We start from the raw sequence: 124,670 nt of genomic DNA on the forward strand, positions 1-124,670 counted from the left end.
TTCAGGGGTATTTTGGTTATTTTATTTGATTGTAAATATTTTTTTTTTAATTTTTTTTATTAGTGTGAGTTTTATAGAGGAATGGATGTCTAAAATTTGGTGTCAAAATAGTTTATAGAAAAAAAATAATAATAATAAAACAATGTAAAGACGTGACATTGTGATTGGAGCAATTTTAGCCCTCCATTAAAAATTGGCCGGTTGAATAGGGGAGGATAGAACTTCTATGTTGTTGTAGGGGAACATAGAAAGCTTTCCCTTTTGTGATTATGTCCTCCCCACTTTCTCAGATTCCTTTATGCTAAACGTTTAATCCTTTTTGTATTTTTTTTTGTTTATATTTTCTAGTTTTGCCTTATTTAGGTTTGGAAATAGTTTATATAAATCAAATTATAGCCCACCTCAAAATTTTCATTAGAAGTGGTTGTTTTGATGCCCAAATATCTTCAAATTGATCATCTCGACATCAAGATGCATGGACATGAGAAAATATGAATTTCAAGTTTTGAAAGTAATGCGTCCTGTACCGCATTTTTGGATGGTCAATTTTTAAGCTTTTTGAAGTTTTCATAGTCTGCTCGATCTATATTATTTTTAAAGCATTAAATTTTATAATTAAAAATAAAAATATATTTTAAGGTCATTATAAAGATTTTCAATATATATAGATTTTCAATATATATATATATATATATATGTTGTTTTTTTTAGTGTTGCGCTTTACTTTGATTGTGGGCTTCGGCTCTATACAAAGCGCATCCTTCAAGTTTTGCTAATGTTTTTGTTGTCTTACTCTGTGTGTGTTTATCATCACTGATGGTGGAGACTATCCGTTTTCATTTTGGCAAAATGCTGCCTAGCTATATACTGTGTTGTTTTTTAAATTAGGTTATATGGTATTTGTAATTCAATAGTTGATTGATCGTTGGATGGTATACTATGATGCATATAAGTAACGATAGAAGCTCTACAGTCACTATTACGCTTGTTATGTATGGGGAGTCAGGTGAGAGCATACTTATCAAGACCGGACTGGTTCGGACCAGCCGGTCCGACATAAAAAAAACATATTTCAAATAATTTTTTTTTTAAATAATAATAAATTTTTTAAATATCTCCTAATTGGACACCCAACTCAATACAACTTGGACTCGACAAGAGCTTGAGACCGAGTAACTCGGCTGAGTGGAAACTACTCGGCCGATTTTGCGAACGCAGGCAGAAACCACATGGCATAACCCAAGTGGGCATTCTTTCCACATAATCATCCATCTATGGACGGAGACACTCATCAATGTTGTCAAATTTGTTTTTTTTTGGCTAAAGAGGCCGAAGCCTTCAGATTTTAGACCTAGATAAAAGTGAAACAAAGCTTGGTGCTGCCACTTAGGTCAGATTTGGGCCGCTTCGGTTAGGTTCGGATCTGTGGGCCGATTCAGCCAAGCTTCGTCCTATTTGGCATAAACAAAGAAATATCTATATAAAAAGTATTTTTTTTTAAAAAAATTATTTTTAACTTTTTCTATTATTTTTATATATTATATATATAATTATTTAATATATGTATAGTAAATTAAAAACAAAATCAAAATTTCTCTTAAATTAGCAAATTGCTTTATTTTTCTCACCAACGCCTATGAAGTGAATCTGAAAACATTGCTTATATGCCCATATTTCAAATTTCAAATCCATCCATCCATTCAGACTTTGTTAGCAAAACTCATTCCCAAATCTAAATCTCATGAAGGTTAAAAATAGTAAAAAGTATAAATGTTAAATTGCTACCGTTAAGAGAAAAAAAAGAGAGTTAAACGGTGTGAAAAGGCTATGGAGGAGAGAGAGAGCCAGCGAGCTTCGTTCAATATTACGAGTTAGATACACCTAAAACCCAAAGAAAGAACTTATATGTTTTGAATTATTTTTAAATATTACAAAAAATTATTGATCATGAGTTGGAGTAGTGACAAATATATAAAATATCAAATATTTTAGTTAATTTCACTTGATATAAAATACAGAGGTTTTCAGATTTTTTTTTTGGGAATGGGACACTTAATAGGCGTACACCCCATCGTTAGTGTGAGGTTTTTCGGGGTCGTGTTGTTGCACATGAATTATTTTCTTGACCCTCGCAAATTTACCAGTGAGTTTTTTTTTTTGCTAAAAAAAAAACCCAATTTTTTTGAAGAAATTAAATATGGTGCATTTGGTTGGTCTAGATGTACTCAAAATCCTTTTCTTGAAATTGCTCATCCAAATGTCTTTAGACAAACGCAAATTATAGACTTAAAAAAACACATAGAATGCTAAAATTGAGGGGCAGGCAAAGTCTTAGCTTAGGCTAACCTTAGTGTTTCCTTTGGATGATAATATACCAGGATTTGTTTTCTTATAAAATCGAGTTTCGTAAAGATATTTTGAAAAGGAAAATGGTTTGATAGGGATGCAGCACTATTAAAACAAGTAAAACGTCACCTCATAACTCGTCAAAAATTGCAATTAGAGTATTAAAAAATCTTTGCATCAATCATCTTGGCTTTATCATTGTAAAAAAAAAATTCCAAATTATGAAAATAGTCTATATTATAATAAATTATCTAGACAGCCCATTTGGTCTTACAAATCATCTTGGCTTTATCACTGTAAAAAAAAAATTCCAAACAATGAAAATAGTCTATATTATAATAAATTATCTAGACAGCCCATTGGTCTTGCCAGTGTTTAAAAAAACGCTGAGTCGAACCGGACTCGCCCGGTTCGACTCGGGAATCGCCATGGACGGATCGAATCGGCGAAAAAAACGGAAATCGTCCGGTTCTAGAGAGAACCAGACGATTCTGTACAGTGACTCGCCGATTCACTGTACGGAATCGGCGAGTCCGTACAATGAATAGGCGAGTCCCGTACGGTTTTTTTTTTTTTTTGTATTTGTAATCCATAATAGATTTTTTTTGTAATACTTGATCGATGTTTTTGTAATCCATGATCGAATTTTTTGTTTTTTTTTTTTTTTTGTAACCCATGATAGAATTTTTTGTAATCCATGATCGAAATGTTTGTTTTTTTTTTTCTTGTAATCCATGATCGAATTTTTTTTTTTTTTTGTAACCCATGATAGAATTTTTTGTAATCCATGATCGAATGTTTTGTAATACATGATCGAAATGTTTGTTTTTTTTTTGTAATCCATGATCGAAATGTTTGTTTTTTTTTTGTAATCCATGATCGAATTTTTTGTTTTTTACTTTTTTTGTAACCCATGATAGAGTTGTTTGTAATCCATGATTGATTTTTTTGTAATCCATGATCGAATTGTTTTTTTCTTTTTTTGTAATCCACGATTGAATTTTTTGTTTTTTTTTGTTTGTTTTTTTTTGTAATCCATGATCGAATTTTATGTAATCCATGATCGAATTTTATGTAATCCATGATTGAATTTTTGGTAATCCATGATTGAATTTTTGAAAATTTGTGATTTTTTTTTTTAATCCATGATCGAATTTTTTTTTGTAATCCATGATAGAATTTGTTGAAAATTTGTGATTTTTTTTTTTAATCCATGATCGATTTTTTTGAAAATTTGTTATTTTTTTTTTAATCCATATTATTCAAAGAGAAAATGAGAGAGATGATGATTCAGAGGCAACCCTATCCCAGCCATATTATTCATATATCGAGTCCCAACAGCAACAATGTAGGGATGAGCACGACAGTGCAGGTGAGCATGAAGAATGGACAATCTTCGGGGATTTTAGATTGGGAACACAACAAAACACTAACATTTAGGGATTTGAGAATAGTCAGACGCCTGCTAATATCGATGATTCGTTTTTAGATCGAATCAATGAATTGTTGAACGAATTCAATCAATGGCACCAGCGTGACCAAGAAGAACAATAACGTCGTCTATCATTTTATTTTTAGATCATATGTTACTAATTTTATGCTTTATTGTAGTCCATGTATGTTGACATACTTATTCCATGATAATTATATGTTTATCCTTTTGTGTGATATAAATTAAATGCTGAATGGCGGTTCATGCAGGGAAAGAACATATCAATATTCGCATATTTATTTAAAAACATGAAAATTCTTAATGGAGTACCCTCATTTCTTATTGAATTCCTAAAAAACAATATTTATAATGAATTTTAATAATTTTTTCGAATTTTTTTTAAGCTTTATTATGACCGATTCACCGGATTTTCGATCCGAATCGCCGATTTATCGATCCAGATCGGTTTTTTGGAAACCCTATCCGGGACACCGATCCGTTTTTTAAACCAATGGGTCTTACAAATAAGTGTTGATCTATACCATTTTTTTGAGTTTTGGATTTCATCGAGTGTTAGGAAATTGGATTTGGAGCCATAATGGATACTTCTATTCTATTGCCCAAAGTGCTTTCGAGACGAGGATTTGAGGTGAGGCTTCATTTTTTGTTTTCATAAAGCCTTGGCCCGGTAGAAGCTTCATCCTTTGTAAAAAAATCCTATTATAAATGGAATATTTCTAAGAATCATCGTTCGGAGACTGGTTCTTCGTTAGCTTTCTCTTGGTTCAATTGAAGGTTGAAAAGATGAAGACACTAATCTTAGTCCAAGCATCAGCACCACCAATTTCAATAGCAAAAACCCAACAATCTTCAACACCACCAGTTTCCACTGTGAAATCAACCAAAGATGAACACTTTGCCTATCTTTCTCCATTGGAAACCTGCAATTCCATGCTCAAGCTCAGGCAAATTCATTCCCAAATAATTCGAACTGGACTTGCTCGTGATAATGATGCGATAGGCCGTGTAGTCAAATTTTGTGCTATTTCAAATGCCGGAAATCTCGACTATGCACTCCAAGTATTCGACCAAATTCCCCAACCAGATGCTTTTATATGGAATACAATCATTCGGGGCCAATTAGAGGCTGACAGAGCTGAGAATTGTCTCTCTCTGTATACTCAAATGCTTTCCCAATCGGTTGTTCCCAATAAGTACACATTTCCGTCAATTGTGAAGGCTTGTTCTTGTATTAAAGAAGGGAAACAAGTCCATGCCCATGTTTTCAAACATGGATTCGATTCGGATTTGTTCTCTCAAAACAATTTAATTAATATGTATTTCGGTTATGGTGATATAGACGGGGTACGCAGAGTTTTTGATCAAATGACTTGGAGAGATGTTGTTTCTTGGACCACTTTGATAAGTGGGTATGCAAATGCTGGCCTTATTGAGGAGGCTCGCCGTTTCTTTGACGAGATGCCTGAGAGAAATTCGGTTTCTTGGAATGCCATGATTGCAGCTTATGTACGAAGTTGTATGTTCCAAGAAGCCTTTGCGCTCTTTGAACGAATGCAACAGGAGAAATTGGAATTGGATAAATTTGCAGCAGCCAGTATGTTATCTGCTTGCACTGGATTGGGAGCTCTAGAGCAAGGGAAGTGGATTCATGGGCACATAGAAAAGACTGGTATTGAATTGGACATGAAATTGGCGACAACTATTATTGACATGTACTGTAAATGTGGGTGCTTGGAAAAAGCTGTCGAAGTGTTTAATGGCTTGCCCCAAAAGGGGATTTCTTCTTGGAATTGTATGATTGTGGGTTTAGCTATGCACGGGCAAGCCACAGAAGCCATTGAGCTCTTTAGAGAAATGGAAAGAGAAAATGTGACCCCAGATGATATCACTTTTGTTGGTGTCCTAAATGCTTGTGCACATTCAGGTTTAGTGAAAGAAGGGTACCATTATTTTGAGTCTATGACTAGGGTTTATGGTATTAAACCCAAAATTGAACATTATGGGTGCATGGTGGATTTGCTTGGAAGAGCTGGCTTGTTAGTGGAGGCAAAAAAGCTCATAGATGAGATGCCTATGAAGCCTGATGCTGTCGTTCTTGGAGCTCTTTTCGGGGCTTGCAAGATTCATGGTAATATAGAAATAGGTGAACAAGTAGGGAAACAAGTCATTGAGCTCGAGCCTCACAATAGCGGGCGCTATGTACTCTTGGCTAACTTGTACGCAACTTTTGGTCGATGGGAAGATGTTGCAAATGTGAGGAAGCTCATGAATGATAGGGGGGTTAATAAGCCACCAGGGTGTTCTATGATAGAAATGGATGGTGTGGTTAGTGAATTCATAGCAGGAGGAAGATCGCATCCTCAATCAAAAGAGATATATTCGATGGCGGAGGAAATGTTAAGGCGTCTAAAGTTGGAAGGCTATGTGCCTCACAAAGAAGGGGTTTTACATGATATTGAAGAAGAGGAGAAAGAGAGCCCATTATACTATCACAGTGAGAAGCTTGCGATTGCCTTTGGTTTGTTGAACACGAGTACTGGGGAGACCATCCGAATTGTGAAGAACCTTCGTGTCTGTCGTGATTGTCACAATGCGATGAAACTTATATCGAAGGTGTACGGACGTGAGATAGTTGTGAGAGATCGAAACCGATTCCATCACTTCAGTAGAGGAGAGTGTTCTTGCAAAGATTATTGGTAAGTACTTCTGAATAAAGACCTAGGAGAGATCACAATACACCATGGATGGGAGATTAGTGAACTGTTTGGTGAGATAGATAAGGCGGGTGGTGTTTCACGAAAAATATAAGAATATGTTTTACCAAGATACCACAAATTTGTAATATTTTCCCAAAAGCAGGGCTGATTGTACACTATACTACATGTAGTATATAGTTTTTATACTACACGTGGTATCTACCATCCACCTTGTTATAACTGGTATTGACAAATCACTACACCACTTGACTTGACATGGCAGAGGCATGGGTTATCTCCAGCGTTTGACCTCGAGGGTCACAGTTTGTGGGGTCTTACGTGAAGTATGTAAACAAAATATTACATGTAATATGCTATAATTTTCCTTCTGCAAGTGAAACATCTTGAATTCAAGGCCTACTCCAAGCATTTCATGAAGCCGAAAGGCTGTGCTCTCTCTATCTCTAGCATCCTACTTTTAGAACTCTAGAGTGTTCCAGTAATTGCCTAAATTATTAGGGGTGGTTAGTGGGTCGGGTTGGCCCGACTTGGGTCCTGGTCTGGATCCTATTTTTGGACGTGATGGTCGGGTCTGGGTCTAGGTTGACCAACCCAAATATTTTAGATGTACTATTTTCTTTATTATAATAAATATTGGTTATTATATAATCTACTATTATTTTATTATATTTTTAATGTACTATATAACATAATGTTTAACATAATGTAATCTTATATTATAGCTAAACCCTTAAAGGGATCATCAAGGAGAAGGTTTCGCTGCCTTCCCTTCGACTATAATTTTTCATTGTTGAGAGTTAGAGGTATAAAAGAGAGAGAGAGAGAGAGAGAGAGAGAGAGAGTTGTAAATAATACTAATTATGTAGTATAAAATATTTTTAACATATTTTTTTTTATTGACCCGGATCTAACCTGCCCTAATGGGTTGGGGACCTAACTTGGACCCGAACCGGGTCTAGGACTAACTTAGACCTAATCGGGTCGGGTCCCACCCCTAAAACTTATGCTTAGCATTCAATTTTAGAAAGAAAAGGAGTGTTAGTTTCAAAGGGGCGTGCTTGACCATTTGTTGGGTACCCTACCCTCTACATTAGTGAGTTGAAGTCTAGAGTGATCCTTTCAGACTTTTACTCCTGTGGTGATAAAAGCAAAAAGTCAGTGGAGAAAGCGGCATCGTGGAAATGAATTATTGACAAGTCATAAATACATATCGTGTGGACCATTTTCATAGTGTGGAATTTGCCTAAGTAAACAATCCTTCATTATCCTGATGATGAGAGAGAGCTGCAAAATAAGCCCCTAAAATGGCAGAAGGAAGCAGGCAAGAGAAGGATAGTGATGAGAGAACCTTATGGACATGGGTGCAGAAGAATCCCCTAAATCTATCAACAAGAAGAACTTGGGAGCATGCTACAGATGTGATCATAGATGTAAATATTGACTCTCAATCCACAAACTCAAATGATCCTGCCACAATATCAGGTGCAACTCTGGAGAAAACACCTTGCATCGTTCCGCTTGAAAGGCCACGCATTCATCGGTTGCCAGATGAGATTCGAAACTCCAACCGTAAAGCCTACACTCCTTCAAGTCTAAGGTTGGGTCCCCTTCATAGAGAGAAATGCATCCCTGAAGAGGGACAAAAGCTCGCTGCATTGGATTGTGTCCTAAGAAGAACTGGCAAGTCGAAAGAATACTATATGGAAGCGCTTGGGGAGCATTACGACCAAATAGTGGCCTCTTATGAAGGTCTAGACCCATGTATGTCAGGTGGACAACTTTTAGAAAGGATGGTTATTGATGGCTTCTTTGTCTTAGAAATGATGAGAGTGGAGTTTGTGGGGGGTTTCGAGAAGTTGGATTATCCATCGGATCACCCAGTTTTTGGGGCTATAGTGCAGGCTTTCCACTGGCCTCATGCAAAGAGGGACATGCTATTGCTCGAGAACCAGATACCCTTTATAGCTCTTGAAGCACTCAAGGCAGCAGAGAGTAGAGAAGAACCCAGCTTGTGTGTGCTTGTGTTTTGGTTTCTCGAGTCCATACATGATGGCAGCAGTGAGCCCGATATGTATGAAGGTGCCTTCCACCTCTTGGATGCTCTTCACCGAAAGCTAACCGGCAGTCCTGGCCATCCCCACCATACTCGAGTCACTCTTATAGATTTGGTATGTTCTGCCATCCAAGGGGGTCTAAGGATCATCAATAATAAAATCCTTGGTTCAAAGGATTTCGAAATAAGGATCGACAATTTTTGGAGGAAGTCTAACATCCTAAGCAATGATCGAAAAATGGCCAAACCAGCAAAGAAAGAGGTATCACTAGTGAGCTCTAGAGCCGGCAGGATGACTAGGGTGGGGGAGCTAAAGATAAAAGGAATCAAAGTAATAGGAAGTGATACATGTAGCTTGATGGCTATGGATTTTTGCCAGGGAATTCACCTTGGTGCAACCCTCACTCTTCCTCTCTTAGTAGTGAGTGATATCATGGAGGTTTTGCTCCACAACCTAGTGCTACATGAGTTGCTCCACCCAAGCCTTGAGTATAAGGTCATCTCCTATGTGAGATTCATGAGGGACTTGGTGAGAACCACAGAAGATGTCCAACTTCTATGCTCTAAGAAGGTATTGGTGAATGAGCTAGAGGGAGAAATAGAAGTTGTGCTCTTCTTCAAGGGCTTGTGTCATTTTGCAGTTAAGGCCACATCAGAGGACACACATGAGGTCCACATGCTAAGGAGATCTATCAACAATTACTCACAACCCATGTGGACTAAGTGGGGAATGTGGGTTAACACCTACTTCAGTGCCTTCTTTGTTCTCACTCTAATCCAGACCATATATGCAATCCTTGCATACCATAGCAAATCCTCTTTATAACATGATATTTGCTCCCCTTTTTTTTTTATCTTTTATTTGTGATCTTTAGACGATATAAGTTTAGTGAATGTATCGACTGAAGCCATAAAAAGATGTATGCTTCTTTGACCTTTGAATGAAGTGAGAAAATTAAATTAAGGCTCCAAATTGATAGGATATGGGTGATATACTAAGCCATCTATGTGTATGCTAGCAAGATTATGTTTCTTAAGGTATTGGCATGTGCAAGGCTTGTTTTGTTTGTGAGTGCATCAGCTTCTTTTTTTTTTCCTCATGTTGACGACCTTCAAATGAAAGGGTTTAATCAAGACTCATTCAAGAACCAAAATTAAAAGAACAGGGAAGAGGGATACCAAAAAAGGGAAAAAAAAGAAAGGAAAATATCACTCAAGGGTTAAAGCACCATAAAAAATAATTATGGTAGTCAAATCATCCCATTGAACATCAAATGGAGCTTTATTAATCAGTTGCCTCTAGGAAATTTCAAAATGCGCAAATTGCCTATTCGAGATCGGAGACCTTGAATAAACCGCACCCTTGAAGTAATTTGGCCCAACTTAAGAGAACTAATCAAAATGATGGTTCTACCCCTTATTGTTCGTAAATTGAATTCAGAACTTTGCGTTTCATTGAGGATCCTCTCCAAGTTCCTATGTTGAACAAGGAAGGGTATTATAATCATTTTATAACTCTGATGGTTTAGGGTTTGACTCACGAACCCAAAATTTCTCAATAGAAACCCTTGTTCTGATTTTCCAGCCCCAAATATAAAAGGGTAGCATGGTCATGTCACTCGATTTAAGTAGCCCAAGCAAATACTTTGTTCTTCCTTCCTAAGCCGAAGAAATCATTTAATGTCTCATATCAAGAGATTTGAATTGTGCAATAAGATGAAGTATTGAAATGGATTCCACAAGTTTGAACAATCATTTTACAAAAATAAATATTCTTTATGTCTAATATTTTTTCACTTTCGAGAACATTTAATTGTTTTCAAATTAGGATCCATTTTCTTCCTATTTTTTAAAAATTCATGGAATGGTTTTCTCAAATTTGGTGGAGATTTCTCTTTTTCCTGCTATAATATTGGAATATCTCTTTTTCCTTTTCATTACTAGTTTCTCGGGAATGTATTTCTAAAATGAAAGGAATGTGTATCATTACACTTATAATATTGTGTACATTTACATATGACTATAGCAGCCTTGTACACATTCATCCCAAGAGGACACAAATGGCAAGCATAAAGATGAGGTGATAAAAACAACAACTTGTTAAGTAGCTATCCACATTCTAGACAAAAAAAGAAGAAGAATTTGTTTCTCATTTTTTTTATTTGTGACATGGGTTCAAACACAGAACCATAGCCTCAACAAACCCCTCCCAACAAAGTTTCGGGCTTCAAACCAGCCAAAAACCCATGCTATGAAGAAGGTTTGAGGTGATAAGCAAGGATTGCATATATTGTTTGAACCAAGGTGAGGAGAAAGAATACACTAAAGTAGGTGTGGACCAAGTTTCTCCACTTAGTCCACACAGGTTGTGAGTAGTTGTTAATGGATCTCCTTAGCATGAGCACATCATGTGTGTCCCCTGATATGGATGTTATAGCAAAGTGGCACAAGCCATTGAAGAAGCTCACAACATGTGCTTCTCCCTCGAGCTCGTTCACCAAGACCTTAGAAGAGCACAAAACCCTAACATCTTCTTCGGATCTAACCAAATCCCTCATGAATTTCACATAGGAAATGATAGCACATTCGAGTTGTGTGTGAAGTAACTCGTACAACACTAAGTTAAGTAACAAAATCTCCATGATATCATTCACCAGTAAGATTGGAAGTGTGAGGATTGCACCTTGGTGCATGCTCTTATGAAACTCCATCCCTTTCAAGCTACCTGTGTCCTTTCCCTCAATCTTGATCCCTATCTCCCTTAGATCCCAAACCCTAGAAACCCTGCCTTGTCTTGGGCTTGCAAGGGGTATCGCCTGCTTAGCTCGCCTGTCCTGTCGAGATTTCGTGTTAAACATCTTCCTGAAACTGTCAGCTGTTGTCTTCGAATCCTTTGCTCCAAGGATTTTCTCACGCATGAGCCCTTGGCCCCTTTGAATGGTAGTCCATATAGAATCGATGAAAGTGCCCTGAGATTGATAGCTTCCTCTCGGCCTAACCGTCAAATGCCGGTGTAGAGCATCCAAGAGGTGGAGTGTGCCTTTGTACATGTCTGGCTCACCTCGACCCAAGTATATAGACTCGAGAAACCAAAAGATCAATACATTCAAGTCAGGTTCATCTCTATGCTCGGCCTCTTTGAGCACCTCAAGAACCATGAAGGGTATCTGGTTCTCGAGCAATAGCATGTCCCGCTTCACATGGGGGAGATGGCTAGCTTGCACGCTAGCCCCAAATATCAGATGGTCTGATGCATAGCCCAGTTTCGTAAAACCACCTATCATCTCTCCCCTCATCATTTCTAAGACGAAGAAACCATCAACCACCATCTTGTCTATAAGTTGCTCGCCCGACATAATCGGGTCTAGACCCTCGTAGAAGGCCACCACTTTGTTGTAGTGTCCCCCGACCACGTCTGTGTAGTATTTTCTTGACTGCCCACTTCTACTGAGGACGCGCTCCAATGCTGCTATCTTCAACCTCTCTCCCCTGATGTCTTGCTCTGTGTGGAGGGGACCCAGTTTGAGAACAGAAGGGGTGTAGGCTTTGCAATTCAATTTTTTTATCTGAACAGGCACGCGGTAGATCCATGGCCTTGTTTTTGTTGCCATGTGAGGACTTCCTTCAGTAGTCACACTTACGACTGAGACTGAAACTGGAGAAGGATCTCCATTACTTCCATTTTTAGTTGAAGTGGGGGTTTCTTCTTCAGTAATGCTCCTTCCTCCCAGCTTTAGAGGCTTAGGCACCCATGCCCATAGAGTTGTGTCATCTTTTACCATTACTGTGCTTCCTTCTGCAATTTCTACAGGCTTCTTTTGCACCCATCGCCACAACACTCTTCCTTCTCCCTCCCCTGCTTCCAAGGCCTTCTTTTGCACCCATGTCCCTTGCATTCTCTCTGTCAGTTGAATGGCTTGCAAAATTAAGCTGCAATTGGGTTTTAAGTTTGTGGTTTGATTTCTGAAGTTCTATGCATAAAATTTGGTGAGCATTTGCCCAACATGCTTAAAGAACTTTGGACAGAAGTTCAACCACTGGATTCATCGTTTTGATTTAAGGGCAAGCTTTCTATGCCTCTCCTAAAACATAAAACTTACATACTTTTCCTTATCCAACCGTCCATTCTGAATGGAGGGCTAAGATTGTCCCAATCACAATGTCAAGTCTGTACACTATTTTATTTTTAATTTTTTTCTATAAACTATTTTGACAACTAATTTTATATGTTCAATCCTCTATTAAACTCACACTAGCGAAAAATGTTAAAAAAAATATTTTCAATAAAATAAAATGATCAAAATACTCCTGAAACATTCAAGAAGTATTTTGGTCATTATATTTTTATCGAAAAATTATTTTTAATATTTTTTATTAGTGCATCCCAATGAGAAGATGACACATACCAAATTTTATATTCATAAAATATGTATAAAAAATCTAAAATAAAATACCTTGAGACGTCAGATCTAAGATCAAACAGTGAGTGGCTCTGTTGATCAAAATTGGACGGCTAGATAGTAAGAGAAGCATAGATCTTCCATGCCGTAGAGGAGGTATAGAAACCTTTCCCTTTATTTAAGAGTCTTGATTAAGAAAACATTGGACTTTTATTGGAGGTAAAAAGGAATGGATAATAAATGTGTGGAATTGTAAAGAGTACTTTGTTAGCGTGTGGAAAATATGAATACATTGGCAAGTGTGGGTCAAGGACTAGCTTTCCCCGAAGTTGCACAAAGAGGATAGGGATGTGTTAAGGGGCCTTTAGGAAACCTTTTAGGAAAGGAAACTTTTCTACGTCCCTAAGCATTTGATATATATATATATATATATATATATATATATATATATATATATATATATATATATATATATATATATATATATATATATATATATATATATATATATATATATATATATATATATATATATATATATATTAATTTATTGGCAGTAAACAGACAATAATATCATAAATAAAATTATATAAAAAATTAAAATTAATTATTTTTAAGAATTAACAATGTTCAATCTTTTGATTGGACAACTTACAATGAGTCGTCAACATTGTGAAAACATAGTGCTAGTTATTTTTGTGAGGTTGCAATTATTGTAGCTCACAACCAACCGTTCGACAAAAAGCATGTATAGCTTTTGATCCAAACACATAAATTATATTATATTTTACTTCGAGAAATATTATGTGTTATTTTAAAATGATGTCTCTTTTAATAGGGCCTTATTTCCTCCTAATTGCATACAAAATCTTTGGTATCTAAATCTTATTATAAAGTGTTTTCCAAGAATTTCACTTTCCAGAAAAATGCAACTTTGATATCTAAATCTTATTATATTTGTGAATTTGTATTGGTGAGATAGTTTTTTTTATATTCTTTTACTCCCATGCTGATGACAAATTTACTTGGTGAAACTTAGATGCACACTAATTCCTATTAGTAAAAAGCAAATATTGTGTTGAGAGAATGATTATTCGTGCCTAATATCAGTGCCTAATATCAGAGAGATTACTGCATCTTTTATTTCATTTATAATTTATTTTGCCCCACTTCACCCTCAATTTCATGCATGAAAACGACGCAGTGTGTTTGTCAAGAAGAAATAGTTGCTCAATGATTTGTCATCTAAACACCGCGTTTTTCCTTGTTAGAACAAATGGTCCAATCACGACCATCACCATCAGTTCCCAATGTCAACAAAGCCTTCAAACTTCCAACAAAAGTGATGTTCATATCAATTTTCACTTCTTGAGAAAGTGTAACGAAGTTTACATATAGGGGTGGCAATGGACCCGACTAGACCGACCTCTGGTACCTCGGGTCTGAGTATGGGTCCAAATTTTGGACCGAAAGGTTGGGTTCAGGTCCAAAACCTGGACCTGAATACTGTTTGGGTTCGAGTCTAGCCAGACCCTGCCCGACCCAAATAATATGGCCCATAGTATATGTGGGTATTAATAAATATAAATGTTGCCAATACATTTGTTTTTTAAGAATTTTCAGTTTTTTTCGTAAAACGACAAGGAATGTGGGTGTTCATAAATGTTGGGAAATATTGTAAATGTTGTTAATAATATAGGTATATGATGATAAAAAAAAAGCTACAAAAAAAAAAAAAAAAAGCTCATAATGATAGATTGACAATGGACCGATCAGACCCGAGACCCGACGAGGAGACCCGACCTCAGGTCTGGGTGTGGGTCCAAAATTTGGACTCAAATACTATTCGGGTCTTGGTCTAGCCGGACCAGACCCGTTGCTACTAAGTAAAGTAACTAGAAATCAGACTTGGGTCAAGCTGGTAGCAACTGGCTTTTTATAGCATTCCGTCGCAAGTTATATTCCTATGTAACCTGGTTAAAAAAAAAATTTGAATTAATTTTAGAAATCTTGGAAAACTATTACTAAGTATACAAAAGAACAGAAAAGTATATTACTGATAAGATGCATCTCTTTGAAATGGTGCGCAATTTCATGCATAGAAATTTACATTTTCTTTTTCTTGCCTCATTGGAATTCATGCAATGAGTACAAATTTGTGAATTCGATTCGGAATCACTCGAGTGGGACCAAGAACATCTACTAGGTGATTTAAGTTCCTAGAACCTGGAATAACTTTGACTCTCCAGTTTTTTAGATTCTTTTTCTTTTTCAATTTCTTTGTTAAATACAGCCTTATCCAAATTTCTTCAATTGAATGGGTTGAACTCGAACCAGATCCAAACCATGGAGTCAACGCCAATTCCGGTTTTCAAAACACTAATTTATGTGATGTTTATGCATTTTCTCTTTTTTTTTCATTAGCAACTGATCTCTCATCCTTTGGCGGATTAAAATTTTATTTTTAGTTTACCTTTTTAATGCCACAAAATTTGGGCACGAAGGTTCGGTAGCAAATAATTGTTTGAATATGCCATGTGTAACTTACCAATAGGCAAAGTGGGTTTAACTAGTTATAGGAGGTTTCAATGATGCAATAGCTAGATTTCCTTGGTTTAAATATTGTTAACGACAACATATGAATGTATCTTATCCAGTGGTTTAAAAAATGAATCGGTGTTCTGAATCGGGCATCCCAAAAACCCATCTGGATCGATGAATCGGTGATTTGGATCGAGAATCAGTCTAATTAAGCCTAAAAAAAAATCCAAAAAAAACATTAAAATTCATTATAAATGTTGTTTTTAGGAATCCAATGAGAAATCGTGGTACTACATTATTAACTTTCATTTTTTCATCAATATGCGAATATTGAGTTGTTCTTTCTTTGTATGAACTTATTTTAACCATTAAATTTACATCACACAAAAGAAAAATTATACAATTATCATAGATGAAGTAAATAATCATACATGAACTACAATAAAGAATGGTTTAATCGATGTAAAATGGCCACCAAAATCTCGAATTGGAGGAAAACCCTAATCCGTTAAAAAAAAAAAAAAAAACCTAATTATTACAACATAACTAACTATATCCAAAATTATTACAACTTAATTAACTATAATATTATATATTATATAAATAATAACAAATATACTAGTGGAAATTGTAAGAAAAAATAGTACATTACATAACTAACTATATCCAAAATTATTACAACCTAATTAACTATAATATTATATATCATACAAATAATAACAAAATTATTACAACCTAATTAACTGTAATATTATATATCATAGAAATAATCTAATTAACTATAATACTATATATCATACAAATAATAACAAAATTATTACAACCTAATTAACCATAATATTATATATCATACAAATAATAGCAAATATAATGAAACTGCGACCTTTAATGTGAGGGATGTATGTTATAACAGCTACAACACATGCCCAATTGTGATGTTATTCATCCGAAAAAAAGTTTATATTATACTACCATTTGAAATTATTACCATTTACTCACAATAATCCCACATCGAAACCCACATCGAAAACATGGAAGAAGATTGATTGGGATAAATACTACCTTGGTACCAATGTATGTGAAGCACATGAGGAAGTGTGAGGCTTTGTGGTTATTAACATGTGGCGATTCCATGACCTTTGATCACTGGACGATTCAACATTCCAAATCGTTCGGTTCTCTAGACCCATTTTAACCCAAAAAGAACAGGACCCATTTTAACCCAAAAAATTAAAAAAATGCACGATTCATGACCATTTTAACCCCAAAAATTACAAGAATGCCTAAACTGGACGATTCATGATCACTGTTCCAAATTGTCCAGTTCCCTCGACCCATTTTAACCCAAAAAATTACAGGAATGCCTAAACTGGCCGATTCATGATGTCATGCAGAACAGAACCGCGATTCACGATTCCAAATCGTCCAGTTCTCTCAATCCATTTTAACCCAAAAAATTACAAGAATGCCTAAACTGAACGATTCATGACGTCATACATGACAAAACTGCGATTCACTGTTTCAAATCGTCCGGTTCTCTCGACCCATTTTAACCCAAAAAATTACAAAAATGCCCAAAAAATTGTAAGAATGTCCAAACTGGACCATTCATGACGTCAAGCAGTACAAAACCGAACCGCGATTCACTGTTTCAAATCGTCCGGTTCTCTCGACCCATTTTAACTCCAAAAATTACAAGAATGCCCAAACTGGACGATTCATGACGCCATGCAGTATAGAATTGCGATTCACTGTTCCAAATTGCTTGATTATCTCTAGACACACTTGAGTCGATGCTTTGTTGCGGAATCGGCACGGGGTGAACTTTGACCCATTTTAACCCAAAAAATTACAAGAATGTCTACACTGGACGATTCATGACATCATGCAATACAGAATCCGGCGATTCATGATGTCATGCAGCAATTCATTGTTCCAAATCGTCCGGTTCTCTCTAGACACAAGCGAGTCGACGCTTTGTTGCGGAATCGACAAGGGTGTCTGGTTCGACTCGCACCAACTTTTAAAACCTTGATCTTATCTATTGATGACACAATCCTTGGGTACAAAAACTTCAAAATGTTATGCCACAAGCCTAAATATGAAAATTTTAAATTGTAAGTGATATTGAGAATTAAGGACGCGGTTTCTATGCGGTCAAGCCCGCATATGTAGAAATGCGGGCCTCTTAATCGATCTATTTTTAGACGAATTTTAAGACTTAATTTTTAAAGACATGGAGATCTTGAATATGAAAACATAAATAAATTCTAAAAAACTAAAAATAATAGTTTTACTAAACAAACATTTGGACTATTAGTTTCCATTGGAACACCTACTTGCAAGTAAAAAAGTAATAATTTTTTAGGAAAAAAATATCTCTCTAAACCCACATATTTGGACCTCTCTCTGTCTCTCAAGGAAAAAAATGATAAGTACATCAAGCTAGTATGGAACACTCTCAGGCGAACTTAGCTTCATTAAAAAGAAAAGAAAAAAAAAGATGGGATGGGTAGGGATATGTGGGTTTAAAAAAATGGCATTTTATCCTTAAAAAATTACTTTTGCAGTTGGGAGTGTGTGTGTAAAAATAAATAACGTTGAGGTTGATGATATAGTTTAAAAAATATTGGGGAAAAAATGCCTAGAAATTAGGGTCACGAGGTATAATTATCCACTTAGAAGTAAAAAAAAAAAAAACTCAAATGCTGCTACTAATCACCTAATTAAATAGGGGTATTCAATAATTTGATCCATGACACAAGGGTACGTTCCTTTGCTTATTCGTGGTTCCAAAGTGAAACTAGAGACTTGAAATCACATGTTACTGAATTTGAAACCCAACCCAAATACATCTTCAGGCTTCTAGCACTTGGTTGGTCTCAACAATAAGATACCCTAGGGTTCTAATTTAAAGAATAAGGATGTTGGGTATTTTTTAGCAAAATAGTTAGGAACTTTGAATGCGATGGTCTTTTTGAAGTATGCACTTTTTTAATAAGGACTAGACTACTTGATCACCTCGTCAAATTTTTTGAGGTGATTTGTAAGGGTTTAAATGGGTCAGGTTGGGTAGCGATTTGTAGGGGTCTAAATGGGTCAGGTTAGGTCTAGGTTGGGTAGCGATTTGTAGGGGTCTAAATCGGTTAGGTCTAGGTCGGGGCTAGCCAAGCCTAGTCAGGTCAGTCAAAATAAATTTCCTTAAAGAAATATTATACATATTTCAATATACATTTTACATATAGGGCGGTCGATAAGGTTGGGTTGGGTAGGCCATACTTGGATAAGAGTTCGGGTCCAACTTTTAGACCTAGCCATGTCTAGGTCTAGGTCTAGAAATTTAGACCTAAGAGCTTGTTCAGGTCTAAGTCCTATCAAGTCAGGTTCAGCTTAGAAGTGACCAGTTATTTTCTATATAAAATTTATATTGAACTAGATGAAGTTTCTACAAGGTTAGAAGTGAGCAGTTATTTTCTATATAAACTTTATATTGAAATAGATGAAGTTTCTACAAGGCCTAGGCTTTGGGACAACAAAATAAAGACTCACCTCAAATCCTCGTCCAGAAAGCACTTTCAACAACAAAAATGTAAGGGCCCAGATTCTTCTGCATCGAATTCGTAACTGTCGTATGTGTAATTCCTACCTGGCCGCCGCTTACGTAATCTTAACCTCTCTGTGTGTGTAAATTCCTTACCGTAGTGACCATTGTGTGTGTTTTTCTGGTGCCACACGTGTTCTGTCCAGCCGTCATGCGTAACGTCTTACCGCGGCGTGCGGTTAAATAGGGTGGTCCAGGGGGGGGGGAGTTCCTCTTATTTTTCTTCCCCTTCTTTTCCTCACCCATGTGATGCCACCTCATTGCCACCTTACCCCGTGCATGTGTACCACATCAGCTCATGCATGTGGTCACCGTCTCTCTATCTCTCTCTCTCTTTGCATGCAAGCCACTTGGCCTTGCATGCAACCCTCTATCTCTCTCCCCCCCCCCCCCCCCCAAGCCCATTCACCTTTTGCTCTCTCTCTCTCACCCACGTTTTCCCCTTTAGACTTTAGAACTTTAGACACTGAAGCCACTCTAAGGAGCTTGACAAGGGAAGGGATTTAGAATCCTATAGTGCAGGTAAGTAGGATCTTCCCCATGCTTTCATGCCCTGTGTGATGCATGTTCAATCTATTGCTAAAGTATGAAATTGATTTGTGTTTTTTTAGTGATTCATACTTGATTTGTTGGTAAGAACATGAAATTGAAATGTGATTATGCATATGTTTGTGAAATAGGGAAGGAGTTATGTTGTCTAAATTTGGTTAAGAATTCATGCAATTTTCCAGAAATCTGTATTCTTTGTAAATTGCACTTTTCACCGACTTTTATATATCAAAATGAGTTCAATTTGATTCAAATGAAAGATGGATGTATTCTCTTCAATTTTTCTTTAGGTTGTAGAGTGAGATTCTTAATGAATTGGGAAACAAATTACATTTTCCAAAAGAGTGTCACTTGAAATTATGAGATTTCATAAAACTACACTCTCTGTGCATTGCACTTTTCATCAACTTTTATATGTCCAAATGAGTTCAAATTTGATTCAAATGAAAGATATGTGAGACCTTTTATATGTCCAAATGAGTTCAAATTTGATTCAAATGCAAGATATGTGAGACCTTTTATATGTCCAAATGAGTTCAAATTTGATTCAAATGAAAGATATGTGAGACCTCTTTAACGTTGCTTTTGGTTGTAGAGTGAAATTTTTTATGGTTTGAGATTTATGCCACTGATATGATATATGTAATATGATATGTGATAAGTGATAAGTATTGTGATTTCATGTGAGCATGGACTTGCCACATAATGCGATATAATGTATAAGCATAATAATGATATAATGTGTAAGCATGCTAAAATATGATGTATGAGCATGGACTTGCCGCACGATGTGTGATATAATGCGTAATCCTAATATGATAAGACATGTTTATGAACTAGTAAATGTGCATGGTTGTATTAAGATGTGTTTGTGATGCCATGAATGTTTACGAAACAGTGAATGTTTATGAAATATTAAATATGCATAATTGTGATAAGGCATGCTTATGAGCTAGTGAGTGCTTATGAAATAGTGAATGTTTATGAAATATTGAATGTGCATGTTGTAATAGGACATGCTTATGAAATGAAAGTATGCCCTGAAATAAAAGTGTGATCTAAAATGTGTATGTGCTATGTGATAAGGGGCACTATGCAATAGGTGCTTTGATACCATCATAGTGCCCCTTATCACATAGCACATACATATTTCAAATCATACTTTTATTTCATAAGCATGTCCTATTACAATATGCACATTCAATATTTCATAAACATTCACTATTTCATAAGCACTCACTAGCTCATAAGCATGCCTTATCACAACTATGCACATTTAATATTTCATAAACATTCATTGTTTCGTAAACATTCAATGCATCACAAGCACATCTTAATACAACCATGCACTTTTATTAGTTCATAAACATGTCTTATTACATATGATTACAAATTATATCACACATCGTGCGGCAAGTCCATGCTCACATATCATATCTTATCATACTTACACATTATATCATATTACGCTCACACATTATATTGCATTATGTGGCAAGTTCATGCTCACATATGAAATCACAGTACTTATCACTTATCACATATATCATATAAGTGGTATAAATATCAAACCATGAAGAATTTCACTCTACAACTAAAAGCAACATTGAAGATGACTTACGTATATTTCATTTGAATCAAATTTGAACTCATTTGGACATATAAAAGTCGGTGAAAAGTGTAATGCATAGAGAGTGTAGTTTTCTGAAAAATCTCAGAATTTCAGGTGACACTCTTTTGGAAAATATAGTCTATCTTCCAATTCATAAAGAATCTTACTCTGCAACCTGAGAACAATTGAAGAGAACTCACCCATCTTTCATTTGAATCAAAATTGAACTCATTTTGATATATAAAAGTCGGTGAAAAATGCAATTTACAGAGAATACAGATTTTTGGAAAATTGCAAGAATTCTTAACCAAATTTAGACAACATAAGTCCATCACCATTTCACAAGCATATGCATAATCACATTTCAATTTCATGTTATTACCAACAAAATCAAGTATGCATCACTAAAAAAACACAAATCAATTTCATACTTTAGCAATAAATTGAACATGCATCACACAAAGTATAAAAGCATGGGGAAGATCCTACTTACCTCTACCATGAGATTCCAACTCCCTGCCCTTACCAAGCTCTTTAAAGTGGCTTCAGTGACTAAAGTTCTAAAGTCTACAAGGGAAAACGTGGGTGAGAGAGAGAGAGAGCAAAAGGTGAATGGGTTGAGGGAAGAAAAACGTGGGTGAGAGAGAGACAAAGCAAAAGGTGAGTGGGTTGAGGGAGGGAAAACGTAGGTGAGAGAGAGAGAGAGCAAAAAGGTGAATGGGCTGAGGGCGGGCGAGAGGGCGGGCGAGAGGGCGGGCGGGGAGAGGGGGGGAGAGAGAAGGTGGCCATATGCATGAGCTGATGTGGCACACATGCATGGGTAAGGTGGCATGGGTGAGGTGGCATCACATGGGTGAGGAAAAGAAGGGGGAGAAAAAAAAGAGAAAGTCCCCCCCTCGACTACCCTATTCAACCGCACACCGCGGTAAAACATTACGCATGACGGTTGGACAGAACACACGCGGCACCAGGAAAACGCACACAGAGTGGTCATGGCGGTAAAGAATTTATACACACAGAGAGGTCAAGAATTATACACGCGGCGGTCAGGTAAGAATTACACACATAATAGTTAGAAATTTCATGCAGAAGAATATGGGCCCCAAGAAATATCCATGATAGCTCTAAAATCAATTCAACACTGACATTGAAATTCAAAACTAAAAAATGATAAAGATCTTATGGATCTATGGACACTTATTTTTAGGGCGAAATGAACGTTCTAAATAATTTGTTACAATATAGGCTATTTTTAGGGCGAAATGATCAATGTAAAAGATTTTTAACACTTGAATTGCAATTTTTAATGAGTTATCAAGAGAGGCTTTACTTATTTTAATAAGCCATTTTCCTTTGTTAATTTGTGAATGAACCCGGTTTCTATGTAGGTAAGCACGTACATGTAGAAACGTAGGCCTCTTAATAAGTATATTTTTTGAGATGGATTTTAGGACTTAAGTTTTAAGGACATGTAATCTCTAGCATAGAGATCATAAATATGAAAAAATAAATAAATTTTAAAAACTAAAAATAACAATTATAGTAAGAAAACATTTAGACGGTCAGTTTCCATTGTTTTTAGATGGAACACCTACATAAAGATGGATGCTTTACACTTTCTGAACCGCATGTGTAGAAATGCGATCTAGCCCGCATCAAAAATTTTCCTTTGTGAATCGACCAAACCATAGATTTTACATGGTCACGAGTACCATACTGTACACTCCATGTAGCATTTCTTTTTGTAGCTTGGAAATGAGCAGTGGAAAAAGCGAGGGAAAATGTTGGCCGCAGTGGCAAAGGAAATCTTAGGGTTCCCTCCTGACTCTCATCCCACTCCATCACAGGTCAGATCCCTTATGTTTCTCTTTCTTTTCATTACTCAAAAGTTCCTGAAATTCTAAAAAATTCAGTATATTCTTTAAGATAATTTGAATTGTATTTCCTTTTAAAATATCTGAACTAAATTTGTTCTGCACTTGCTTGTAATTCATTCACATTTGGGGAATTCTGAATTTTCAATATCTCGTTGAAAAAAAATTGAATTGGGATTTCAATTGATCTCAGAGTTTGTAGAATGAGTTGCGGGTGAGTTTTGGGGGAGTATTAGGGTTTTGAATTGTTTAAAGGATTAAAGAATTTACTGATATTTTTTCATACCTAGAAAATGGATCTCTCTCTCTCTCTCTCTCTCTCTCTCTCTCTCTCTCTCTCTCTCTCCTGATGACGTGCTTATCCAAAATTGTCACTCGAGTTCTCTATATTTGTAGCTTGGATTTTCTAAAGGAAGCAAAAAGAGAATAAAGACATTTGACAATAAGCTTATTCGTTTGATCCTACTGATGAATAAAATAAAATGAAAAGTATATATATGCCCGATGGGGCATTAAAAACCAAATGTGTAAACTTGTAGGATTTCTGATAAATAATTATGGTTTCGTGTAGTTTGCATTTTGAATTATGTGATTGTTGAAAGAATGAATTAATTTTAATTTATATGCTTTTCATTCTGAATTTTTTTCGAAGCATATTCTATGTCATAAATACTTTGAAGTGAATTAAATTATTCTTTTGAGGAGAAAAGTTATTTAAAAATATAATCCAATGTAACTAATGTTCAATCTGTAATGTTTCCTATTTGGAAAATACAGTTATGTTGATATGCAGCCACACACTAAGACCCATGACATTGATTTAATGGTATTGCAGATTGTTGCTAGTTATCTTAAATTGGGGTGGCTTTTACTCCATGATAACCCTAAAGTTCATAGGATTCATATTTGGTTAGTAAGTCTTAGCCCTTCTATTTGATTGCTAGAGCTATTAAGCTCAACAATCTAAATCCTGTAGAGTATTCCCAAAATTTCATATGAAAAAATTATATAAATCTAGATCCTATAGAGCATTCCAAATTCCCTTGCAAATAGAAGGCCGAGGGAGCAGAAGAGCATATTCTTTTAGCTTTTTTTAATCCAAGAGTGTGATGAAACCAAAATCCATGTGTTGAAATTTGAAGGTGTTCTGAATTGAACTGAAATATTTAACAATTATTGCTTGGTAATTGATACTTTGGTGATACTGTATTTCTCAATGATGCATTAGCAGGCGGTATTTTAAACAGGTTAGTCAGTAGAGCTTGTTTTAGTTATCAGTGCATTAGCATGCTTTTCTTCGTAACATTTGATTTGTTCCCTATAATTGGATCTTGCTGTCTTGACTGCTTGCATTCTCTTTAATAGCAAGAATTTCTGGTCTGTAATTGCGGGATATTCACAAAGCTTTTCAGAATTTTTAAAGTAATTTCTTCCTCCATCGTATATCTTATTCAATAATGTAGTGTTTCAACAAGTGATTAGTGTTTCTTTGATTGCTTCTTTGACCAGAACTCATAACCCTGATTTGCTAGCTCTTAATTGTCAAAATAAAAAAGTGATTTGATAGCTCGTAGGAGCCAATTTCAGTCTACATATTACCCTCAACATATGGAATGTTGTGGTCACAATTCCTTATATCATTTACAAAGTGACAGCATGATGACATCTACATCTCTTATTGTATAAATTTAAAATTTAGCCAATTGCAGATTGAAGTACCTTGCAAATGAAAGGAATGGGGCAATAACAATTACCCTAACCTTGGGTTCATTTGAATGCAGGTCAAGGCAGCTTACAAAAGGAAAGCATTGGAAACTCACCCTGATCGTTTTTCAATACCTGAAAAAAATCAAGCAGAATCTAGATTTAAACAGGTAACCATAAAGATTATAAATAAACAAAAATCTAGATTTGAACAGTCATTCATTTGAGAAGTCCTGTGGTAGAATTCCTCATTTATTTTTCCTTGATTTATTCAAAGAAAAAGCTGGCATGCCATGCTTGGAACCATGACTTAAAGATTAATTGTGTTTGTCTTGTTTATGATGGTGAACCAAGGTTCTAAAAGCCAAAAGATGGTGTCAACTTGGCTTGAGTAAAAGTTGAATAACTTAGCCTGTATAGTCTTCTATCATCTATCTAAAGTTTTTTTTGAATATGTTGATTGTAATGAACTGAAAGTGAGTACAGAATGTGAGAGGAGAGGGGGGCAGGATGCCCACAGATGGGTTCCGCCCAAAAAATAAGCAACCCACAAACGGGTGCCCTGTACAAAACCAAGGGTACGTCAAAAAAACTTTACATGATTTGAGCCATTATATTAATTCCAATCTGTGATAGGGAGTCGAGCAAAGGTTCCCTAAGGGTTGCTCAGGTTGGCTTGAGACACGGGAATCAGCCTCACCATTTCCTTCTCTCCAAACGTGATTCCACAAGATTTGTAGATTCCTTTTGAGTTGACAGATTTCTTCAAATATGTTGTCAAGCCTCCAAGGCCAGGGGGCAGTGCCTGAGACCCAAGCTATAAACCTTCAACGGTTACATAATGCCCCCAGCTAGTGTCTAACTTCCTGAGGCCTTCCCGGAGGGCAGACGCCTCTGCAATTGTTGAATCAGAGGCACCAATGGGAATAGAAAAGGAGCAAAGGGTATCGCTGTTGTGGTCGCGGAACAAGCCACCTATGCCTGCATGGCCTGGGTTTCCGAGAGAACATCCATCGAAGTTAAGCTTGATGTGGCCCTCTTCGGGTGGTCTCCAAAGGGGAGAGCGTGATGGCCTCTGAGTTTTGAAGGAGAGAATGGGAGTCCAGCTGTGGAGAAAGTCAGAGTGGCAAAGGTTTTTGAACGGTTTGTGGTAAGTGGCCCAGAAGATGACTGCTTCTCTGATCTTTTCCACTAGTGCATTCACTGGAGAGGACTTGCTTCAAAAATTCTGGCATTTCTCTCAGTCCAGATTGTCCAAAGCCGAGGCCTGCCACAGCAGGGTGCCGGCCTTAGGCCAGGGGGTTGAGAAGGTAGAACTGATGAGATGAGGGACATCAGGTGGAGTCACCCACTGCCATTGGAATAACTGAAGGATGTCAGCCCATAAAGACGAGGCTACCTTGCAATGGATGAAGAGGTGAGCATTGGTCTCCTCGTCCTCAGTGCACATAATGCATCTATTTGGGATTTGGAGACCCTTTCTCTGCAATTGATCTTCGGTAAGGGCTCTCTTGGATCCAGCTATTCAATTGAACAATTGAATCCTGGGGGAACCAAAGGGACCCAAACTTTGTTTACAATAGAATTGGGGCAAGCAGGGGGCTTCTTGGATGAGCTAAAGAAGAGTAGAAGGAGGCCACCGAGAAGGAACCCGAGTGGTTGGGAGTCTAGATGAGGCTATCTTGGCCTCGAAGGGGCGGGAAGACATAGTTTAGAGTGTTAGAAAGGGCTGTCAATTCCTGAAATTCTGGATCCGAGAGTGGTCTTCTGAGGGTAGGAGTCCACATATTCAAAGAAAAAGCTGGCATGCCATGCTTGGAGCCATGACTTAAAGATTAATTGTGTTTGTTGTGTTTATGATGGTGAACCAAGGTTCTAAAAGCCAAAACATGGTGTCAACTTGGCTTGAGTAAAAGTTGAAAAACTTAGCCTGTGTAGTCTTCTACAATCTATCTAAAGTCTGGGATTATCAGGTATAGGACAGGGATTTAAAGATTACTTTGGGTTACCGTAGTTAACGCCATGAACCAATATTGCGACACATACCGCATCCTCGGCTTAGAATGATCAAATTCCTCTACTGCTGGCTCTAGTGACATCACACAGTTGTTTAGAGGTTTTCACTCCACTGACATGAAAATGACAGCTCAATGATTACACACAGAGTATTAAGAGCACATCTCTGGGCCTTTCTGTTAGATAAGGATGACCCACTATAGGTTATATGTGATTAACTTGGTGAGACAAGAGAAAATAGTGTCAGCAGTCATCATTGTGGTATCTTTAAGACATATAACCTATTTGCCAGTTCCTTTTATCATTCTCTTAGATATGCCACTTAAGATGCTGATTTCTTGTGAGGAAGGGATGTGTAAGGTGGAGCTTTCCTTGGGAAATCTGTTCTGCTCTCTCAATACTTGAATTGCATGTAATATGTTTGCTTCTAATGCTTGTATCACATGCACTCAATCGAATGCCGAAGCAGACACCATCTCTAAAGATGGAGCCCTCAACAGCATCACCTGAGTTTTTGGACTCGCAATCGTTTAATAGTTTCCTGTAATTGTGTTTATATTTACTGGGCTATCCTTTATGGAGCAGTCCTATTTTTTGTATAGGTCTACTACTCGTTGGGAAGCCTATTTTTTGGGCTAGAGCCCTGACATGTGGGTGGCATCTACTCTATCCATGTTCTCCCCCTCTTCTCTATCAATAGAACAGTTAACAGTTTCAAAAAAAAGAAAAACCCGCTTATATCACATGCACTTGCTTGTAAAACATGACACATGTACCTTATTTTTTTTGGTACATATTGAGCACCTTTCTTTATTTGTCCTCATTGTCATTTGGGTGCCAAAATTTGTTTTCCAGTTTTTGCTTAAACATTTTCCCTCAATTAATTGAGGGATTTTTGTCTTTAATGTCAACTAAATTTGCTGGAACTAGTGCTATTTAGAGATTTTCTATGCTAGTGGGCTTCCTGTGCCATATCAGTTACTTTGTTTAGACATATAATTAGGTGATGCTCCAAGAATACCTGGCTAATATTTATTTTCCTTCAGTCCCATTTTAATTGCAGAATATTCATCATGAATTCTTTTGACCACTCAAGTGATCTTTCATTTCTTTGCAGATTGCAGAAGCATACTCACGTCTGCGTTCTGGTGATTCCATCACCTTTGGTCATTTCTCTAAAGCAGGAAGACCTCTTTTAATAATTACAAAACAAAGTACATGGAATGCACTAATTGACATGCATGCCTACACACATGCAAACCATGTATTTGTTCCCTTAAAAACGAAATAGCTGCATATAGATGATGTTTTCAAGCTGATAATTAAATTTTTTTATGGTTGTGCTTTTTTTTATTGTTGACTTTGATATTCTTTTGCTTAGTTTTCCTTACGTGGCCTTGACAGGTACAATATCTGAAGGTCCTACTCCATGTGAGTTTCACTGTATAATTTTTTTTTAAAAAATAACTGCCTATAATTTTCTCATTTCTTCTCTCCCTTTTTTAATTTCTATGGTCAGATTTCCGTGCTAATTAAATTTGTTTTGTTCTGTAGCTTACTATACAAGAGTTGTGAGAACTGGCGTTCCAAAATCAAGTGGGAGAAGCAACACTTTCTTGATCAAGGCCCCATTTTTGCTTCTGATTTTGGGCACAATTTCTCTTGGAGGTTTCAATGCTTCAAAGTGAGTACCAGCCCCTTGCAAATCTGATACCCATATGAGGTATTGGTTTGTTTTCTCACATAAATTTTATTTCTGCTTGGTTTTCCAGAGCTTACCAAAGGCAAAAGGAGGCGTATCCTTCACATAATCCATTTCTTCCTTAATACAAAAGAAGCACATGAAGATCATTTTTGGAATGTGTCCAGTTCATATGTCATGTTACCCCATGGGAATATGCCCATGTTTCCAGTCTCCCCTCTGGGATATGCAAATGTTCTGAACTTGTTGATATGCTCGCGAGTCTAGTCCCTTTTGGACAGACATGGTGATGTAATTATTACATACCCAACAAAAAAAAAATCAAGTATTGCAATTATTGCACATAACTCATTTTCAAATAAAATTTATTTTCTTTATAAATTGTTCATTATGTTTTATTGATACAAAATCTCAGTAAATACATGAATGCTGTTGTGAAAACTCTGAAAGAAATGGAAAGCAATTCGATTCATGGATTTCTTGTTGTGTATATTACTACCATGGATGGGGCACACAAAATTGGTGAGGTCGACCAGGCAACCCCGCTCAGAGTCAGGAACCTGGAAGTGGACTTGGCGGCTAGGGTTCTGGTCCAATAGACCTGGATTCGACTGTTTGCACCTCTACCATGGACTGGCTCAAGTTTCTGATTTGTCACTTCTTCATTGACTTTTATTTATAAATTTCACATTTGCAGTGCACACGCAAACATGTGCACAACAAGGAGAGAAAACTGAATACGAAGTGCCCCTCTATTTCTTGGCAAGAGCTTTGTTGGTGGGTCGTGGAGTCATTTTCTTCATAGTTATTTGTTCCTTGCCTGTTTCCGAGTGCTCTCTGGATGAGGAAACGATCAGGCGTGTGCATTGAGTGGTCTTTTTTCATTTCCTGAGTTCTGTGCCTTTAAGTTTCTCTCTCTTCTTATTTTACCTTGTTTTCAATAATTCAAAATCAAGCCTTCACTACCATTGAATGCCAATCTGCTTCAATGGCTATAGCAGCCACCATATGTCCAACCTTGACTATTCATTCAACCCCGAAAAACTTGTCCAAAAACTCAGACCATGTACCTGCACCCAAATCTGTCTCTCTGTTGGAGATGTGCAAAGACATGAAAGAACTATGCCAAGTCCATTCACAATTCATCAAATCAGGCCATATCAATGACAAATTTACAGTTAGTCGAATCCTGGCTCTTTCTGCACTTTCAGATTTTGGTAATTTGCACTATTCGCGACTAATTTTTTACCATATTTCAAAACCCAACTCCTTTATTTGGAACACCATGATCAGAGGATGTGTACAGCACGGCTCTCCTGAGGAAGCCATTCTTATGTATATTCAGTTGTTACAAAGTCCTATTTCTCCTAATGAACTGACGTTTCCATCTGTTCTGAAGGTCTGTTCACAGTTGCAGGCCTTAGAGGAAGGGAAACAAGTTCATGCCCAGGTCACAAAATTTGGGTTCGGCTCAGATGGGTTTGTGCAAAACTCACTGATACATATGTACTCAATGTGCCATGAAAATTGCGAGGCACGCACACTATTTGATAAAAGTGTGAGACCTGATATTGTATCATGGACATCAATGGTATGTGGTTATGCCAAGCTCGGGATGATTGACTCTGCGTTTGAGTTGTTTGAACAAATGCCTGAGAAGAATTCAGTTTCTTGGGATGCTTTGATCTTTGAATGCTCAAGGTTGGGTAGAGTAGAAATGGTCGATTCTTTGTTTCAAAGGATGCCTCGGAGAACTCTAAATTCATGGAACTCCATGCTGTTTTGCCATGCTAATTTTGGGTCGGTTTTGATGGCCCGTTCCCTCTTCGATAAAATGCTAGAAAGGAACGAATTTTCATGGCACACAATGATTTCAGCTTATGTGGACAATGGCTTATTGGAACAGGGCCATCAACTGTTTGGTCAGATGCCATGTAGGGACGTCGTAGCATGGCATTTAATTTTATCTGGGTATATGAAACAAGGAGAAGCAGAAATAGCGCAAAATTTGTTTTATGAGATGCCTGAAAGAAATGTCATCTCTTGGAACACTATGGTAGCGGGGTTTGTGCGGAATAGCCGATTTGAAGAGGCATTGCTTCTATTTCAAGAAATGCAGAAGGTATCAGAGGTGAAGCCAAACAATTGGACCCTTCTGAGTATCCTTTCAGCTTGTACTAGCTTAGGGGCTTTAGATCAAGGCCAGTGGATTCATGCGTACATTGAAAGAAACCACATAAGAAAGGATGCAATCCTAGGAACTGCACTGATTGACATGTACTCGAAATGTGGAGCCATGGGAAAGGCCCAGCAAGTGTTTCATGAGTCCACCGATAAAGATATCGGCATGTGGAATGCCATGATTTCAGGCCTTGGCCACCATGGCCATGGTAGAGAGGCCATAGAACTCTTATCAGAAATGTTGGAGTCAAACGTCAAGCCAAATGCAATAACCTTTGTGGGACTATTGAGTGCCTGTAGCCATGCTGGCTTGGTGGATGAAGGTCTTCGCCATTTCAGCCTCATGAGTGAGGTTTACAACATAAACCCTGGGCTAGAACATTACGGATGCATGGTTGATCTGCTTAGTCGAGCCGGTTTCCTTTTCGAAGCCAAAGATTTCATAGAAAGTTTGCCTTTAAAACCCAGTATCAAAATGTGGGGCGCTCTCCTTACTGCTTGTATGAGCTATTCCAATCTTGAATTGGGGGAATATGCAGCAAAACAACTAATGGAATTGGATCCAGAGGACTCCGGTAACTATGTTACATTGTCAAATATTTATGCTTCAAAGGAGCAATGGGCTAAGGTAGTTGAAGTGAGAGAGGAGATGAAGAAGAAAGGACTCAAGAAAACACCAGGTTGTAGCATGTTCACTGTAAATGGGTTCTCTTACAAACTTTTAGTTGGCGATAGATCCCATGATCAAAGAGAAAAGGTTTATTCCATGTTGGAGGAGATGGGGAAGAGACTGAAAGAAGCAGGGCATGTTGCAGATCCTACTCATGTACATTTGCGGCTCAATACGAGAGAGAAGGAAATTGAGCTTGCGTATCATAGTGAGAAGCTGGCATTAGCATTTGGGCTGATCAGCACAAAGCCTGGAACTCGAATATGCATCTTTAAGAATCTACGTATTTGTGGAGATTGCCATTCTGCCATAAAACACTTGTCGAAGATTTATAATCGAGAAATAGTGGTGAGGGATCAGAGCCGATTTCACTGTTTCAAGGATGGATCGTGCTCTTGCATGGAGTTTTGGTGATTCGATGAAGTCAATATCCGCTGGAATTGCGGGGTAAAGGTTCTCTGGTAAAATTCAGATAAATATCCCTTACATTTTGTGACACTTAAAAAATGTCCATGTTTTTCTATCTTACTTTTCTTTTTTCAAGTTTTTCAATTTTTACAAAAATATCCCCGGTTCAGAATTTAAATTTCCGAATGCGATATTTTTTCAAAGTGTGACATCGGATTTGAACTTCAAGTTACATTGTATTCTTTTGAGTGGTAGAGCACCTCTATTTTTTTTTTTTTTTTTCCTTGTGATTGACTGGTCCAAATCGTGTACAATATACCCTTCAATAGGAAATAATATAGTGTGATCCTGAGGTAACACATTGGGAAATAGGAAAATATAATTTTTTTCTATTTGAAAATGATCAATATCTGGGATTCTAAAGTGGATACCAAATTATCAGATAAAAAGTGCACCCCGCACAAAGAGCAAGTGTACGATGTGCAGCAGAGAAATGGTATTTCCTCAATAATCACTGCGGGGACCACCCACACCCACACCCACACCCAGAGAGGGCTTAGGTTCGTCTTGAGCTCTCATCAAAATTTAATTTCATTCAACTTGGTGGTGGTGTCATCCATTTATTGGGTTTTATGATTTTTGTAATTCGAAATTGTGCCAACTGACTTTGGTTGTCGGTGATTCCTCCGTTGGAACACTAATGGGATCCCTTCTAACCAAAATCCACCCTAGGTTTGAGGCAAGAATTTTGATTGTACATTTATCTAGGGTCGAGAATTTACCTGAGTTCGAAACTATAATTTTGGATCCTATTCTGATTCGGATATGGATCCAAGACTTGGATATGAAATATGGATTTGGATCCAACATTGAGAATAGAATGATAATTCAAATTGGATCTGGATACAAGTGGATTCAATCTAGCCAACCCATATTTTAAAATGGTATATACTATTTAATATATATAGTCATATATCTGTCAATTTTTATATATGATAGGAGTAATGATCCTATGAGACCCATGTGTGTAGGAACTTAAAGGATCGCCATTAAATTTGAAGCATATCTCTAAAAAAATTATCATATGAGTGTGAGATTTGAATTTTTTAGATATTTGTGTCAAATTTAATGGTGATCATTTAAAGTCCTACACACATGGATATGGGAGGGTCTCATAATATCATTATTCATATAATATATATAATTTTATAAGACCTAATCGAAATTCCACGTATAGTTTTTAAATCCAGATTCAAATCTGAAGATTTTGGATTCAATTGGATCCAGATCTGATTCTTTTCAAATCAGAATCGGTGGATCTAGACCCTATTCGAAAACTTCTCGAGTCTATCATTGATCACTTTTTCAAAGGCATTGCGATTCCTTTCTTTTCCGTAATCTTTAAGGAAAAGTTTAGTTGAGAAGCCACGTGTTTTTCAGGTTTGCCACATAATTTCTGCCCACTATAATATGCTTCCTTACAGGAAAAGTGGAAAACGAAGTATTTCTTTTCCATGTTTGCCACATAATTCTAAGGAAAAGTTGAGAACCCACGTGTTTTCCACATAATTGCTGCCCTCCTACCAAAATGGCTTCTGTAAGGAAAAGTGGAAAAACTAAGTAAGGTGGCAAGATATGCTATATAACCCTATTAAGCCCAAAGGGGTCAAAAATCTAAAGTTCTCTAGTTGAAAAAACGTAAGAACTGGCTAGTTAGATTGGAACAGGGCGTTTCGATTTTTGCCAATTTTGGTTATCAAGGTATTAAAAAAATAAAAAAAATTATATAAAATCTCAAAAAATAAGAGATTTATTTGTAATGTATTTTTAAATGGTTTTTTATGTGGTAATTATCATTAATATACCTATATTTTAATAAAATCATATATATAAAAAAAAAAAAACCAACTTTCTAGAACCTCACCTACACATTTGTTCCCAATTTTTGGTTTTCGTTTTACGAAAATACCCTTCAAAGTATTCTTTTTACCATAAAGAACATTACAATAATTTAAATACCAAAATGTATAAAAAAGTCTTATACCATAATTCTTAGGATATTTTATACAGTAATTTAAATGCAGTAAAGAACATTACGGTATTTTAATTACCGTAATATATAAATATATTCTTCGTATCATTCTTATTACCGTAATGCTTTGAAAAGCTTGAAATCGAAACTAATATTAGAGCTATATCTCTCCTCCTGCTTTGTGACCTTTCTCTTTTTCTCTCTAAAACCCTCCTTTCTCAAAACCATTATTGGAGGAAAAACATTTGTCTTGAATCTTTGACGCATAAAATTTTGATTGAAAAAAGCTTACAACATAGTGGCATTGATAAGGCTATGGAGATTCTCCATTTGGTGTTGGCAGAAGGTCACGTCCCTACCATTTTGTTTATAATTTTATTATTGAAAGTTCGTGCAAAGAGGGGAGGTTTGAGGAAGCAAGCCAATTCCTCAAAAAAACAAGCTTGAACTAATTCTTATAGTTAATGTATTTTGCTTGGTAGTTACTGTGATCTTCAGAGATGGGAAGATGCAGCAGGAGTTATATTGGAGATGGCCCAATCTGAGCTTGATCTCAATTCTCTCACCTAAAACACTGTAATCAAATCATTTTGTAATGTTGGTCTTTTGAGCCATTCTACTTAGGTTTTAAAAGAGATGATTACTAGGGAGATTCCTACCAAAATAGAGACTTATGACCTATTGATAAAGACATTGTATAGAATAGGCAGGATCGATATGGCCTTGGAATTACTAGATTGCTTGTTTTCTAAAGCTCCCATTTTCATTACTGGATAAAGAAAAGTGGGTTTTATAGAGAGAAACTTAGAAAGTTCATCAGGAGGAGAGAGATAGTTCTGATATTAGTTTCAGTTTGAAGTTTTTCTACGATTACAGTTAATGTAGAATATATTTATATATTACGGTAACTAAAGTACCGTAATGTTTTTACGGTATTTAAATTACCGTATAAAATATCTTAAGAATTACAATATATAAATTATTATATGGAATTTTCTACACATTACGGTATTTAAATTACCGTAATGTTATTTACGGTAATTACGGTATTTAAATTACCGTAAAGTTCTTTACGGTAAAAAGTCTACCGTGAAGAGTATTGTCATCCAAAAAAAGCCTAAAATTGGAAAAAAAAGTGTAGGTGAAGTTTTGAAAAGTTGGGGTGTTTTTTTTTATTTTATTAAAATATAAATATATTAGCGATAATTACCATTTTTTATAACCGTGACAATGTTTAGAAAGTGTTTTGGTATTACTTATTTTTATAGTTTTCCATCTTTTTTAAAAAAATTTAAAAAAACCTCTAAGCACAAATAAATTTTTTAAAATTTATTTTTTCACTAATTTTCAACTTTATTTGAATGTGCTTTATTTAATCATATGCTTTAAACGTATTTTCATATTTTTTAAGATTTTTTTTTATTCTTCAACTTTATTTAAATGTGCTTTATTTAATCCTGCTTTAAATGTATTTTCATATATTTTTTATTCTTTCAGTACTTTTTTGACCAGCCGGGAGTTGCCCAGTTATGCCGGTTTACGGGTTACTCAGAACCAACCCTTGATCGGTTCCTAGGCCGGTTTGATTTTTTAAACCGGTAAGAACAAATGTTATCAGTTTCCTCATTGGGCTTGCAAACCAGATAGACAATTGATTTCTAAGTCGTTCAACAGATGATCGGTTTTTTATTTCCATCCACATGAAGGCCTTAGTTCTATGTGGGACCGACCGGCATGGACCGAGCTCTTTAAACAGCCTACACTTGCAGGACAGGTCTTGAATTGAACAATTCCGTATACGAAGACTTCACTGTAAGATCACCAGAGGTGGTCAACTCCCAAATAACAGTGTCATCTCTTCTTCGAGCATAGAGAAATGGCCGATCAAACTTGCAAATGAACAAATTTATCATCATCAGCTTGTCAATTCGACAACATCATCATCAAATATCCCAGGATATGATATATTCCGCTCAACACCTGTAATGGCCTCTTTCACAGTAACATGAGGCTGAACAACTCTTTGATAGAGTTCAGGGGATTGAATTTTTAGGAGCATCACCAGACCATTTTTGGATTCGAATGCTTGTTTTTGCCCTATCAGCTACCTTTAAATTCTATATTCGAAGTTGTGATTGGATCTATTCATTAAAAAGAATATCTTCGATACATTTCTTATGTCGCCATAGGTGTGGTGTACTAAAAGATTGGGTAGTCAAAATTAACCCCCAATTCTTTCAACAAAATGGATATTATGAAGATACTGGTAGAAAGTGGGACCCAATAGAGCAAGACATGACCCATGGTAGGACCCTGTGCATGCACCCACTCATTCAATCATTCAAAAAGGTTTCCAAAAGCAAATAGTGTAGATAGGAGGAAGAGAGCCCAGACAAGTGATGTACAGTATGTTGATCAAAACAACATTGAACGTCATAACCGCCATTTTTCCCCAACTTGTAATGTAAACATCCCCTGCTTTTACGGAGTTGCACATTAATATTCATACGGTGCAATAGGATCCAGATAGCTGACTATTTTAAAACCCGGTGATGTAGATAGGGAACCACCGATCCAGATCAGATTTTGGGAGGCGACCTAGTTTCCCTCCTCCCTCCCTCCTGAATTCCCCCATAAAACTAAATTTTCACCGGTTCGACCAATCCAGATTGATAGAGTGTGTGAGCAAACTAAAACCCGATTCCAGGTTTTAGAACATTGTCATGACTATAAGGCCGGTTGTTAGCTTGCAAACAAAATATAGATAATAATGAAGCATGGCACCTTGCTTCTTTTCTTCACGATCTCTTACCAGATCATGATGATAAATTCTTTCAATTTGGAAGTCTGGATCCAGCATTGCAAGTATTGTGCAAAACGCCACCTTCTCAATGCTCCTTCAAGCATAAACACAACTAAGTACTAATTATGAATCATCATTCTGATTGATCAAGTCCAAAACACAGTTGAAAATTTGCAGAACCATCATATCCTTCGTAGAAATAAAAACTTTGATCTTTGTGAGTCAAGATAAATTTCCATATTCTATCTTCCAAAGCCTATAAAAATCTGCCTTACCTACATAAATTAATATGGGAAACAGATATACTAAAGATAGAAGAACAAGACTATTATGACCAATATCCATTCAGTTCCAACAATGTCGACAGTCTGAAAGCATCATATCAACAAACACAAGTATATATATATATATATATATATATATATATATATATATATATAGAGAGAGAGAGAGAGAGAGAGAGAGCCCCAAAGCTATAAAAAGTACTGTGGCCAAAGTTGGATGCAGCTATCATGGCAGCTTTGACTACGCAAACGAGATTTATACACATTACAAATTGAATGCACATCTTCGACCCAGCCAAAAGAACCAGCTAAAGCACCTGTCAACCAGATAAACTGCAATCCCATTACCACAACTGACAAAAGATTCAGAACCATGTTTCCAAAGAGGAACTTCAAGGCACGGAATCTTCATTGTATCTGAGAATGTAACCACATGGACGCCGAAGATATGACCAAGTCCAAACAAACCACTCAGTCTGCAAATCAGTTACATATATCATAGAAAAATAATGAGATATCAGTTCTTCCTTGTTTTAATAACTGAGGAGGAAGATCATTTTTACCCCAAATGTCCAATTAAAATGTCCTGAATCCCATTTAATGTTCTTATAGTATGATTATCTCATCAAGGTCATAGGTGAGAATTTTCTTCCAGCTTTCCAAGCCCTCAATCATCTTCCAGCACCTAAAAACGTTACATAGGGCAGCCAAGATGACAGTCGACAAATATCACCGGAATAACTCTGAAACTTCAGAAATTTTAAAATGAGACCTCTAATAAGCCCTCACAATGTAAACCCCACTACTCCAGTAGAGTATGAGTGAGCAAAGATTCATTGCAGTCTCTCAAAACAAACCAAATTATTAAATGGCTCATTTGGCTGCTGTATGCGTTTCCGTCAGTTTCTGTATTGAGGTCCACAAAAAATCCACGCTTTTGCTCTTATGATTAAAACAGGTATTTCTAAGTTCTTTCATGCACAAAGGGTGGATCTTTTTTCTGTGCATGCACACATAACAAATGTGAGGTGACTTACAAAGAAGCCACCAGTACACATTTCTAAAATCACTTGAAAAGCCACCAAAATGGGTGTGGTACGCGTTTTGTGGTGGCATCCAGACAAGCAGTTTACCTTTACAAAAGGTTTTTGCTTCAAACCACATTCCATCTAAAGGTTCATGGTGCTCTCTAGAAACGCCCAAAAATGTTAACCTTTACATAGAGGTTTCTGTTTCAAACTAGATTCCATCTGCTAAGGAAGCAATCCATACCCACTGCAGAACGCTTATATCTTAACTTTGGATTTCTCCCCATGTCATTCTTCAGCAAGGTAACCTTCAAAAGGTTCAGAAAAAAGAGATGGCACACTCACCTGTCACCACTAAAGGCACCAGTTTAGCATGCCAATTGTTGATAGTAGAAACTTTCAGCAGTAACGAAAGATATCTGATCAACGAAAAAAAGGGAACACCTCAGCATAATCCTGAAATGATAACGAACCCTCTCCGGCAGCAAGATCTATCAGATGCTTCAAGCCCATGTAATTCATGACTTGTCTCATACTGTACTTCCCAACATGTCTAGTATCATACTTCTCCATCCTCATTTGCTTGCCCTACCGATTTAGGTCTCCTCATTTTCTTAGTTTATCTACACTATCACTATTCATAACAAAACCCATCATTATCTTCCTCCAAGTTTCCGTGACCAGCTCCTAATTATCGTACCTAATATACTATGCTAGTGTAGAAATTTTATGTACAGCAATAAAGCAGCAGGTGTAGATCCCTGATCCACACTAAGAGTCGGATATATTAATGCTAAGTGGTTGCCAGCCTGAGGGATGAGGTACCATCCACTGCTTCATCATTATCATTATGTTCAATATTTGGAGAACCTCACCCAATGCAAATTTTTTCAGGCATTCCTTCTTCAATATTGAGGCAGCTTGGTACCTATTGATTAGAGAAAAACCAAGTACCAACAACAAAAAAGAAAAAGAAAACAAAAATAAAAGAACTAGTCAGTATGACAGACGGAAAAATAAAAGTTTTTGCATAAGCTTACAAAGAAATAAGGGATTGTATACTATGAGATCATTTATTTTTTGTACAAAGAGGTCACAATCACTTTTGGTCATTGGATGTGAAATCTAATAGATGACATTGTGTCACAACATTCGAGAAATTTTATTTTGGACTTTGTGCCCAAACAATGACACACCATCAACCTCCCGATTTCAAATATCCATGGCGATTGTGACCTTGTTGTATCAGAAGTAAATGGTCTCATTGTATGCATTTCCGATAAATAAATCCCAAAAAGTACTAAATAAATAAATAAATCCCAACAAAATTGGAAGCAAGGAGATTGCCTGCACTGAGAAGACATTATTGAAGAGCGTCCTTCATTAGAGGCTAGATATTTTTGAAGCTGATCCCAAACTTCCTTTGGGTGCTTTTTGCTTGCTTTAAATGGGTCTATGCAATTCCACAACTTCTGATTTTGTGGGAGATACATCTTAAAAGGACCCCCCAAAAGGACAACTAGTATTCCTTCAGAAACAGCTCTATCTAAAGCCATGTCAACGCTGAATGCAGGTACTTTTTTATCTCTGAAACGAATGCAATCTGCTATGTTCGCTTCTGTAGGCATCATCTTGTCGAGCCTGAGTTTTTCAAGGGCACGTAGAAGAACCCCTAAGTTGAATAACTCAGTAGTGGATAGTTGTCGATGACCATTGGGAGCATCTATCAACCCATTACAGCCCATTTTGTTATCCAAAGAAGGCGTTTGCATCTCTGGCGCTGAAGAGAAATGATTAACATTTTTCATATTGTGAGAGAAAGATGCTGCACTATGCGCATGACCACCATCTTGAGGCATATTCATGTTTTTAGTTGTAGGGTTCATGGTCTGGGGGTTATGCATAATATTCAACCTATCAAAGTTGGGCAAATCGGGAACAGGACCGGGAGGAAAGCCTGACCAAGGAGGAGGACCAAAATGCGATGGGTTAGGAGCATATGCATGTGGTGGAAAAGAATTTCCATGCATGAAAGCAAGAGGATCCATAGGAGTTTCACCAGGCCTCAAGAAATGAGGTGGAGGAGGAGGGTTGCTTGGCCCAAAGGATTGGACATACTGGGGCTGGGTGTTATGTGCTTCAAAGTTATTATGAAAGTTATTCACATTGTTCCTTGAAGTTTCAGGAAAGGGCACAGAGTTTGTTGCGGTATTTGTCATGGAAACAATATTGGTTTTTGGTGGCTGGCTAGTGAAAAACTCATGAGAAGCTCTGAAATTTTGTGAAGCTAAACTTCTAGGGTCTTGCAACTGAGAGCTGTGTCCAGGAGAGCCTGATCCCGTTGTATTCATTTGGGCAGTTTGATGAAGATCACTACTCCCTGACTTTGGTATGGGTGTATAGCTTTGGTTTTGCTTCACAACTTTGGATTTCTCACTTTTCCCATTGCTATCTTGGCTTGAAGCCCAACTCATGTTGGGTTGGCTTTGGGTTTTCTTGAATTGCTTTCCTTTATATTTTTCAGTCTTCGGCATATTCGTACTTTGTTGACTACCGGAGAGATTTTGTCGGGAATCTAACGGAACACTTCCATTAACTGAATTCACAGAGTGATTTAAGTGTGTAGGGTCTGAATTGACATGTTTAAGTTGCTCAGAGTTCTGCTCTTGATGTGAATAAGAGGAACCATTTGAACCATTTTGCAAGGCCGACCCTCCCGCCATAAGGCTTGTCCAAAGCCACACAGTTGTTGCGGCAGCGAGAAGTGGTGCTGAAACCTGTTGAGGCTGGGCTAATAGAATGTTGTATTTCCTCAAGCGCAATTGGTGAAGTGCATAAGAGAAATCACGATCACCAGAAATCATCAAGTAATTCGCTGGAGCAGGATTATCCACCGCCCAAAAGAGCATGTCCACCAGAATTTTTTTGTCACTTGCATCTTTAATACCTATATGTTTTAAGGAGACTCAATAACCTCTAGGGAGTTTACTAAAATACATAATGTCAAAATTCCTACTAAGTCATATAACATGTGTTAGTAAATTATGACCCGTACTACGTAATGCTATATATTTTATTTTTCTTTTCTATGGAAAAAATATTCAAAGTTTGATGTGCTCCAACAAACACATGCAGCTCTTGAAAGGTTACAACTCAGCCTAAGAACTGTATGGCTATAGGAAGCAGCTGCCCACAAAGTTTATTCTTGTGAGTGGTAAATTATCTACTAAGCCAAAGGAAATGGGATTGGGTCAAGACGGTAGAGGCTAGGTTTTCATAGTGCAACGTCTCAAGTTCCATTCCCATGTAATGTTGTTAAAAATAAAAATAAAAATATTATCTACTAAGCCAAATCCCTTGGGTTTTCCTTTTTGATGTGTAAGGAACTTCATGAAATAAAAACCCAACTACTTAGACCAGTTACACATGACCAGCCCAAATACATGTCCCTGGCTCCATGTAAAATTGAAACAAAGAAAAAAGGAGAGAGAGACAGAAAAGCCACCAGTTCCATTTAAAATCGAAACAAAGGGCAGAAGAGAGAGAAAGAGAATAATAAATGATGGCTCACAGGACTTCTCTTAAACAGAAAATAAAAGAAAATAAATTACTATTAGGATTTCTTTATATATTTCCCTTGCTAAGCATGGGAATTTAGGGAGTGATATTATAGCTACAAACCAAACCAGGGCTTGAGCTCTAATGAAAGATGGGATCACATGTACAATTACACATGCAAGGCCGCAACAAAAGACACACACATGCACATGAACACATGCATACATGGTAGAAAATACAGAAAGATAAACCACAACGTAATGACAAAATCATGGACAAAGGAACCATGCTAATAAATAAAAATAAAATAAAAACCAAGGGAAATAAATGCCTGGCAAAAATAGAAAAAGAAAAGATCGAGACATATGAGTACACAATTCCATTTGGGAAAAAGAGAGGAACCAAAGGAAAAAAAAACCACATCTCAAGCAACGACAAAAACAAAAACCATAAAAAGGAATAGAATCTGAGCCAAATAAAAATAGTATAAAGAAACAACAGACCATTCTCAACTTCACATTCGTTTTCAAGTTTCCCATTATATAAAAGAAGGATCCTTGGGCCCCTTGCATAGGGTCCCCTATTTTGTTTGTCCACCCTCTATATTATTTTCTCTCTCCTCTGTATTTTTTTTCTATCTCTTTCTCTCTCTCATCCTCATCTAATAACTGTTGCAGTCTGAGCACCCACAATGTAATTTTTCTACAATTTATACAAAAGTTACCCTTATTCTCCAAAAAAAGATAAAGAAAACAACCTCAAAGAAATGGTGATAACCAGGTCTTTGACCAAGTAATAAAACACAGCCATAAAAAAAGGCTAAGCACATTAATCACAAATAAAGTGATGAAGGATCTGTCCACCTCACCGGAGAACTAAAAAAGAAAAGAGGAATAAAAACAGCAGCAGTGATAAAGGACATGCCAAATAAGAAACAGACCAAGTCGCACCAAAATACATGTCACTCTGCTAAAGATCATATCACAGAGAGAGAGAGATGAACAAAGAATTATCAGTATTAAGTAGAATATTTGATGGAAAACAAGACAATCACACAATAAATTCAGCCAATTGAACACCCTATTTTCTTTTTAATGCAATTGAATACTGTAATTAGGGATCAAAACCAAACCCCAATGCAAAAAGGAATTATCAAAAGGAAACAGACTAAGGCTAGGGTCAGTCCAATACTTTATAATACCAGGGAGAGGATATATCAAATTCGGTTTGGGGAAAAAGCTTCCATACCTGCAGGGACATGATTAAGGGAAATTCCGGTACTAGAAAGAGCATTTTGAACAGACGTAGGTATCTTGCTTGTGTCTGCATAAGCCGTGATATGGACTGTACCAATATAGCCCTCTTTTGCTAGTGCAGAGCTTATGTTTTGAGCAATGGCGTTGGGATCTGCATTCTTAGGGACCTGGCAATTTTCTATGTCCCACCAAACTGAGGTTTTGGCATTCGAGTACTGAGGATCCGCCATCGATAAACCTTCAAACCGTAGTAAAAGTTTTTTTTTTTTTTTTCAGTAGATACCAAAACCCTAATGGGCTTCACAAAGCATGAAATTTCCAGATGGTTTTGACTGGATTTACCAACCGAACCTCTAATTCTCGATTGCTGAACCTTCAAAACCCTAATCAATCCTCAATTCCCCATTAGCAAAACTTTTAAATCCTAGCCAACGTCCAACAAAAACTGCTTAAATTAGGGTTTCACAGAGCATAATACAATGAGATACTGAACCCTAAAACAGCCATTGATGAGTATTTCAAGCAGAGATGGAAGGGCAATTCCCAGAAAATGATAAATTTCGGAGTCGTCTAAGGTTGCACCGAGAAGTCTTTTGGAATCGCTTTCCACGCGCTTTCTTCTTTCCTCTCTCCCTCTCTACACAAATAAACCCCTCTCTCTCTCTCTCTCTCTAGAATCTAAAACTCTTAATCACTCTCTAGTATCTAAAATTCTATAAATAAAAGCCTCTCTCTCTCTTCAAATCAATTATTTTCCTTCTCATCTCCACCTCTTTAAATCTCTCCAGTCCTAATCTCTCTCTAAAACCTGCTTTGTTTTCTTTCTCGTCACTAAATAGAACCTCTCTTTCTCTCTCTAGATAAACCTGCTTTATTTCTTTCTCTTTCTAAATAAACCTGTTTTATTTTTTTCTTTCTTATTTAATATCATGTAAATACGCTTAGACAAAATTTACAGGCTCTCTATACAAATTGGGGGTATGGTTGCCTCCTTAAGTAAGGCAAATCCTTAAGTAAGGTTGACTCCTTATAGATGGTTATAAGATTTAAATTTTCAGAAATGGTACAAATCGAGCCTATTAATAAATATTAAAAAATCTTAAAAATTGATGGTCCAGATAATTTTTTTACAAAATATGCTATTTTGTTGGACTAGCATTCATTTTTTTTCTTTCTTATTCATGCATTTTGAGGTCGAGATGATCAAGTGGAAGGTCCTCCAATAATGTACAACTCCCTTCTATATGATTTTTGATATCCACCTATAAGTCAGCAAGTCTAGGGATAATAAAATATCGGTAGACCAAAATATTGGCAACAAATCAATTTTATTTCAAAAAGTCAGAGGAAAAAATCAAGACTAAAAAAAGGATCGTCAAAAATAATGTAAGCTATATAATTGTGAATATTTTGGATTTCGTTCAAAAAAACAAAGTGAACAAATAGGATATGTAAAGACGATAAAATACAGGATTACGATTTACAACTATTGTATAAATGTACTAAAGTAAATAAACAATAATTTTATAGCCTTACTAGTGTCATTAGAATAATACCTAACAATTTTTTGTTGAAACTTTAAATAAAACCAACAATAATGCTTATTTTGTTATCAAATCACAAAACATATAGTAGATCTATTGCGAGCATAAAATGAAACAACAACAATAATGCTAAACACAAGAATTAATCAGTAAATAACAAGAATTGCGGATCAAGGTATAGGATTATTTTTCAAAAAAAAAAAAAAAAAACACCCTCAATATAGGATTGCAGCTAATAAAAAAAAGCACAAAGACCCAAATATGTAAAATAGTGGTCCATCCAATATGCTATGTTGTATACACCAATAAAATACAAAAATAAAAAATAAATTATGAAATTAATCAAACTTCTTCATGTATTAAAAAAAAAAAAATGCTCAAGAAAATTTGAATCTCGCACTGAATAGCTACCTAAATCTTTAAGATATGCGATTGTTTTAATTTTTTTTTTTTTGGAATATATTGCTTGTATTTTTTTGTACGCTTAGTTTAAGATAACTCATTGGTAAAAATTTTGATGGAATTTTTTGTTAAATCAAGAATCTTAATTTACTCCCACTTTCAATGTATTTATCTTTAAATCAAAATTCAATAATATTAAGTTAATGAATAAATAAAATTATAGGGAAAGGTTTTTTTAAAAGCTTTTTTGAAAAAAAAGATAAAATACCTATTTAAATCGGTTCCATCCAAAATCGTGATTTTTTGAAGGTCTTTTGAAAAATTGGAGTTCTAAACATATTTCAAAAATTCGGAGAGAAAAAACATTGTTTTGATTGAAGACTTGCTGACTAAAAAAGGATTTCCTTTTTAGTGTATCTTTCTTTCTCCATTTTCTTATCCCTTAACGGCTATGAGATAAAATGACAAACAAGGAAATAACGTATCCGTTACGAATAAATGACTCGTGTTAACATAGACTCTCGACACTTGCCTTTGAAAATATGAAGACATGAAGTCTCTCTCACTATTGACTTTCTTCTCTCTTCTCAAACTTTTTTTTTTTTTTTTTTTTAATAGTAACCTCTGCTCAAGCTTTTCGTTCCATATGTGCAAGAAACTCGCTCTATTCGGTTGTTAATGGATCCTAGCTAGACCAGACCCGAATCAGGTCGAGCTCATTGGACCTTCACTTGATCTGCTGGGTTGAACCGATAAAAAAATAAAAAGAAAAAGACAGATCTAACGTCCGTCTCTAAAGTCATGATCTCTAATAACGCCCTGGTCCTATAAATGTCTCATGGAACCCTTAAAATCAAATAAAAAAAAATGATTTTTAACTTCCACGTTTATTTATTTATTTTTTTTTTCATTGTCTAAATTATAGAATTTATCTTTCTTTTTTTCTTAATCACAATGTTATCTAAATCCTACAAAAGCTCTGTTTCTCTTTCTCTCTCTCTCTTTTTCTTATTATTATTATTTTTTTTTACCAATTCTTCCCCTTATCTTTTTGCTACCTCTTCCTCCCTCTTTCTCTTGCAACCTCTCTTAGTACTCATCACTCTTCATCCCAGGAGCCTCATAAATAAGTTAAAAAAGGGCATCACAAACTTGATTTTTATTATGAGGTTATTAGGGAAAAGAAGAAAGATAAATTTTATAATTTGAACAATAAAAAGGATAAAGAATGTATTAAATGTTCTTTCTTTTGTTTAACTCGAGGGTACTGTGGGCTTTTTATGGGATTAGATAGTTATTTGGGATAATAATTTTAAAGATGGGGGTATATATATCTTTTTCCCCAAAGTAAATATATTTTATAGAAAAAGTATACAAAGAGATCATTTACTTTAAGTACATAAAGATGACAAATACTATTGTCTATCGGATTTCAAATCAAGTGATTGTTACAGTGCTATTGATTAGATTCAAAGTTTAAAGTTTGTTTCGAATTTCGCAATACACACCAAACCATCCAATTCGGCATCTAATGGCTATGAGTAATTGGGACCTATTTGTACTAAAGATAAATGGTCTCATAGTATTGTATACTATTATAAAAATATTAGATTCGGGTTAGGTCGACCTTGACATTGGACTAAATAAGATCCATGATGACCTAGACCCCTGCTAGGTTGTGTCCCATTCATTTGGACCTATACCCTACCTTCCAAGTTCGATATTTGGGTCCAAACCCAAAACTGTGTCAAGCCCACCTACAAGGTCAGTGGTTTACTTGACCCAATTACCACTCCTACTATCTATGAATTCTTTTATTCCATAGTGCAAGATTTCTCTCTCTAAATTAGTGTCTTAAAAGCCAGTGATCCAGACAAAAAATCATTGAATCTAGATTCAGTCAAGACCAAACCAATTGCGAGGATATATTGCTACCTACCTTAACCTCCCCCCTCCCCCCTCCCATCCACCAAAATATATATATATATATATATATATATATATATATATATATATATATATATATATATATATATATATATATATATATATATATATATAGATGGAGGAGTGGTTTTTATAAGGATGCAACCTTAAACAATCTAATTAACGTGAACCTTAAAATTTTATCATAACATGTAATTTTGTTATAGAAAATTATTGGTATTATCTTAAAATCTATTTTCATACCTAATTAGAAAATTTTAAATTCCAAAAATGATTAAAATCAAGTAGATCTATAAATATATGAAAATCTTGAAAATAGACAGTCTTAATAATGTATTGCAAGATGCACTATTTTCAGGACTCAACAACTTTTTTTTTGTTCATATTCATACATCTCAATGTCGAGATGATCGATTAGAGGGTTTATTCAACATTAAAACAATATTTCCTATAGATTTTTGAGGTGCGTATGTGATTTTCAGAAATTTGGATCAATTGGGATCGACAATCTAACAATCCAACATGAATCTGTTTGACGGACGATGTACCCATGATCCTACTCTAAGCTCTTAAGAGAATTTTTTGACATGAAATATTAGAATCCACTTTAGAATGATTGATGAGGCACTGAGCCTAGACGGTGAGGTTAAGCTCCCAAGTTAACATTAATAAAAAAGAAAAAGAAAAAAGAGTATTTCAAAAGAATAAATTTGAATTCTTAAATACTTAGATCTGACTACTCGAATATTATATGGTCTATATAAGAATCTCAGGTTTTCTATAATGGTAAAAATAATAACTTAAATTATTATATTTAATCATCAAGGTAGCCAACATTGATTTGATATCAATTTTTAAACCATTTCTTATAGTGGATTTGTTCATAATCAATTTTTAAACCATTTTTAAATTTTATTTTTTAATTATTTTCCAACACAGATATGTTTAATAACATATAAGTATTCCTATTTTTGTAGTTGCTCCTATATTAACTTGACTGTTAATAGAGTTTACAGAGACGTGTAACTGAATTAGAGAGATCCTAAATATTCGATATAATTGGAAGTATTTTTTAAGAGAAAAATTTTAAATTTAGAGATAAAAATAATTTTTTTAAATAAATAAGGCAAAAAAGAGTTGGGAAGAAATACCAAAACTAACACTCCTCTTTGTAATCCCCCATTCTTTCTTTTTTTTCTTACTTCCTTCTTTTCTTTTTTCTTTTTTTTCCTTTTTTTTTCTTTTTTTTTTGGGTGGGGTGAGTCAGTAGGGTCTAGGTACGGGTCCTACTATACCTGACCCTGTCGGTACCCGGACCCGAAATTTTTAGTTTATCAAAAGGCCAAAGCCCCATTCAATACTTCCCCTAATTCCCAAACAGCCAAAACCCATTGCCATCCTCCCTCTCTCTTTTTTGGAGACATAGCTTCTCTCTCTATAATCGCCCCCCTCTTAAAAATTTGTTTTATGTTGTTCACCATTGTAGGCTACAAAAAATGAAGCTCATAATGAGGGTGGTAATGGACCCGATCAGACTTGGGACCTGAGGAGTACGGGTATGGGTCCAACTTTTAGACCCGACGGGTTTGGTCCGAGTTCAAAACCTAGACTCGAAGACATTCTGACCCGACGGGTTGGTCCGAGTTCAAAGCCTAGATTCGAATACATTCGGACCCGACCCATTGCCACCCCTACTATAGATGTCCTTCCTAGTTTATATCTATTTTCATTCCTAGTTTTAAAATTTCAAATTTAAATAGTAGTACAAATCAAGCAAATTAATAAACCTTTGAAAATCTTGAAAATAGATGGTCCAGGTAACTAGTGGTAAGATGCGCTATTTTTTGGACTTCTAATTCTTTTTTTTTCTTTCATGTCCATGCTTCTCAAGGTCAAGATGAATTATTAGAGGCTTCTCCAACATCGGAACACTCTCATGTAGGATTTTTTGAGATGCACCTTACACCAATAGCATAAGAATATAACATTATATAAATTTTTTCCTTACTTATATATGGGAAAGTATAAAATGAGACTATTTATCTTTGGTATAAGGTGGTCACATTAATCTTGACCATTGGATGTGAAATTGAGTAGCTGCATTATTCCATTGACCAAACTCAAACTTCAAAAGATTTTTTCTCGAACTTTGTGACACATCAAAGCTATCAAATTTCACATCGGATGATTACAAGTAATTGTGACCGCCTTGTATCAAAAGTAAATGTAACCACCTTTATATATAAAGATGAAGTTTCTATAAGGCCTAGGCTTTATGAAAACAAAATAAAGCCTCGCCTCGAATCCTAATCCTCAAAGCACTTTAAGCATTGGAAATTTTCATGAAGGCTATAAAATCAATTTTCAACACCAATAATAAAAATTGAAACTAAAAAAATATGCAAATATTGTGGATCTTTGAATAATTATTTTTAGGACAAAATTGACGATCAAGATAATTTGTTGCAATATACACTATTAATAGAGTTTGAAATCCTTTTTTTTTTTTTTACAACTATAATGTTCAAGTCGAGATGATCGATTTAAAAGTTTTCCAACGCTTGAGTTGCAATTTTTGATGAGCTATGAGGTGAGGCTATACTTAACTTGATAGGGCTGCAGCCCTATCAAATCATTTCCTATATATAATACCCAAAAAATAGTGTTTTTCCATTCTGGAATCAAGCCACCCATAATTTCGATATGTCCACCTAAAACATAGATGAATGACTCTTTTGTAATAAAAAACCGTAATTGGACACAAACTCGGGTGTTTTAACCCGGTGAGTCTCAGGCCAGCTCGTGGACAAAGGCGGGTCGGCATAAACATGGTAGACTGCAAAAATTATAGAAAAGAGAATTTTATGGGACCACATCTATATTTATTATTTAATATCTCAACCATATTTTTTTAATCGAATTTTGATTTTCTCAACATTTTTTTGATCAAATTTCAAATAGTTAGTCAAATGATGCATCAAAATGGGTCTTGAAATTTATCAAAATATTCTTAGACTAAAATGTTAAATAGTTTAGATATAAGTTGTATTTTGGTACAACTTCCTATAAAGAATCATAAAACTGGTATGAACTTAATTTATGAAGAAAGTAAAAATTTATCAAAATATATATATATATATCAAAATACTCATAGTTAAATATCTGAATAGATAGATAGATTTTAATAAGTTTTTCTTAAATCGGTTTATTAAAGGGTGTGGTTTAAATATCTGAATAGATAGATATTTATTAAAGCGGTTTATTAAAGGGTGTGGTTTAAATATCTGAATGGATAGATATTTGTTAAAGCAGTTTATTAAAGGGTGTGGTTTATTAAAGATATTTTATTAAAGTATGTTTATTAAAGGGTATGGTTTATTAAAGCGGATTATTAAAGAGTGTGGTTTATTAAAGAGATTTTATTAAAGTGTGTTTATTAAAGGTTGTGGTTTATTAAAGCGGTTTATTAAAGGGTGCGGTTTATTAAAGGGTGGTGTTTATTAAAGGGTGTGGTTTATTAAAGGGTTTAAAATAGATAGGTAGATTTTAATAAATATCTGAATAAATAGGTAGATTCCTATGAAGAATCATAAACAATTTAATTAAGATGCGCCTTCGATTTTTATGATGACGTGTAATTTTGGTATAATTTTTTTTTAGGATTTTCTCAAATTTTATTTTCATATCGAATTATAAAATTTTAAACTCCAAAAATGGTTAAAATCAAGTAGATTGGTAAACATATAATTTTTTTGAAAATGGACGGTCTAGATAATGTATTTCAAGATGCACAATTTTTCGGACTTAAAATATATATATTTTTTTTCATATTCATATATTTCGATGTCGAGATGATCAATTAGAGGGTTTTTTAACATTAAAATAACTTTTTTCGATGGATTTTTGAAGTGCATCTTTAATTTTACTTTTTAGAGGCGTGCTTTACTTTATTTGTTTGGAGCTATGTATAGGTGCAGTTTGTAAAGAGCCGAGGCTCTAAACAATCAAAGTAAAACACCTTCAAATAGTGTCGAGAAATGTAGTTTCATTACTATAAATATTTGTGATAGCCTTAAAATATGTTTTCATATCTAATTATAAAATTTAAAGCTTCCAAAACAGTGTAGATCGAGTAGATCTATGAAAAGTCACAAATCTTGAAAATTGGTCCACAAATGCATTACATGATGCACTATTTCTAAAACTTGAAATTCATTTTTTTCTCATTTCTATGCATCTTGATGTCCAGAGGATCAATTCGAGGATACTTGCGCATCAAAACCACCTCTTCTAGTGAAATTTTTTAGGTGGGCTCTGATTTGATTGTTTAGAGCCTCAACTCTATTTAAACTTTCTCCTTTAATATATTATATACAATGCAAATTTATAATAATAATTTAAATAAATATATTATATATAACATAATATAATATATAATATAGTGTATTTTTTATTTATTTTATTAATATATATTTGTATTAAATAATATAATATAAATACAAATATAAGGATAGAGGCATAATAGGGTTTGAAGAACCAAGTTCGTATTTTAAGTTCCATCATTTTAGATGGAACCTTGGTGTTTTAAGCACAAGGGAGTAAGGAAGTTCTAAGCACAAGGGAGTAAAGAAGTTCTAGAGGGAACTTCTTTGTCAAACACAAAACTTGTACAGTAATAGTGAAGTTCCTTGTTCCTCCCCCTAATTTCCTATTATCAAACTCACCCATAGTGTCAAAATATGTTGTTTCAATACTGGAAATCTTTGTGGTGGCCTGAAAATTTATTTTTATCTCGAATTATAAAATTTAAAACTTAAAAAATAGTGTAGATTGAGCAGATCTATGAACACTTGAAATCTTAAAAAATCATGGTCCAAAAAATGTATTACAAGATGTATTATTTTCAAGACTTGAAATCCATTTTTTCTCATGTCCATGCATATTGAGGTTGAGATGATCAATTTGAGGATTTTTGGGCATCAAAACAACCTTTTCTGGTGAAATTTTTTAGGTGCGACTAAATTGGATTGTTTACGGCCTCCCCCTTACATAAACTTTTTCCATTAGTCAAGGGACAAAAAACCCCGAAAGGTAGACTTTCTAGACAAATACACCCAACAAAGTTTTTATTTACAATTTTTACTCAAAAATGAACTTTTATATCAAATACCCCCCAACTAAAAAAGTAATATTTTGTTTGATGAAAATGTCATTTCCCGTACATAAGGAATTATGTTGGGCCACACATGACATGGACTCACGAACATAGTGCCAGACCGATAGAAAAAAGTGTTGGACCCGTGTGAAGACAGCCTTAGGCCAATATTGCTTAACCAGGACATGGTTATGCCAGACATTATGAACATATTGTTGGATCATGTGGTTAGTATGCCGGACCTTCTTTGTAAAGTGTTGGACCCCTTTTTTTTTTTTTTTCCCAGAACCCCATTGCCAGAATTCCTCTATAAACTGCCAGACCCCTTATTTTTACAAAAATTTTAGTACCGGACCACCTTTACAAAGTACCAGACCCCCTTTAAAAATGAGGTCATGGGTGGGAAAGAGGAGAGAGAGGCTTTTTAAGTAAGGGGATGGCATTTTGGTCTTTTTTTTTTTTTACTTTTATTTGACTTAAGGGGTATTTGCTAGAAAAGTTTGTTTTGAGGTAACTGTTGCGACAAAAATTTGATTGGTGGATAGTTTCTTAGAAAGTCCAAGTTGGGGGTATTTGCCATTTTCCCAAAAAGGAAGTTAGAAGCAAATAAGAAAGATACAATTGAGGAACTCATGCTGGGAATTTAGAGATATGGAGAAAGATAATTAATAAAAAAAAAATGGTAGGTTTTGACTCTCTTAATTGGCCTTATAAAAAGTTGTAATTATTGTTCATTCTACGATTTTGAAAGGGTGACCGCTTTAATATGCTTACCATTATTCTTCTTTAGGGAAAGTGAAGCAAAAGTTTATGAGATATTCTTTTCTTGAGCACGATTTAAGATTATTTCTTGACATTTTGGAGTTTTCATTCAATTATTATCCAAAATACAACATATTCAAGGAAGAAAATATGAAAATGGTCAAACCACCTCAAAAAGTCATTAATGTAGTCAAACATTAGTTAGCAAGTCTTAAAGTGAAGATTGGGGTTTGTGGGGAGATGATACAAGAAAGAAAAAGTTTCATCTCGTGAGTTAAAAAAAAGTTTGTAGACTAATAAAAGGGGGAGGATTGGGCGTTAGGAGACTGGAACATATAAACTCGATACTTTTAATAAAATATTAGTGGATGATCCATATATAGCCTGAGTCTTTATGGGTGCTTGTTTTGAGAGATAAATATGGAATGGATTTAAACTTTGCATCATTAAAATTCTAAAAAACAAGTCAAGTTTGTCTCATGCTTGAAGAGGTATAGACTATGACAGATTTGTGCATCTATAACAATTACGAAAAATAGTGGGGAATGGAGAATCCACTCTCTTTTGATTTGACCCGTTGAGATACTTTATTCCTGAGGTTTTCTCAAAAGCTTTAAACCTGTTAGCATCTGTCAAGGAGGCTAGCGGGGGTATTTATACTAATATTGTTTGGTCCATTCATTGCAGGTGTATGAGAGGTACAAATAGATTCATTGAGGAGTATCAAACATTGTTGGAATTATTGAATGACACATATTCGACTCCAAATATAGATGATAGCTTTACTTGGGATCTTACCTATTCGAGAGATTTTTCGGTTTAGTCAACCTACAATCTATTATTTTCTGATCGTTGGAGAGAGTTCGATGTTGGTTTATTCAAGATTAAGAAATTGCATGTGCCTCCTAAAGTGCAGCTATTATTATGGATCCTATGCCAAAACAAATTAACAAATATTGACAACTTAAGAAAGAAGAAGTTTGTTATCACCAATGTATGTATCCTATGCAAATACAGTGATGAAACTTCGTAGCATATTTTGTTCTTTTACCCTTTTGTTACATATCTTTGGGATTGAGCTCGGCAGTGCATCAATCATTACCTTTCACCCAAAATGTTGGAGCACTTCGTGACCAATGGATCGCACCTGATATTTCAAAGATGGGAACTGTTCTTTGGAGATCTATTTGGGTTAGCATTCTTTGGAGTGTGTGGAAGGAAATAAATATAAGAGTATTTAATAGTATAAGTACATATCTGTCTATATTAAAATCAAATATTTTGGCAGTTACAGTTGATTGGTTCCTTGAACATCAAGATAGTGCCTTTATTCTTAAAAGCCTTATCATTAGCAATCCCTTGGCAGTTACGACCATGGGTGTTACCATCAACACTCGTAGTGATGTTGTTTGGATACCACCACCAGTGAATTCCTTAAAACTTAATTTTGATGGAAGTTTACTTGGCAATCCAGGACCAGCTTGCTATGGCGGTTCATCAGAAATAATTTAGGCCACATTATATTTTCTTATTCAGGTTCTTGTGATATCATAACAACAAATGACGCAGAAGTAAGATATTTATTAGAAGGTTTGAAATTGCTATGGAAGGGGGCAGGATTATCGAAGGAAACTTGGCAAATGTCATTTCTTGGAGTAAGAGAAAGGCTCATATTCCTTGGAAATTAAGGTCTATTTTTTATTAAATTTTGGATATTTTATCAACCTCTATGGCAACGGTCAAACATTGTTGTAGAGAGGTAAATGCATATGCCGACGTTCTTGCCAAAGGAGGAGTCCATACTCCCTCTTTGTTGGTTACTTCATATCTGCAATATTGTGTTTTTGCTTGAACATCTTGTATTTTACATTTGAATTAATGATAAGTTGTATGGTATTGTTCAAAAAAAAGAAAAAAAAAGTATCCATTTAAAATATGATTTTTTCAAAAATAGCTTCAATTTTTTGAAATCTGTTAAGAACTTCGAGTTTTTTAAAGATCTTCAAAAAGTCACTTTTTTTTAATGGAACCAATATCAATCCGTATTTGATCTTTTTCGAAAATTTCAAAAAAATTATTCTTTATGACTTGATTTCTTCATCAACTTAATATTTCAATATGTACTCCGAAGAATGACATATATTAGAAGGAAATAATGAAGATACAAGGAACTTGAGACCGCTCTATCGAGAATCACAACGAATGTAAGGTGAGTACATGCGCGGATCCGAGCAGGGTACCAACTAAAGAGAGAAGAATTAAAGTCATGAGGCGGGACTTACCTCACGTGGGTCTGTGACACTCTCAGGCTTAACTCGTATGAGCGCCCTCTTAGATCAGAAAAAAAAAAGAGGAGATAGTGAGAGAATAGGAGAGAGGAGATTGAAGAAGATAGTGAGAGAGAATAGGAGAAAAGACAAAGAAAGAAGGGAGAGGTGGAAAGCGAGAGAAGATAGATGGAGTTAGAGGAAGAAGAGAGAAAAAGGGTGGAAAGGAGGTAGAGAGAGGAAGATAAGGGAGAGAGAGAAGATAGAAAGGGATAGTGTGAGAAAAAAGGAAGAGGGAGAAGGAAGGAGAATTGAAGAGGGGGAAAAGAAGATGAGATTGCGGCTGGGGCCGCCGCTCAGGGAAGAAAGGCAGAAGAGAGAGAGTAATAGAGAGAGAAGAGAAGAGAAGAAAAAAGGGGGATAGAAGGCAAGGCATGGCTGAGGCTTGCCACTCGAGAAAAGGCTCAGGCCGTCCCTCGGGGAAGAGAGAGAGAAGATAGGAGGGAAAGAGAGATAAGACGCGGGGAGAAAAAGATAGAGAAGGAGAAGAAGGAAAGGGGACGAGAAGGCGGCTGAGGCCGCCGCTCGGGGAAAGAGAAGAGGTAGAAGAGAGGGAAGAGAGGGAGAAGAGAGAGGGGGAAGAGAGGAGAAGAGAAATAGGAAGAAAGAAAAGAGTGGGAAGAAGAAGGTTCTAGAAGGGGGAGAGAGAAGAAGATAATAGATAGGAGGCGAGACGGCTGCTGAGACTGCCACTCAGGGAAAAACCTCAGGCCACCGCTCGGCGAAGAGAGAGAAGATAGAGAAGAATGAGAGAAGGGAAGGAGAAGAAGACGACTCGATGGCTAAGGTTGCCGCTCGGGGAGAGAGAAGAGAGGGAAGAGGACGAGAGAGAAGAGAGAGGGGAAAGAGAGAGGAGAAGAGAGAGGCGAAAGAGAGAGGAGAAGAGAATAGAGAGAAATATATTTTTATATTTATTTATAAAGTTTGAAGCTTAAAAATAAGTGTAGATCGACATATCTATGAAAACTTGAAAATCTGGAAAATTAACAATCCAAAAATGCATTACAAAATAAACTATTTCCAAAACTTAAAACCCATTTTTTTCTCATGTCCATGCATCTTGATGCCGAGATGATCAATTTGAAGATATTTGGGCATCAAAATAACCTCTTCTAGTGAGAGTTTTGAGGTAGGCTAAAATTTGATTGTTTAGAGCCTCGGCTCTATATAAACTTTTTCGTCTTAAAAAAAGGTTTGTGAGACCCTCTCCCATGTGTGTAAGACCCCAAAGGATCACCATTAAATTTGACACAGATCTCTAAAAAAGTCAAGTCCCACACCCATGTGAAATCCTTTCTAGAGATCACCGCTCAATTTGGCTGCCTAGGCTTGGGCGATGTGCCCAGGCCTTCTGGTCTGCCTAGGCAACAGTGTTTTCCTTTTGAATTGGTAACTTATTAGAGCTTACCAGTGTATCAAAAAGTGCTAGGTGGGTCCTAGGCAACCTTGGAGGTCCAGGCCGCCTAACGCCTAAGCAGGCACCCAGAACCTAGGCGACTGCCCAGTTGAAAAAAAAGTAAAATTTCCAAAATACCATATTCTAAGTTGAAAAAAAAGAAAAGAAAGATAGATGTCGAGAAGATAATTTTAATAATTCATATTGCTAAAACAGTAAACTGTAATACCATATACAAGTGTAGGATATAAAAGTCAACACTCAACATAATAGAAGTATACAGAAATTTAGAAAATATACAGTCTAACAAAAGTCAACACTCATGACTCAACACAACAATCAACAGACTCAACTCAACAGTCAAGATCAAAAGGCAAGAGTCTTCAATCTTCATCATCAGAAGGAATATCAATAGGGCAAGCCTCATCATATGCATTAGAGTTGAGACCATCATCATCAGAGTCATCTACCTCTTCAATGATTATTGTATGATCTTCACCATGCTTTCCCCGAGGTCCTTTTTAACGTAAGCTAACCATGCGGTTTTTGTTTGATCTTCCCATGCTTTTGGTAGGGGCTGCCAAATCAGGTTGAGCCAGTTGGTGGGCCTCTGGGCCATGTGTGGCTTTGGGCTACATTTTGAGGCCTGCAAGCCATGCCCGAGCCCATTATGCTATGCATGAATGATTTTTATGTTGGATTCCATCGGAATCTTAGTTTACCCCGTAAAAATTAGGGAAATTGATCGAAATATACATAAGAGATCAATTGCTCAACATTTTTTTATTTATTTTGATTTAATTTCAAAATACCCTTTAAAAGATGCATGATCCATAAAATGTTGAATTTTGATAAATTTTCCCAAATTCATTCTAAGTTCATTTTTGTATACTGCAACTAAGACTTACAAGATCATTTATATATGTACATGTCAAGAAGCATATCAATATATTCAAGATATTAAGGCCACGGTGACATCAGTTTTTTGCTCACACGATTCTAATATTAAATCTTTGAGGCATTAGAATAGATTGAGGAGTAAGTATTTTACAAAAATTTTGCTACATTTATTTTGTGAATATAATTTTTTTTTCAAAATTTTCTTTTATCTGAGACTTTCATTAGAAAGTAAATAAATTGTTTTAACCTACTCCATTTCCTTGGCAATGAAATAAAAAAATTGATTTAATTTCAATGTATTCCATTTATTTTCCAATGGTAAAAAATATTTAGTGCCCTCCATTACATTATTAACATATAAAAAAAGCGAAAAATAATTTGAGAGGTTCTTCTAATACATGGGGTATTAAAGATTTTAGATCATGATGGTAAATTTTGAGCTTGGATGATAAGGACGATTTATGCACTAAAATAGCTCTAATCATGTGGTTCTAGTAAAAAACTAACTAATTGGTTGCGTAAAAAACTAACTATAGTATGGTCAACATCATCATACGTATTATCCCCGTCAAATCAAATGGATGCATGGTGATGGAAGCAAAGTAGGAGGAAGGTGAATTTGGTGGGACCAAATCTATCCTACACCGTCCAACTACCGAGAAGACGGTGATATTCTGTAAGCCAGGTTGTTATGGTATCCATGTGGACCATGTTATACGGGCCCTAAAGGCCCAAACTATAGACTCACATTTCTAAGGGTTCGAAAAACCTAATTCCTTTCATGTACTCAGTGCCGCAGTTACAGAGGAGAGAGAGATGGTGAAGTTTCTGAAACCAAACAAGGCGGTGATCCTTCTCCAGGGTCGATTTGCGGGTCGAAAGGCTGTGATCGTTCGAGCCTTCGATGAAGGGACCAGAGACAGACCCTATGGCCATTGTTTAGTTGCAGGTATCGCCAAATACCCTAAAAAGGTCATTCGAAAGGACTCTGCGAAAAAAACAGCGAAGAAATCTAGAGTCAAGGTTTTCGTGAAGCTGGTTAACTATAACCATATCATGCCTACTCGTTATACTGTCGATGTTGACCTCAAAGATATCATTACCCTAGAAATTCTTCAATCTCATGATAAGAAGGTCACAACTGCGAAAGAGGCGAAGGCTGGGTTTGAGGAGAGGTTCAAGAATGGCAAGAATCGTTGGTTCTTTACCAAGCTCCGCTTCTAAAGAAAAGATGTTTTGATTTTGAATTTGATGCTTTTTTTTGCTCAGTGAACTTTGAGTATACGTTAGTTTTTGAATAGAGAGGGGATCTGGATCTAGATGGTGGGTTTTTTGGGGACTGTTTCGTTCCGTGGATTTTGAATGGGATACTAGGTCTATATTGGCTTTTGATCTGATTTATTTTGGGGTAGTTTAAATTGATGGCCATTAATTATTTTTCTGATGGTTTTAACGCTGTGATTGTTATGGAGATTGAGAAATTATTTCTTTTCCTTTTTGGATTATCTTCATTCATGTTTCGGATAAGGCTAGCACTGTTGTTGATCTTGTACGTGTGATCGTTATCTCCTTGTATATCATATCTAATCTCATGGAGTATGATTTTGAAGCTTACACAGTAATGCTTTATTTTTATATCAAAATGGATGAGCATAACAGGAAATGGGTTCTTTCAGTAATTGTTTTATTGGGTGTTCTGTGGCTTAATTTTAAAATGTTTTCAGGACATCAATCCACAGATTAGAATTTGGATTTTGCCTGGGCAATGACACTGTGGAAAGGGCACTGAAGTCTTTAATCTTCTGATTGAACACATTTGAGAGACATTTGGTTTGTTTGTTTATTTAATTATATTTTATTTTGATAAGTGGCATTTGGTGAATTCAAATTACGGGGGAAACAATTGCGGGGTTTCAAGTATCTTTAATTGATGGATTGTATTTTTTGTTATTTGATGATAAACAATATCTTCAATTGATGGATTGTATTTTTTTGTTATTTGACGATAAACAACACAAGGTTTGAATGATGACAATAGAGTTTGATGAGCGCCATGGGTAATATCTTAAGAACTCCTTGGAGAGGAGTTGCAGGTTAGTTATGACAAAGTGCCTCACGAATGTCTTTGAGAAGAATCTCTGGTTGGTGTAGGAAAATTGATTCCATTTGGATTTGGCTAGCGATTGTCATGTAAGTGATTTTGGGAGCAGGAATTTACACCCAAATGCAAGTTTCCTGTGACTAACGCTAAGGGTTATGAGTGAGTGTTTATGCATTGGTGGAGCGTGCATTCTTATTAAGTTGTCCTATGTAAATAGGGATGATTGGTGAAGAGTATAAGCAGATCTCCAACAATTACTCATGGGGAATCACAAATTTGAATTCCTTGTATTCTGATTGGTGAAGAGTATGAGCAGATTTCCAACACTTACTCATGGGGAATCACAAATTTGAATTCCTTGTATTTCATCACTTTTATTGGGCATCCTAGATTTGAATGCCTTCATTTGGGTGGTGTATTCTTACTTGGTTTGTTGACCTAGTCGATCCAAGAATGACTTGACTTTATGCTTTTTTATATAATTGGAATGGTGTTAACCTGTTTGTTGAAGTTTCACAGAGTGTTTCTTAGAGACTTAATTTTTGAAAGTGTTATTCGCCCTATACTGAATGCCATGAAAATGTGTCTGGTGCATCAGATGATAAAAATATCTCATCCTATGATGCAACAGAAGATAAAAACAACTCACTCTTACTGAAATGCATAGAAGATAAAAACAACTCACACTTACTGAAATGCATTAGTTGGGGACATGCATCGCTTTGACTGGATACTAGTTTGATTAATCCATGAGAGGAAACATTCTTCGTTGTCACTTTATTTTTGAGATGGCACATTGTGATCTACCTTATGACCCATCATAGGATAGGTGGCGCCAATGGGTTATACTTGAAAACATGGATTCGTTTTCTTCTTACATTTTTATTCTGAAATGGCATTTTCTTGGAAACATAGATTCTTTTTTTTCTATATCCTTCTTTTCCTGATGATTTCTTTTGATGCATATCATGTGAGTTAGATATGTAATGTTCTTGAAGTCGTGAGTTGTTTTGTGCAAGATTTATATCTTACCAGAAACTTATTGTTTTGCGGTTTGTTGGTTTTTATGTTGCATTGCATGTGAGATTTGTATGTCATTATAATAAATATCTTATCTCGGAAACCATTGATTTTTCTAATGTTTTGATCTTCCCTGCTCCTTTTGATTAATTGCTTTTTCTATCATGATATGATTGGTTCTCATGATTGATTGGACTGAAATTTTCTCTGAGGTTGTTATCATGAATATTGTGGTAAAGTTTCCTGTTAAATCCCTTCTTTGGTTCCATTTATGAATTGTTTAAATTGCTTTTGTTTCCTTGTTATCTCCAGTTCTCCCCTGAAATCCATTCTTGAACTCTACCAATAAAAGAAACATATTATTCTTCTAGCTAGACATGATTGGTGGTGAGAGATTTTAGGTTAACATTATAAAAAAAAGATTAGTGGTAAGAGATTTTGGGTTAACATTATAAAAAAAAAGATTAGTGGTAAGAGATCTGGTTTTCATGAGGGAAGTCAGGGATTTAATACTTGAAGTTTGTTCAAGAATTACCCTTGCTGAGCTACCATTGTTTATGCATGTCTTCTAGAATAATTTTGATCAACAATTTTGGAGAAGTAATATATCCTTTCATCTAGCCTAGCAGTTTTAACTTGTTTGCGTTAATGCAATCATGAATCTTTGACAGAGATTAATCGGATGGGAAATTGTTTATTGAAAATCCTGTTTGACAGGATCAAGGTTTGGTCAACCTTTACCGGTACCAAACCTTGACCGGTTCTGAGCACTCTGAATCTTGAATTTGCTACGTTTTATGAGTCATGAACAGTGATTTAAAAATCAACGAGTCGCAATGGACTCGCCACGAGTCAGCATAGGAATCGGTAAACCAGTGCCGATTACTGTGTAAAACCGGAAAATCGCATCAGTTTTGAACAGTGAACTGCCTGTATGATGTCATAAACTGACGAGAACCGCCCCGTATGATGTCACGGACCACCAGTTCTCAATGATGTGTTAGCTACATGTGGCAACCTCAAACCCACCGCATCGTGGCTACGCGTGGCACCTCTTCTCAAACGTTGGGCTGCCCCCACACTTTCACGCATGTGCGCGATTTGTTATAGTTGTCAGTGAACCTCCTGGATTAATGTACTATTTTTCTTATAATTGTCAATAATACATTTTAAATTAGATGATATTATAAAATATTTGGATTGGTTATTATTTGTATAATAAAATAATTATAAAATATAAACGAACAATTTTAATTTCAGTATATAATATTATAGTTAGTTAGGTTGTAATAATTTTTTATTATAACTAGTTAGGTTGTAATAATTTGGTTTTAGCGGATTAGGGTTTTCTGCCAATTCGAGATTTTAGTGGCAATTTTTTCATCGATTTAGTTTATTTTTTATTGTAGTCCATGTATGATTATATATTTTATCCATGATAGCTCTATGATTTTTCTTTCTGTGATGTAAAAGTACATATTCTTTTGTGTGATGTAAAATTTTTTTGACATGATTAATGTATGATCTTCACCATGCTTTCCCTGAAGTCCTTTTTAATGTCAGCTAACCATGCGTTTATTGTTTGATCTTCCCATGCTTTTGGTAGGGCCTGCCAAATCGGGTTGAGCCAGTCGGTGGGCCTCTGGGCCATGTGTGGCTTTGGGCTACATTTTGAGGCCTGCAAGCCAAGCCAGGGCCCGTTATGCTATGCGTGAATGATTTTTATGTTGGATTCTATCGGAATCTTATTTTTGGCCCGAAAAATTAGGGAAATTGATCAAAATATACATAAGAGAATTGCACAACATTTTTTTATTTATTTTGATTTAATTTCAAAATACACATCAAAAGCTGCATGATCCGTAAAATGTTGAATTTTGATAAATTTCCCCAAATTCGTTTTAAGTTCATTTTTGTATACTGCAACTAAGACTTACAAGATCATTTATATAAGCATATCAATATATTTAAGATATTAAGGCTATGGAGACATCAGTTTTTTGCCCACACGATTCCAATATGAAATCATCATTTATATAAGCATATCAATATATTTAAGATATTAAGGCCATGGAGACATCAGTTTTATGCCCACACGATTCCAATATTAAATCTTTGAGGCAATGGAATAGATTGACCAGTAAGTATTTCACAAAAATTTTGTTATATATATTTTGTGAATATAATTTTTGGAGTAGATTGACGAGTAAGTATTTCACAAAAATTTTGTTATATTTATTTTGTGAATATAATTTTTCTTCAAAATTTTCTTTTATCGGAGACTTTCATTAGAAAGTAAATGATATTTTAACCTACTCTATTTCCTTCGCAATGAAATAAATAAATTGATTTACTTGTAGCCTACTCCATTTCTTTTCCAATGGTTAAAATTATTGAATGCCTTCTATTGCACTATTAACATATAAAAAAAAGGGAAAAATAATTTGAGAGGTACGTCTAATACAATGGGGTATTAAAGAATTTAGATCATGATGATAATTTGAGAGGTACTTCTAATACAATGGGGTATTAAAGATTTTAGATTATGATGGTAAATTGCTCAGGTGGCTCCTCATGTTTCTCTTTCTTCTATAATTTTTCTAGGGGAATGAGGTACTCTGCCATAAATGAATCTCGACCACTTCAACTGAATCACAAAGCTCCCATTTCGTCTAAATTTCTGGAAAATTTTGTTAAAAGATTATGCAAGCTACCATTTCTTCTAAATTTCTGGAAAAAATTGTTAAGAGATTATGTGCTCGGTAAAACCAAATATTGGAGTATTGTTGGAGTATTTTTACTTCCCCTTTTAGGAGTGTAATGCTTGAAAAAGATAACATTCCAAAGTTGCACATATATTGGAATATGTAACAAAGACCGTCCAATTTTAAGTGGGGATATCCAAGTGTTAAAAGAACTCAATATACTTTATTTTATTTTATTTTATTTTATTAAAAAATAATCATATGATAATTTTCATGTGGAACCCAAAATCTAAAATAAAGTATTTAACTAGAGAAAAAACTTTCTATCCTAAATATCCCCTTTGTTTTGTTGTTTGTAATATTAAAAGGGTATAGTTTGTATAATGTTCTAACAGTAACGATCAAAGTAAGGTGCACCTCTAAATTCTATCCTAAGATGTAAGTTTGGAGTAAAAGATTCTTAGAATGACCTGAGTATCTATTTTCATCTCTAGTTATAAAATATTGAACTCCAAAATGGTCAAATCTAATAGATCTATAAACATATGAAATTCTTGAAAGTGGGCAATCCATCTATTTTCATCTCTAGTTATAAAACTTTAAACTTCAAAATGGTCAAATCTAATAGATTTATAAACACATGAAATTCTTGAAAGTGGACAATCCATATAATGTGTTGGAAGATGTTTTCCAACATCATCCATTATACAAAACTTGCTTTCTTTTGGACAAATAATTAATTTTTTTATTGGGCAGACATTCATCTTCATTTTCCTTTATCTTTTGAAAACATTTTTTTTTTTCTGGTAATTCACTTCTTTATTGCATGGATATAAATTTTTTATTGGATAATTAGCTGATTTACTTTCTTTGGTAATTAGCTAGTGTTGTGGTTGGTGGTGTGCTGATGGTTAATTTAGGATGACTAAAAATAAATCATGATGGCTTCCGTTATGGCTTTCTTTTTCTTTTGGCTCCTTTTAATGGTATTGTTTGGAATGGTATTTTTTTGGAAGAGAAGATTTTAATGGTATGGTTAGGAATGATATTTTTTGGACGAGAAGATTTTTATAGTGATGAATGAATTGTTTTATTGAGCTTGGATGATAAGCACGATTTATGCACTAAAATAGCTCTAATCATGTGGTTCTAGTAAAAAACTAACTAATTGGTTGTACCAAAATAACTCTAATCAATTGGTTGTAATCAAAATGAATATGTAAAAACATATAAAAGTTGTTGCCTTTGCCAACTTAAAATATATATTTCCTGTTTAAAACATATAAAAACATCGAGGTGTTTTTTTTTACCCCTTAAAACTCCTAATTTATTATTAAAGGCGTCGTGTTAAGTCATTGGATTCCTGAATGGAAGTGCTCTCACTTCCACAAGCTGAAAGTTCTAGCATGCTGAAGCACTTTCATCTTTATTAACAAGTCTAGAACTTCTGGTTTTAGAAGCTGGAAGTTCTAGCCTTTTGTAGCACTTTCTTGTTTTGTTAACTAGTAATACATGAAACTAGCTTTAAGAAATACTGGATTCTAAAAAATGAGAAACTATAGCTTTCTTTTTTTGACAATATTTTTTTTTTAAAAGCCTTGTTCTCGCTATTTTCAATAATTTTTTTTGGCTTTGGGGAACCAAACTTCTTCCGTATCGACTTATCCTAAAACTCATTCTCATTTTTCTTCTAATAAATTTATTGTGCAAAATTTTCTTGTTTCACTGAATTCGACTTTGCAGATGAAGCAAAGATCTTCTAAGAAATTCATTGCACAAAATTTTCTGGTTTCATTAAATTTATTTCATTGAATTCGATTTTCGAGATGTAGTGAATTCAACTTTGCAGATGCCGTCAGGATAAGGATTTGCATCAAAGTTTTTCTAAAGTTGAGGGAAATCACCACTCTCTTTAAATGAATGAACTTCTGTCTTGTTTTTATATACATCCTTGACAGAAATTTTCCATTTAAACTCACCCATATATAGTTTTGTGTACACAAATAGGTCACTCTCAAGGGCCATCATGTAATACTCGTCTACAAGTCTATTCAACTACTGCATAAACAAAGCAAATTGGAAGGACCACCATGTAATACTCGTCTACAAGCCTATTCAGATACTGCTTAAACAGGGCATATTGGAAGAGTATAGTAAAAGTAAACATTTGGAAATTCACTTTCGACAAATAGCTTTCCATTACTTTGATGATTGTGCCTTCTGGATTCTCTAATGTGATTCTGAGGATGGTGCTATTTTGATTCTTCTGATGTAATTCTCATGTAAGTTTTTGACGGCCTACATAATTCTGATGTAAGTTTTTGACGGCATACATAATTCCGATGCAAGTTTGTGACGGCATATAAGCATCTCTTGTATCTCAAGTGTAAAGCAATAAAAAGCTTATCGTTATTTGTTAATTTATTTTTCAGTTGAATCGGCAAAGCCATTATTCGTTAATCGAGAATAAGGGGCCATCTCTTTCCGATAATAATTCGGAAAGGATTGGGATAAAAAATAGGAGGTTTAGTCTAAAAGGGCTTGTAATCAAGGATAAAAAACATCGACATTTATGACTTTTACAATGGCAACCATATCAGCAATGACGACCATATCACATGTCCATGTTGCCTCCACATATTTTCGTGGAAAAAAGGCTCGTTAATGAGTTATCGATGGACACGATAAAAAGATAGAACAAAATGTAGGTTCCAAATTTCAAACATAACAATTATAGCAATAAAGGATGTTATACTAAATTTAATCCGTCTAAACTGATGGACTCTCAAATTCTAGCAAAAGAGAACCCATAGCTTTCATCCCCTCGTGAAAGTTCAGTTTGTTTTGTTTAGTGTCCTCTCATTCAAACTCTCAACTCCTCTCCCTTTAACCATATGCCATTTTTTCTCTCTAAACATCTATTTTGTCTTGTTGATCCTCTCCCTGTTGTATCCACATGCCATTTCTTCTCTCTAAATCTGAACATCTCTTTTGTCTTGTTGACTATCTCTGTAGGTGTCTCATTTTTCTCTCTAATTCCTTTCGTCTCTTTCGCCGACTCTCTTTAACAATGTTATTCTCTCTCCCATTCCTCTCTTTATAGGTGTCATTTCTCTCCAATACTTTTCTCTCTCTAATTCCTCTATCTAACCATGCTCTCTCTCTCTCTCTCTAACCATGCCTTCTCTATAGACATGACTACTCTCTCTATAATCCTATCTGTGTATCTTTTTTATCTCTCTAGCCATGCTTTTTCTCTAAATCTTTTATTGCAGTGCTCTCACTCTTTAACTCTTTTCTCTATAGATGGGTCTTCTCTTTGATCTGCCCTTTCTCTCTCTAACTTTATTCTCTCTAAATGTGTAATTTCTCTCTAACTAACCTCCCTCTAATTGTGCTTATTCTGTCTCTCCAAGTCCTCTCTACCTGTTCCGTTTCTCTATTTAAATATGCTCTCTATATGTGCCCCCCTCTTTTTCTCACCTAGCTCTCCCTCTCTCTCTCTCTCGGAGGTGCTTAATCCTTATCTCTGTCAAGCTCTATTACATAATTGTAAAGCCTGATCTAAGTATTCAAGAACTTTCAGACCGACCAGCGATCAGACAATTATTTCAGAAATTACCAAATATCAGTAATTTCAACTTCCAAGGAACTAAGAGTTCCAGGTTTCATGGAACCTCCAGCTTCAAGTCACGAAACACGTCCTAAGAGATGCAAATGTTGAACTTGGTACGAGCGGTATATTAAGATATTTAGGGCAAGTTTGGTTATCATGAATTTTTTTTTTTTAAAATAACTAATTTCCCATGTTTGGTTCATCATAAAAAGTAAGAAATCCTTTTACCTTTAAAATTAAATTCCATGGAAAGTGTTCAAAATCTAAGAAATTGGATTCATACCTATGTAGGTATGATTCTAATTTCTTTTAAAATATTTGGGGGCAGGGGTGTAAGTAGGGCTGCCATTGGGCGGAGCTGGCCCGAGGCTGAGCAAAGCCCGAAAATACTTTGGCCTGGCCCAAATAGTGTACCAAAATCTCACCCCGTCTTTGAATATGTACTATCAAAGCCTGGCACAACCCAACCCAACCTGAAAAGAATATATTGGGCCTAGAACCAGCCCGGCCCATTAAGAAGTCCCCCCCTTTTGTTTATTTTTTTTTATTTCACTCTTCAAATTTTTCTTATTTGTAATAATCCAAAAATATTTTTTAACAAAATTTAAAAAATATTGGGTTTAAAAAGATATTGGGTTTTAAGAGAGAGAAAAAGAGACTGGGATTTTAGAGAGAAATATTGGTTTCTAGAAAAAGATAATGAGTGTTTAGAGAGAGATGTGAGATTGGGTTTTTAGAGAGAGAAAAATATTGATTTTTAGAGAGAGAAAGAGATTGGCTTTTAGAGAGAAAGATATTGATTTCGAGAGAGAAAAATAGCTTGGATTTCTAGAGAGAAAGAGAGTTTGGATTTATAGAGAGAGAAAGAGATTCGATTTTTAGAGTGGGGGGTTTTTAGATAGATAAAGACTGATTGGATTTCTAAAGAGAGTGAATTTTTAGAGAGAACGAGTTTTTAGAGAGAGTTTGAGTTTCTAGAGACAGAGAATGGGTTTTAGAGAAAGCAAGAGGAATTGGGTTTTTAGAAAGAGAATGGATTGTTAGAGAGAAATAGAGATTGGGTTTCTAGAGAGAGAATGGGTTTTTAAAGAGAAAGATAAATTAGATTTTTTGATAGGGAAAGAAATAATGGGATTTAAGATAGAGAGAGAGAGATAGAGTTTCCATAAGGTGGGTTTTAAAAAGAGATTGGATTTCTAAAGCGAGAGAATGGGTTTTTAAAGAGAGATTTGGGTTTCCAGAGAGAGAAAGAAATGATGGGTTTTTAGAAAGAGAAATAAATGTTGGGTTTTTAGAGAGATATGGGTTGTAGAGAGAGAAAGAGAGATTGGGTTGGGTTTCTAGAAAGAATTGGTTTTTAGAGATCGATTAGGTTTTTAAAGAAAATGTGTTTTTACAGAGAAAATAGACCAGAGTGAGAATGGGTTTTTAGAGAGATAGAGATTGAGTTTTTAGAGAGAGAATAGATTTTTAAAGAGTGAAAATGATCTTTTAGACAGAAAATAGGTTTTTAGAGAAAAAGAAAATTTGGTTTTTAGAGAGAATAAGTTTTTAGAGAGAGAGACAGAATGGGTTTTTAGAAAAAGAAAAAAAGATTGTGGAATCAGTTTTTAAAGAGAAAGAAAATGAGTTTTAAAGAAAGAAAGAGATAATAGAATTTTAGAAAGGGAGAGAGAGAGATTGGATTTATAGAGAGAATGGATTTTTAGAGAGATCGAGTGACTAGATAAATGGTTTTTTAGAGGTAGATTGGGTTTTTAGAAAGATAAAGTGAAAGAGTTTTTAGAAAGAGAAAGAGAGATTTGGTTTCTAGAAAGAGAATAGATTTTTAGTGAGAAAAAGATAATAGATTTTAAAAACAAGGCAAAAAAGATTGGATTTCTAGAGAGATAATATAGGTTTTTAGATAGAGAAAAAGAGATTGGGTTTTTAAAGAGATAATGGGTTTTAGAGAGAGAGAGATTGGATTTTTAGCAAAAAAATAGCTTACATTCCATATTCTAAGAAGGCAAATTCTCAAATAGATTACCAAACGAAAGAAACCAATTTCATAGAAAATCTAGATAGTATTACCAAATATGGGAAAAAAAATAGGAAATCTAAATCTAAATCTAAGAAATCTATTTCTTAAAAAATTAATTTCCTACAAGAAAACTATTTCACGCGAACCAAACGTGCCCTTAAAGATCTAACTGTAAAACTCGGTTTGGTCCCTCCAGCACATTGACACTTTTGACAGCAGGCAGGAACCTAGGAGTTATTACATAATACATTTTGTATTTTAAAGTTACTTTTTGGACAGAAGAAGATCGTATGAACGTCACTCTCTTGCTCAAATCCCTAGCCAAGTTGCATAAATGCATGTTTTCTTCTCATGCTCAATTGTACTTGAATGCATGTGCCGAACAAGAAGCTGACAATTATATCACCATTTGTTTACGTAAACACGCTCAAAGAAGCACCAGACAGCGCTTAAACATCTTATAAGATAACTACCTTTGTTTTGTGATACAAATGTGAGTCCTCTTCATGGCAAATAGCAATTTTTGTCCAAGAATCTTACATTTTCGGGGGGAGTTATTTATCAATAAGCAATCAGTTAACAGTGTTTCATCTGACTAATTACCTTTCGTCCAAGAGTTGTGCGCGGACGAGAAACCTAGTGTCTGCAACCTAATCAGGGAGAGGCTCTTGAGAATCCCCAAGTCTGGACAAATGTAGGTATGCATCAGTACCTGCATTAGAGATTCCAAATCAGAATTTATGTATTGGATTGATGGCACATATCAGCAGATACATGTGTGCAAGCATGAATGCATTATGACGATTCATGCACATGTTACGCATATCACTCATATGGTAATGCAAAAACAATACCAGAATGTAGTATTAAACACACCCACACACGTGATGCAACGAACGCAGTCAATAACTTCAGTGCATGTATTGAATTCTTTATGACTTTTCTATGTTGTGACACTTGCATGAAAGCTATGTGTCGTGCATAGGCTTACGTACCATATCCTTCCATCGATATGATTTGCAGGTCACCCCCAAAATATCTTGCATACAAGCGGCTTATAGGGAGCCCGTACCCATATCCGGCCATAGTCGCTCCACTAGTAGTGTTCATGTCCTCTTCCAATGGGGACCGTGCAGTGCTGTATAAATATGTGAATATCTTGGGAAGACCGCTTCTAGGTATTCCACCTCCTTCATCTGAGATCTTGGCACAAGGAAAACTAAAATTCACAAGTGGAAATCACACAAATTACTGAGTTTGAGATAGCTAAATGTATTCTGTTCATTTACGTAGTTGACCAGTACTCTACAACTAAACTAACAAATATAAAGCTATTCAATGTTGTTGTGCTACTAGGGTGGATATTCCGACAAAGCTCATATTCGACAGATGAGTACTTAGAAGCTCTCAAATCAGTACTTAATTGACTAGTAACATGATAATAGCATTTCACTTTATATAGTTGTGAAGAATGAACGGAAACAGCCATCACAAACTTAAAGTTCACAGAAAATATGTGGTCTTTTAGGCCCCCTCCAGCATTAAAAACTAAATTTCATGGAGGAAAAGTGAGTAAAACAAATTAAGAGAAGAATGACCATTAGTATACCACAAGTGTTTATGTGTCTCTCACCCTCTGAGCAAATGCACATGAATCAGCCATCAAAATAAACAAACAAACAAACTTTTAATAAACAAACCAACTGTTTTCACTGGTGCACATGCATTGCTCCATGTATTGAATGGTGGCATCAAGAAATACTTAAACAAGTAAAGAATGCAGCTTTGTCAGACCATTGCCAAACCCTGCACAATTTGACAACATGCCAGGCATGCATGAACCAAGCACCCAGCTAATGGGTAGCAAGTGATGAGCCAACAATAAATCCCTAATGCAAAATACTACCATTTTGAACCTCATCATAAACCTACAGGGATCATCCAAGACAACAGGGGTTGGGGGATGCTAAGATGGAATAGACCTGCTAACATTTCCAATATATATGATAAGAAGCTATTCGTCCTGGAACAAAAGGATCAAACCTTCAGCGCCCCACACTGGATTTACTGATTATTCCTAAATGGCTAAACCCAATGCAGGCCGTTTGATTTTCCAAAGGTCGAATAACCCACATGAATGCTATAATAATTGGTCGTGATATAAACGAAGTGAACAAGTCGCAGTGTGAACAACAGCAACAATCCCAAACTCCAAAACCTTTAAAGTTTTTGATCCTCCAGGGAAATGGGTAAGAAAAGTTTAGAAAATTTGTCATGAACTTTAGAGTCTAAAATAGGAAAAAAGCAATATACCCAAAATTATGCGAAATTTTGCAAAAACAGAACAAAATCTGAACCAAGCCTAATATTCTCAGTAATATTTCAAGCTCAAACATTTCATTTTCGATCCATCCTATAGTCTTCATCTGCAAAAATGCTAACAATCGAAAGAAAGAATCACACAAGAAACAAATCAAATTGGAGAGAAAATCAGAATCCCATTTCTCTCCCTAATTTCTCCGTGAACTTGAGAAAAGAGTGTCTGTACCCCCAGAATTCACATCCTACCCTTTTTATGACTTCAATTTTGAGATACACAGATGCCACTTGGGTTAGATGCCTGTCACCCAGCAGTTTTATAAAGAATACCATGTCTTTTTTGGTGTCAATCTAGTTACTAGAAAAGTAATAAACAAAATGCAGCAGCAAGATACTGCTGCTTGTAATTTATTTGGCTGTCTGAGAAAACCAACAGTGCTCAAAATAAACCAACATAAACCACGAAACATTTTTCTGGACCTTGCTTGAGGACAGTCCAGAAAAATACAATAGAAACATTGGGTGTGAAGTCAGCAGTAACTCGGGCAGCAGGTGTCATGAAAGTTCCTGAATGTATCTTTCTTAAACAGTAAATATAAAAAATAAATAATAAAATATGTCTCTGAAATATGAGATATGATGAATTAGCATGGATAACGAAACCAGCAAGAACTAGAGAAACATCTAAAAGAAAAAGAATGAGTTCGTCGATACTAGGGAGGCTTTATAAAAAGGGAAGATCCAGGAAATTGACAACTAGGCTAAATCCGCTATAGAAGTTGACTGAGGGCCATGAATCCATAGAGGAGTGAAGGTTGGCAGTTCAAGGGTAGAAGGCAAGTAGCACAAGAAACTAACGTGTCGAGATTTAAATAGGAATTTGGAAAAATCAAGAGTTCCAAGCTATCAAAGGGTGGATATTTTGATTGTCCTGAGAAAACCAAATATAATCACCTCAGCCCTATCAAAAGCAATAGATATAAGGCAAAGATCAGTCACAAGGTTTAGATGCCACAATGATCATTGGGGTAGTTTGGATTATGTGGAATTTCTAGGCAAACATTAGACATATAGGTGGTGTTGGGTAATCATTGAAATGAAAATAGTTGAAAACAATGCAACTTTGCTCCTCGATGCTGTCTGTCATTCTAATAAATCCAAGCTAGAAAGGATAATTGTGGAGAGAGTTGGAAGATATTGTAGGCCATTGAAAATGGTTGTGTAGTAATAGCCGGGATTTTGCCACCATCACTTATGAAAAGTTGGTGGCAGTATGGTAACATGCACCAATGAGTGGTATTTCCATAGTCATTGAAAGGAATAGCATGGCTAACTTTCCCCATGTATCCTGTGCTCCACTGCATAAAATAATGAAGAAAACCAGATTATGACAAGTCTCAACACGTTTTCAGTTAGTGAGGACTGGGAGAGTTCCAACTGAGAGACTCTTAAAAGAGGTTCCTAGGAGCCATTTTGGACAATTGGGCGGTAATCTTAGATACCAGGCCTATGGGATGGGGCATGTATTTTCATATTTGATGAGGCTTGACCTCCCTGGGTTCCATTCTCTTAGCACTAATGTTAGTGGATCATTATTTTCAAGCTTCAAAAAAAAAATCCAAATGGTCAAGCTCAAGATATTCGAACGAGCTATTTGGAGGATTCAAATTCATAAAAGGAAAGAAAACACTTTAAAAGAGTTTCAAATTTTGGAAAACTTGGAACAAATTATCCATTATGTCAACCAGGAATTCCCCCTGAAGGATGAAGAACAGTACAATCACCCAAATTTCCTAAAAATAACAATCCCATTATCTTAAATTAGGATTATAAACCAGAGCCCTGATGCCAGGCAAAATGAATGATCAAAGTCTCCAAACACCAGAAAGCGAACAAAAACTACCATCTGACCTCATTCTCAATGACAAAAGCTAATATCCTTCCATACAAAACTCCAGTAAAAACAAAAACACAATGACTGACTATTATGTAACGAAATCGAGTAAGAATCTAATGGTGGTGTAACTGGAGGTTTGTTATCTACGAGAATAGAGACCTAAGGTTTAAAAAGATCAAAAGGTATACAAACTTATCTAAAGTAATCTCATGTACGGAGCCAGAAGGAATCAAGTTTGACAACATTTTCTTTTGTAATTAAAGTAAGATCATTATCTTTCCATAGATTGATAAGAAGTGTGACCATATTTATAAACTCAAGTTACTCAACGAAAATATTAGACTCGTGATCAATTTTATTTTATTCATGATTAGTCGATTCTACCTAATCCAATAAAAATCATACATATGGAAATTGGTGAAACTTCCTAAACTAGTCTGAAAAGAAGTTTCAACCCCGAAATAGTAATTATGAAACAAAACTGTTTATAGAATATAAAAGCCATCGCCTAAAGATGATATGGATTATGGACTTCACACATATAAAAAACTACATAATTGAAATTCAAGGAGTACCTTTATTGTAACGTCTTCAATTCCATCCGCAACTATGATTCTAATTGGAGGTGCAACTTTATCTGAATTCATAAAACGCTCTTCAACGGCTCGTAAAGAATTCTTAACTAATTCAAACACCATGAGATGCAAATGTGATGGGACATACCTGACACAAGAACATGTGAAACACCAAATATTAAAATGTTACTTGAAACGAACAAACTAAAGCACAAATATATTATAATTATTCAGTATGTAAGAATAATAAGAATATCAATCATCTAGAACCCAGCATGTCCAATTCCAAAAAAACCAAAAAGGAGAAAAGAAAACCTCAATGGCATGATCAACCAATAATGTAAGAGCATAACCAATACATACACATAAGACATGCATATATACTTTACTTTAAAAAATATAAGAGCACCATGGAGAGCAACAGAAGTCCACAGACAACTAATTGACACCAACGAGTAAAGTCTCCTTGTGCTTCAGGACCTCACAGTAGCAACAAAGATTGTGCTAAACTATTAGCAGGAATAGAAACTGCAGCGGTTAAAAATAGCATCCTTCCAAATAGGAGCTAGCTAATCAATGGGACACATTTCAGTCTCCTGACATAGCCGTTAGTGCACGACAGCCAAAGGCCCAATGGTCAAGGTTTCAGGTCCCAAATTACTGACCACCAGAAATTTCTCCTGACATAGCTGTTAGTGCGCGACAGCCAAAGGCCCAATGGTCAAGGTTTCAGGTCCCAAATTACTGACCACCAGAAATAAATTCCTATGGCATTCTGTCCATCAGCCTTTAAGTTGTCCCATCTAGCAAAGTTTAAAATTAACCGGGAACAAAATAAATCTTTAAATTTGAGGATGCTGTTATGAAAGTAAAGAGATAAGTTATGTAACACATCAAAAGAGGAAAGAAAAAATGTACATATACAAGGAAACACATACGGGAATGTAAAATCAGGATCCCCGAAAACCTCAACTTCTGGCGCACTCCCATATTCACGCATACAGATAACACGAGCATCATCAATGGCATTTCGAGCTACTTTCAATGGAGACATGCGAGTATCTATCTGACCTACACGTCCAGGTTCACGATTGGGATCATGTAGACCCACATGTTGCCCTGTTTTTCACCAAGAGAAAAGTTCTCAATCAGTCATAGTTATCAAATTGTAATTCCCATGAAAATCTATAATCACTTTTAACTATAAGAAAAAAAAAAAAGAGAAAATATTTTACATTCTCTTTTACAATGACTTTTGTATTGATTATTTTTATTAAAATACCTTCCTATAAAATTTAAATTATTAATTTCTTTTTTAATGAAGTAAAATTCTGTGTCTGTGGCAGCCAACATATGGGACTCTTCATGACAAACTTTCCCCTGCAAACCTCCAAAATAGAAATAAACTCAAAACTAAAAAAGGAATATATCCACAACTAAAATTCCACCCAAGGCCTTCAAAGTCAAGACCAAACAAAACAGGTCGTACAACAAAATCAGACGATTCAAAATGATATTTCTTGGTGAAAAAATCTTAACCATCGATCACTATTTCGAAGCGTCACAAAACATAAGGAAAAAAAAAAACTCTATTGTACATATCATTCATCCTGATGATTTCTATAAGAATGAGAGGCATTAGTTTGGAGTTGATTATAGGCCTTCTATTATTTTAGTCATTTTCTAGGACATGTTTGCCTTGGTCCCCTTTAACCATTAATTCAGAACTGTTTACATGCCTTCACTACCAATATATCTTTAGAGATCCAATCAATGAACACTAACAAGCAACTCTTAGAAACATGAACTCAAATATTCACTAGGATCAGTGTATTCAGAACAGTAGTAAAATTTTGAACAAGCATATAATATCTTGCAATCAAGCAGTAAAAATAAATCAACCAATAGAACTGGAACAGTAGTAAAATTTTGAACAAGCATAGAATATCTTGCAATTAAGCAGAAAAAATAAATCAACCAATAGAACTGGAACAGTGATAATAAAAATTGTGTAACTGAACCTATGAGCATGCGAATCCCAATTCTCGACATGTAAAAACGGTCGAGAAACTGATGAATTTCAGGTAGATCCCCGGGAACAATCTTCCGGCCTAGGTCTTGCTTCAACTGCTGAACCCCCAAAGCCATTGCAGGGACAACATTATTGTGCCTCACTTTGATTCTGTTTATCATTTGAGTGAAAGCAATTTCATCTTCTGAATCTTTAATCTCAGAAAACATTCGAAGATCACGAAATGAATCCAAGTACCAATCCCGAACCTAACCAAACAAAAGACCACTTTAGAGAGAAAGCAGACAAGTTCAAAGTTCAAACCACTAAAACAACAAAAACAGGAAAACAAATCAAATTCGAAATAGAAAGTTAAAGGAAATAGAATGGACCTAGAAGAAATAATTGAATATGCAAATAAAAACAATTGCATATAAAACACATCAAAATAAATGACCCACTAAAAAACCTGCAATGGTGATATCAATGACCCCAAACACCCATAAACAAGGACCCCAGGAACCAGTACTAGAAACCAGGCAAAATTAACAATGATTCGCTGGTGAAAGAATAATATTTTAGAAAGCTCGAACTGAAAAGACACAATAACCTACCATTATAAAAAGTATGACTTGCAAAGTAGAGTGGATAAAGAATGAAAGGAATCCATTAAAAAAGTACTAAACCAAGAGGCCTCCAAGTGATAAACAAAGAACACAAAAACTAAGCGCACTGAGTCAAAGGATCTCAGAAAAGGCCCATAAATAAACAATTCTCAATATTCATGAAGATCCAGAAATAAATGATTGAAGAAACTCAGGATAAACACAAAAATGAATAACCCATGAAACCCATAAAAGAGGAACCCAAAAGAATCCCCCAAAAAGGAACATAAAACCTGTAAACAAAACCCGAATTCTGCAATCACGCAGCAAATATCACATCCAGAGCTTATAGCAAAACAGAAAAGCTTCGAAAAAACTCACCTTCAAAATCGCTGGTTTCTCAGATAAACCATAAGGAAGGTTCTCCAATTCTTGAGCTCTGTGAGCAATTCTTATGGCAAGCTCCTTGTGAAGAAACTGAGCAGCAATAAGCAAGTTTCTCTGTGTTGGTCTAGACCCAAAGTCCATCATATACTTCAAACTCACCCCTGTTTGCTTCATTTCGCTCCATCTCTGCACTTCTTCAATCAATGCCCTAGAAAAAGACTCTGACATTTTCTTAGCCGCCATGACTTCTACAGAGCATAACATTAAGACCCACCTCAACCTCTGGCCTCCTCAATGGAGGGGTAGAGAGAGAGACTTTATTTACGTCTATGTACTGTGAAGAAAATGAAAAAGAGAGAAAATGGTGCTGACATGGGCTAACCACGTGGAAGAATATGTGTAAATTTTGCAGAAATTTGTGGGTTTTCAATAAAGAGTATCCATTGTTAATAACCATGAACCAGTGGGGCAATGGCAAATTGTGGGAGGCAAGACTCTCTCTTTCTCTCTCTAGCGATTTTCTCCCTTGTTTCCTACTCTCCCTTCTCTCTCTATAACACAGGTCTTGGGTGGTTAAAGCAGGCTCCCAATCCTTTTCTCTTCCCTCTTAATCTCTCTGTAAACCAAAATCCTACACATGCAATCTCTTTCTCTCTTCCTCTTAATCTCTCTCTAAAACAAAGCCTTCCCCTTATATTAATCTCTCACTGTAATCCAAAATCCTTTTGGGTTCCCTGGAGAGAGAGAGAGTGGAATATTGAGGTTGGATTCTCATGCACGTGTGTGCTGGATCACGTGTGTTGGGCTAAAGTGTCAAAGGAAGTCATGACACAAGGTACTCAGCCATGTAAGCGGCCTTCTTTTTTATGGTAGGCTGCCTTCCTTTTATAATCTTTTGGCTTTATGGTTTCTTTTAAGGGGAATTTATTAAAGGGTGAGGTTTGTATAGAGCCTAGGCTCTAAACAATCGAATTATAGCCTACCTAATCAAGAAATGTAGTTTTAATATTGACAATCATTGTGATAGCCTTCAAATATATTTTCATTTTTATTTATAAAGTTTAAAGCTTCAAACATAGTATTGATCGACATATGAACATTTGAAAATTTTGAAAATTGACGGTCCAAAAATACATTGTAAAATATACTATTTTCAAAACTTTAAATCCATTTTTTTTTCTTATGTCCATGTTTCTTGATGTCGAGATGATCAATTTGATGATATTTTGGCATAAAAAAAAACCTCTTTTGGTGAAATTTTTTAGGTAGGTTCGAATTTGATTGTTTAGAACCTCAACTCTATATAAACTTTTCCCTTATTTAAAATATTTATTAATATTATATAGCAGCCAGTCCAACTCATGACCGTATAACCTACGTGACTCAACAACATATATGATATACATGACCTCACTTCTTACTGGTTCGATCCGAAACGAATGGCTACGATGGTTCATACCCCAATATCATACTAAATACTGTTTTGATTTTTATTTTTTCTATAAGACATTTTTTATGAAATTTTGGATGTCCCATTATAAAATTTGGACGAACTTGCAAAAAAATAAAAAAACAAATATTTTTAGTAAAAATCATCATCATCATAGCTTTTGCCCAATTACTTTATATTAAAATAAATAACCAAAATACCCATATAATTTTCAGTGGTACTTTGGTAAATCGTATTATCTAAAATATCTTATTTTTATTTTTATGACGTGCACCCCTGTCAGATCTATCATGCCCGGGATTTTGCTTCAAATTGATTTGTAGAATAAAAATAAAAGATTAAGAGCTAGCTTGTGACATTGTGATACAGATAAAAATTTATGCATGCCCCGTCGATTAAGATATGAGAGCTAGCATGTGACATTATGATGTAGAAATTTTCAAAATGATATGTTTATTATGTTTTTGAGTTTTTTTTTAGGAAGTGTGCTTAGATAAGGTGGGGGCATGAGTTTCAATATGAGTTCGTGCATGACTTGTTTTTGGGAATATTGTGCAAAGGGATTTAAGTTTCCTACTTTGATGGATTTGAGAAATTTACTTATATATATTTAAGGAGATCCAAATAGAGATTGAGGATTTTAAGTTGGATAAAGCCTAAAAGAGAGATAAATAAGGAAGAGTTAAAAGTTGTTAGGAAATTAGAGATAAATAAGAAAGTTGAAAATTGTTAGGAAATTAGAGAGACATGAAGAAAGAGAGAGAATAGGGAGATGAAGAGAGAGAAACTAGGGAGGAGATGAAAAAAAGTGGAAGAGAGTTGTTTTGGTGGGTTTTATTTATTGTGGTTTTTTTTATTTATTTATTTTTTCCCTAAAGTATAAGGGATCTGTTCTTTTATTGTAAAAGAAGGAGAATGATCTCTAAGGGAGATTTCCCTCCTTTGTAAATGATCAAATATTAATAATTGGGAAAATAATATTGTAAAAATATTATTTTTGGGGAAGATTCCCTCTCAGACAGAGAGATGGTATATTTTCTTGGCCCATTTGTTTTTATTTATTTTTATTATTCCAATTTTATTTTCTCCCTGTATCAGTTGGTATCAGAACCCCACAATCTGTACCCTAAGATATCCTAAGATCTATATAGAGCCTTGAGATCCGTGATCTAATTATGGAAGATGTTCGAAGCGACGTTCATAAGATAAATCAACGGTTGCAGCAATTGGATCAAAGATTTGAGATAATAGAAAAAAACCTAGTAGAGAGTATTATTAGCAAATAGTAGACTGATGCCTACAATATGTATTTCATATATTGTAATCAAAACTAGATGAACAAGAATATGAAAAGATAGATTTTGATACAAAATGTGCCGTCGATAACCCAAAAGTACAATAAGTTTCGAATATCAATTGTGAAGAAAAAGAAAAAAAATTGAAGATCAATTATGAATAAGAAGATATGTGCGATGCAGTTTTCGAAATCCAACCAAGTGAGTCTGAAGGATAAATCAAGATTGAGTCTCAAATCGTTGTGTTCTATCTCGAGATAAGCACAAGCAAGCATTCGAATCAGCTTAATGAAAAAAGTATCTCGAGATAAGCACAAGCATTCGAATCGGCTTAATGAAAAAATTAAAGAAAATGTGTTGAGGCGCATGGTGGGATTACATTATCAATTAGTAGAGTTTGATTGGCTTCAAGCTCAATGTCGAGAATGATGCAATAAAAGTTAGGGAAACTTTCAAAATTATTTTTTCAAGTTTTCTGGGAAGTGCGATTAGATAAGGTGGATGTGAGGCGTGAGTTTCACTACGATTTTGTGTGACTTATTTTGAGAATATTGGTGAGCAAAGGGATTTAGGTCTCTAAGTGATTTAGGTCTCTTATTTTAATGGATTTGGGATATTTACTTAGATATTAAAGGAGATTTAGATAAAGATGGATTTGAGAAATTTACTTAGATATTTAACAAGATCCAAAAAAAGATTGAGGATTTTAATTAAGATAAAGCAAATCTTAAAAGAGAGATAAATAAAGAGGAGTTAAAAGTTGTTAGGACATTAGAGAGATATGTGAGGAAATAGAGAGAATAGGGAGATGAAAGAGAAAATAGGGAGGGAGGAAAAAATGTAGAAAAGAGAGTTATTTTGGTGGGTTTTATTTATTGTGGTTTTTTGTTTTTTTGTTTAGATGATGTAATTGTTAATTAAATAAATTGATCTTGTAAAAATAGTTTTTTTAGAGGTGGATTCCATCTCAGATCTCGAGAGAGGTATATTCTTTCAACTCTTTTCTTTTTGTTTATTTTTATTATTCTGGATTATTTTCTCTATGTATCGACTCAAGTGGAACTCCCTATATTTTTTGATAGGATGTGGTTTTTATAAGGCCTAAGATTTATGAAAATAAAATAAAGCCTCATATTAAATCCTCATCCAAAAAGTACTTTCAGCGACGGAAATCTTTATCATGGTTCTAAAATCAACTTCCAACACCGACAACAAAAATTTAAGCTATAAAATTAGTACAAAACTTATGAATCTGTGAACACTTATTTTTAAGAAAAAGTTGACGGTCTAAATAATCTGTTAGAATATACACTATTTTTAGAGTTGGAAATCATTTTTTTTTTTTCACAACCATAATGTTCAAATCAAGTTGATCGATTTAAAGGCTTCCAATTGACTTATGAAACGAGGATTAACATTTTATTTCTTGATAAATATTTTTAAATTAAATATAAATATTTGATAATTAAATAGCTTATCTCTCACAGGTATTTCGATAAAATTTATGTTCTTAATTAGGTTTAAATAAATTCTCAAAATATTAATGAGAGATATGAAATTAAAATACACTGTACACTCAAAAGAATTTAGCAGTTAAGGGTAAAATATGAAATATAAGGTTCGACCTTTTAATTCAAATAATTAAGTGGGATTTTAAGAGGATGTTAAGTATAAAATGTTTATGTTTAGTTAAGAGTGGATATTAATGATTAATTATTTATTTAAGATACGTATTGATTTTCCAATGCTCAATTGAAAAATGTCATATAAAGAAAATGTGTTGCTTAAGTCTCTTTTGTTTTTCATTCTTCTAGTTTTAAATCCCCAAAATAATTTAATAATTCTAATATAAGATAGAGGCATAGCTCTCTAGACCTGGACCAAACCCAGACTCAGACTTGGTCAGTTGTTTGGTCTAAGTCGACCCACCGTGGAAAGACCACGTGCGTTTTTATCTCTTAAGTTTTCTTTTGACATATTAATGAGGTAGGAATGGAACTTTTTGGATTACGTTGTGGCACTGCCAACCAGACCATCTATGCCGGTCTCGTACTTTTGCCATATTTGAAGTTTATAATTTTAAAAAACTAAACTACAATTAAAAAAAACACAATGAAAACATTTATATAAAGTGTCAACTTTATACTGTACGAGAGTAAAGTGCACCTAAAAAACCCACTAGAGAAGGATGTTCCTATGCTGGAAAATTATCAAATCGATCATCTCGACATTGAGCTTCATAGACATGAAAAAAAAAAGAAAGATTTATAGTTCTAAAAATAGTTCATCTTCTAACACATTATCTACACCGTCAATTTTCAAGTGTATATGGATCTCCTTAATGGGGAACTTTAAAATCCATAATTAGGGGCAAAAATAAATTTTCATATCATCTCAAAGCTTTGTAGCACCAAAACTGCAATTTCAGCATAGTTTTGAGGTATATCGTACTTCAATAGTATAAGGTGGACACCTTATAAAAACCTCACCCTTGAAAAAATAACATAACCACCTAGAGGCAGTGGAACTGATTGTGTAAATTAATGCTCGTCCAAGTCGATCTCCGGTTTTACAGATATGCAAGTTAATATTAAAATGCAACCTTAGATATTGAATAATAAAGTCATATTCACTAATGAAAATAAAATTTGATCAAATGAAACAAAGAGATGAATTACTAAAATTGAATAATAAAGTCATATTCACTAATGCAAATAAAATTTGATCAAATGAAACAAAGAGATGAATTACTTCATAAATTGCAATCATTTTTAATCCTACTTTGAAAATCTCGGAATGGATAATATCATGATTGCTAACAATAGATTAAAAAAAGAAAATGGTTTGATAAGGCTACAGCTCTATCAAAATAAGTAAAGCCTCACCCCATAACTCATTGAAAATTACAATTCAAGTATTGGAAAACATTTACATTGATCATCTCGGCTTGAACATTATGGTTGTGAGATAAAAAATTGATTTCAAGCTCTTAAAATAATGTACATTATAACAAATAATCTAACCCGTCCATTTCGCTCTAAATATAAGTATTCACATATCCGCAGACCAATATCATTTTTTAAGTTTCAAATTTTATATTTGGTGTTGGAAATTGATTTTAGAGCCATTATGAATATTTCCGTTGCCGAAAGCGATTTCCATACAAAGATTCAAGTTGAGGCTTTATTTTGTTTTCATAAAACCTAGGCCATATAGAAACTCTATCCCTAAAACAATGATGTGGGTTTCAATGTTGCCCCTCCAATCACATGATTAAAATGCCAAATTCCCTACATCAAATATTGAATCATTATAGTGGGTACCATGGGCATTTGATAGTTAGACAAAGATTTCCAATAAAAATGTTAAATAATAAATCTTAATGCAATGACGTATGTTATAGACCATGAGGATCATAGACACATCTATAAAGATTGTTGGACCGGCGTTATTAATTGGGTGAATGGATGATCCGGCAACCTACAAGGAAAATATATTTATATCTCTTTCTTATTTGTGATGTTTAATAACACTAAATAAATCCATTATTAACCATTTTTTTCTTTTTTTCTTTTTTTCCTGAGGGAGATGGGATAGATTGTTTGTATTTATGAGGCTGAATTGTTGATTCCGACCAATAATCGATACGGCTATAGACAATTTCTAATCTAGATCGGCAATTCCATGTCCAATCAACCATTTATTTAAGGGTGCGGTTTGTATAGAGCCGAGGCTCTAAACAATCAAAGTAAAGGCCACCTTCAAATAGTGTCGAGAAATGTGGTTTCAATATTGGAATTCTTTGTGATAGCCTTAAAATATATTTTCATCTTTAATTATAAAATTTTAAACTTTTAAAATAATGTAGATTGAGGAAATCTATGAAAAATTCTTGAAAATTGACGATCCAAAAATGCATTACAATATGCACTATTTGCAAATTTTGAAATCCTTTTTTTTCTCATATCGATGCATCTTGATGTCGAGATGATCAATTTGAGGATATTTGGGTATCAAAACAACATCTTCTAGTGAAAATTTTGAGGTGGGCTCTAATTTAATTGTTAAAGCGCGGCTCTATATAAACTTTTTTCTTTTTTTAATCATCAATGAATATCAAGCATTCACACACAGACAAAAGAAATAAGTGTCATTGACCTCTGTACGTGCCATTGAAAGGGATATGGAGAAGGTCGCTTCGCCTTCCCCGATAAGTGATAAGCAAGTTGGCAGGGTTCATATTAATCTGGCAGTTTTTTCCTCTTTGAAAACTTTCTTCTTATTCTTGCTTTCTCTTACCTCCCCTTCAAAAATCTTCTCCCAGCCGAAAATACCAGCAACTGCCTGGTAATTGACTCCTTTTAGTTCTTTTGTTGTGGTGGAGTGCGATGGCTAAATTGCGGTTTCTTTCGTTTCGAAAGGCAGTCAATAAGAAGACGGCAGCGGTGGTTGTGGAAAGGGGTCCTATTGATCCCCTAGCTGTAGTGGTTATCGATAATGTGGACGATGAGGTTCTTGGTGATTATGTAGGGAATGAGGTAGTGGTGGTGTGCGTGACAAAGAGGAACCACATTCTGGGTATGACCTAGCCTTGGTACCAGTTGAGTCCAGTGGAGAGTAGCCTTTGAATGTACTTCCAGCACAGTCATCCCTGATTCAGGCTAGTGGTGTTTATTGTCTCGAGGGAGAGGATTCTCAATCTGGAGGTGCAGACAAGGGCTTGGGCCAGGATAATGGTACCCATTTTCCCTTTATTGGAGATAGGGGTGATGTCTCGGGCTTGGTAGAAGTGCTCAGTGCTGATGAAGATGATGGTGTGGATAACCTGTTTACAGAGACTCAGTATTTTGGAGAGGAGAACATGGCTGGTGAGTTCTTGGTTCAAGATGTTGGTGGCGATGGTGGAAGTTCGTCGGTAGTAGTAGATGCAGTTGATGGAGTTTTGGCGGATGATGCGGCTATTGCCACTATGGTGGATGATATTGGTTGTTCTTATGACGTCCCTTTTGCTTTGTGGTCAAAGCCATTAAGGAGCAGCTAAAGGCTTTGAAAGCTGGAGTTCACGAGCCTGTCCAATTGGACCATAAGAAGTGTCTGAATAAGGCTAAGAAGGTGGCGCCCCCTTATGAAATTCCCTATGTTATAAGGTTTGAAAGAATTTCTGCTTTGAGTCCTAGGTCACAGGTAGGGCGAGGAATATGTAGTCAAGAAGTAAGGGTGGTGAATGTTAGTAGTGATTTTTCATGTCATGTTCCAGTGATGAAAGCAATTGGGATGAAGTTTTTTAAGAGGGTGGCGATGTGGGGTTCTTTAAGGAGGGGCCCGGTTCTTCTTCTCACTCTTAATGATAGTTTTTTCATGGAATGTCCGTGGTTTGGGTGGACACCAGACGTAATAATGATCTCAAGTTTCTAATTCAGAAGTTCAGGCCAGATATTATTATGTTGCAATAAACAAAAGATGGCATCCCCGAGTTTGGCATTAGTTAGGGAAATTTGGGGTCATGGGGCAGTGGCCTTTGAGGGTATTGATTCTAATGGTTCTGCTGGGGGCTTATGGGTATTACGGGATCCATTGCTTCTCTCTTGTGTGGAAGTGGTGAAAGGTGATAGGTCCATAGCTATTTTTTTCCAGAATGGTGTTTCTCGGTTGAGTGTAGTGAATATCTACGGTCCAATTGTAATGGCTCTCAAACAGGGTTTTTTGACAAAGTTATGAAATGTTTTAACTGCACATAGTGTGCCTTTATGTTTTGGTGGTGATTTTAATTTCATTCAGTGGCCTGATGCGACTTCTTCTAGCTGTTCCATTAACTCTATGATGCGGTTATTTAATTCTTTTATCGAAGAGTTTCAATTGTTTGATCTGCCAATTCCGGGTGATAAATTCACATGGTCCAACAATAGTTCATCGAATCTGAGTTTGTCTAAATTGGATAGATTTTTAATAACTCATGAATGGTTTGACTCTTTCCCTTTGGTTTCTGTTAAAGCTCTCCCTAGACTCTCTTCGAATCATATTCTGCTTTTGCTTAATACAAAAATTATTTTGGGGGAGAAGAAACCTTTTCGTTTCGAACTTGGATAGATGACTGAATCTGGTGTTATCGACCTTATTAAGTCCACTTGGGTAAATTCAGTCAATTTTGGTTTAAAAGATTTCAGTTAAATAGAAAGCTCCTTAATGTTAAGCACATGTTACAAAAATGGAAAGCAGAAAATTAGTTGTCGTCAAAAAACAAAATTCAGCTAAATCTAAGTGAATTACAGAATTGGGAGTTTGAGTTCCAATAGGCCGGAGTGGTAACTGAGCAGGATTTGGAGCTGAAAAGTAGCTTATGGTTGTCTTTGAATGAGGTTCATGTAGTAGAAGAAATTTATTGGAGACAAAGGTCGAGGGTTAAATGGCTTAAAGAAGGGGATCATAATACGAAGTTTTTCTATGCGATAGTTAGTGCTCGACGTAGGCAAAATGATATTTCGTGTTTGTTGATCCAGGGTATTGATAGTGAGAATGCTAATGAATGGGAGGATGGCATTATTTCTTATTTTTATAAGACATTTTCTTCAGAGATCCCTTTTAAACCAAAGATGGACGGCATTTTTTTTGCGACTATTTCCCAAGACATAGTGGATAGATTGGAAGTGGATATCACTATGGAAGAATTACATAAGGTTGTTTTTAAACTTCCTGGGGATAAGGCCCCAGGACCATATGGTTTTCCTTTGTTTTTCTTTTAGTTCTTTTGGTCCCTGGTGAATAAGGACTTGTTAGAGATGGTTACGGAGTTCATAGTCACAAGGGAGCTCTTTAAGGGGGTTAACACAAATTTTATTGCATTGATTCCTAAGAGATTGGTGATCACCTCCCTTTCAGACATTAGACCTATTAATCTCCTTACTTGTTTCTATGAGATGATTGCTAAAATCCTGGCTGAGAGATTGAAAGCAGTCATGCCCCTTCTTGTCTCTGAAACTCAATCGGCTTTCATCCAATACGGTATGATGCAAGATAGTGGGGTCATAGCACATGAGTGTATTCTAGATCTCTGAGTAGAGAGCTGGGATTAGTTATTAAATTGGGCATGGAAAAAGCCTATGATAGAGTGGAATGGAGTTTTCTTTTGGAGATCTTAAAGCATATAGGTTTCGGTCTTAAGTGGAGAAGATGAATCTTTAGGTGCCTTTCCACTTTTCATTTTTCTGTACTTATAAATGGGAGTCCTAAAAGTTTCTTTAGGGCCTCCAGGGGTTTAAGGCAAGGGGATCCTCTTTCCCCCTTTCTTTTCACCTTATATGCGGAGTGTTTCAGCAAGATGATTGGAAATATTGTTCAAAATGTTATTTCTCAGGATTTCCGTTGGCTCAAGATGGCTTGCGGATTTCGCACCTTCAATATGCTGACGAAACCTTGTTTTTTTGTGATGCGAATGTTGCACAGGTGAATCACATTAAGCTGTTTCTGGTATGTTGTGAGGTGATGACGTAGTTGAAAGTTAATTTTGGCAAAACTGCTATGATAAGAGTTAGCTGTGATAATGATTTTATTGAGGGGTTTGCCACCAATTTTAGGTGTAGGGTTGAGGTATTTCTTTTAAAATATTTGGGGATGCCGTTTTCAAGTGGAAATATGCCAGTAGCTGCTTGGGATAACGTCATCCAAACGGTACAATTTAAGCTCGATCTTTGGAAGCCGAAATATTTGTCTCTTGGGGGTAGGGTTACGTTATTATTGTCATGTTTAGCTAACCTCCCGATTTATATGATTTTCCTGATGTGTATGCCAAGGAGTGTAGCAAGAAGAATATAATTCATGATCTGAAGGTTCTTGTGGGGTTCCTTTGGGGATGAGAAGAAATATCATCTCATTAGATGGGATAAATTATGCACTCCTAAGTGCGAAGGGGGTCTTGGGGTGAGATGCCTACCTTTAATGAATGATGCTCTAATGTGCAAATGGTGGTGGCGAAGTGTTGGTTCACAAAATCAGATGTGGTCTGGATTCTTCTAAGATGTGGATTAATAAAGGTAATGGGCGGGGTAGTACTTCATTTCTTTGGAGAGATATCTATGCTCTCAAGCAAGATGTGGATAGAAATGGGAGGTGGCTGCCTGGTTCATGAATGTCGATTTCCTTTTGGAATCATAAGTGGTTAGATTCTATTCGTCTTAAATATGTTCAACCATTGCTTTTTGAAAAGGTATGTTTGCCTCAAGCTTATGTTGCTGATTTGGTGGAAGTAAGGGGTGATAAGGTGGCTTGGAATATTACTCTACCTTATGATCGCATTTATAGCTATCTTTTACATTCCTTACTCACATTATTGAAGGATCTCAACAATGTGATTATCCGGCCAAATCTTCAAGATGAGTTAATCTGGGAATTAGATGAAGATGGTTTTTTTCCAATCAAATCTGTGTGTAACCTACTTTTCTGTGATAGAGTTCGTTGGAGATCTCCAGCGTTGCGGCAGATTTGGAAGTGGTCAGTTCCTCATAAAGTGCAAGTTTTCTTGTGGTTAGCTGCACAAAACAATATACTCACAATAGATAATTTGATCAAACGGGGAAAGATTATCACTAATATTTGTTTAATGTGCAAGGAGGATGGTGAAACGGGGCCTCATCTCTTTATACACTGTGAATTTGTTTCTAGAATTTGGTGGTGGAGTTTCCAGATGTTGGTATTACATTTGATTTTGCCGAAAAATGTTTTGAATCTTATCGTTCAATGGGATGTGTCTTTTCCTAAAGTGGGGGGTAAGTTGTGAAAGATTTTATGAGGGTGCGATAATTTGGGAAATTTGGCTTGAGAGGAATAGAAGAACTTTTGATGGGGAGGTTAGTTCTTTTTGTAAGATTATCAATAATATCAAACTCATTGTGTGGTTGTGGATCTCTATCACGAGAGAAGGGAGAGGCATAACCCAGACGGATGTTATGCTCAATTTGGCCAATCTATTTCAATTGGATGTGTGCCTAGAGTTCGTCCTTACGGTAGGTGGAAGCCGCCGGAACCGGGTAGTTGTAAGTTGAATTTTGATGGGAGTTCTTTGGGGAATTCGGGTCGGGCAGGTTTCGATGGAGTTATCCGCAACTCGCAAGGGTCTGTGCTACTTCTCTATACTGATCCTTGTGGTTCTACCACAGCGAATCATGCGAAACTAACAGGGGTCTTGGAACGTTTGAAACTGATTTTGACAAAATTTCCCTCTCTTCCTTTTGTGATCGAGGGGGATTCGCTTAATATAATCAAGTGGTGCAGCAAAGATCAACGTATCCCTTGGTAGTTGAAATTGTTGGGCCTTCAAATCTTTGACATTCTGCCGCGGTTAACTCTTTATTTCCAACATGTCTACAGAGAGGCAAATATGATGACGGACTGGTTAGCTAACAAAGAAGTTTCTCTCTCTGAGTTGGTTGTTGCTTATAATACTTCGGCTTTGTTGTAATCTTTGTTGATTATTAATAAAGTTATATCTTTTTGTCAAAAAAAAACAAAAGTTTTGTATCCATAAATGAGGTACTCTCTAGAAGAGCAAGCATTTATTTTATCTAGACAATGCCCTACTTAAAAATGCCAGTGCACCTTTTGCTATGTCAAGGGAGATGTGATGCCATGGTTTGTTTTAAATCTCTCTCATAATGTGTGGGAGGCCTCTCTCCACCTTTAAGACATACCTTTGGTCCTCTTGATTTATTTTTTAGTTTGCTATTTCACTTCAAGGGCCTCTAGTCATTAAAAATTCATCTATATATGTGTTGTATACTATAAGATTATTCATTTTTAGCACAAGGACGTCACAATTAGTTTAATCATTAGATTTGAATTTCAATAGAGATATTTTATTTTGGACTTTATACCCAATCAATGACACATCCCTAACTACGGGATTTGGCATCTCATCATCATCGTCAAAGCCTTTTCTTAACTAATGGGATCTCGTATCTAACAGTCAATAATAACTCTAACTTCCTTATATCAAATGTATGTATGCGTTGGGAAAAACTATGGCCTTAGGCTAATTGTAATAACCTTTCCCTTAAAATAACTAAATTATAGGATTTTTTCTATGTTTTGCACAAGCATCCTCTTGACCCTGGTAAACACGGCTATAAAAATAATTTAGAAAAACCTAAATAATATGTTTCAAATGAGAGAGAAAATTGAATTAACACTAGCACTTTTTTTTTTTTTGCATTGTTAGGTTTGGGTTAGACGTAAAATCGTTTTTCTTTAAACCGTTTATTTTAAGATCATCCTCAATTTTTTTAATAAAAAATCCCACTGGGATGGTCCCTCTTGAGCGATGTACAAGATGTATGGGCAAAAAATACCATATGGTTTTTTTTTTTTTTTGGCTATTTCTATGGCAAATAAAAAAAAATTTGGATACAGGGGCATCGGTATGTAGGGACTGATGCCTCAAGATAACGTTCACTCTCCATTCTCAATATCAACGTTTCTAAAAAAAGAAAGAAAAAGATGTGCATATCTTATCGTTTTTTCTTGGACATACGTCGTAAACAACCTAATTTCTAAAAATGTCACCCATGATGGTTTTGTACCAATACGGTGATCCTTTTGTTGTTGACAACATTTTTAATATGGATTCAAAGCATAGGAGGTCAGGGTAGTGGAGTACCACAATATGATATATCAAGGGTAAGGGACTCCTTCCTGGCTGATATATCCGAAAAGAGAAATAACAACAAACAATGGTCATGCAAATCATCATCATCTAATGAATTGGTTGGATGATGATAGACAAATAAGACATGACATATTCTCCATTTACCATGAGACCTACTCCCCTCCTTCACCATTCAACCTATTGATGGGATGGTGATAACTTCATGGTTGTGAGGCATTAAGGTTTTGGACTTGGAGCATAGTCAACAGCATATCATAGCCACCCAATTTCGCATATGATAGTTAGGGTGAGCTCCACTTCTTATACCAAAGGTAAATAGATGTATTACATAATTTCTGGTTATATCATACCAAGCATAGTTATTATTTATGCTTCTTATACCAAACATAAGTATTTCATTACACAATGCTTTTTAAACGTGTTAACAGTTAACAAATATGGTAAAAAGAAAGTTTGTAAAAGTTTTTCCTACATATATGAAAATATTTTTTCTTGAAAAATATTTACGTAGGAACCAAACGTCATCTTGTACAAACACTGTATAATTTATCCCATGTGTGAAACCAATGCCTCTTGCAAAGGTAACAGTGGAAGAACCTGTTGATTCAGTCGAATTAGGTGCAAAGGCATAAGCAAAGCTATTTAGGCATGAGTAACCCAGACTAAATAATTTGTTCAAAGTGTATGATAAATGAAGAAACAAACTTGAATTGTAACAGCCTTACGAGGTATAACAGTCGTGAAGTGTATTTATGAAGACACATGCATCAACAATAAAAAAGAAGAATGAGACATCCATCATTGCATAATGCATGCCTCTCTGTATGTATGAGAGAGGGAGAGAAATTATTTTTGGCTTGGGTGTTATTATTTTAGGGAATTGTAACAGCCTTACGAGGTATAACAGTCGTGAAGTGTATTTATGAAGACACATGCATCAACAATAAAAAAGAAGAATGAGACATCCATCATTGCATAATGCATGCCTCTCTGTATGTATGAGAGAGGGAGAGAGATTATTTTTGGCTTGGGTGTTATTATTTTAGGAAAATTACATATACCCCCAAGATGTAACTTCCTAGATAATTTCCCCCCAACTACTTTATAGATCACTCACTAAACCCCAGTAAAAAAAAGTAAGCTCAAATGAAAGCCAAATACCCTTTCTCTTTCGTATGGCCTAGGCCCCTCGTCCTCTTCGGTCCAGCAAATAATGCCGCAGTTCACCAGTTTTTTATTTCGGTTTGGCAGTTCTTAGTTGCCGTCCGTCAATGTTTCTTTTGGATTCACTCTCTGGTCCAGCAATTTGCTAATACGGTCCGGCAATTTGAAGTGCAATGCATTTGGTCCAGCAACTGAAATAGCGGTCTGGCAATTTGATGTGCAATACATTCAGTCCGGCGATTGAAATAGCGGTCCGGCATTGTTTGCGATTGGTTCCGCAATTCTTAATGTCAGACCAGAACCGCGTTCGACATGTTCGTATGCTGGTCCGATATGTTTTCTTATTGGGTCATTACCGGTTCGGCATTGGTTTTGTGACGGACTGGTGTCGTATGATTTGGTTTCTGGTCCAGCAAGAATATGTGCTGCACTGTCTTTGGTGATTCAAAAGGGCAATTTCGTCATTACATCTGTGACTTTTGACTTGAAAATCTTTACTATAAAAGCTAGTTTTGAGGTAAAAATTGTGATTCAAAAAGTAGGTGGCGGGAGAATGTATAGAGAATTGAGTTAAGGGGGTTTTCATTAATTTTTCCTCATTTTTATTGGCTTATGGTTACAACTTTTGTGATTAATGCCTGTGCATGTTGAGCCTGAATAGAGCGTGGTCCACTGCCAAACACACACACCAAAAAGGAGAACCTCAGGAATCAAGGTGACTAAAAGGAGCAATAATGTTACTTTTCTCTCTCAGTCTCTCTGGATGTTTGGTTTGAATGTTTATTGAGAGGAGTGAGTCCAATAATATGAAATATATAAAACCGCTTGTCTTTGAAAGGATAATAGCTTTTCAAAACTCTAAAGGCAGTCAATGACTATATGGCATCCCTACCTTTTGATTTTGTGTCTGATGGCAGTGAGTGCTGGTGACCTTTATGCACCAAAGGCCAATGGTCTTCTCAATATAACCATTGTGATGAAGAAAGGATATATGGGACATACCGCTTTTTTTGATCTTTTATATTTGGACTTCAAATATAGCTACTCTCATGATGGATGCCACAACATGATATCTTGAGTTTCATTGAAACCATTTTCTCATTCATCTACCTAAAAAATAAAATAACATTCCCATTTTTTCAAGAATTCCTATCTAATTGACTTTAAAATTTAAACAAGATTCAAACTTTCAAAAAAATATTTCAACCAGTTGTGTCCTCTTATGAAGTGGATGTGTCATCTAGTTTTATAGTGCATCCATGCTCTCTCATTTGAGGAGCTTGTACATGGCAAAAAAGAAAAAGGGGCCCTCGTTTTCATAGAACGACAATGACAAGAAAGGGTTCATTTTTTAAGCATTTAAAGTTGAAATAAGTGTATATAAGGTTGACGCTCTACATAATTAAATTAAGGTGCATCTCAAAAATTCCCTAAAAGATGTTGTTTCGATGTCAAAAAACCCCAAAATCGATCATCTCAACCTCAATATGTATAGATATGAAAAAACATATAGATTTTAAGCATGGGAAATAGTGCATCTTGTAATGCAGTATTTGGGCCATCAGTTTTCAATATTTTCAAGTATTTATAGATTTGCTCAATCTATATTATTTTTGAAGCTTTGAACTTTATAATTGGAGATGAAAATAATTTTTCAGGTCCTCAAAAAGATTTTTGCTATAGAAAAAGTCATCTTTTGACACTGCTTAAAGGTACACCTTACTTTGATTATTTAGGGCCTCAACCTTATGTAAACCGTACCCTTCAAAGTTAGCCCTCATCGTCCGGTTCTTTTTATTTTCTTTTTGCCAAGGTAGCTAGGGTTTATAAGGGAATTGGAGCCCTCATTATCGTGCACTATTTTATTTTTTTCCCGCCAAGTTAGCTGGGATTTGTATAGATATAGAGAAAAAAAAGAGATTTCAAGTCTTAAAAATAGTACATTTTGCAACTCATTTCCAGATAGTTTATTTTCAAAATTTTCATGCATTTATAAATCTGCTTGATTTGAATCATTTAGAAAACTTATAATTAGATATAAAAATAGATTCTCTCACAATCCTAATATTTTTTACTCTAAAATTACATCTCATGGCAAAATTTGGATGTACACCTTATTTACTTTGATTGTGTAAGGTTGCAACCTTGTACAAACCACACCTTCATTTACGAGAGCGAAAATAAAGCTAATTTCTTATACAAACTTTTTATTTTTCTTTTATAATTTTTTGTCCCCTGTCAGAGCAAATACACAATAGGCTCCCTGAGGGAGCATGTCACATATGAGCGAATTGCCTAATCAATATGGAAATGACAATATGTCCGTAATTTTTGCTCAAAACCCTCGCATCACTTCTCAGCCATATATATGTCTGGTTTTGAGTGCAGGGGTGTCAGCCTCTTCGTTAGGGTTTCAGTTCTCCTTTTTACTCAAAAAAAAATGGAGGGGGAAAGTTTTCAGGCTTTAATGGAAATAATGGCTTCTGATAGGGTAACTACCATTTCTTCTACTTCTATCTTGTACTGTTTTTGCTACTTCTGTTTTTGTTGCTTTAGTTGTTTCTGTTTAAATTGTGGTGTTGTTGAATTGAAGTAATAATGTGATGATATAGAAGTTGTATTGAGAGTTCTATTAGGGTTTTGGGTTAGTTGCACAAAAAGTTAGCAGTAAAGATTATACAATTTATATTGTTGAATTTTCCTTTTTCTTCAATTAATTTCATTCACTTGTATTGCGTTGTTTCTGTTATTTCATCTCTGTTACTTCTTTTTTTTTTGGTTTATTTTTTCTAATGCGTTTGTTCTCTTAACTTATGCTGCTTAGCTTGGTTTTATGAAGTAGGGACTGTTTGTGTTTAAAGATAGTGTATAATTGAGTCAAGTATCCATCAAATTTTAAGGAAAATTTGCTGCTGAATTGAAGCTCATCTTGACCATAAACCTTACGAAATTCAGGTTGCTCGTGATCGTATTCAACAATCCGTGTGAGTTGCACTTCTGAGAGAGAAACCATATTGAACATATTTGCTGCTCAATGAGTTATCATTTTTTTTATATATATATTATTAGCTCTCTCGTGAGCTTTCCAAACATCTTATTTTTTTGCTTTGACAACAACTGTATAAAATGATATGCTATGTTGTATAACGTTGTGTGGAAATGGGTGCTGCATCTTTGCTGCCATTCACTTCGAACATTTGCAAAATTAGAAAAGGTTATGGTTATAGCTGCCTCCATGGCCGTTTCTTTTTCCTTATTTTGTTCAGTTTTTTCCTTCTGTATTTTGTAAGTATGCAGTTATTTTCATGCCGTTAATCTATTTGGTACCTTGGAAGCTCAGAATTTTGCCATTATGCCGTGGGGTTGAAAGCATTGAAACACTGAATGGAGACGGTGGATTCAATTCTAGATCTCGTTGTGCAAAATCCTCCTAATGAGGAGTTCTCTTCGGCTGACATTACTTGGAGCAAGATCCAAAAGGATAAGGACCAAACTGATGATGTTGCCCTGATTCCATACAAACGGGTCGAAGAGTTTATAAAAGGAGAATGCTCGAAAGTTGAGTGCCCCACAAGATTTCACATTGAGAGAGGAAGGAAAAGACCAAAAGGAAGCTTGAAGAGTTACCAAAGCGATGAGTATCTTGAGTATAGACTGTGAGTTTGTAAAACCCAATCTTGTAAAACTTATACTCTGTTGAGTCTTCTTTGTTTGCTTCGTGAAAGAGAGAGAGTTTTATTTTTTTGATATGCATTATTGATTTCAACTTTGTAAATTGCATACGTATTCACTAGAGTGGCTGCTCTGTTGTTGATGATTCAAGGTATTGGTGTTCATTTGGTCCCGAGAATTATGGGGAGGGTGGTGGTATTTTGCCAAGCCGAAGGTATAGGCTTAATACGAGGAATAGGGCAGCTAGGCCGCAATCTATGCGTGGTTGTACCTGCAATTTTGTAGTGAAGCGCCTATATGCACGCCCATCAGTTGCTCTTATTATATACAACCAACGCAGTCATGTTAACAAGTCTGGCTTCATTTGCCATGGGCCTCTTGATGGGGATGCTATTGGGCCTCGAGCGAAGACAGTTCCTTACATTTGTAATGAGACTCAGCAACAAACTATGTCCATGATTTATTTGGGTATTCCGGAGGAGAACATATTGGAGAAACACATTGAAGGGGTGGCAAGATATTGTGGTAGTAATAAGGAAGTGAAGAGTTTTGCATCTCAGTATGTTCAAAAGCTAGAGATGATCATTAAACGAACCACACATGAACTGGATCGAGATGATCAATCTAGCATTCGCTTATGGGTTGACCGTAACAAGAAATCAGTTTTCTTTTATCAAGATTCTTCAGACACGGATTCCTTCGTATTGGGAATTCAAACTGAGTGGCAGCTTCAGCAAATGATTCGTTTTGGTCATCAGGGTCTTTTGGCAGCTGACTCGATATTTGGTATAAGTAAACTAAAGGTATGAATCTCATGATTTCCATGCTAGCAAGTGAAAAAAACTGGTGAGAATTTTATGCCATGTACTTGAGGTTTTCCAAATATACTGTTGGAAAGGATGGGTATTATATTGATTTATGTATGCACTTGCAGTATCCTCTTTATACACTCCTTGTGTTTGACTCAAACCAACATGGGCTCCCTGTGGCATGGGTAATAACCCGCAGTTTTTCAAAGCATGATGTTTACAAGTGGATGAGAGCTCTTTATGATAGAATTCATTCCATGGATTCTAGTTGGAAGATTTCTGGGTTTGTAATTGATGATGCAGCTGCTGAGATTGATCCCATTAGGTAAGAATTCTTTTTTTATTTATGAAACAAAATCCTATTTTGCGTTTACAATATGATCCATACTGACAGATAACCATTATCAATATTCTCAGGGATGTATTTTGCTGTCCCGTCCTGTTTTGTGCTTGGCGTGTTCGTCGGGCATGGCATAGAAATATCATCAAAAAGTGCTGTAATATCGAAGTTCAAAGAGAGATGTTTAAGCGTCTTGGTCAAATTATGTATAGTGTTTGGAGTGGTGCTGATTCTGTTGATGCCATGGAAGAGTTTGTTCAAGATTTTGTTGACCAAACTGCCTTCATGAAGTATTTCAAAGCTTGTTGGGTGCCCAAAATAGGTTAGAAAAGTTCACTTTCTTTCTTATTATCCTTTTGTGGATTGAATGTAGCGCTTACTAACATCTGGATGCACTTATTTATGCTAGAAATGTGGCTTGCTGCCATGAAAAGCCTTCCCTTAGCTAGCCAAGAAGCTTGTGGTGTCATCGAAGGATACCATATGAGGTTGAAGCTCAAGCTCTTTGATGACTCCCAACTTGGTGCTCTCCAACGTGTTGATTGGTTGGTACACATATTAACAACTGAATTACACTCCATCTATTGGCTCGATCGATATGCTGATGATAGTGGCCTTTTTCAGACTGTTAAAGAGGAGTACATGCTATCCACATCGTGGCATAGGGCACTGCTAATTCCTGATAATGCTGTCAATTTTGATGAGAAAGACCACCTTTTTGCAAAAGTTGTAAGCCAAAAAGATAGCACTCGGTCGCATGTAGTGTGGAACCCAGGATCTGAATTTGCTCTGTGTGACTGTGAATGGTCAATGAAGGGAAACCTTTGTAAGCATGTTATCAAGGTCAATATGGTTTGTCGCAATAGTAGCAAGAATGAGCTGCCTATGTCGTTTCAATCTTTTCGTCAAATTTTAAATACTTTATGGAAAAAACCCCAAGATGATTCATTTGAACTTGACCAGTCGATGGCATGGTGTACCCAACTTCATGAAAAAATTCAAGGCCTAGTTGAGTTAGACAGTTCCAATGGTATTGGAAGTTTAGTTGGTACTTTACCTGTGAAGTGGGTTTGCAAGAGAAGCAGAACAGTTGCTGCTAAACCACCTAATGGTCAGTCGTTACTTGCTCCTTGTTCAAAAAGGTTACCTGCTCCTTGTTCAAGAAGTGCTAAAAGAAGGAAACGTAAGAAGGTCTCTTGATGGATGTTTAAATGCAAATTAAACTATGTGCCTCAGTGATTCTTTCAATCAACATCCATTTGTTTTATATCACGCCTTATTTATTGGTAGGAATACTTATCATCTTGGACTTGGGTGTTTTGAAAAAGTTTAGAAGTAATAATTGCTTTTGCAACAGAGAGCAATATCAATCAGAGAGTTACTAATGATGAAAGTCCAAAAATTTGATGATTTGTTTTCTGTGGTTTTCCCGTGTTCAACATTTGTCTACCATTGTTTAGTGCAGCACTGTACTTGTCTAGTTAAGAACCTTGAAAGACATGGATGGTGCCTTTGAAGCTTGATTCCTTATCTGGTACTGGTAAGTTTTTGTTTCTCAAAGTTCACTACTTGTATCATTTTGTTGTTTTACTATGATTTACTGATTTGGTCATTTGGATGACTATGACAAATAGAAGTGCTCCATTATTTGATCCCAAGAAAAATTGATTTTACATTCTGAAAGTTGACTTGTCATCCTATTAGCTTCCTTATTAAAGAAAATTATTATGCCTATGTGGTTGCTAATAGTCTTCAGTTCTCTGTGCATTTTATCCAAGATAATCCTGATTGTAATCTTGATATGCTTAAAATATTGAAGAGCTTTTTGCTTAGTTGTGTGAAGAGCTTATCTTGGAATCATGTAGAAACAGAAAAAACTTTCAACATTTTAAGCACGTAAAATGTACTCTTTACATACTTAAATTCATGAAGAGCTTATCTTGGTGCTTTGCGAGATGCTTCCCAGGTGAGAATTTAAGATGATTTCTGTATTTACAGAACTTAAGGTCTTGAAAAGTTTTTGCGAAATATCTTATTATATAGACTCACTTCCATTGATTACATGAGCTCAAATGTAATCTTCCTGCATAAGAGTTCTCAAGTTATGAAGTATTCTAGCTTCAGCCTTGAAGCGTAATCTTGTACAAGCAGGTCTAAATGTAAAGCCTCAGCTAATAAAAATCCTGTTTAATCAATGTTTCAAATTAAAAAATAGGAAAATATTGTTTAGAGCAGGACAGAATGCAAAAATACAAATTCCAAGGGAAAAAATACAGAATGGAACAATACTAAGAAGAGGTACATTTCTGTAGGCTGTGTGGTTTGCACGGCCCACTGATTTACATGATTACTGGGTAGTACATTTGACTTGTTCTCATCATTAAATCATCTTTAGAGAGAAATACAAGCTTCCTTTTTTGGGGGTAGATGAAGTACAAGGTTCTTAGTTGCAATCTTTTTTGTAACTTTCATGTTCCAGGTTGTTCAAACCTAGTTTATATTCAGTTCTTTGATCTAAACAGTTATGGTAATGAATTCATCTATCTTGGATTACAAATTTATTGATAATCACTTGCACTTTGCAATACTGTGACCAATAAATGCATGAAGTTGCAAGGACGCAGAGAACAAACAAGAGACTGAAAATGGAAAATATTTAGCTAGTTTATTGTTTCAGAAACCAGATCCTAGATCATGAAGATCACCGTCAATGTTGGTTCCCCACCCCGGCCCCCCTTTTTTTTTCTTTTCCTTATGTTTTTCATGGAGTCATCAGGGAAGTGGCTAGCAATCTTTTGGTGTATCTCCTGTAAAGTATTTATTTGTAAACCCTGCCAAAAATAGGCGTTGCTCTTGCGAATTATGTTTTCCTGTTGTTTGAGTGATTGTTGCATAAATGGATTTACCTGTTTTTGCTGCATATCATCATCGAAGCCTTTTCCCAAACAATTTGGGGTCGGCTACATGAATCTTGGTCCGCCATTCTTTTTGCTCCATAAATGGGTTCCTTTTTAATATTCTAGAGTTTGTTTTACACTACAATTTTTGCCTCTGGAGTTCGCGATACTACCATTTCAGTTGGAGATGCCCATGCTTTCCTGAATGAACTCTACATCCAAGTTTGGTGAAGGGGAAAGTATAGCGTTGTACCCCATATATACTCAATAAGAGGTGGTGGAGATAAGTGCTTACCTATTATGTCCACTTTAGTTCATTGAAGCATAACAGCTCATCTCCACCGTCCATTGAGTGAGTGATCAGTGGGGATGGGGCCATTACATCTTCACTTCTAACTTGAGATGGAGAAATTTTTTTTGATGGGGAGGTTTGTATTCTATATCATTTGACTGTAACAATCCATTGATCTTTTAAATGACTTAGAGATTTTCAAAGTACGGTTACAGTTTCTATAACGTTGCAACCTTAAACAATCCAATTAAGGCCCACCTCTAAATTTTATCATAATTTTGTTGTAAAAAATTCTTAGAATTATCTTAAAATCTATTTTCATATCAAATTAGAAAATTTTAAATTCCAAAAATAGTTAAAATCAAGTAGATTTATACGCGTGTGAAAATCTTGAAATAAACGGTCTAGATGATGTGTTGCAAGGTGTATTATTTTTGGGATTCAAAAATTTTTTTTTTTTCATATTCATGCATCTTGATATCAAGATGATCAATTAGAGCGTTTTTCAATATTAAAAGAACATTTCCGATATATTTTTGAGGTGCATAAACTTTTCACTTCAAGTAATAATCAGTTGTAATCCTTTTGTCAAGTGTCAACAAGGATAAGAGTTTTAATTTAAAATAGGGGGGCGTCCGATGTGTCATTATTGTGTAGTGTTAAAAGTTAAAACCGTAACTATTCTATGTAAGAAAAAGTTTATATAAGGTGTCAATCTTATATTCTAAAGGTATGGTACATCTCATGAATCTTCCGGAAGAGCGTTTTGATATTGGAAAACTCCCTCATTGATCATCTCGATTTTGAGATGTATTGATATGAAACAAAGGAATTTTAAATTCTAAAAATTATACATATAGGTAATAAGTTATCTTGATCATCCATTTTTAAGATTTTAGAATGGTTATAGAAATGCTCCATGTGTATGATTCTTGAAACTTTAAATTTTATAATTAATGATGAAAATCGATCTTCAAACTGTCATCCACGTACCCCTAAACTAAAAGGGATGTTAAGAGAGAATATAATCTTGGGCCATTTTTACGTATAGAGTGGGACTAGGAAGGGCAAATAAACATGGAATTCTTCAAAGGGAACAAAACTGGCACTGGTTGCGTTTGGGGGATCAAAAGCACCTAATGAAGTTGGGAAAATTGTGTTCTCATAGATAATCAACTTGGAGGTCTACATAAAGAACTGAGATGGCTATTTTGTTTGCTAGCTTTAAAGTCCACGGTATTTGCGAGTTGAAAGTTGTAATTCCGTGAGGAAACTTGGGTCCCACGACTATTTTTCTCGCTCTCAAAGAGGAATCCGGGTTTAATGTGAGGCTTACAATATTGTAACTTGAAAGTTGACGTTGTTTTAAATTTTGTATAGTTTGGGTGGATCGGCACTCAACCGGACTAATAAGAAAAGGCAAAAAATAGTGAAAAAATAATACTAGAATACAAATTCGAAGCGAAAGGGCCCAGATCATCCGCCAGCAATCCTGATCTAGATTAGCCATTGTTGATTTGCATCCTGAAGTTTTCAATCACTTCAAAGAAAAATGTTCTCTAAAAAAAAAAACACTTTTTTTAGGGGGCGGGGGGTGCGGCAACCTAAGATTGCTAAATAGTCTCTCTTAGGATGCTGTTTCTTGAAAAAAAAAAGAAGTTTCTTATTTGCTGGGGAAGCGTAATGTTTTATGAAAGGTTTAAAGAATTTTTGAGTACCAAATGAGTCATAATATCATCTTCTGGAAGGTTTACATTTGTTGGGTAGTGGAACCTTCCTTTCTGGAAGGTTTAAAGAATATGAGTACTAAAGAAGTTGAATGCTATCTTCTATCTTCTGGAAAGTTTACATTTGTTGGAAAATATAATGTTTTTTTTGGGAAGATTTAAAGAATATCCGAGTACCAAATAAATGGAATGTTATTTACATGGGTTTTATAACCTATTGAAATGTTAAAGAAGTTTGGGGTACCTGTGGTTAATTACCGGTAGAAAAATTGAAGAAGTTCTAGGTACCTGAAAGTGTTTGATTACCGGCTGAAATATTGAAGGAGTTCTAGGCACCTGAAAGTTCCATGAACTCGGCTTTGACACACGCTCTCTCTCTCACTCACAGTTAAGTTTGAGGGATGCTCTCCACAATGTGAAAAGGACTCTTATATTGGTGGTCTCTCATGGTGAACAGTGACAAAAATGATTATCTCTCGATATATCTTATCCTTGAAGAAAGAATAGAGTTGGTACAGTGAGAGAAAACGTTAAAATAATGCTGGGGAGGATGCTCCTTTTGAACCCACCTTGGTTGGTAGTGGTGCCAGTGCCCCCTCCCTTGACAACTCATTTTCAATGATTCTACCCACCACCATCTAAACAAAAGCTTTTTTTATTCATTTTGTGTATAAAAAACTGACTCTTGGCAATTAAGGTGATATTGATGCTCATTTTAGCAAAGCCAATAGATTTTTATACTCGTGCAGGAGTACTCTGTCTTTTTACCCCCTCGGGCAAAACCCTACATAGAAGCAATTTTAGGATTCTAAATTTTGGAGATCTAACTTCTTCAAACCATAGGCTAACCTTAGTAAAAGAAAAAAATTCTGAATTTAATTGTCTTATGTACGATAATAATAATGTCTCAAGACTGAATGGAGATTGTTCGATTTTTTAATTTTTGATGCGCGAGACCTAAGTGCTAAAAAAACCAATTAAAAAAAATAAAATTTTCTTTTGAAAGTAATTGGTTCTTAGGTGGTTTTTTAAATTTTCAGATTGAAAAAATTCTTCTCGTATAAATCTTTTTACTAAGCGAGTAGACACGCAGTATGCTCCATAGTATGATTGCCCTTTAGCAAATTTTGAATCGGTGTAGTCACCAAGTTTTCCATCCAAGGATCGTTGGTGGTTGGTTGGTCAAAGAGAACTTGTAGATTGCACAAAAAAATAATGGAAATACCAAGAGGCCCCGCCCTCATTTTCATGCATAACCACTGGTTTCAGTCATGCAATTTGGATCGGGAATCAGTTACTTTAATTGAAATTCAATGGCGCCCCGTCCCGACTTCTGGTAGGAATTTTGCAATTCAACCCTTTATATGTGAAAATTTTGGAAAAACTTCTCTCATTTAGGGAAACCTTTTTTAATTTTATTAGTTACTTCTTAAATCAGCAAGGAGGAATGTGAAAGAGGGGTGATGCAATTTTTTCTTTTTTGTCGTTAGTCTTTTCTTTTTCAGAATCACGACCGGAATCGGTGGGCAGGCGATGCACCCAAGTGATCCGTGTTTTAAAACATTTTACATAGTTTAAGTTTTATGAAATTTGGGGACCAAATAATTTGTCTCGATTTCAAATGTTGGGCCATTTTGCGAAAGATAAATAATTACTCTGACAAACTCATATTTAAGTTTGAGAGTTTGATGTAAGCTAATCGATATGTGACCTGCACCAACCATAATGAAGGATAGATATGGATTAAAATTATCATTTTAAATAATGTGAACTCACCGATCTTGTAGTTGATTGGGCCGTCTCAAACTTTACCAAAATAAGCATTCCTTATGAAAAAAAATTGCAAATAGATAATCTCGACCTAGATAATCATGAATTCTAAAAAAAATAAAATTCATATAATAGAAATGGTTCATTTTGTAACTTGTTTTCTCGAATGTGCGAATTGATTTTCTCAACCTCTATAATCATGGATCAGAAAAATATGGATTTAATCCTCACAACTAACCCATCTTGCAACACATTCTCTATATTGTCCATTTTGAGTGTTTGGAACTAAATTTGCATCATTTTTTAAGCTTAAAATTTTATTAAGGCAAATATAAATTTGCAAACTATCGTAAGGGTTTTGGTACTAGAATTGCATTTTCAATGGGATTTTGAGCTACTGCTTAAAAAACAGAACCAAATTAAATTTGTAATTGATATTTAAATTGGACAATAAAGGTCAAGCTAACATAATCTTATTGATCCAATTCTACCGTTGTCCAAAATCTAAATTTAGCCTAAATTTTGCTAAACTAGGACCAATTTCAAATGAGCTTGGACTTATTCAGTTAATTTAGTTTTTTTTTTTTTTTTTTTGCCCTTTTGAGTAGTGAATGTAGTTCACAATTGAAAGAGGGGTGATAAACTCTAAATAGTTCCTCATAATATATAAATTTTTATCTTATAACCGATTCACGAAGCTGTTTTATCATATCACCGACTTCTTGAAAGAGTGAGCCAAGCGAAAGAAATCACCAATAGGAAATCCCAAATCATAAATAAATAAATAATTTCATTTCAAGAAAAAATTTATGAAAACTCAAAATTTTGAAAATAAACCCAACTTACCTGACCCTCGGGCATTTAACAAGAAGTATTTAAGCTATGGACCTTTTGTGAAAGAGGGGTATAATCGGGCGATCTAACCGCTAATCACCCGATTAGATCGGAATCGGCCACTCGTCGGTTCCGGTTATGAGCTATTTTGGTGATCGACTAGTATTTTAAAAAAAGGTGCGGTTTGTATAGAGCCCATGATCTAAACAATCAAATTAGAACCTACCTTCAAATAATATGGGGAAATGTGGTTTTAATATTAGAAATATTTGTAATAGCCTTAAAATATATTTTCATATTTATTTATAAAGTTTAAATCTTAAAAAATTGTATAGATCGACAGATATATGAAAACTTGAAAATCTTGAAAATTGACGGTCAAAAAACTTGTTACAAAATACACTATTTTCAAAACTTGAAATCTATTTTTTTTTCATGTCCATGTATCTTGATGTCGAGATGATCGATTTGAATATATTTGGGGATCAAAACAACCTCTTCTAGTGAAATTTTTGATATAAATTGTTTAGAGCCTAGGCTCTATATAAACTTTTCCCTTACAAAAACAATCATAAAAATGTATATAAATTCTCAAAAATAAAAAAATTGGTTTTATATATTTTTAAATATTCTTTACATTATGCTAAAGATTAAAAATTGTTGTGATAATTAATACTCACTTTTTTATTTTTCCATCTTTTTCATAAAATTTTAAAAATACCGCTAGACACAAATAGGTTGTTAAAATCTTTTATTTTTTTTATTAATTTTCAACTTCATTTGAATGTATTTTATTTTAATCATTTTTTATATGTTTTTTATATTTTAGTAGTTTTTTATTATACCTTTTTTACTTTTTCAACATTTTTTTTTCCATCCGAAACTTGCCCGACTAAAACGATTGAATCGGCCGATTTACAAGTTAGACCGGCTAAACCGCTTTTGAGCCTATGTCCTGCTAACCGTTCCAATTCAATTTTGCGAACACGGGTATGATCATTAAAAAAAAAAACACACTTCTATCGTTTGTCAATCCGATAAAAGATAAAGGGTAGTTTAGTCATTTATTCCCAAAGAATGATTGGGGCACGCAGCAATGTACACCCTTTTTCGTTTCTTCTCCGATTCCCTCTCCGTTCCCTGTTTTTCAAAAAACCCTAATTTTTTTCTTCCTCTTTCAATGCGCGTTCAAATCGTTGTTACCTTGGCCCTAATTTTGAATTCTTAGGGCTCTTTCACTAGGGTTCGGGATTCATATTCTTTCTCGTCTATTGAATCTCTGGTCAGAGTTTATATTTTCCTTCTATTTTCCCTAATGGAGAAGCAAGATTTCAATTTGAATTTGATTTGATAAGGCTTCTCTGCGGAGGTTTTTGGATCGTGTGAAATTTTAGGAGGAGAAGCCATGGCCTACGATTTGAAGCTCACTGGTCAGCTAGAACAGATCGATGGAGAGTTGCGAGATCATTTTCGCACTCTTGCGTAAGTCTAAAGTCTAATTTCTTCTTGTTCTTCATCTCTACGGTTGATTTTCTTTGTCAGTTTTTCTTTCTTATTTTTGTTTCTTGTAATCTGCTTGAATTAAAAAATGGATCTTTTTAGGGTTCTTCTGGCGATAAATGTATGTAATTTTGATTAGATTTGGGTTTATGAAAGTTGGATTGATGAATTCTTTTCAAGGAGGAAGTTTATTTCTGATCCAGAATCATATTTGTGCATTTGTGGCTCGTGTAAGTATTTAATTGATATATGGTCTTTATTGTAACTTGTGCAATTGGTTAATTCATATATGGTGCCCTTTTTACCTCTGGTTCTTCCTGTTTGATATTCTATCTGCTTCCTTTTGTTAATGGGTTTGATGATGTGAACAAAGCATTGAAAGCGTTAACACTGATCTATGCTTAGTATGCGATCCTAATTAGATTTGTTTTTGTTTCGAATTGTATGGATTTGGAGGGTGACACTGTATCCTTGGAACTTGCAGTTGACAATAAAAGGCTTATATTCGAGGGAGTCATTAATATTTATCATGGCGAAAATATTCTATTTATGCTGGCACTAATTTGTTAACAAATTGAGATGTTTATGAGGTTACCCGCCTTGAAATGGTGGACTTTTGACAATTTATATCATCATATTTATAGCATGCAAAGTAACATTGTAGGTTTGTTTGCTATTGCTCCGAATCATGAGGCTGGTTTAGGATTTTTATGAATTTTCTGGATTTCTTTGTAGCCTTGTGATTGCGCACAGAGATGCACATTCAGTGAGCTTTGAAATTTGAACTAAAAATGCCCAGTTTGACAAGTTTGAAATTGCTAATTAATTTCTGAATTAGGAGTGTATTTTCCCATTGTAATAGATATAGTCACTACGTCTGCACTCCCCATTTGGCAAATATGTAAAGATGTGGTTTCGAAATCGAATTTAGCATTGCCATGAATCATAAGGAGGGATCGATTGGGTGTTTCTTGGTGTTGATTCATTTGTAGTGACAAATTAATGTGCCTTTTACTATTTGCAAATTATGGTTTTTGGCTTGAAAGATTATTACTTTGTCAAGGCAGGTTGGCAATATGAATGCTTTGTTCATGTGCAGGAATGGCTTTCAGAAGTTGGATAAGATCAAGGACCCAAATCGACAGAGCAAGCAATTAGAAGAACTGACGGGAAAGATGAGAGAGTGTAAGCGGTATGGCAGCAAATAACTTATGGGTCTGCGCATTATTTATTAGGGAGAAAGGGAAAAAATAGAGGAAAACTTATGGTCTTCCACATTCATGACATTTGGTTTTTTATTTAAGATTTTATTATATCTATGAAGTTATGAGCTATCTCATGTAATTATCTCTGTACAACAAATGCAACTTTTTATACACCGAGGGTGAACACTTTTCATTTTTCCTTTAATGCTACAAGTTCACTGTGAAAATTATCTATGAAAGATTGATTTGATTCTGAAAGTAATTTTGTTACCGAATTACGTCACTGTTTCGTTATGCACAATTTGCTTGTACAGTACTTCTTGTACATTTTTTTTTGTTGAGCAGGGCTCTAAAATATTATAGCAAATAATGAACTGTTCCATGATTACTGGAAAAAAGAAAGAAAGTATGAAGTATATTACATGCGATTCTTGTGTTTTGCAGGCTGATCAAAGAATTTGACCGTGAAATTAAAGAGGAAGAAAGTGGAAATCCTCCAGATGTCAACAAGCAACTCAATGAAAAGAAACAGTCGCTGGTCAGCTCTCCTACTTCTGGTTTATATTTTCAATGCATTAATAATAAAAATTTGGTTATTTTCCTTTTTGTCATCCCATGTTTGACATATCATATTTTGCTGCTGCAGATCAAAGAGCTGAATTCATATGTGGCACTACGGAAAACGTATGTTTGATTGTCCTTACTTTTTAAATTCTAGCTATCTGGATTCTCTTTGGTTTATAGCAATTTAGTGGTTCAATCTTTTGCAAACAGTTTCAAATCTCTTTGATACCATAGTGTATGAACTGCAGCTTGTTTTCTTGCTGAGATATTTAATAGGGATTTGCTGCTCTAGTTTGACTTTGTTGCTTATTGGGCTTATCCAATCTGGGTGTATATTCTGGGAATAAGGAAACAGCCAGTAGTGTGCCACTTGGTTCACTAGGAGAGACCATGGATGTGATCTCTGGTATCTAGCAATCCTTTCGTCTGTTGAGTATCACAGTTCATATAACAATACATCGTTTTGTCTTCATGATGCTGTATCACCACCAGTATATTGCGGAATCCATAGAATATGAAAATAGGGGTAAAAAGACAAAAGAAACTAGAATATACACAAAGAAAAAGGGTAGGACATGCTTGAATTCAATGAAACTGGAACAGATTAATTGAATGTTTGAGGATGGTATGACAAGGTTAACCCGAACGTTTCAAGTATTTATAGGAGCATCAAATGGTTATTAAAGAGGACGTGTTTTGTTTTGTTTGCCATATTGGATAACATTTGTTTAAGATGAGCGGGATTATTGCTATTGGAAGGCTCTTCAGTCCCTGTTCTCATATTTTTTACTGGTTATTAGAATATTTAAATGTCCATTCGTCCTGATAAATTGCAAAATTTTACTTTTTATGACATTGTGTGTAGGGGGGTGTCTGTGTATGCTTTAACAATCTTTCCTTATCATTTGATGAAACTGTAGGTACACTAGTAGCCTTGGAAATAAAAGAGTTGAACTATTTGATATGGGAGCTGGTGGTAGTGAGCCTGCAGCAGAGAGTAATGTGCAGATGGCTTCAAGTAAGTTGCAGTCTCTTACTTGTTCTGTGGACACCATTGTTCACAAAATCACCCGATCTAATCGCTAACCACCCGGTTAGATCGGAACCGGGCACTGGCCGGTTCCGGTTTTGGGCGGTTAGGGTGATCAACCGATATTTAAAAAAAAAAAAAAAAAGAGTATATAAATTCTCAAAATTAAGGAATTTGATTTGTAATGCTTTTTTAAATATTCTTACATTATGGTAAGGATTAAAAATTGTTTTGGTCATTAATACTCACTTTTATATTTTCCCATCTTTTTTTGAAAATTTTAAAAATAGCCCTTGAAAAATATAAAATGGGTTAAAATCCATTTTTTTCATGAATTTTCAACTTCATTTGAATGCGTTTTGTTTTAATCATTCTTTCTATGCTTTTCATATTTTAGTAGATTTTTTTTTGTCTTTTTTTTACTTTTTTTCAACACTTTTTTGACTGCACAGGACTTGCCCGGTTTGAGTGGTTGAATCAGCCGGTTTACCGGTTAAGCCTGTTAGGCCGGTTAAACCGCTTCCAGGCCCATGTCCAGTTAACCGTTCCAGTTTGATTTTGCGAACACTGGTGGACACTAATGGAATATTTGCATAATTGCATCATTCTTATCTTTTTCATCTCTTTTTCATCTGGTTAATGAACATTGTCTTATCTTAAATTATTCTTGATCTTGTTAAGGAAAGATGCTTCATGATTCTGATGTTGAGTTTCTGCTTTCTTAGGCAACTCTTCATAAAATGATAGTGTGTTCATAAGCTTGTGTTCTGTACATTTTCCTTCATCTTTTTTTTTGGTCTTTCTGATCATTGACTTGTAAATTTATTATTGGAAATCATGAAACTGGCTGAAGAATCCCCAGAGCTTACAGCCTTATTACATTGTGTTTTCTGCAGCAATGTCGAATCAGGAACTTGTCAATGCTGGCACGAAAGCTATGGATGAGACTGATCAACGCATTGAAAACTCAAAAAAGGTAGTCTTAGATTCATCATCATCTGGGAGCGAATGAAAGAGATTTTTACTTTGTAGACAATCTCATTTTGGATTTGAAAAAACTCATTTGACTCTACTCAACTTGTCCATTGGGCGAGTTGTATAAATGAAAAACTTGGGATGCCTGACTCTCTCCTCATATGTAAATATATAAAGATAGTTGGATAGACATACCTGCACACATACATATTGTTCTCTTCTAGGTTGGTAGCACAGTGATGTACTTGACTGACATGCTGGGTCCAATCCTCATAACTGATACAGTTTTTCCATTTTTCATCCAAAATTTTGAAGTTCATGGCTAGTTTACTGCTTGACTCAATGTGCCAAATCACCTTTGGCAGTGACCATGTTATCAACCAAGTTCACGTTTTTAAGCATCATGCAGTAACATGGTATTTCTACTAATTATGAATGAATAAATATGTTACCTATTTTCTGACCTTTGTAATTGATATGTCTAGGTTGTTGAGCAAACTATTGAAGTGGGAGCTCAGACTGCAGCTACATTGAAGGGACAAGTGAGTAGGCGTTTCATTTGCAAGCCAGTGCCTGATAACTACTAGAACCAGTTGTTTCTCCTGGCTCTAAGTGTTTGGTTACTCTTTGCTTGGTTTTGACTTCAAAATGTGCAGACGGAACAAATGGGAAGAATCGTTAATGAACTGGACACAATCCAGTTCTCAATTAAGAAGGCCTCCCAGTTGGTGAAGGAGATTGGTAGGCAGGTTGTTTATTGAACCTGATAGCCTTCATTTTCAAAGTTCCTTTTCTGTTCTTGTTTTTTATTATTGAACTTCCCTTTCTGTTGTGCAGGTGGCCACTGATCGGTGCATCATGATGTTCCTATTTTTAATCGTCTGTGGTGTGATAGCAATTATTGTTGTGAAGGTCATCTCTCTCTCTCTCTCTCTCTCTCTCTCACACGCACACCCACACACACATAATATATGAACAAGTTGACTCAATAGCTGATCATGTCAACTTATATTTGTAGTTCCATATGTAGAACTTATAATGTGTTTCATAGTAAATGTTTGAGAACTCGGTTAAGTCAACTCGGACTTGACCAAGTTACTTGGCCCCGGCTGCTCTGCTTAGGTGAGTATGTTAGTAAATCAGTAATAAATGATGTATATATATGTTTCTATATAATTTTTATGTCTTTTATGATGATTTCTGAAATTTTCTTATTTGTGCTTTTCTATTTTTGGCTTTTTTTTAAAAAAAAAAATCTGAGTTTTTTCGAGCTTTAAATCAATTTTCCATTTTATGTCTTCTTTATACTTTTTTCCCCATCTTTTGTAAAGTTCTAATGTTGTTTATAACTTCTGTATGCTTTTTACTTATTCGTTTAGCAACTTTTTTGTATTTTATATTGGAATTTTTTATCCCTTTTTAGCTCTGCTGAGTCCACTCAGACTCACCGGAATTACACAGCTCAGGCAGGTGCTGAGTTCTAGCCTGGGACGAGTTTTTGACTACTGTGAACAATCGATAACTTATAATTTATTTAATTAGACCACATTTAGCCACTTACTTTTTATTTTTTCAACCACTGCTTGATTGTTAAACCCAAAACATGAGTAGCAATACTGACATTCCATTTATTTGGTCACCAACAATGTTGGGTGGACAATGAGCAAATTTTCTTTGCCTCCTCAATCCATGAATGTCGACCCCGTTTAGGAGGGAATTGCAGTTTCTGGCTCTCAACAAACTTTTCTACTATAATACCTCAGTGGACTTTTCCGCTGTCATCATTTTCTGTTTGTGACTCCTAGTTTATGATACTATTTGAAGTATCAATCTTTGTACACTATCTCTTTATTCAAATTTTCAGTTCCCTGTATATTTGTGAGGTGATGTTCCCAACTTTTTTTATTCTGGAAGTTATTTTTTCAGTGGTTGCCAATCTTCGATTCTTCTGGAGCAGCCTTTTGAAAGTAATATTACATGCACCACCAAGTCAGTAGACTTTGTTGGAGCTGTTTTTGACTTGGCTGAATGAAAATTTAGTTTTTCTGTTATCCTTTTGAGCAAGAATTGTGCTTGTATCTTCCTCTGTATAATAAAACATCATTTTTTCTTTTCTCCAGAATGATGAACTAAACTGAACTATTGGATGGAGAATTTTGGCGTCTTTCCATATAAGTTGTTTATACATTACATAAAATTCTACCTAAATATTAATAAAATTCCCTACTCAATACAGATGTTGCCTTTTTTTGGTTTTTATGTGATAAACAGAAGCAATGGTTGTTTTTTGTTAATGAGGTCTTTACACATTTATTTGAACTAATTATGCACTGTTCTATGTCAGATTGTGAACCCCCATAACAAGGACATAAGAGACATCCCTGGCTTGGCACCTCCAGCCCCAACATCAAGGAGATTGCTTTCCTTCCCAAATTCGCCAAGCTACATTTGAGATGCGCATTTTCTATGGAGATGTTTCATGTTGATTATTGGCCATATATTTCCACACGAGCTCTCAGAAAACATGACTACCAGACCAGATGATGCAGGTGACAAGAAAGCCTTTTCATGTGTCATCTCACTTGTTTATTCCATTTCCAGTTCAGATGAGTCCCTCGAGAGCTGAATATGTGTGTGAATAGCTGATATTCTTTTTGCGGTTTTATGATTCTTTAGCCATGTAAAAATTGCATTTCGAGGCCTGTGATTTCTTCATCTTCCATCCTCAGATCCCTGTTGAGAATGCATTGTCCTTTGTTTGAGTGCTTTTTGCTCTGTGTAAAGCTTTGAGATTCCTAGTGTATGACCCTGGACATCCATGGAGTATCATATAGGATGGTATGTAATATTATTGTTATTTTCGTTGATTCCTTGGACAAAAGATGTTGTTCATATTGAACCGTGGAACCTTGTGGTGTCATTGGTTTTTATTTTTTCATGGAAAAATATAACATGTGGTCCATATTATCGTAATAACGATGATTATGTGGTTTATCCGTCCAATTGATGTTTTGATTGGTTATGGTGGAGATGGAGAATCTACAATTCACCGGCATCACCCTCCAACCTGTTGATGGACGGTGAGAGGACCTCATTGTCACCGTTTTTTGAGATCATCTGGTTCTGGGAGCCTGGTGGATAATAGAACCATTCTTATGGAAAAATACAGTATGCTTCTTGTGAGGCATATTGCAGTGATGCCCACCTTTTGCATTCACCATGTATCTCTCTACTGAATGCACGGCAGATATTGGGGAGGGATGGGGAATAAAGTGAAGAAACGACAGTTGATGATGTTTCAAAATGGGGAGCATGCTACAGTGTGCTCCTATGTGGCATTCAACTGACTATTCATTGATAGCTGTTCTAATTTTTGCCTGTATTCCATTGATTTACACTTTCGCGATTAAGTTACATGGGAAATGCAGTTGAAATCAAATGTTGTGATGCCATTCAGATAAAGCGATTCTAGGGCCTTGCGATTTATGTTTTTTTTCTCTTCCATATTTTGAACTTGGGAGTGAAAATGATCGATTTGGACTAGCAATCATCCAAAATTTGAAAGGGTGTCGCATTTTTCTTTCCTAACATTTGAGATGGCATTCAAGATCGAGTATTTCTAAGATTTTTAAATCCTTTTTTCTCGTGATCAATCTTAGGACGCCAAAATGATGGATTTGTGGATTTTGGGTCCTCAATTATCCAATGAAAGGGGTACACGCTTTCTGGAAATAGTGCTAATCATTGTTTAAGCGATTTATTAGTTCATATTTCAGGTGATATACTATAGTTCAAGGCAAACAATTGCATAAGAACTTAGTACATGAAAATTAAAATGCAAATTAATCAAAGACATGCCTCTTGGCGAAAAGTAGTTTTACTACTATTGCTATAAATTGCTTTGCGTAAAGTACACTATGCTCCCAAGGCAGCATAGTTTACTTCTATTCCCTCGGTTGAAGTACCTACTAGGCAGGTTTTTTCCAATTTGAAATTTTGGGAGCACTTGAAATGATTATTTTTAAAAGAAAAAATTTGGAATTTCAGTTTTTCGACACTTAGATCTTAGCTTCTGAAAATTGGATGATTTCTATTCAATTTTTAGACTCTTTTCAAAAGTGTTTTGCAGGAGTAATAATGAAAGTTTTTTTTATTAAAAAAGTGTTTTGCAGGAGTAATAATGAAAGTTTTTTTTATTGAAAGTTAATATGTTCAAGAGGTTATTTTCTCTAAATTTTGGGGGCCTAAAATTAATCCTAGGTGACATTTTACCCAAGGAAATAAATGGATAGTATTCTCCAAAGAGAGTAGAAGGTCATTTGGCTCGTGTAAAAATCTCTTTGCTTATTATATAAGGGGATTGTATACAATGGGACTATGTAGCTTTGATACAGGGAAGTCACAATTACTTACAACCATTTAATGTGAAATTTGATAGTTTACTTATACGATGAAGTTACCAAAAAAATGATATCCATTTCTTATTGGAAATCTCTTTCATGTTTTATCTAGATAACGCATTAAGAAGACCTTTATTAGGGAGAAGAAATGGGAGTCGGAGGTTTCTAGAAACGAAGCCTCAATTTGGCATGGATTTTCCAGTGTCATTTGTATATGTTGGGAAAACTTGATTAGGCCGGCAAATGGGCCGGGTCCCCGTCAGTTAGCCCCAACCCAATAGGGTCCGGGTCAAACTCAGACCCAACTAGATAAGCAAATATTATAATACAATTTATATATATGTGACGTTTGTATAATGTGCCCACCATTTACCATACAAGGCGCACCTCTAAATTTTGCTAGTTGATGTACTTCCGGTATTAGAAACTTTTTGATGGCTCGAAAATCTATTTTCAACCCTAACGATGAAATTTGAAATTTCAACAACGGTGAAGATCCAACAGATCTATAAACACTTGAAAATCTTGAATATAGAGAGACAGTCCAGATAACTTGTTACAAGATAACTTGTATGTATCTTGGGATTCACAATTGTTTCACCTTGGTTGGAGGTGGTCCAAACTAAAGACTGTGTGCACCATCTACCATTAATGCATAAGTAATATGTGATATGTCTGTTGACTGATTTCCTACTATCTAATCAAGATATAACATTACCAAGTCATAAGTATTGTCGCTAGTTGCCAACTGCCTAATCAAAATTGAAATCAAATAATTAGGGATCTCTACACATAAAACCACGGTAATCTATTCTATTTTTCTTTTGAATTCTCTGACACAATATTTCAAACTGACCCTTTATGTCCCAATGATGCCATTATGAATTTCCTCATCTTTGAGATTAGATTGGAATCTAAGACGAGGCTTCTTAATCTAATCATCCTGCCGACGCCTTGCAAGATATAACAGCAATACAAGTCGCACGTTACAATATTTATTCCAATAAAAAAAAAGTGCAACTATTTATTGTACTCCAATAAAATAAAAAAAAAAAAGTTTATATAAGGTGTCAACTTTATACTGTATGAGTAAGGTACACCTAAAAAAACCCACTAAAAAAAGGTTGTTCTTATGTTGGAAAACCCTCAAATCTATAATCTCGACCTCAAGATTCATAGACATGAAAAAAGAGGATTTCTAGTCTTAAAAATAGTTCATCTTCTACCACGTTATTTGGACTGTTCATTTTCAGGATTTTCAAGTGTTCATAGATCTACTTAATCTTCACCATTTCTAAAACTTTAAATTTCATAATTGGGGCCAACAATATAATTTCATATCATCACAAGCCTTTACGGCGCATTTACGGCATAGTTTTGAGGGGCATATTGCTCAATAGTATAAGGTTGACGATTTATACAAAATTCACGCATAAAAAAATAGTGTACCTATTTTTATTTTTATTTTGTTAAGATTAACTTATGCATTTGTTGCATACATTAAAGCTATCTTGCATGAAGACATGTGACTTTTCCAATAATTTATTTCCCTAAGTTTATGACACCCGACCCCTTACTGCTTTAATGAACCAATAAACTCCCATGAGTTAATATTGGAAATGTGAAAACGCCCAAGAGAAAGACGGACAAGACATCTAATACACTAAATTAAATGGGCACTTCTATAATGTCGATGCTCGACTTTGTCAATGGAAAACTAAGTGCATAATGTAATATGGGCACCAAAACTCAAACCTTGTCGGCAGTGACAGCTACCGTAGGTTGGAGACACTTTCATCGAGCTGGTGTCCAAGCAGTCTTACTGCATCACATGGCCTTTGACTTTGTATCGCATATCGAAGAGACCCAACAAGCTGGTTTTGAACCGGCAGACCGAGTTGGGTGTTTTTTACATTTAACATAATTAAATTTAAAATTATTCTTTAAACATTCAAATAAAAAAGCTTCAAACTCTCTCTCTCTCTCTCTTCTTTTCTTTTTTCTTCTTTTTTTAATAAGATCTTTTAAAACCAGTTTAATCGTTTATCAAATCGGTTTTGATTGGACTAAATCCCTCTTTAGCTCAATGGCTAGTCAAATCCTAACAACACTGCATGACCCAAAAACTATGATTTGAGAACCTTAATAACCTTTTTGGGGAGAACGTATATTTGGAACTCGAAAAGATGTCCTAAAACATAATTGTCTAGAGGATGGCATGCATAGTCCTTTGATGAATTATCATATCTAGGAAAATTTGTTGTCAATGTTATTATTTAATTTTATAAATTGGTCACATGAAAACAAATTAGCGGAAAAATTAGGTTATATAGGTCCCTCTTAACGATGTGTTTTGGCTGTGAGTATTGAGGGTCTAGATGTGCAATTTGGACCCGCAAGTCCACTATGTACATAATTTTGGAAATATCTTTTGAGTTTTAAATTATAAGATATGTATGGAAGGGTGTAATGGGTTGAGCCGGCTGAGGCCAGAGTGGCCCGAGCCCAAGGCGGGATCCAAGAGGGCCAGGACAAGTAAAGGTGTCCTATCTCAGGCATGGACTTACTCTTGGGCATGGCCCTACCCGGCCCCAAGCCAGAAGATACTGTCATTTTTGTCTTATAAATTCAAAGAAAACAAAAAAAAAATTGAGGGGTGTCCTGTCAGATTTTTGACTGAGACCCCGAATTTAAATTTCAGGTTTAGTACCAAATTTAAGGGCGCGGGACGTAGTTGTTCCCGACCAAGCCCACCAGTCCATTGCCACCCCTAATTTGGATGCTCATCGATCCTCCCACAAAATGTTAGTTGTATACATCCGAGAAAAAGGATCATGGAACACTCTTATGACAAATAATACTCTAATGGTGTGTTTGATAATTGGGAGTTTTTGGAAGTGGGAGTTTAACGTCTCACTTCCATGTTTGATATTGTTGTATGGAAGCTTTAAAGTGGAGGGACGGCCTTCCATGCAGCTTCTTTTTAGTGTGAAAGTGGGTTCATTTTTCAAAGACCTTCCTCAAATCACGCCCTAAAACCCTCTAGGCTTCAATAATTTTTTAAAAAATTAAAAAAATAGGCATTTTCCCCCAATTCCAGCATAACATATTTGTTGTACTTGCTTGGCTGATGCCTTCTGGCTTTGCTTGGGATGTTTCATCTCTCTCTCTTTTAAGGGGGAGGAGGTGGAGACAACTTTTGGTTTGAAATTTTAAATGAGTGCTTTGCTTGTTTTTGGGTTACAGTACAAGGGCCCAATAGCTGACCTCTCATGCCCTTTAAACTATTTCAAATTAATGTTTTTTACCATTTGATCAAAGCCAAATGTAGGGGGGGGTCTTGTAAATTTTGAACATTGTTCCTAGAAAAACTGAATTTTGTATCACCTTAGTCATTGATCTATCTTCTTGCATGACTACCAATCGCTTGCTACCTAATTGCGTTTCATGTTATGCAGTATATATAATGATATTTTTTAAAGGGATTATAAATTGCATGGCTTGGAGTGCATTACAAAGTGTGAAAAAATATGTTAGAACTTTTAATCTAATCAATGACACTCTTAAAACCACCCAAATTGAAATATGATGGAAAAGCGTGATTGTGACCTACTCGAACCAAAAATAAATGTTCTCTTTATATGCATTTTTTTCTTTTTTTACAAAAAAAAAAAAAATTATCAAGATAACAATAAAAGATAAATTATTTAATATTTTACTCACATAGTTTGATTTTATTTAAAATACCCATCAAAAGGTATATGATCGTAAGTTACGAATATGTAAAATATTAAGAAGCACATCCTTCATGGGTATTATGTCAAATTTCCCTTAAAAAAGAAAAAGGTACGTTTGCATGGGTTCTAGGATACATATTTCAAGGATTTGAAAACTCTCACCTACACAAATACGCCTATCACCGAGCCAAGGTTGAAGGACTGGCATACAAGTAAGGGAGGTGATTTCATTAAAAATAAGCACTTCAAAATTTTCAAAATGGATGGATCGGATAATGTGTTACAAGATGCTTTATTTTTAAGATTTACAAGATGAACTGTTTTTGAGACTTCAAATCTCTCCCTATATGTATGTGTGTGTGATAGATAGAGGGAAATGTATACAATGAAACTATTTACTTTAAATGCAAAGAGGTCACAATCATTAATGACTATTGGATGTGAAATTGGGTTATACCATAAATTTTTTATCATAATTTATTAAACAAAAGAATTTCAAGTCAAAAAAGTTAGTGCATCGTATAACGAGTTATCAAGACCATTTATTTTCAATATTTTCAAATGTTACTTGATTTGCTCGATATATATCGTTTTTTAAATTTAAAATTTTATAACTAAGGGTATAAATAGATTTTCAAATTATCATATAATTTCCGATTTCAAAACAGTATCTTTAAATTACAAAGAGGCAACCTTATACAAACCTATATTTTGTGTGCATGTCGTAACCATATCTTTCCATTGGGCATTATTTTTATTTGTTTTGCGTTTGGTAGTCAACTATTATTAATTTAGTGGGCCCTTTTTATCGGATGCACATCTGCACATGCAGTAGCGTGATGTTGCAGTGAGTTTAAAATAAGGGGAGGTTTCTTGCATCCTGGACCTCCTTCCATTAATGTATACAACCAGCTCAAGACAGGCACAATCAATATGCTGAGGAGGAGAGAGAAGTTAATATACATGAACATGGAAGAGGAGAGAGAGAGACTTTATTGTATTTTTGTTCTTAGCTTTTCCAAGTTTATAGCACAGTGAGAGTTATGATTGACTTTAGGGGAGACAGATTGACATTTGATAAGAAGTGAGAGGTTGCCCAAAAAGTGGTGAGAGTTTGGTACTAGGAGTTTTGTCTTTTCCTTTTTAGAATCAATGGCAAGCTTTTTATATTATTATTATTTATTTATTTTTTTATAGTATAAAAGTTTAATTTTTTTTTTTATCCAACCGTCCATTCTTAATAGAAAGCTAATATTACCTTAATTACATTATCATGTTTCTACACTATTTTATTTTTATTTTTTTTATAAACTATTTTGACATCAAATTTTGGATGTCCATTCATCTATTAAATTCGTACTAGCGAAAAATAAAAAAAAAATAGTTCCAATAAAATAAAAAGATCAAAATGCCTCTAAAATATTCAAGGGGTATTTTAGTCATTATATTTTATCAAAAATTTATTTTTAATTTATTTTATAGGTGCTTCCCAATGAAAAGATGGCACATACCAAGTTTTATATTCATACAATTTGTATAAAAAAAATTAAACATAAAATACTTTGAGACATCGGATCTAAGATAAAACAGTGAGTGGCTCTCTTGATCAAAGATAGCTGGATAGTAGGGGGAGGATAAAACTTCTATGTTGTAGGGAAAGTATAGAAACCTTTCCCTAGAATCAATGCTTCAAGATACAGATTGTTGATCTGGATCGGTCATCAATTGTGAAATCAAATGGCTAAGGATGTCCTATTGGTCATGCACGAATGCTTTCATGCTTAGGTGCTACTCTAGGCATTTCTTCAATAGATGGATCATGTGCGACTACCAGGGCTAGTACTGATGTCGCTAGTGGTTCCGTCAGATTGTGGCTCCCACCCGAGCGAGATAGAGGTGTCTCGGGCAGCTGGATCTAAGCCAATGATTGGGGAAAACATCTTTCACTAGTGTCCGGTGATCCCCATTGAACAATAAAAAATTTATCAAATTTTTGGCATTATGTTTAGAGTTCAAATTTTAAAATTAATGGTTAGAGATGATTGTGACATTCTTGTATAAAAAATGGATATAAAAACCAATTCATACCATAAATTGAACATGAGGTTATCAATTCTCAGTCAAAAACTCTAGATCAATATTTTTTCAAACATTACTTTTAATACATGGGGCAAATACAATGTTTTAAAGCTCTACAATTCCTGATTTGGATGGCCGATTCAAATGGAGAACTAATCAAAACTGGAATAGTTTCAGGTTGGTATAGGTCCCGTATTATTACCCACTAAAACTCCTCTTTTATACATTTTCTTTTTTTATTTTAAGCTTGTCAAATATTTTTTTACTTCTCCTAAACTCATGTCGCATAAGCCCCTATTTTTATTTTTATTTTAATTTTAATTTTAATTTTGATTTATTTATTTTTAATATTTTTAAATACTTGATTCAGACAGATCCCGACCGATCTAGATTGCCAATTTAGTGATCCAACACATATCTATATGACTGGACAATCCACCCCACCGATCCTACTTTTAATCCCTTGGGCATAGGCTTGGCAATGTGCCATGCAATCTCATTCGCATCCGTCAGCCTAACCCCAAAAAACTAGGTACGTGCCACAAGATGTGGTTGACGGTTAAGCCACCACAACCCAAGGGTATGTCCATGTCGGGCCAAGTCCAAGACAAAGCCAGCCCTGTTTGGTCTGGGCCGACCCTTATATTCTTACTCTCTTTTTTGGACCGGCCCGACCTGGCCCTAATAGGGCCAAGGCCGGACTAAGGCAAATACCTCTTCACCCTGATTAGAGCTATGCAGGGCTTGGGCTAGCCTTGCAGGGATTAGGGCTGGGCTAGAACCATGGCTGGCACGGGCGGTTGCCAGCCCTAATTGGACCACAAGACATGGGGTGATGGATACCTGGGATAAACAAAAGCGGGTTATTTAGTGGTATAAACATGTGAGGGAGAGATGGGATATAGGGATGTAGCCATGAAAGGGAGAAAGAAAGAGAGCATGGGAACCGAAGGGAGGGGGGGCGCATTGTTATTTAGTGGTCTCCAGGGACTACTTGAAAAACGATGATTGAATGATGCCCTGCCCTTTTGTCGTCCCATTTTGTCTCATCGGTTTTGTCATTCTTGGGTTTCCAAATCAGCCACGTGGCAGTGGATAGTGCTCAGTCGACACTCGTTTGGAATCAGACTCTTGTCATGTGACGTTTTATTTTTTATTTGTATTTGTTTTTTGGATGCTAACCTACTCGCCTCTATCACTCTCCATATTTTATTTTCCTTTCCTTTTTTCTTTTACAGGAATTTTTTTTTCCTTTATCTTTATCTGAGAAATTTATAAAAAAATTATTATTTTATTTTAAAATTTCAAATTAATCCCATATATTTCATATTTTACGGTCAATTTTCCATTTTGAGAGTATTAATTTTATTTTATTTTATTTCATTTATTATCTATCCAACTAATTAAGATTAAATTTAGTATGTTCATATTTCTTATCATCTATGTTTTTTTAATTGTTGTTTAGTGGTAGGAATCGAACTTGAGACATAACGTTGCCAAACATCACTGGCTAACCACTCAAGCAAAGCCCGATTCCTTGAAAAGTAAGGATATCTTGATTATATATTATTTTAAAAATATTTTTTACTTTAAATATCAGATATGATTGACTGTATTAAGAAAGTGAAAAAATAAGTTTTAGGATAAATTAGAGGGAAATTAAATTTCGACAATAAAAAAGAAAGCTATTAATGAAAAATGATATTGTATAAACCTTGACAATGTAATATAAATGATCAAGACTTGGAAGAAGTTAAAAATGCTAAGAAAAATACAAAAGAAGAAGCAAGTAAGGTTAAACTTAAAGCATGTAATAATCGTTACAATTAACTGGTGACGTGAGAAGGTGAAAAATATGTATTCAAACTAGCAAAAACGAGATAGAGGAAGTGTATACATCTCAATCACATTCAATGCGTTGAGAGTGAAGATCACATGATATTGGTAAAAGATGACGAGGTCAACAAAATGTGGATAATTTATTTTCAAATTTGTTAAATAGCAAGCAAAATGTGGATAATTTATTTTCAAATTTGTTAAATAGCAAGCACTATGGAAACACAACGTTAAGATAAAACTTTGACATTAATGAGAGTGGGGTCAAGTTACATCGCAGGATTATGACATTTGAAGTGAGATAAGCTTTTTATTAAGATGAAAATAGGAAACACTTTAAGATCGAAATAGTACCACGATAGAAGTTAGGAACTACATGGAGAATATTGACAACTGGTAGCTTGCCAAGTTGTTCAACAAGGTGCAGAGAACAAATAAAATGCCCAAAAAATGGAGAAAAAATATTGACGTACCTATTTAGAATAACAAATGAGACATGCATAATTGTATAATCTATTGAGGGATTAAACTTATGAGTCACATTATGAAGCTGTGGGAGAGAGTGGTTTAGCAAAGACTAAGATGTGAAACAAGTGCATCAAAAAAATCAATTTGGTTATGTGCTAAGGAGGTCAACTATTGAAGACATTTTCCTATTTAGGCAACTGGTTGAGAAGTATAGAGCGAAGAGAAAATACCTCCACATAATATCTATTGATTTAGAAAAAACATACGATAAGATACATAGAGATTTAATTTGGTAGGTATTGGAAATGAAGTGAGTCACAATAGGCTATATTGACGTAGTGAGAAATATGTACACGAGAACACTAACTAGTGTAGTGACAATTAGTAGGGACATAAGTGAGTTCTCAATGGCAATGGGGCATTCAAATGGGCCCATATCTATTTGTTTTGCCTATGAACGAGTTGACCAGGAACATATGAGATGATGTATAGTGGTGTATGTTGTTCGCAAATAATATAGTTTTGATTGATGAGACTAGAGGTATCGTTGATGTAAAGTTAGAACGTTGGAGGGATGTTATAGATCTAAAGATTTTAAAATTATCCAGACTTTATTGATAATAGGAGTAAAATCAAAGAAGTAGCTAAAATTGATGGTCAATAAATGCCTAAAACATATTGTTGGAAGTTCGAAACCAACCTTTTGTTCAATCAAATTGTGGCGCACTTCAAAGATTTCACTACAAGGTGTGGTTTTTGAGGCCCAACTATCCTCAAATTGATCATCTCGACCTCAATATGTGTGGACATGAGAAAAATAAATAACATGGATTTAAACTTTTGGAAACAGTGCATCTAGTAATATATTTATTGACGATCAATTTTCAAGATTTTAAAGTTTTCATAGATCCGTTCGTTCTATACTTTTTTTAAGCTTTAAATTTTAGGAAAAATGACTTTTACCCCCTCCCTAAAACTTCTTATTAGTCTATTTGGGTTCACCAAAATCCCTTGTACCCCATCAAACTTAAAATTTTGGGACTGTTAATACCTTAATTGTGTTTTTTTTTTTGTTTTTTTCACAAATTTGATCGTTTTATTTTACTAAATATTATCTTCTTAAAACCAATTTTACCTCCGTGGATCTCACTCTATAAATTTAGACCTGAAAAAAAAATGATTTTTTTTTTAACATTATGATATATTTAACAGTTATATCAATATCGTTTGAACGTGAAAAGTGATTAATCAAGATATTTGTTATTATTGTTAATGGTTATTATTTATTTACTCATTTATTAAATTTTTTATCAAAATACCTATAAGAGATGAAATATTTAACAAGTAATATATAAAATAAAAAAATATATATAAATTCTAAAAAATAAGAAATTTGATTTGTAATGTATTTTTAAATACTATTTACATTATAATAAAGATTAAAAATTATTTTGATCATTAATACTCACTTTTATATTTTTCTATCTTTTTTAGAAAAATTTTAAAATAGCACTTGAAAAATATAAAATAGGTTAAAATCTATTTGTTTCATTAATTTTCAATTTTATTTGAATATGTTTTATTTTAATCATTTTTTATATGTTTTTCATATTTTAGTAAAAAATTTATTTTTATTTTTTTCAACACTGTTTGTGACGGACAGGACTTATGCAATTAGCGCGGTTGAAACCACTTCCGTCTGGCTAATTGTTCCGGTTCCATTTTGCGAATACAGGTTTGGACTGTTAGCTTAGAGCTTGGAGTGTTAGGTAAGTGCAAGCCCACAAAATTTTAACTATTTTGATATTTCCATATTAAATATCCCCATAAATTTAGCCGGTATTTCGTAGACACGTGGCGACTAGTTGTAATGCACGTGAAATATTTCTAAATTGATTTATCTAGAATATTCCGTCAGACGATCGTAACCGTTGGGTTTCTCTAGATGGACGTCTGACAGTAGAGCTTCCAAAATTTGGGTTTGCCGCGCAAAGTCAAACTCGTATTTGATTCTCACTTGCTTCGTCCCCTACGTGCAGGCTCGGATTCACCGAAGCAATGCTCTGTTTAATTTCACAAAACCAGCTTCCTCTGGTTTAACCGCGAAAGCCCAAGACTGTTAACTCCATTAAAGCTCGCTTTGGAGCTCGTAAGTGTATTTTTCTCCATTATCACAAGCTTTATTTACAAACATAATTACATTTTCTCTAGTTTTATCTCATTTTTCGGAGATTTTTAAAGGGTATTGTTTTTTCTTTATAAATTTCTCTGTGCTGTTCCATTGTTTTTTTTTTTTCAGGTGTGATACCGGTTTTCCGTTGTATTTTTCTTTTTTTTTTTTTGTCTTATAAGTTTAAAATTTGAATTTTTTGGTAAAGAAAAGAGGTTTTCATGGCGTCTGGAACGGCTGTTTCTTTTTTTAATAAATACGAACAATGAATGTTAACGGTCCATTGAGTGTGAAAAGGAGCAGAAAGTTTGAGGAATTAGGGTTTGAATTCAAGGTTAAAGAGGGTGATTTAGAGTTTTACAGCGTTGTTTGTTTCTGGTTTTTACTGTAATTTATTGGGAACAGTTTGAAAGGGACAAGTCTAGAGTCTCTGGGAACTGGCATTGTTAGGCGGTCCATGGCTTGGCCCTGTATTTTTTGTGGTTTACTGTTTCCCTGCTGTTTATTTGAAGTAAAAGGGAGACTAGAGAGTTTGACCGCTCTTTGTCTGGTTTTACTACGGTGAAAACGAGAAAAAATTGAAAATGGCAGGTTTTGTGCCCTTGATTTGTTTCCATTTCAATAAAGAGATTCATTGAATGATGACTGTGCCTTCCTGTTTACACTAAATTAATCTGTGCATTCAAAATGAAATCTTATTAGATTATTATTTTTTATTGTTATTGAAGAAATCTATGGCCTTTTTTTGAAGCACAAATACGGCCTTATTCTGTGGATTATTGAAGAAAAAACTTCGTCGTAACAAACTTATTTTCATATCCATAATTTTTAGAATCCATTGGTGCTTCGCAAAAAAAGAGGTTTTCTGGTGCATCTCTCATGCGTTTTGTTGGGAATTTTGAACTATTTTCTCTCCGTCTGCTCAATTAGGGCTCAAATTTTATGACAAGTATTTCTCCATAGAAGTATGAAGCTGGCTTCTCTTGAAATTGAGGGCCTTTTAATGGAAGATTTTTTTTTTTTAATTTTTTCATTTGCTTTCCTGTGTTTAGTAAGCACGCCTTTCTTGTGATTTTATTGCTCTGTATTTTCTTTCTCTAAAATAGCAACAATTACAGATTTCACACCATTCACCTGCTATTTCGTGGCTGGTGTTCGCCTGGGAGTCCAATACGTGTTCGTGGGGTGTTGTTGAGCTTCCTTTTTGTCCTAACCCTTTCTATCTAAATATCTCAACCCCACCTCTCTCTCTCTAAACTCTCGACCCCACCTCTCTCTCTCTCTCTCCAAACTCTCAACCCAACCTCTCTCTTTCTGTGAAT

The 124,670-nt window shown here is 35.2% G+C and overlaps 9 protein-coding genes and 1 long non-coding RNA gene across 16 annotated transcripts; 7 read left to right on the forward strand and 3 right to left on the reverse strand.

The window, feature by feature from the left end:
- The first annotated feature begins 3,548 nt into the window (after nt 1–3,548).
- LOC105420333 (uncharacterized) lies at nt 3,549–31,935 on the forward strand. Its single transcript, XM_088859885.1, has 4 exons — nt 3,549–6,495; nt 28,984–29,158; nt 29,266–29,341; nt 29,477–31,935. The coding sequence occupies exons 1-4, from the start codon at nt 4,583–4,585 to the stop codon at nt 31,831–31,833; spliced, it is 4,521 nt and encodes a 1,506-aa protein (XP_088716011.1). The 5' UTR covers nt 3,549–4,582; the 3' UTR covers nt 31,834–31,935.
- LOC18430102 (UPF0481 protein At3g47200) lies at nt 7,302–9,542 on the forward strand. The gene has a single exon (XM_006840264.4). The coding sequence runs from the start codon at nt 7,821–7,823 to the stop codon at nt 9,393–9,395; it is 1,575 nt and encodes a 524-aa protein (XP_006840327.1). The 5' UTR covers nt 7,302–7,820; the 3' UTR covers nt 9,396–9,542.
- On the reverse strand, nt 10,692–13,154 carry LOC18430101 (UPF0481 protein At3g47200). 2 transcript variants are annotated; one of them, XM_006840263.4, is made up of 2 exons: nt 13,024–13,154; nt 10,692–12,499 (listed from the first exon to the last, which is right to left on the reverse strand). In XM_006840263.4, the coding sequence occupies exon 2, from the start codon at nt 12,463–12,465 to the stop codon at nt 10,819–10,821; it is 1,647 nt and encodes a 548-aa protein (XP_006840326.3). In that variant the 5' UTR covers nt 12,466–12,499; nt 13,024–13,154; the 3' UTR covers nt 10,692–10,818. The 2 variants fall into 2 exon arrangements, with proteins under 2 accessions (XP_006840326.3, XP_088715865.1); XM_088859739.1 differs by having other exon boundaries at nt 10,692–12,470; nt 13,024–13,144.
- LOC18430100 (Chaperone DnaJ-domain superfamily protein) lies at nt 22,893–28,949 on the forward strand. 3 transcript variants are annotated; one of them, XR_016050309.1, is made up of 6 exons: nt 22,893–23,119; nt 24,928–25,020; nt 27,984–28,014; nt 28,248–28,297; nt 28,421–28,550; nt 28,639–28,949. XR_016050309.1 is itself a non-coding variant. In XM_006840262.4 (6 exons), the coding sequence occupies exons 1-6, from the start codon at nt 23,054–23,056 to the stop codon at nt 28,691–28,693; spliced, it is 402 nt and encodes a 133-aa protein (XP_006840325.1). In that variant the 5' UTR covers nt 22,901–23,053; the 3' UTR covers nt 28,694–28,949. The 3 variants fall into 3 exon arrangements, 1 of the variants encoding a protein (XP_006840325.1); XM_006840262.4 differs by having other exon boundaries at nt 22,901–23,119; nt 28,271–28,297; XR_016050310.1 differs by lacking the exon at nt 27,984–28,014 and having other exon boundaries at nt 22,899–23,119; nt 28,271–28,297.
- Nucleotides 31,936–37,159: 5,224 nt separating the features above from the next.
- LOC18430099 (Putative endonuclease or glycosyl hydrolase) lies at nt 37,160–43,534 on the reverse strand. Its single transcript, XM_006840261.4, has 3 exons — nt 42,781–43,534; nt 39,322–40,921; nt 37,160–38,902 (listed from the first exon to the last, which is right to left on the reverse strand). The coding sequence occupies exons 1-3, from the start codon at nt 43,016–43,018 to the stop codon at nt 38,746–38,748; spliced, it is 1,995 nt and encodes a 664-aa protein (XP_006840324.1). The 5' UTR covers nt 43,019–43,534; the 3' UTR covers nt 37,160–38,745.
- Nucleotides 43,535–58,004: 14,470 nt separating this feature from the next.
- LOC18430098 (large ribosomal subunit protein eL27x) lies at nt 58,005–58,732 on the forward strand. Its single transcript, XM_006840260.4, has one exon. It carries the CDS (start codon nt 58,038–58,040, stop codon nt 58,443–58,445), a length of 408 nt encoding a protein of 135 aa, XP_006840323.1. The 5' UTR covers nt 58,005–58,037; the 3' UTR covers nt 58,446–58,732.
- A 3,508-nt stretch (nt 58,733–62,240) lies between these two features.
- Nucleotides 62,241–65,466, forward strand: LOC148783450 (uncharacterized). Its single transcript, XR_016050311.1, has 2 exons — nt 62,241–62,482; nt 65,055–65,466. It is a non-coding gene; the product is annotated as an uncharacterized LOC148783450 (long non-coding RNA).
- Nucleotides 65,467–69,094: 3,628 nt separating this feature from the next.
- On the reverse strand, nt 69,095–77,073 carry PDK (pyruvate dehydrogenase kinase). 2 transcript variants are annotated; one of them, XR_016050312.1, is made up of 6 exons: nt 76,475–77,073; nt 75,499–75,757; nt 74,416–74,596; nt 73,478–73,625; nt 69,682–69,905; nt 69,095–69,398 (listed from the first exon to the last, which is right to left on the reverse strand). XR_016050312.1 is itself a non-coding variant. In XM_006840259.4 (6 exons), exons 1-6 carry the CDS (start codon nt 76,742–76,744, stop codon nt 69,337–69,339), a joined length of 1,128 nt encoding a protein of 375 aa, XP_006840322.2. In that variant the 5' UTR covers nt 76,745–77,073; the 3' UTR covers nt 69,095–69,336. The 2 variants fall into 2 exon arrangements, 1 of the variants encoding a protein (XP_006840322.2); XM_006840259.4 differs by having other exon boundaries at nt 69,682–69,889.
- Nucleotides 77,074–93,422: 16,349 nt separating this feature from the next.
- LOC18430096 (SWIM zinc finger family protein) lies at nt 93,423–97,528 on the forward strand. Of its 3 annotated transcripts, XM_011623555.3 has the most exons (7): nt 93,423–93,534; nt 94,384–94,699; nt 94,867–95,518; nt 95,650–95,849; nt 95,942–96,186; nt 96,274–96,409; nt 96,489–97,528. In XM_011623555.3, coding segments are annotated over exons 2-7 (1,506 nt in total). In that variant the 5' UTR covers nt 93,423–93,534; nt 94,384–94,427; the 3' UTR covers nt 96,490–97,528. The 3 variants fall into 3 exon arrangements, with proteins under 3 accessions (XP_011621857.1, XP_006840321.1, XP_088715866.1); XM_006840258.4 differs by having other exon boundaries at nt 96,274–97,528; XM_088859740.1 differs by lacking the exons at nt 96,274–96,409; nt 96,489–97,528 and having other exon boundaries at nt 95,942–96,191.
- Nucleotides 97,529–104,658: 7,130 nt separating this feature from the next.
- LOC18430095 (putative plant SNARE 13) lies at nt 104,659–111,539 on the forward strand. The gene is made up of 10 exons (XM_006840257.4): nt 104,659–104,866; nt 105,984–106,076; nt 106,534–106,627; nt 106,736–106,773; nt 107,574–107,671; nt 108,580–108,659; nt 109,144–109,200; nt 109,315–109,407; nt 109,496–109,570; nt 111,003–111,539. Exons 1-10 carry the CDS (start codon nt 104,790–104,792, stop codon nt 111,108–111,110), a joined length of 813 nt encoding a protein of 270 aa, XP_006840320.1. The 5' UTR covers nt 104,659–104,789; the 3' UTR covers nt 111,111–111,539.
- Nucleotides 111,540–124,670: the final 13,131 nt, after the last annotated feature.

This window comes from Amborella trichopoda, chromosome 2, assembly GCF_054954075.1.
Source record: "Amborella trichopoda isolate Santa Cruz 75 chromosome 2, AtrichopodaSantaCruz75HAP2 v2.0, whole genome shotgun sequence".
In the NCBI taxonomy this organism is placed as follows: domain Eukaryota; kingdom Viridiplantae; phylum Streptophyta; class Magnoliopsida; order Amborellales; family Amborellaceae; genus Amborella; species Amborella trichopoda.

Excerpts from the sequence above, each read along its gene's own strand:
- LOC18430099 (XM_006840261.4), bottom strand. The coding sequence starts at position 43,018 with ATGGCGGATCCTCAGTACTCGAATGCCAAAACCTCAGTTTGGTGGGAC. Across the intron at positions 40,922-42,780 it reads CCTTAATCATGTCCCTGCAG|GTATTAAAGATGCAAGTGAC; the intron begins GTATGGAAGCTT and ends TAAAACATATAG. Across the intron at positions 38,903-39,321 it reads ATAATGTCTTCTCAGTGCAG|GTACCAAGCTGCCTCAATAT; the intron begins GCAATCTCCTTG and ends TCTAATCAATAG.
- LOC105420333 (XM_088859885.1), top strand. The coding sequence starts at position 4,583 with ATGAAGACACTAATCTTAGTCCAAGCATCAGCACCACCAATTTCAATA. Across the intron at positions 6,496-28,983 it reads TGTTCTTGCAAAGATTATTG|TAAATACATGAATGCTGTTG; the intron begins GTAAGTACTTCT and ends ACAAAATCTCAG. Across the intron at positions 29,159-29,265 it reads ACTTGGCGGCTAGGGTTCTG|TGCACACGCAAACATGTGCA; the intron begins GTCCAATAGACC and ends TCACATTTGCAG.
- PDK (XM_006840259.4), bottom strand. The coding sequence starts at position 76,744 with ATGTTATGCTCTGTAGAAGTCATGGCGGCTAAGAAAATGTCAGAGTCT. Across the intron at positions 75,758-76,474 it reads AGAAACCAGCGATTTTGAAG|GTTCGGGATTGGTACTTGGA; the intron begins GTGAGTTTTTTC and ends TTGTTTGGTTAG. Across the intron at positions 73,626-74,415 it reads GATCCTGATTTTACATTCCC|GTATGTCCCATCACATTTGC; the intron begins GTATGTGTTTCC and ends TTCTTGTGTCAG.
- LOC18430102 (XM_006840264.4), top strand. The coding sequence starts at position 7,821 with ATGGCAGAAGGAAGCAGGCAAGAGAAGGATAGTGATGAGAGAACCTTA.
- LOC18430101 (XM_088859739.1), bottom strand. The coding sequence starts at position 13,102 with ATGCTTCTCTTACTATCTAGCCGTCCAATTTTGATCAACAGAGCCACT. Across the intron at positions 12,471-13,023 it reads CTTAGATCTGACGTCTCAAG|AGAGAATGCAAGGGACATGG; the intron begins GTATTTTATTTT and ends TTCAACTGACAG.
- LOC18430095 (XM_006840257.4), top strand. The coding sequence starts at position 104,790 with ATGGCCTACGATTTGAAGCTCACTGGTCAGCTAGAACAGATCGATGGA. Across the intron at positions 106,628-106,735 it reads ATGAAAAGAAACAGTCGCTG|ATCAAAGAGCTGAATTCATA; the intron begins GTCAGCTCTCCT and ends TTGCTGCTGCAG. Across the intron at positions 109,408-109,495 it reads TGAAGGAGATTGGTAGGCAG|GTGGCCACTGATCGGTGCAT; the intron begins GTTGTTTATTGA and ends TCTGTTGTGCAG.
- LOC18430100 (XM_006840262.4), top strand. The coding sequence starts at position 23,054 with ATGTTGGCCGCAGTGGCAAAGGAAATCTTAGGGTTCCCTCCTGACTCT. Across the intron at positions 25,021-27,983 it reads CAGAATCTAGATTTAAACAG|ATTGCAGAAGCATACTCACG; the intron begins GTAACCATAAAG and ends ATTTCTTTGCAG. Across the intron at positions 28,298-28,420 it reads ATCTGAAGGTCCTACTCCAT|CTTACTATACAAGAGTTGTG; the intron begins GTGAGTTTCACT and ends TTTGTTCTGTAG.
- LOC18430096 (XM_006840258.4), top strand. The coding sequence starts at position 94,428 with ATGGAGACGGTGGATTCAATTCTAGATCTCGTTGTGCAAAATCCTCCT. Across the intron at positions 94,700-94,866 it reads GAGTATCTTGAGTATAGACT|GTATTGGTGTTCATTTGGTC; the intron begins GTGAGTTTGTAA and ends TGATGATTCAAG. Across the intron at positions 96,187-96,273 it reads TTGTTGGGTGCCCAAAATAG|AAATGTGGCTTGCTGCCATG; the intron begins GTTAGAAAAGTT and ends TATTTATGCTAG.
- LOC18430098 (XM_006840260.4), top strand. The coding sequence starts at position 58,038 with ATGGTGAAGTTTCTGAAACCAAACAAGGCGGTGATCCTTCTCCAGGGT.